Consider the following 130477-nt stretch of genomic DNA (forward strand, 5'->3'; position numbering starts at 1 on the left):
CTAAAGGTGCATGTGAATTCCATCAATACCATGTTCACTCTTCACCCCTTTATCTGCTTGTTCACATTCAACCATAGAACCAATCTTCTTTTTTGCTACATGACTCTTGCTTACTGAAAAACTAAAAGTAAATACCATTATATGAGTGAAATTATATTATGAGGTATAGGCAGTGACCTGCTCATGAAAGTTAATACTTGCCTTTTCAGTAGGGAAATAATACAGTTGATGGTTAATATGCTATGTTATAGAAGTATAAACTTGGAAACTTAAAAGCAAGTAGATATTTGTTAGAAGTATTTCCCGGATGTAACTCGGGAAGTATACAGCAGCACTAGATTAAAGCAGATGAGAGAATGAATAGACCGGGCAGGGAATAATCATTAGTTTTGGGAGTATTAACTAGACAAATTTTGCTGTCATTAACATCCATTAATTTAATAGTATTGGGGGTTTTTTAATTGTCTCTATAAAAAGATCAATCTCATGCTAGCCTCTCTTCAGAGGAGATAATAAAAATTAATCTATAACATAATATACAATATTCAAGGAAATGTAGTTTAGTATGAAAATGCCTCGAATATGACATTATTTACTCCTTCATAGTCCTTCTAAGAATAAGTTAAAAGCTTTTGTGCATACACTGTATGAAATTTAAAAAATATGAGTGTAAAAAAATCCCAAGAAAAAGAATACTGGACTCATTTCAATCACTGTAACTTCTTTTTTAAACTTTAAATACATACCTTTTCCCAGATTATTCATCCAAGGTAAGTATCAGTAGTGCAGAGAACTGTGATACAAGCAAACTTCTAAAAATTTAAAACACAAATTTAAACATGATAGGTATTGATCACCATTTCCCTCCCTGAAATCAGATCCTTGGATGTACATCTTACCTGAATTACTTTAGTGATGCTCCATGAAGACCATTTAACATGTGGTCAACTTTGTAGTACCTGCATCTCATTAATTGGGCTAATTGTAAGGACAGTAATAGGAACTTATCAGTGTTAAGGAACTTCTTATGCAGCACTCACAGCTTCTTGAAAAGTTGGGGTTTTTTTTAAAAGATTTTTTTTTTTATGAAGAGATAGTTGCTCACTTTCTACTTACAACAATTGTGATTTGCACTTATTCCAATTAACTGTCCATACCCTCATACAGAATATACTGTCTTTTTCACTGCAGTATTTATTAAATATCTACAAATATGACAAAGATTACCTCAGTAAGGGAAACCACCAAACATTTTCAAACAGCACGTACAATTGGTTAATCCTCTTTTAATACGTGTCTACTAATTTCAATATGCAGCAGTAAAAGAGTGACATTTCAAAAGCTGAAGATACCAGTCCACATCTCATTTGTTATAGAGCCATACAGGTTTGAGAAGTTCCTGCACCTCAATCCATTATCACCTACTCTGTTGATATGCCTACTGAAAACATGGCTTGTTTCAATGCAAAATAAAATAAGCAGGTAGAAGATATCAACAATAATCAGTCCTTTTTCACTTTACATTAAGAACATTCTCTACAACTCAACTGTGCTACTTTTTTAACATCTAAAATAATTTTTTTTATATTCTCATAAAACAGGTAGAATATAGCATGGTTGTTCTTGCAAATATGATTGAGGATGCTGAACGTTTTCCAGGGAATTTAGTGGTGCCTGAGTCTACTCAATTACTGAAGTGCCAGTCTTGTTTGAATTTCTATCTAAAGGCTTAGTCGTAGTATAGATGAGAAACCTATCCTTTTCATAACTTCATATAAAAAGATTGCAGGCAAGTGGCTTCAATCATATAGTCAATCCTTCCTTAAGGAAGGTCAAATGTCATCTGAGTAGGTCCAGCATATTTTACTTAAACTGTAGAGCTGTCATAAAGTCTGTAAACACCTACTCACACAAGTTGGACAAATGAAGACAACTTCATGAACTTTTCCACACTTTATTCATTTTCCTGTCAGGTAACTAAAGCTTTAGTTAAAAAAAAAAAAAAAAACAACAACAAAAACAAAACACAAATATCAGAGCCTAAGATATTCTACACAGATCAAACCCAACTTTAGTTAAATGAAAACCACTATAGATAGCCTATTGTTTTATCCTTCTACCCCATTTAATGGCCTTTCTATTTTAAGACACATATTTGCACTCCAGAGATTGTTAATTTAATACAGTGTTTGGTAATACTATAAAGATATCCAGTGATGTGTGAATACCAGTCTGACAAATGAATGGATCTCCAAATGTTATCACATTCGAATCTCTTAAATACCATCCCTTCTTACTTCTTTGTAGTCCGGCTTATCATTGATGGGGCAAGTGTAGTCCTCCACTTGATCTTCCAATACTTCTGAATAGCGCATTCTTCAGTTCCTGAATTCCAGCCACACTGCTTTTCTACCTATTGCTATATATAATATTGATATATATATATATGCAGTATAATTGCTATACTGCAATTAGTTCCACTTCTATTTAATATACTAAAATTGGGACATATATTTTTGCTACAGGTTATCCTGTCCCAAGACACTCCTTTACCCGTTTTTATATTCTACTTACTTGATTTTCTTCTTCCTCTCCATCTAGAGGGATTCACATGATGGCATTTCCCAAACTCCTGTTGTTATTACCTGGTTGAAAATGGTAATTAGTCATATCAGCCTGATCTCACAAGGCCACTATTTCAGCTGAGCAAACAGACCTGTTTGAAAAGATTCCCCTTTCAAGGAATGCAAACAGACCTGTTTGAACAGTTCCCTTTCAAGGGGAATGCTTCCTTCAAACATCTCAAAATCCTTGTAATAATATCTATCTTGAGAACCATGCATTCCTCATTATTTTCACAAAGATGAGAAAAACTCCTTAGAGTTTACCTCAGCCTCAGTTTATTTAAACATCTTTCCTACTTAGCTTGGTGTAGTCATCTGCAATCTGTTTCACCACAATTTTAAGTTATCACTTATCACTTATCCTGATGCAAAGAACAATCACTGGACTCCATGCCAATATCATCAGGATGTTTTTACCCCAAGTTTACATCCCAGATTCTGCCAAGCTACACATACTTATTTCAAGTTCTATTCTCATAAATGACGCCTCTCTTTTTATTAAGGGTTCACAATCTTGGAGGGTTTGGATATTTAACTGAATCGCTCATCTCTTTCATTCCTTCTTCAGTTTTAGATCACTAAGTCTTCTAATGCTTTTTCCAGTCCTCTGTATTTCATCTCCTTCCCTTCTGGATTTCATTTTCTGGTTATTTCCCTCATCTATTTCTCTTGTGCAGTTGGTTTCTTACACTCCTCCATATTTTCTTCCCATGTGTTTCACTTGCTCATTTTTCAAATATCTGTCGTGGTTTAGGCCTGGTTGGCAGCCAACCACAATGCAGCAGCTCTCTCTCCCTTCCCCTCCGGCAATGAGAAGGGACAGAGATCCAGGCTTGGGGTTCAAGACAGGACTGGGATGGGGAAAAATCCCCCTTTATGATCACAAGCAAAAGGCAGACTCGTTAGGGGAAGAAAAAAAAAACCGTACATTTATTACAGACACTAACAACACATAACAGAGTAGGACAGTGAGAAGCATTGCCACATCTTGAGAACACCTTCCCCCCACCCCTCCCTTCTTCCCGGGCTCAGCTCTGCTCCCAATATCTCTACCTCCTCCCCCAGTGGCGCAGGGGCAGGGAATGGGGGGTGCAGTCTGTGCTGCTGCTTCTTCCTTCATGTTCGGTGAGGGGAGTGTCCAAAACTTGTTCCCCCTGCTCCATCGTGGTCCCCCTCTCACAGGAGACAGTCCTCCACAAACTTTCTCCGACATGAATTCCTCCCACAGGCTGCAGCGTTCCCCACACTGCTCCGTCATGGGTCACTAACTTCCTCCGACTGGATTCCCCCCCACGGCTGCAGCCCTTCCTGAGCTGCTCCGGTGTGGGACTCCCCCGCATGCTGCAATCCTCCCAGTGCTGAATTACAGCAACGGGGCTGCTTTTTCCCATGAGACCCCGGCCTTCTTCAGGCACAGAACCTTGATCAGCTGAGCAGGAGCAACAGGCCACAAATCAATGTCTGCTCCACCGCAGATCTCCATGGGTGGCAGGGGGGGGCCGCCCTACCGTCTCACCACAGGATACAGGGGGGTCTCTGCTCTGGCACACCTCCCCCCTCCTTTCTTCCTCCGTTCCTCCACTGACCTTGGTGTTCACGCAGCTCCAGCAACTCCTCCTCACAAGTCCCCCTTCCCATCACCACGTCCCTTCTTAAATACGTTATCACAGAGGCGCAGCTGATTGGCTCAATTTCCCAAACAGAAGTGGAGCTGACGTGGAGCTGGGGGAGCTTCGAGAAGCTTCTCACAGGGGCCGCCCCGATAGCCCCCTCCCCTGCCACCAAAAAAACTCCACCACTCACTCAAACCAGGACAATATCATTGATTGGCTCTTCCATTGATAAGTCAATTCTGCAACCATAAAGACAGGAAGCAAACTGTTTCCCTGAATTACCTTGCACAAGCTGAGATTTTTCTCCTTGATTTTGTTTGGTACATGACTGCTTTTTCCCGTCTTCCATCACATCTGTAAACTCTCCCTACACTCTCCTTTAGAGGCACATTGCCCTTAAATTTGCTCTGTTATTTCTAATGAGTGATGGTGTATGTAGGAATGCTTTCCCCCATACTTCTTCCCACTTACTATAACACATATTCAATTTCTGTGCCATGCCTCAATGATATAATCACCTCAGTAACTACGGAAAACTTCCCTTCTTATTCCTACTATTCAGGAAATAAAACCAGTATTTCTGACCAACTTGTCCATTTCTTCCTCTTTGCTTGCTTTTGTGACTGGCTGCTTTTTTTGCTTTAACCCCCTCTCCCCGCCGCCCCACCCAAAAAAAACAAACCTGACAAAAACACCAAACAAAAACAAACAACAAACAAACAAAACCACAACTTTCTGCCTAGGTCATCTTTCTTCCCTCCCATAGAATCTGCTAAGTGTGCATCACTTGTGATCTATGTCAGTCAGCATTCCCCTCTGACCAAGTTGCATAACGTAGTATTATATTTTAAATTGTAATTCCTTTCCAGAAATTGATTCCTAAAGGCATGGATAATGTAAGTATTACAGTTAAGCCTAAGACACAATAGTCAAACAACCTACTATTGACTCTACTAATACTTACTTTTTAGAAAAACAATCAACTTTAAAAATTCTTACAGTGTTTTCCTCTTCTTAGAACAGACGTGGACTAGCAAACTGTCCTTTAGTTTGAGTGCACTGTTTGAACAGGGTAGGAAACAGATAAAAATATCGAAACACAGGATTGCTCTACTGAAAATTTTAATATGTCTACATACTTCTGTATATTTCAGGTTGATTTATGCAGAATGTCATCGGCTGGTTGTATTAAACTGTGCATAATACTGGCTTGTTGGAATATTTGAATATTCTTCTTCTTTAAGATAAATATTCCTAGCAATAAATAAAAAAATGCAGTTATTAAATGTTTTCTCATGGTAATAGAAGTAACCTCAGAAACCTAAAGAAGATCTAATGCATAAACACTCATAAATGCTCATAAAATTCTTAATTATTATAAATTGAATTTAATATAACTAGAACTAACTTTTTCTCCAAAATGTATGCCATGTCTCAATATAGCAAACTTTTTTTTTTCACCCTAAAATAACCTTCTAAATATGCCACAGTGAAAAACTAAATTAACACAATTACGAATTTTTGCTTTCAAAATAGGAAAGCATCAGGTACTGGAAATTCTTTTGCAAAATGTATGTATGCATGCATGATTAAAAAAAGAAGAAAAAAAGAAAAAAAAGAAGGCTGAAATAATAGAACACTATCACTTGGTTTGATTTTTTTCTTTCCTTCACATATTAACTTCCTCCTTTCCCATTAGAGCAGACACAAGACTTGTCAACCAAGACATGTCCAGTGGTTAGCTGAAGAATCATCATCTAGTTTTGTCATACATAATAGAAACACTCCATTTGTGCCACTAGCTTAACTCTGAACTATCAGAAACTGGTACTTCTTCTGATACCCATCCTTTTTTGTTTCAGAAAACTAAGTTAAATTGAACAAACATGTACTGTTTTATACCCAATATAATTTTCTGCATATTTAATTGTATTTATTCTCTATTTTTCTATCTATATAAATTATCTGTTGTCAGTGGAAGGCTTGTAAGAATTCCAGCTACTAATTCATACATGTAAGTCAGTAACCATCATAAGCTACTTTTTGAAGATTGTTTAAATAGTACTGAAAAACACACTTAAGCTCATTTGTCGATTTTTTTTTTAGAAGTATAAACTTGTAATGATTGGATTAAAGAAGTAACAAACAACACAAGTTTAAAAGCTCTTTGAAAGCCAAGCTATTGTGATAATGGTAAAGAGTTTTATTTGAAATGAAGAATATGCTTTTGGTACTTACTTTGATTTCTGCTCCCGAGATAGCTCGGCGTTTACATTATCTAAAGCTCGGCGGCGTTCCCGATTCTGTCGTTGCTGATGCCGCTCTAAAATCAACTGCGCTCTTGCAGCCTGTATACTTTGCCTGTCCCACTCAGCATCTCTTCGGTGTTCTTCCTCTTTTAGTCTCTACAGGAGTGAAAAAAATGCTCCAGTTTCTCTTTGTTCAGTGACAAAATAGCCTACATAAAGTCTGTTTGCTAAATTCATCCAAACAAACTTGCTTGCCTTTACTGAACACTAGGGGTAGCATTTGAAATAGGGAGAAAAAGTAAGCATTTCCAAACTAGGTAGGGGCCCATGCATCAGGCCGAAGTCAGATACTGCAGATGAGAAACCTACCCTTTTCCACGGAGCAAGACAGACTCCTACCCCTGCACAACGTAAGAAATTTAGGATTTGCTGCCTGGCAGAAGTAAGTTAATCAGTAGATTACTACTTCTCGCTGACATATTAGCTCTCTGAAAAGCCAGAACAGGAAGACAGATTTTTTTTTTTTTTTTTTTTTTTTTTTTTAAGTTCCCATTAGTAAGAATTGTAACTTCTTGAGGTCAGAAGTCAGTAGATAGGGCTATGGCTTATAATACAGCTAACTCAGTGGAATAACTGAGCCACCAATATCAGATGAGTAGACCCAAACTGTTTTCCCTCTGCCCCTGTTATGTTATGATTTCCTCACTTCTCATGTGGCATCACATTGAACTGGTTCAAGAAACCAGGCCTGCAAAAAACCCTCACTTTTCTGCTGGGCCTCATTTCTGCCAGCTTAACTGCTTGAATGGGTTCACTCTAGGGTCAAAGGAGAGCCAGGAAAAGGACAATTCTATCTTCAGCTTTAATAACAGCTGTAGATATGACAGTGTAGCATATGGTATATCAGGGATTAAAAAATAAAATTGAACAGCTATTCATTAGCTGTTATGAATCCAGCCTCTGCACTGAATGAGGTAAGTAGCTTCCTATTTCGCAATAGCTAGGCCTATACACTCCTCACTGCGTAGGAAGGGTAGATTTCTTCATTTTGACTGCCTGCTTCCATACCCCTTTAGAGCAGCAATTACTAGCAATATTTATGCTGTTGTAACTCTATCCCAGAGCATGGCTCAGTTTTGTGGGATGGTTGAAAGAAAATTCTGTTCCATTCATGAACTTTTAAGACTATGCAATATGCCTAAGCAGGATCACTGGACCTGTTCTATTTGTCTTGCTTTAAGCCCCTTGAGCATGAGAACCCGACTCCAGCCTGCCCTGCTCTCACCCTCAGCTCCTGGATCTTCTTCCCCTATGGAACAGCCCACTCCTGCTCATCACTTGCAGACAGCTTGTGCAGTCACAATCCCTAAACAGCACCATGAAGCCCAGGTCTTGGGCCGTGCAGGACCTTGCTCCTCAGCTGGGCCACCACGGACCATCCCCCAGGCCCCTTGGCCTTGTGCTCCACAGCAATCTTCCTCCCAGTCCCATTCCAGGGCTCCAGCCCACTCCTGCTGCTCCATGACATTTCCCAGCTGCTTCCACAACACTGTGTTTGGTTTGGTTTATTAAAGTTTGGGTAAAATTCAGATCAAGGGAAAACACAGTCCTACAGTGGGATGTGCAGGGCAAACAATAATATTTGCTTCTACAAACATTGTCTACAATATTATTAACAACCAGGGATAAAGAATATGCCCATAAGTTTAAATACCAGTTTCTCCAGAACTTGTTGCTGTTGAGAGTACCGGATTGCCATCAGCTGATCCTGATTCATTCCCTTCCATCGATCTGGGATCACACGATGTCTACCAAAGGAACTGACTGCTTGTTCAGGGTTTTCAGAAAGTAAGTCTCCTTGAAGGAGGCTGGAAATTTCATCCATGTCATCTTTCATCTTTTTACACTTTTCCAACTTCTTTCTCTCAGCTAGTTCAGCAGCCTAAATTCAGTGAAAGGAGAGAACTGATAGATTTTCCAAGAGAAAAATATTAACTAAGGGATGCAACCAAGTTAGCACATCATAACAGATTTCTTTCCAACTTGCATACAGTTGCCAACAGGATCACATACACATATTGTGATCATGGTCCTACTGGCTAAGATTGAAAATCTAATGGTATACATTCCCTTAATGTTGTCAGATCACATACAGCAAGTAATCTGGGGAAAAATAATTTTGTTTTATAAGGAAAGCCAGAATGAAATAAAAAATTTCACATTTATCCACAAGCAAACACCAGTTGATACCTGGAAGCCAGACACAACATGGAAGAAATTTGTGATAAAAAACTTACAATCTTTAATCACTAGTCTTGATATATATTACATATTCAATCTATGTGGAGAACATGATTAAGCACTCAAATAAGCAAACAGACGGGAGATGCCTGTTAAGTGTGCAGACGCAGCCTCGAATATGTTCCCTTTGCTGATGCAAAATACAAACTCTAATCATATTATGTGAATGTATCTGTAGTATTAGAAATCATAATATGCATTTCCTATGGAAATCATTGTTCCTAGTGTCCACTATAAGGTCAGTCTCCTTTTCAGAGGAAATCTTCCCCCTTACAAAACTCCAAAAATCTAGTATGATGATTTTACTTTAAATAATAACCTTCCAAATAAGAATTAGACTAAGTAAACTAATTCAAAGTAGAAAGATAATGCTATGCATCATCCATTTCTAGTCCTGTCTCATTCTTCTGTAATGTGTACACTAAGCCATCTGGAACAGTGCACAGCGCCGGCTTCCATCTGGACAGAGGACAGGTAGGTAATCTCCCTGCTAGAGCACAAAGAGCACAAGTTGCCAGACCCGTCTCTCACATATGTATCTTCATCTATATATTGACTGCAACAGACCAATGGATACCCATCTCTCCAGCTTGTCCAGGATTGTCTCATGCTCTGTTCAAAAATCACTGGCTTGAGAATATTCACTTTACAAGTTAAGTAGAGCAGCTCTGTACTTTTCTTGCCAATTAGAAGTTCACTGGTTGGCACACACATGTTTAGAAAGTGGATGAGGACAAATGAAAAATGAAAGGTTGTGCATGAAAAAATTCAGAGCAGGTAAAACAGTCTTCTGTGGCATATAAGATGAAGTTGAAATTAGCAGGCAGAGCAACTAGAAGATATAAACAACTGAGAATGACAGGATTATCTAGACACAAGTGTGGGAACCTGTCCCTTTGCAAATCTCATGGAGAAGAATACTAAGTCAGTAAGCACAGTGATCCATGGCACCAGAGAAGACTGATAACCTGGGTTTACCTCTACATTGATACTTGTTGACTTCAAGTTTGGATGACAGCAGTTCTCCCAGGCATCAAGCCTGGAGACTATATATATATAAAAAGAACAACTTCTATTTGCTCCAAGCAATAGAAGCAAATACAACCTGTCAGGGATCAGACAGAAGAAGAAATAACAAATAATACTATCCTAGATTGATATATTCCATGGCTGAAAGCAGCCTTGTGGTTTTCATTAAAATAACAAAATTATGTGATGTGCAAACAAACTACTAAAACACAAATTCATTTTTCTAGAATTACAAATTAGCTAAGCCACAATTCAACGTAGATGATGCAGAAAACCTCATGTTTAAAAATACTTACCAGCTATCTAATAGGAACATACACTGTACTCTAGAGCAAGAAAAAAAATGTCTACTTTTAGACAAATGGGAAAACTCAAGCAAATAAAATTTGAAGTGGCAAAACATCAATCTCCAATCTAGTAATTACTGGCTCTGCCATCATAACATGCAATAACATGTTGGAAACTAAAGGCCACTTTTTCATCTCACTTAAGTCAGTGACTACAAATTTTACCAGAAGTTTAAAGCAATTTTTTTAATCCAAAATGTGTTCCCTGAAGTTTTTTTTTCCTCCAGAAGAGTCAATAATAATTTGAGAGGAACTACGACGTTACAGTTTCCAAGGAAAAAGAAAACAAAAAACCCAAAGACTTTCAGTCATCTGATGTTTTTGGGACACTGAACAAGAATATCTGTGTATATACTTTTAGCTTATTAATACTGTGAAATGAGCAATTACTTTTTAGTTCTGAAAATGCTCAAGAGTAAATCTCATTTAACAAAAAGTAATTTTGGATGCACCTCACATAATTACTGGCCTGTAATGAAGAATCATTGAAGCTTAGAATGTGTAACTTTTATTTAGATCACTTTATTAATGTCATTCTACTGTGATCTAGCAACAGATCCAAAAAAAACACTTAGAACTTGTAACCGTAACCTTTTCAGTAAGAGGGAGAGCCTAAAATTTCTGAGCTGCCTGGGAATCTTACCGGAGGAAACTCCCAGCTCTGTGCATAGCCATGCATGTAGCACTACCATGCAATGATTAATGACATTGCAAATGAAGGATTTAAAACTCGGAAAATGTATCAGATTTCACCTATCAAGTCAAATCCCTAATAAAACATAATTCATTGATCTAGCATGGAAAAAAACAGGTGCACAAATACACTCTCCTTCATTTATTTTTATTTGTGATCCAATATTATCTATCTATCTTCCCTACTACTAAAAGCTTCCTTTTGCTGATGATTCAAGTCATAAAGCAAAAGAAGAAACACACATAGAAGCATTACGAGGCCAGGACTTCACAAGTTTAGAATAACACCAAGTTTTGAGTGTGTGAGGAACTAACTGCTGCCAATAGAGGACTACAGGAACGCGCAGCTTCTGAAGTTGTTATCACTAGGTCAGAAAGCCCACAGATGACCAGAGTGACCTATCCAGGGTCTTAGGAACTTGTGAAAGAAATATTATTGATCTGTATAGTAAATACAATTACTTTTACTGTGTTATACAGATACTTCTCTCATAGTAGACAACTGCACATCCAGCACATTAAAGCTAGGAACTTCTGCATTGTAAGGTCTGTTAGAAATCAGTATGTGCACTGTTTCCTCATGCCTGAAAATGTGGTTAAAATGTTGAAATATTGATGATTCTGAATATCAAGAATAGAATGTAGGTCATAAAAGATATTTGCACAGCACACTTCAAAGAACGATAAAAAGTTACCATTCTTCTACATTTAGGCACTCGAATATTTCATTTCAGGTGAAAAAAAAAGGCTCCACGGTTAATGCAAATACATAACTTACTCAAAGCCTGAAAAGCTGTTTCTCTGAAGCAGCTGCTGGCTCTGAATGTGTTAGTAACATCACAATGTTGAGTCAACAAGGAACTAGAATAATGCCATGAAATGTCCATTATAACAACATTATCAGGAAAGCTATCAAGCAGCTGTAGTATGCCCAGGAAAAAATTCCAACTACATAAGGTCTATAAGATTGTTAACAAATCTATAAATATAAGGTCACTAGAGACCCTCTGTAATCACATCCTCTCATTTTCTTAGCATTACCTACAAAGGGTCTTGGAAAGGATTCAAGTCCTGTGCTATATAAAACTAGAAGACTTTCTGTTTCAAGAAATGTATCTATCACTCTACTGCTAAACTGGGCATTCCCAAGTGTTACTATCCTTAGTAAGGAACCTCTTACTGCAACAGTAAGATTCTGCTATGGAATCACAATCACATTAAAAGAAGAGAAAAATATATATTTTATTCAGGACTCCAGGTAGCCTTCATCTCTGTAATCTGTCTTGACAAATTAAAATGATTACTACTTAAGCATGAATGAGTTCAGCAAGAATAACTGACATCTTAAGCTAGCAGAAGCTCTTATACCAAGGACAAAAGCAATATTGGTGTCCCTGGTTAACACATACTTAGGTAAAAGAAAATGTGAGAGGAAAGATAACATTAATTTCCTAGACACTATCTATACACACTTAAAATGTTTACAGTACGGGATCCTTCACCACTGGGAAATATGGTACCAAACATATAATCGATTCATTGCCCTGCTAATTAACTCCAGAACAACAAAAAGAACGATGAGCAATAAGCTTCTCAGCAATAAAGTTATTGGCAATGGTATTATGGAAAGTGTAGGAAGCTGAACCACTGTCACAGCAGGCAGCAACATCAAATCTTGTAATGAAGCAGGCTCTGAAGAACTGAGATACCCTACCTTCAGTCATCTGCTGGGATTCTTTACTAATTGACTAGAAGACTGGAATACATGATTTGCTGCTTTTATGTTGTTTTTTCATTTGGGTTTGGTTTAAAAAAAACAATTAAAAAATATATTCTTTACATCCCCTAAATATACTGGCAACCGTAAGGACTACAGATGATGGCCATGGAAATAGTGATTGATCCCAAGACAAATTCTAGGAAATTTATTCCTCTCTGAAGATGCATTCCCACATAATACTTTATCCAAATTACAATAGCTGAAGGTTGCCTTAGAAAGGGTGGGTTTACCTTCTCCCTTCCTTTGCTGCCACCTCCAACTGTGGATTTACCCCTCCCAGTCAGATCTAGCAGTTACTCATTCTAGACCAGAGTTTGGTTTTTTTGGATTTGAGAAATGATCTCACACATCCTGCATCTTCATGATCATTAGACTGACTTCAAGACACACGGCAGAAAAAAAAATGAAAGAAACCTGGGCAACAGGAAAAAGGATTTCCTCTTTTATCAGACACTGACAAGTAGAACAAGTGTGTGTAGAGCAAAATGCAGTGTGAGACTGCACTCTCAAGAGGCTTAGGTCCTCAAACCAGCTGCTCAGAATGCTGAAACTTCTGGAGACTCCTGCTCAATACATTTGAGGTCAGATACAGAGATTTCTTCTGTGAAGTTAATTCTCAGGCTGAATGCCTAGTTTTCTCTCTTGGGAAAAAGATGTATAGAAAATCCCCCTGTAACACAGTTTTCTCTTAAAGATAACATCACTGAAAGGCCTGGAAATCTGAAACCCCTGGCTTGCATGGTTAATAAAGAAAAGCAGCAATCATGGCAGGACATAATTTCAGGGAAAAAGAAGAGCTTTTCTCAACTATTCAGCAAAAAAAAAAAAAAAAAAGGAAAAGCTGAAAACAGTATTATGTTTAAAAAAAAAAAAAACAAAAAACAAAACAACTTTACCTACCTCAGGAAGAAAAAGAGTTGCAAGCTGTAACTCAATCTATACAACATAGCAAGGGACAGTAAGAACTAAGAACAGGCTGTTGCCCCAACCTCCATTATCATACTCTTGTGTTAGAAAAGATAAAGAGCAAGACTTTTTTAATATATTTAATATACACACCAGTTGAGTAGAATGTATATGCCCAAACATTAAAAACCACAGCACACACAAACCTCCCACTCCATTCCCAAATGCTGTCACAAATTTAGGAACTTTTACATGGAATCAATTGGTATGACAACAAGTATTTGGGATACTACTGCTACCCTAAGTGCACTAGCCACTTGGGGTACTTTTCCGGCTGTTCATACACTGTTCAGTAGCCATGCCTTCAAGCAGCAAAAGCTTTTGTAATTATCTTGGGCTATCAATAAACAAAATTATATGCCAAATGTGCCCTGAAAAGCTCAAGCAACACTTACACAAAGAGTACACAAAGTGCACACTTACACACTTAAACCAAAAGATACCATCCTTGGTGTAGGTAATTTTAATGGGGCTTATTTTGATATGACTAAATAAATTTAAAGCTAAGTCACACCAAATATAGTTTAACCAAACTATAGCCCTTTAAGCTGTACATAGAAGCTGAACAGGAATAAAGAATCTGTGCAGTAAAATAAAGAACTGGAGCATGACAAATAATGATACTAAGACAGACAGAGAAAGGTTTATGACATCTTTCCATAGGTTCCAAAATTTGCTTGGTAAACAACCTCAGTATATAAATGACAAGGAAGCAGCCAAAGTGCCAAAACCAGTGCTTGTGGGGAATTAACATAAGCTATAAAGACAAAAAGTTAGTAATATTTCCACACAACAAAAAGAAAACCAGGCAGACACAGCTAAGACTATCTGTCGACTGGTATAAAACCAGAAGGAAGCATGGGAGGCTCTGGATATACCCATCTACAAACTAAAAGTTTCTGAGAGATTGGTGGGTTTTGCTGCCCTCTGGTCAGCAAGCTGAGAACCAGGAGGGAAAATTTTGACAGAGGGTAACTAGATAGAGGATAGCTAGATCCTTGGAGAGGACAAAGTGAATAAATCCTATCTTTCAATTACTGAAACAACCTTGAAAGTTAGCTGCTAGGAAACCTCTGTGAAAACTTCATTACTCATCGTACTTTTGCACATCATCTTTGCCTTCTGTCTCTCCACTTTTTTTAAAAACCCACCAACTTAATACTAAATTTACCTGGGCTCTATTGAAGTCTTTAGTAGCTGCACAAACAGCACGCCTGTTTTCTTCTTCTTTTCGTTGTTGCTCCATAGTCTTTTGGTCAAGTTCAATCCTATTCTTGTCATGAAGATAATCTAAATTAGATTAAAATTAAATTTAGTCAATATTCATGATGTGCCATGAGTAAGCCACTAGAAGACAGAAAGACAGACAGGCAGACAGACAGAGGAGATACTGATACAGTAAGCTGAATTACTATTTCCAAATCCTACCACCGAAGCTTTCCATCTTGGAATTTCAGGTGACTCATGAAATCAGTTTATTATGTAATCCATCTTGTCTTAACAATTAGACAAATTTAAAATGAAAAAGTATGTTAAGTACTGAAGCAAAAATGTTTCATGACAAACTAGAAAAGAAAAACCAGTACTATTTTTTGTGCTCTAGAACAGTAAACATTGGACAATTGGGTCTGATGAAGTAAATATACCATCTAGCATGCAAAACACAGGTAGCTTTTCAGAATGGTTTGATACTTCATTGAATGCGAAAACCAGAAATTAAACATTGGTAATATCACAATCATTACATGGTGTTAAATATAGATTTCTTAAGTGAGATATTGAATACATTACAGCTTGTAACGTAAAAACTGCTGCAGTATTTCTAAGTGTTAAATACTGAATATACTACAATACTGCTATGTCAAACTGACATAATGGGCTATACCATACTTCTGTCAGATACCTCAGAATTTCAGAAAAAGCAGATTAAAACCTCATTATCTTCTTTTATTACCTGTAAATTTTTGATCAGCTAATGCATTCTTCCAGTCTCTCTGTTGCTGAAGGGACCACTCTCTTATCTGCTCCTTTTGAAATTTCATTCTCTGATCATAGTTCAAGTCTTCACCCATAAACTTCTGCAAGCCAGATACAGTACACTGAGGATCATTGTCTGAAACCCGAGCAGGTCTATCCTTCTTTAGAGCTTGTGGATCAGATAGGTCAAATTCACGTCTTGTTTCTGGCTTCTGAAAATTCTTCTGAAATTCAGTGATAGCCTTATTTATGTTTCTGATATAATTTTTCTGTTGTCGTTCTAACATACACATGATCTTGTCATTTCGCTTCATTTCATTAGCTAGAGAAAAATGAACACAATGAAAATACAACTCTCAGAAGTGCATGTGTCATGGAAGTGCACATATAAGATGGAAAATAATATTCTGAAGAGGAATAAATAGAAGCCTTCAAACTTTTATAACTTAGGAAAGAGAATTTGATCCATGAGTACCAGCCCAGCAAAAACTCTGATGTTAGTAGTATTTATCAGTTTTTCAGGTGTGAATTCTCTTATTATGTTGCAATGAAATATATGCATGTGAAACAAAGGCAATAATAAACACTTCTAGAACTATGAGGTTTCATTTGATTAAAACTTGCAGCAACATATAATATGTACTGTATCCTAATTCTTCCATTTACTATTAGTTTACAGTTACAACTGAAATACCTTAAGTTGCTTATTAAGAAACAAACAAAGACTGAGCTCCCAATTAAAGGAACATAGATAGTTGTTTCATAGTTCACAAGGTTTTTCTCACCATAGCACTAAAATAACTGCCTGGCATTAACAGTTTTTGAAGAGCTTAATCGCTCTTGCCTGTTTAACCAAAATGCTGTAGTTGATTTGAAGAAAACCAACCAAACAACAAAAAAACCCCACCAAAACTAGCCATTTAAATATCATTCACAAGAAGAAATAATTTCCTCTGTTTCCAGGCTACACATTGCTTCTGGCAGTTTACTAGGAGTCAGAGTCTGACAGGTATTCTGCCAGGAGAATCACAAGCAGCCGTAGCACAGCATGGAAGTTGGCAGCTCCATTCTAGCACTTCCCGAAACCCACAGATTGCTCAGTCTGTGGAACCTTTTCACAGGATGACACAAGAAAGCATTCCAAACACAGAGGGCCACAAAGGGTTTTGAGGTCAGGGGACACGGATGAAGTATTTGTGTAGCTACATGTTCTAATTCAGCAATGGCTCCAACTTACAGTCCTGTTGTACATGACTTGTGCTTCTAGCTATAGTAATCTATAGAGGATTCTATAGAATTTATACATTCTATTGAAGAATGGCCAGACAGAACATAGGCTTACTCTACAAAAAAGCAATCAAACAAATTTGCCACTACTGTTCTGGAAAGAACAGTATTAAGTAATTAAGATTTTTAAAATGCTCCTGTATTTTCAGGTCTCTAAACAATGTTATTTGTCAACATTTATTAAAAGAAAACACTGAAAATTCTGGCCTATTAAGAAATGTATACCAGTTTAATCATGGCAATATAAATCTTAAGATACTGAGGAAAACACATGCCATACCAACGCAAATGTATGAACATAAATAAGACTACGCATTACAGTATTCAGTTCGTATGTCTGAATTTAGAGAAAAGCCTGCAATTGTGCTTATATATATCTTGATTGCTACATAGAACTATAAGGCAAGATTCAAGGAGATAGGCTCCATTTGGTAATAAATATGGCGATTTGAAATACACAAAGGGAAAAAGCAAGCAGGAAGCAGATGGCAGATTACGTTTAACTCTTCACAGAAATATCATAGTATCTATGAATATACCAAGTTCTTCATTTCGTGCTTTTTCAGCTGCTTCTTGAATTTTTCTATCCTTGACCTGGGTGTCCAATGCATCTTTATCAACCTATTAAAATGAAATAAAAACAGCTCTTTAAGAGATACTATGTTTGAATGATTAAAACCAGGCATTGTCAAGCTACATTGATTCACAGTGGTACAAGATACATATAAAAACCACTACCAGCAGACTACATACACATCACTATTTAATGTAGATAACATAAAAAGAAAATCCAGAAACAGAAATTCTGTGTTTGCTTCGGTTTAGTAATGATAGGTATATTCTTGCACTGAATCAGAACAAAACACCACATTTACATGATATATGGAGCTATAAACATTTTAAGCTGCATTACACAGTATGTATTTTCCCCATTAAAGCTATCATTACTTTTTCTTGTTGTTCTGCTTTCATTTATAAATCAGGTAAGTATTTTGACAGTCAGGATGACAGGGAGTTGTAATAATTCAGATTTGGAAAAAAAAAAAAGGTTCACTAAAAGTGCACTGAAGAAACAATGAGGGTAAGAACGAAATTTTCCAGTCTTATCTGATAAGAGCGGCATTCGTGTAGCTGCCAAAATGCAATATTAGGTGCCACTTGAGACACATGTAGACATCTACAATGACGTAGATGAGCTGACAAATATGGTACAGTATATTGACATCCTTGGAGAGTGATACCTGAGCAAAGCATTATACCCTAAGGCACATCATCAAACGGTAGCAGCCACCTACATTTCAGGCAAAAGAATCAGGTCCTATATTTATCAACAGAAGGTAGGAAATTAATAAGTAGAAAACTGGATTTTTAATTTTTTTTAAATTTTTTTACTGATGAAGTCACTTAATGTCTTTAAAAGATTTGTCAAAAAACAATGACGGTCCTTCAAGAATCCAGCTAAACCTTTGCCTAAGACCTACTCAGATCAAGACAGTAAAACCTAAACAGACCATGGCTGAAAATACACATTGTTAATGCTGTAAAGGACTACTGACTATACCAATCAGGCAAAGAGGTAAATCTGTAAGCAAGGATGAAACCATAAGAATTCTACAGGGTATCATTGTCCAAACCCAATGGTGTCGTGGGCATTAAAAGTTAACTCATTCAAAGGTCCCATTTAGGAAATCAAGCTTTCGGTACAACTATAGGAAATACTGTTAAAAGAAATTCAATACAACTTCATTAGTAGTTTTTGGCAATAATACAGATTAATCAATGTATTGACTTGTGTGTGCAAATTCAGTTATGCTATCAGCTCTCTCCCATTTGAACAGCTTTCACTTGAGAAAAATACATCCCTAAAATGACCACTCCTAGTCATACAAAGCTACAGGTTTAACTTTCAAGTGTTAAAATAACAAATCCCTTACTACAAACAGTTTGAAGCAGCTAATTTCTAATCTAGTTGTATTTATGTATTTATGTTCATATATAAAAGGAAAGTAATTTTTCATTTGGACTACTCCTCTGATCTCTTTTAGGGAATGAGTGATTTACTGAGGATAAATTCTTAAATCTGTAAGTGAAGAGAGCGGTATCTTACTTTTCAATTACTCAGATGAGGGAACTGATGCAGAAGTCAAAGTAATAATAAAACTAGTGATAATCAAGAAAAAAAAAATCTGTTTCATTCTGCTTTCCAGTCAGTATATTACGTCCATGTCTTTAAACTACTCAATCTCTGCCTAAGGATTTGTGGTGTCTAAGTCAAATATCACCTTGATTTTAAAAATTTTGTCAGAGACAGCTGCCCAGCTAAACTGGTGTGGGTTTAGCTGCCCAGCTAAACCCACATCAGAAGCACTGATCTAGTATATCTCTATATAGATTTGTTGACTCTTCATGCTTTAGACTTGGCCTTGACTTCAAAGAACAAGGACAGCCCCTCCTGTCAGCAGTCATTGTTCAGCCAATCAATAAGGTACATTGAATGACATTAATCAAAATATCCATGAAAGTATTTGGGAAAGATGATCAGATGATGTATTTCAGCATTGCTCAATAAAGTACACCAAGATATGCTATTTCATTAGCTGAGAATTTATGGTTTACGTTTCATTTTTAAGTCTGTAGAAAAGCCATCTTACAGAGCAATTATGTGTTTTCTGATGAAGAAATTTGAATTATCATACTATATCCACCTTACATCTGTTAAAAATTATTAGCTCCTTCTACCTAAGTAGATTGTTGCCTACCATATGTGTCAGGATGATGTATCAGGTGGACAAGGTGTCCTGTTCATTAAGTGGGAACATAGTTGCTCTGCAACTATGAGGACTTTTGCATAAGAGTAACAAGAATGAATCCAAGGCACTATCAGAGGTAAGGTGAAGATATCCTTCCACTGGCTTGAGGCACGTTTCCATACCTGGGACAAGATGGATCAAAGTGACATCTGTTGCAATTCTACCAGTCCAATTAAGTCAACAGATTGGACTTATATTCACCAATTCTAAATTTGGTTCTATGCTTGTTAATGCTACAGCACTTACACGTGATATATGCATCAGCATAGAGCAATCAAAATAGTTTACAAGCAAAATTTTAACATACTTCACCTCACAGCACTCTTTCCTCCATACACACGCACAGAATCTTAACATGGACCTTTGGACACATTACAGTAAGATTAAATGAACTATTGCATCCAAACTGTAAATAGGTATTAAATACAGCATAATTTCCTGTCATTCAGGGTGCAAAATGCATAGATGACTAGGGAAAACCCATCAGAATGAGGTAATCATGCCCACAGATCTTCAAAGACTGAAGGGTGTTCACATCCTGACATCCACTCCAAGAAAAAATCAGGCACATCAATTAATTCCATATACAAAACATGGCCTGATGCAAAATAGGGACCAATTGCAAGATCCTTTTCAGCAATAAATCGCTCACAGCACTGATACTAGCTTCTAGTAAGAATCAAGCCGATGAGGGAAGTATCGGTAGCCCAGAGAGGTAGAAAACACTTATTTGTTTACGCCACATTGCATGAGATGACTTTGCAAGTTTCTGGCTTACCCCAAAGTGGGGTAAAGTGGAGGGAAAACTGACTATGAGCCAGCAATGTGCACTTGCAGCCCAGAAAACCAACCGTATCCTGGGCTTCATCCAGAGAAGTATGGTCAGCAGGTCAAGGGAGGACATTGTCCCCCTCTGTTCAGCTCTAGTAACACTCCACCTGGAGTGCTGTATGAAGCTCTGGGATCCTCAGTGCAGGAAAGACACGGACCTGCTCAAGCGGGTCCAGACAATGCCATGAAAGATGCTCAGGGGCCTGGAACACCTCCCCAGTGAGGACAGGCTGAGAGAGTTGGGGTTCAGCCTGGAGAAGGCTCCCGGGATACCTTATAGCAGCCTACCAGTGCTTGAAACAGGCCTACAGGAAAGGTGGTGGGGGATTCCTTAGCAGGGGGTGCAACAATAGGATGAGGAGTAATGGCTTTAAACTGCAAGAGGGAAGATTCAGATTAGCTATAAGGAAGAAATTCTTCCCTGTGTGGGGTGGTGAGACGCTGGCCCAGGGTGCCCAGAGCAGCTGTGGCTGCCCCCTCCCTGGAAGGGTTCAAGGCCAGGTTGGACGGGGCTGGGAGCACCCTGGGCTGGGGGGAAGGGGGCCCTGCCCAGGGCAGGGGGGTTGGAACGAAGATGATCTTTAAAGTCTCTTCCAACTCAAACCATGCTAGCATTCTATGATAGTAAAGCATATTACATTTTTAACTCCTACACAGATACTTAAACACAAGTCCTGATCTTTCAGTCCTGTTAAAGAAAAATGAAGTCTTGCTCTTGAACCCTATAGCAATGAGACACAAGTCTCTCCCTCAGACTCTCACACACACTCCCCCGCTCCCCCCCCCAGCAACAGCTGCCAAAAATAACTGTCGACGATGCCTAGCGAGTATCAACTTACGTTCACCAGCAACTTTTTAAAAGCGCCTCAGCCCTTTAAGAGACACAATGAGAAGTTTTCTTCCCGTTTCTCCCCTTCCCCGGAGTCACGGGTGCTCACAGACACCCCCGAGGCGCTGAGGGGGCCGCCTCCCGCCTCCCCCCCGCTCCCCAGCCTCTCCCGCCCAGGCCGGCAGAGCTGCCCCCTCCTCTGGCCAGCTCTAGGGCTCGCCCCGGCTCGAGACCGGTCTCCTCAGAACACGACGCCATCCCCCCCGCTCCACGGGTGGGTGGGTGGGTGGGGTGGGGGGCCTTGGCCCCCGATGACCATCCCTCACCCCGATGGTGCGGACTCGCGCGTTGAAGATGCGGCTCTGGCGCTGCCGCTCCCGCTGCCGCCGCCGCTCCAGGGCGGCAGCCTCCCGCAGCTCCCGCTGCAGCGCCGGCCCGCTCATGGCGCTGAAGAAGGGCGGCAGTCGCGCGCGGGCCACAACACGCGGGGTCGCGATGGGAACGGCAGCCCCGCCCCCGCCTCGTGGCTGAAGGCTCGAGGCTTGAGCGGCGGTTGAGGGGGCGCGGGCGGCAGCGGCTGCTGACGGGAGCGGTGGTTACACACGCGGAGGGGATTTTTCCCTCCCCCGGAAGACGAATTAGTAAAATAGGCTCGTGGGTTATTTTAGTTGGGAGGTTCACGGGCAAACGGCTCCGGTTTCTTCTCGCCTCCTGCAGGGATGGGTTACCTGAAGCTGCTGGTGATGAAGGATTTCAAGTCGTGGCGAGGGCAGCAGGTTATCGGCCCATTCATGAGGTTCAGCTGCATCATTGGGCCCAATGGATCAGGTAGCAGGCTGGGGGCGGGCAGCGGGTGGCCCCGCTTCTCCCGTGTAGGTGTCAGGATTGAGGTTTCAGTTCTGGGGTCTTTGGCAGGTGTTTTCTGCGAACGCCACAGGTGAGGAGGCGGGCGCAGTGCAGGCTCGGGAATAGGGCCGGCATAGCTGTGCTGAAGGGGTGGGGGTGCTTAGAGCTTCCCCCTTGAGGAGTAATGTTGAAGGGCTTGGTGGATGGAAAGTAGAGACTCCTGGGCCTGCTTAAAATCTCTTCTTGTGCACCTGAGGGGCTGGTAGCACAAACAAGGTTTTGGCGGCTCCTGATCTGCTGTTGTTTTTTTTTTTTTTTTTAACCGAAAGTATAGATTTTTTCAGCATGGAAGGACAGAGAGAGGGGTGGCTGAAGGATTTCCCATTTTCACTTGTCTTCTCTTTCCAGCCCGTGTAGAATGAGTGGTTCGCAAACTGTATACCTTGCCTTTGCCACTCCAGTTTATAGTTCAGCTTGCTAAAATCACATAAAGATGGATTTACTTTAATACTTGGCGCTGTAAACTGTAGCAGTGGAAAGCTGCTTCTTGACTTGAGTCTGTGGTTTTCGCCATACTAGTAAATGCCTCTGGGAAAGAGATAGTGGCTTTGCAGGATGGTAGCTGCTTTGTCGTTCAGGAGCCTTTATTTGTAGATGTGATTCCACGTTGTTATTCTGTGGGTGCTGGAACTTTTAAAAAATTGATTCATTTCTGCAAGTTCCATTCAACAAATAGGATTATATCTTCTATTTGCCTTAATACAATAGGAGATGAGGGCTCTCCTAAGAAAGCCACAACCACAGACTTAGCATTTGGTCTTTGTTTCCACGGTCTGTTAATGGTTGAGTTTATGATTTTGATTTTTAGATCCTGTTGTTTCTTCACTTACCTAATTGAAGTGAGATCTAAGAATATAAGTAACTATCACTTAACATTATTACCATATTCTTTATCATCTTATCCTCATTGTTCCATATTGAAAAGTCTCAAAATTATGGATCATTTTTCCAGGTACTCTTCCAGTTAAATCTGAATACACTCTACAGAGGAATCCAGGGAGAAAAATTGTGAATATTGTGTAATCTCTTGAGTTTTTTATTTATCTGGTTTCCCACTAGTATTCTTCCTTTTTTGGAGAATAAGTCAAAATACTGCCAAAGTATCAAGGTTGAAGGCAAAAAATAATTACAGAAATGCTCAAGACTAAAGGGAAAAGCAACAAGAGGGATCCAATTAAGTGAATTTTGTCCAAGGAATGTGATCAGAGAACTTTGTGGTGAATGGATCTGGGAAAGTACTGTTGTTCTTTGGGACGCTGAAGTTCTAGTGGAACAGTTCTAGTTAAGGTGATGCTGCTGCCTTGTGCAGCAGACCTCACAGTGTGCATTCTATAAGGGAAACTACCAAGTAAGGATTATGATGTTGCTTGCTCAGTTTAAGTAATTTCATCTAGAGATGCCTGTGTAAGAAGAAATTTGTTCAACAAGGCTGACCAAGTAACAAGTCATTTTTGTGATTTTTTTTTTTTGTTGTTGTTGTTGTTGCAGACAGGCTTATTATCTGCTGCCAGTGTTACATCTTTGAAATTTATTATATGCAGTGTATTTTCCTCAATGAAATATAGAATTAGAATGAATAAAGATTTTTACATTTACGTATATATTTTTAATGGTTAACGAAATGCCTCCTTTCTGCCATGTCAAAACATTTTTTTTTTAAATATTTTTTAAAAGGGAAATCTAACATAATGGATGCTGTTAGTTTTGTGATATGTGAAAAGACATCTAATTTACGAGTTAAAAGTGTTCGAGAACTTATTCATGGAGCACATGTTGGAAAACCAGTTTCTTCTACAGCCAGTGTGATGATAGTATATCGTGAAGAAGATGGAGAAGAAAAAACGTTTTCAAGAGTTATCCGGGGTAGGTAGTAGATTCTGTTGCATGTGCTTTCTGATGTATAAAAAATGGCACACCAAGAATATTCAACTTTAAATTTCAGTTTCATCATATTCTTTAGTATCTGGGCAGGTTAAACCCATCAATATTGCAATACTTCTTACAGTCTTTCAGTAGTATTTTGATAGCCAAGTGTTATAATCGAAAAACATACTGGGGCAAAGTTAGAAAGTTAAATAAGTGATTAATATATGTTCTTTGATCTGTAGATACTCACTTGGAATATGTATGTGGTGTAGACTCTAGAAAATGAGGTCTGACGCTTTGCTGCAGGCACGAGTGCCTAAACATCTGTTAATAGTTTTTGAAAGTATGCAGCTAGAATTTTCATGCAGAAAAATTAAATTATTGAAATGACCAAGGGAGTAATAGAAATCTGTTTTCTTCTTTGAAGAAGTTGCTTAGTTAAATTGTTCCACTAATTTAGTTCTTTTGCTATGGATTTTGTGTTGTTGACAATTTACAGTAATTTTTCTTTTTTCTTCTTTAGGTAGTTGTTCTGAATTTCTTTTCAATGATAATTCTGTCAGCCGATCTACTTACATATCTGAACTTGAAAAAGTAGGCATACTTGTCAAAGCTAGGAATTGTCTTATTTTTCAGGTGAGCATTGAAGGTACTTCATAAAGAAAATAAAAGCTTCTGAGATTATTTTATTAGGAGTACACAGTTATCTACTTGACAGAAAAGAGGGCACCCTTAGCTAATTTCAAGTCAGTACATTTTTTCCTGACCTCAACCAAGAATTACAAGACTGCAAAATGGAAATAATGGGGTCTGTGTGTGAGTGTGCTAATAAAGACGCTGATCTGGAAGAAGCCGAGTACTCGTGTCATTCAGAGCATATAAGAAAATGTGGGTATCTATAAATTTGTAGTGTATTAATGTCTAGGAGGGTTATAAATAGGAAAAGATAACTTAATCTTAAAACACTCCTATTAGACATGACACATGAAAATTTACAGAACTTTTTATTTAGATTGAGGGATTGAAAATCCTACTTGGTTATTATTTCACATGTATTTAATAATATAGATGAGAAATTCCATGTACTTAAGATGAATATATTTTACAGGATTGTCTTCCTTGCAGTTGCTGAAGAAAATTCCCAAGGAAGAACTGATTTTTTTTTTTTTCCCTTTTATAGAAGCCCTCTATATGGATTCTTTCTGTGATAATAGTTTCTATGATGAGGCATTTGCCCACTACATAGATAGAATAAAAATAACAAAACTTATTTCCTACGTTTGACTGAAAATAGTAACTGCTTCAGATTGGTGAAGACTTGAGCAGCAAATGTATGGACAAAAAACTGTGCACCCATTAACTCTGGGTTATATAATCTTCTAGTCCATTGATTTCAGCTGTTTCGCTTTTGAAATACTGGGGAGGGAGTTAATTTATTTTTACTGAAAAGGAGTTCTGTTCCTTTAGAGAGGCTAAGAAGATTTAAGTCGTTCTTATACTGCTCACTGATTTGTGCAGGTTGATTTAGTTGGAAGGTGTTTTTCATAAACCATATATGACATTCTATAACTTTCAGTGATGTCATTTAATTAGGTGAGGTGGCTAGGTGATACTCCTTTTGGTACTAAACCTTACCTTGCATTTGACTCTAGAAGTATTTCCATCCGTTTCTGTTAACCATAAATAAATACAGAGATAAATCTGTAGTATATGCTCTTAAAGAAATTAAAAAAAAATCCTTAGACAACATAATGATCTACAGTGCTGCACTTTTTTTTTTTTTTTTTTTGCAATTTTGTTTTAGGGAACAGTAGAATCAATTGCAGTGAAGAAGCCGAAGGAGAGAACTCAACTTTTTGAACAAATCAGTAATTCATGGGAATATGCTGAAGACTATGAACGGAAAAAGAAAAAAATGCAGCAAGCAGAAGAGGATGCACAGTTTAATTATAACAAGAAAAAAAGTGTTGCAGCAGAACGCAAACAAGCAAAGATAGAGAAAGAGGAGGTAGCTCAAAGATAATCCTTTTTTTCATGTTAAGATCTCAGATTTTACATCTATGAACCTAAATACAGGTTTTCTTAGAAGGTTGTGTGGCTTTTAATTATTTTTAATCTAGTATTTATTTCAGCATGGTATACTATATAATCATTTAGAATCATTTAAAAGGGTAGAGGAATATGTATAATAAAATTTAAAGAAATGAAAGTGTATGTTTGCCAGTATAATTAGTTTAAGTGTTGACTCATGTTTGAGTTTTGCAATTAGTGCACATTACTGGAGTTACAGCTACTGGTGCATCATCTAACGTCACTTTGGACTTGAAATTAGACTACTAATGGTCAGAAATGCTTTTTATAAACCATAAATAAAATTTTAATGTTGGTAGGCAGAGCATTACCAGATGCTTCTGAAAGAACTGGATGAAGAAAGAATACAGCTGCAGCTTTTCCAGCTTTATCACAATGAAAATAACATTGACTTTGTGAAAAGAGCTTTGGATGAAAAAAATATGGAGACTAGTATCAAGAAAGAATCTCTTTCTAAAGCTGAAGATGCATTTAGAACCAAGAAAAAAGTGCTTGGTGTACTAAACAGAGACCAACAGCTCATGGAAAGAGAAATGAAGTAGGTTCTCCAGTCAGATTCTCTGATAGTTGAGTTAAAGCATAGTCTGCACTGGGAATTTCTAGGCAGGCGTGCATTTCCTGTGATAGCCCAACGTGATGGAAGTCAGTTTGTAGTGGTTCACTAAAGTAATACCTAGACATTGATTTCATCTGTACCACCACGCCTGGGTTGTCAATAATTTCATTATATAAACACTTGTTTTCTAGTAATTTTTTAGAAGGTTATGCTTTACTTCTTAAATTTCTGTTTTCACTGGATATTAAAAAAAAAAAAAAATCACCTGTGGGTATATAACCTTGCAGTTGACAACTGATTACTTGTTTGCATGTGTGGTTGGGACAGGATTGTTCTTTTTGGCATGGTTTTGTTGTTTGGATGTGTTTTGTGGTTGTTGGTTGGGTTGGTGGGTTGTTTTTTGATTTCATTTTCTCGGTTTTTTTTTAAGAACTCTGGAAGCATCACTGATTCAGCAGAGACCTCTCTATATAAAAGCAAAGGAAAACACTTCCTACCAAATCAAGAAAGTAGAAATGTCTAAAAAATCTCTAAGGGACAAAGAGAACTCCTGTGATAAGGAAAAGCAGAACATAAAAGAACTAGAGATAGAATTGAATGATGTTGAGAAGGCGTGGAGAGCATTTGAGAAGAAAGCTGAAGAGGAGATATTGCTGAGAGCAGCAGATATTGAGCTGAGAGAAAGTCAGGTGAATTAATCGTCTTGCTGCTGAGGTCAAAAAAACCCCAAAATTATAACTTTTATTTAAACTGTTTCAACAGATGAAGAAAAATGATGATGCAGCCTATTGTGGGAGTGGGTGGTCTCTTTTCTGGGAGCGGGGAGGAAGGGAAAAAGTCAGATCTTGCAGAAGTTCCAGATGTGAAACACTTCTGGGAAGTAAATCCAAATTGCATAGAGGTTTAGAAATTCACCATTGTGAGATTGGAAATGGTAAGCATCTCTCCTAGGGTGTGAAGTACATCATCTAACCAATGTGAGACAATGCCTTTTTTAGAGGAAGCAGTGAATTTTCAGTTAAAAGGAAATTGGGAGGAGTTCACTGGAGACTTCAGAAGGGCTGTACACAGGGACTGTCGTCTGTGGATTAGGATTATACCTACATGTAATTATCCATGGTTAGGTTGTCCAATCTGGTTGGTTATTTTCCCCTTTTTCATGGAAAGTCCACATGGTACACTGAGTGAGTAGGATAGAAAACATCCAGTATGGTCCCAGGGTGAGAGGGTAATTGTTGAGAAGTGGTTTGTCAGCTGAGGTACACAAATATGTCTTCAATTAGGAAAAAAAAAAATAACAAAAATGGGAACAAGTCTTGGTAGCATACATACCATCTATTGTGGGTCAGAACTAACTGAGGTAGCTTGCCTGGGAGCCACTTCAAGTTATTTTAGAAGGAAAGGACTGCATCACTTTTACAGTAAAATCACATTTGAAGAAGCTATCTTTGCAAACATACAGCCAGATAATGCTTTTAAAAGTAAACGGTACCTTCTTTTCTTCACTGTCTCTTATTTAAAAGTTTCTAACAAATGAATAGAGAACCTGCAGGGTTGTTCTTTTAGTTTGTGAATCTTCTGTACTTTAGAGGCATTTGGTCAGTTAGTGATAACTTTGCAGGATTGTTTAAAATGTTTGTTTACCTTAAAAAAAAAAAAGAGAATGCTGTAATTACAAATATCAAAACTTGCACCAATTTTGGACTGTGCAAAGACTTAGTGTTAACTTCACAGTACTTCACAGTCAAGCTTTATAAACTTTCTTGAGAAATAAGAGTCATTAGAAGTCTAAAACAAGACTGTGGGCAAGAACTATTAAGTGTAAGGTGTGTGCTGAATCTCTAATAAAAAGTTTCTTACATGATTAGTAGCTAGAAGGGACTTCTGGAGAATTTGGTGGTTTTCATAATCTTAATTATGATAAAGCAGGCAATTACTAATTGAGGGTGTAGCAACATAAGTCTTCGCATTTTTGATGGAGTTAATTTTTTTTTATTATTATTTGTCCAGTTGGAGCGCTATAGAGAACTAAAAGAAGTAGCAAGAAAAAAAGTAGCTACACTAACCCAACAGCTAAAAAAACTTCGTTGGGAGGAAAAAGCAGATCAAGAAAGGCTAAAACTTAATCGGAGGAAGAAGAAAGAAGTTGAGGTATTTGTATCAAGTTAAAACTATGTTTTAAGGAGAAAAATGTTTCTCTACCCCTCCCTCTGATACAAGCATCTGTATAAATGTGTTAAATGCTTTGACGTAAGTAAATACTCAGCAGAGGAGATACATTGCAAATGTTTAGCAAAATTGCAACTGGTTTAGCAAAATGGTTTCTAAATTTGTTCAGAGAATGGATGCGTGGGCCCATGCTGAGGATTTGGCTTTGAGTACTTTGGGTTTAATATTTTACAGTTACTCAGAATGTATGCTTAATTGTAATCAGTTCCTGTTTTTGCAAGTGTAGTTTTCCTTTCTGATGTGTCCTACTTCTGTTGTATATCTGTATGATACTCAGTCTTTTGAGATTTATTTTGGTCACAGCTACCTTTTTGCGGAGGTGTTTCTAAGATCAGTTGTGTCTATGAGTTTGTTGTAGTTAGAAAAAAACTCCTTGGCATGCACTCTTCTGTTGCACTTCAGATGCAGGGTGTTTGGTGTAAATTTTGTTTCTGATTTATCATTGCAGATCCAAACATAACAATAAAATACCTACGTTTTTTATTGACTTGGTTACCATGCCTGATGTTCTCTTTTCAGAAAAATTATTTCCGAACGCATTGTTGAACTTCATATGATGCTTCTGATAGAAGTAGAAAGGACAGAAGCTCAGCTGACAATCTGTCTTTTGCTGGAAACCTTGCCCTATTAGGTGTTCTGGGTTTGTTTGTTTTTTTGTTTAATTTTGTTTTTAAACTATGCTAACCTTGCAGTTTTGTCACCTACTAAGAAGTTAGAGAGGCAACGTGTGTTTCTTCACCATTTAGTTACAGACTTAGGTTTGGAGGAGACTCCTTCTGTTCAGAAAACTTAAAAATCCATCAGATGAGGCATTACCAGTTCTAGAGTTCCTGTCAACTCATACATACAAACTTGCTTGTATGGAAAAGTCTATGTTTTACTGTATGTCTATGAGAATGTAAAGTCATCCTTGCCATGATATTTAAGTTAATACTTGTACATCTGTTTGCTCTTGATACAATACTACTTTTTCTTTCTGAATTACTGGTTAATAGGAAAACCTAGAAGTGCAGCAAATTCTATTGCTTGTTCTTCTAAAACTCTGCAAGTCCCACTGTACTGTTGAGAAAGAAATAAGGGATACTTGAGAGTTCATAAAATGCATGTCTGACCATTCAGAGTTGATGTTACTGACCTGGTGCTGCTGACATCCTGGCTGGCTGGGCTGGAGCACCTGGCCTATGAGGAAAGGCTGAGGGAGCTGGGGCTGCTCAGCCTGAACTGAAGAAGGGGAGGTGAAGGGGAAACCTTATTGCTGTCTGCAGTTACCTGGTAGGAGGGTATGAGTAAGAGTGCCATGCTCTTCCTAGAGGTGCACAGTGGTAGGATTGGAGATAACAGGCACAACTTGGAACGCAGGAAATTCTGAATAGGTATTGGGTAAACTATTTCATCTCAAGGATAGTCAAATGTTGAAGTGGGTGCGGAAAGAGCTTGTGGACTCTCCATCCCTAGGGTTATTCAAAAGGTCACAAGGATTTCAGAAGTTAAATTAAGGTGTAATAAAATGTGGGTAACATTTTTTTCTTTCATTTGCTTCAGTTAATGTATTTTTATTCAATTTGAGTTTTTTCCCTGTTGGTTTGTTTTTTAGTACAGTGCTTTTATGTCAGGTTGGAACCTCTGTGTCAACTTCTTCATGTGTCCTTAGGAAAAAGCTTCTATTAATCTCAGGCCAATAAAAACACCTTTTTTGTTTTAACACCTAGAATTTACTAACACAGTGTTTAAAGTTGTTTTGTTTGATGGTGTCATGATTCTTTGTGCTGAAGAGACTTTCTCTGAACTGTAGCCAAACATGAAAAATCTAGTAATGGCCTTGATAAAATTTCCCTTTATTCATGGTACAGTTTGGCATCTAGTATTGAAAAAGAGATGTTTTTACCTCATCACAAAATACCAGCAAGGAAGAAAAGATCTGTCTGAGTACTTGCTCTGAATTAAGAGATTTATATCTTGCTATAAAACTGTCAGTGTCCTCTGGTTTGTTTTTTAACACATTCTATTCGTGATTGCTTAGGAAAACATAAAACAGACTGTGGAACAGATAGAAGAGCATAAAAAACGAATAGAGAAGTTGGAAGAATATATCAAGATATGCACGTATGTTTAAAAATTTAGTTGGATTTCTTGTGTATTATATATTTTTCAAATTAACGAAGCAGGTTTCAAGTTCTTACTAATTCTTTTCTTTAAAATTTTAATAAGAACTAAAATTCTTTCTAATTAATATTTCTAATTAATGTTTGAGTTATTTTAGCTGCTAAAATAAAGTAGTAAGTATGATGACTCATCTGTATTTTGTTTGAAACCAGTTTTATAATTGCTTCTAATTTCTTGTGGGTATGCGAGTTATGTCACTACAGAAAGGGCATGGGGCTGTTGGTGTACAAATTCTGAGCAAGAGAACAGGGCAGTTCTGTAGTTGTGCTGCTCTAAAATGCATTAATACTTGTGTTGTATTAGCAGCACAGCTGCGTTCTTGCTTCCTGGGTCTTGTCTTCTACCTGATTTTTATTCTTTGAAATAAGGTATAAAGCCCTTCATTGAGCAGTCTGAACTAACTTTGGCATTAGACTGTGTTTTGCGCCAGAGCTCAGATAAGGTGATCTTAAGAGATTTTTTTTTTTTTTTTTTTTCCCCAACCTATCTTTTTGTATGCATTGGTCATGTGTGCTATGGCTTAATGCTGTCTGTGTACCAGACAAAGCTCTGCCATGGACCAGGAGCAGCAGAAGACCTGTTGTGACTGGTGTGATGCAAAATTATTTTAAGTAGTTGTAGCAGAGTGTGATAGAGCCTTAGTGATTTTGCTAAATGTGTAAAGTGAGTAGTAATTTTTCATGAGTGTTCTCAGTCCTTAGTTTTATAATATCAGACCTTTTATCAATGGAGGATAAAATATGGTTGTGTGTTACACAGGCAGAAGCTTGCACTTGTACTCCATTTTGAAACCTTAAAATTACCTTATACTATAGAATGCAACTTGCATAAGGAATAGCTTTTTATAGATACTTAAAATCTTTAAATATTTTCATAGTCTGTGACCACAGAATGACTTTTATTTTGTAAGTTAAAACCTTATATAGATGAAATAGTATATTGCTGACATTTTGCTTCCCTTCAAAGTGAAACGTTAGCAGAGAAAAAACAGCAAGAGGAAGTGCTAACTAAGGAAATTGAAAATGCAACAATACGAATAGCAGAAGTGAATGAAGAATTGAACAAAATAGTTGGTGAACTGCAGAATGCCAAAATTGATTACCATGAAGGAAGACGCCAGCAAATGAGAGCAGAGATCTTGGAAAGTCTCAAAAGACTGTATCCAGATTCTGTGGTAATTGAATGGTCTTATTTGAATGCCTTAGCTTAGAATTAATATTTAAGAGTTCTGCCTTAGACTGAGTAAGCAGCTAAATTGGACTGTCTTGAATATTGTTTTAAACTTCATGCTTGCTTGAGTATACTTGGTGAAATAGTATTACTGAGAGAATAGTATATAGTCATTATTTTTCAGTTTCCAGAAATAGATTACTGATTGCATGAAAGATAATTTTGATCTATTGTGTGATTTTGTGGTCTTTGACTTATTTTTTACTTCTGGTGATATTTTCTTCTGTCCTCAAACATACTTCCAACTTATTTTGAGCAAATGAACAGGAAGGTTATCTATGAGACCATTTGTTCCAGAAAGAATACTTGTTCCAAAGGACAAGTTTGATTAGGTGCATGAGATTTTTATGTTACCATATGATCTGTCTTTGCTTATCACTTACCATATTTTACTTAAATTACTCTTCAGTAATGCCATTATGTGTTTTGTGTATTGATTCTGAATTGGCAGAAGACCATTGATTGTTTCACAAGGCATATTTACACCTTTGCATTGCCACTTTAAAATATTTACTCCAGCATTGGAAGCCATTCTAAATAAGAACGTTATTAAAAAACGTAATCAATTGATTAGTTGGTGTCTGAGATTGGCTCAGTATAATCAATACTTTTAGATGCGCATCTCAACTGACTGTGTATAAGCTGAGAATATTTATTTTTTTTTTAGTGTTTAGAAGGTGACATATATTTCCTAGTGCTGCCATAAGAACATTAAAAAAATGTTTTCAACTGCTCTTTTGCAAAGCTTCCTCAGAATCTGGCAAGTGTCTGATCCTGTTGTTTTCTCGAGAGATTAAGAAATGTGCTTTTCGTCTGTTCTTCAGAATTTTTTCATCCGTGTTAACAAGATGTTCCAAAAAAAAAAATCAGAGGTGATTGCTATATATCTTTTTGTTCACTTTCTGCATTGTGTCTCTATTTGAAAAGAACCGGATCAGACTGGTGATACCTTGCTAGCTTAGGGGAGAGTTGGTGTTCAGGATGTTTAGTCATTTTCCTTCAGGAGCTGCAAATTTAAGAGTTCTTACAGATGTGATGGCTTCTAACAAATTAACCAATCTGACTTAAATAGTTTTTCATAAACTCTCCTATTACAGAAAGTCTTAACGGTATCTGTTTCAGTTACCCTTGTTCCTGCAGTAGTTTTCCCAACACCAGCATATGAAGCAGCAGAGTTGCTTCTGAGCAGTTCCTTAAAATCTGGGGTACTAACTCCAGATGACTGAACACAGTCTAAATTGAAATCTCAGGCTGGAAGGGTCATGACATATTTCATCTTCTGGTCCCCCAAGTACTTGGGCAGAACTGGAGGAAATGTTGGTGTCAGTCTTCTGTATTTCCTAGGCAAAAAATGTCATACTGCTTCTAAATGTTTACTTCTTGCATCCATTTTAAAGCATCTGTTCCTCTGTTAAAACATTCCTGTAACAGTTGGTGAACATTCCAGGTACTGACACAGCCATGCAGTAATGTTTTTCACTGTATGTGATGTGCCTTTTCATGGACTTGTCTGATCAGCGAAGTGAATTTTGCAGCTGATTACAATTTAATTTTTAAAATGGTATTCCTACATTGATAGTTTGAATTGGCAAGATTGCTGTTGTTACAGATTCAGTTGAGCTGTCATTATTTGGTTGTTCAGAAATCTGTCATTCCATCTGGACTTAAATACCTGTGTCTGAAAGCATATAGATCCTCTGTATAGTTTTGCATGTCTGAAGCATTATGTGTCTGAGCTGTAGATAAAAACATCCAGGTAGATGACACTGTGAGGAACTCAGGCAACTAAATGAAGACCTTTGTGGTATTGGGTGTTATCCTTGCTTCTCCTGTTTTTCAGAAAGGGAAAACATTTGTCAAGAGAAATGCAGGAAAGTAGATCATAGTAGGCCATGATTTGATCTACTGGATATTATCTCAATTATATAATTCATGAGATAGTACTGTGAATGACCTATCACATACAACTCTTATGAGTTGTCTTCTTGTTCTCATTTGTTTAAATTTGATAAGGATAAAACTGTAAGTATGCAAGAGGAGACCAGTAGCTGTATGTCAACAAGCAGAAAAACTCTTCTTGCGTGAATTCACAGGATATCATTTCCAGAATGTGCATTAGTAGCCTTAATTACAGAAATTATCTTCAGGGAACATGTACAGCAAATAACTAATTAGCTCTATAGATAGAGGTATTATTTCAATATATGACAAAACAGGCTTCATTATTTGGACTATGCAAGACAAAAAAAAAGCAGTTTTGGGGGGTTTTTTCATGCTACTAAAGTAAAGCAGATACTTTTTTCTGTGATGAAACTGGAATAGCACTTATTTTGCTACCATTTTCCAGTTAACAGTTCTATTTATCTAAGACCTTACAGTCTTTCTTTCCGTCTGTCCGTCCGTCTGTCCGTCCGTCTGTCCGTCCATCTGTCCGTCCGTCTTTCTGTCCAAAAAAGATGTTTAGTTAACTTTGCTATTGACAGTCTGTCATGCTTATAGACGTGTATATTGGAGATTGAGTAAAACATTGAGATATGTAACTGTAACTTCAGGGAAAAAAAGAAATCCTTTCAGATTTTGAAGGCATGCTTTGCAATTTGGATTGATGGCTACAATTCCTATTTTTTCTGAGGTACAGCCATTGTAAGAGAGTGCAGTTGGTAGATATGTAACACGTTTTCCTCTTACTACTTCAGTATTTTGTATGCATAAAAATTATATCTAAAGTAACATTAAGATTTCTCTCTATTTTTGTCTTCAGTTTGGAAGACTGCTTGACCTGTGTCATCCTATTCATAAAAAATACCAGCTTGCCGTTACCAAGGTGTTCAGCAAATACATGACTGCTATTGTTGTTGCTACTGAAAAAACAGCAAGAGATTGCATTCGGTTCCTAAAACAAGAGCGAGCTGAGCCTGAAACTTTTCTTGCTTTGGATTACCTTGATGTAAGTACATTTTTATCTTTTTTTTCTTTTTCCTGTCATCAGGAATTAATACACTTCTAAATCTTGATATTGGCTCATGTAAGTTTAACAAAAATAGGCTTAAACGTTAAGGCAAAACACTTTAGGAGAACTTCATAAGGTTCCTGTTGGCCCATTTCTCCAGCCTACTGGGAGTCCCTCTGGATGGCAGCATGACCATCTGGCATTCCAGCCATTCCTCCCAGTTTTGTGTCATCAGCAAACTTGCTAAGGGTACGTTCTCCCCCATCATCCAGATAATTAATGAAGATGTTAAACAGGATTGGTTCAAGTATTGACAAGTCTAGTTACCAGCCTCCAGCTGGATTTTGTGCCACCAGTCACTACCCTGTGCACCTGTCTGTTCAGACAGTTTTCAGTTCCCCTCGCTGTCTGTTCATCTAGCCCGTGTTTCAGCAGCTTCTCTATGAGGATCTTACAGGAGACAGTGTTGAAAGACTAACTGAAGTCTGCGTAGACAATATCCACTGCTCCCCCTTTGTCTACCAGGCCAGTCATTTAATTGTAGAAGGCTATCAGGTTGGTCAAGCATGACCAACTTGATGAATCCATGCTGAGTACTCCTCCAAGACTTTCTTGTCATTCATGTGCCTGGAAATTCTTTCTAGGATTAGTTGCCTTACCTTCTCAAAGATCAAGGTGAGGCTGACAGTCCTGTAGGTCCTTGGGTCCTCTTTCTTGCCCGTTTTCAAACACAGGAGTGACACTTCTCTTTGTCCAGTCCTTAGGTACCCCTTTCCATTGCCATGATCACTCAAAGGTTATTGAGAGTGGGCTTGCAATGACATCAGCTAGCATCTTCAGCACTGGTGGTTACGTCCTACCAGGGCCCACGCATTTATATGTGTCCAGTTTGCTCAAACATTCTCTGACCTGATCCGCTTGCATCAAGGGTATGTCTTCCTTGTTGATTTCCCCCCTGGTCTCTGGAACCCTGGATTCCTGGAAGCTAGTCTTGCTAGTAGAGACTGAGATGAAGAAATTCAGTACCTCAGTCTCTTCCATACCCTGTGTCACCAGGTCCCCTGCCTCAGTCAGCAGCAGGCTCATGTTTTCCTTAGTCTTCCTTTAGTCACCTGTGTACTTATAGAAGCCCTTTCTTTGACTTCCTTGTCAGATTCAGTTCTAGTTGGCTTTGGCTTACCTAACCCCATATCTGCATGCTTAAACAATGCCTCTCTATTCCTCCCAGGCTACGTGTCCCTGCCTCCACCTTCTGTATGCTTCCTTTTTTGTGTTTGAGTTTTGCCAGGACCTCATTGTTTATCCATGCAGGCCTCCTGGCATTTTTGCCTGACTCCTTGGTCATTAGGATGTTTGCTCTTAATTCAGGAGGACGTGATCCTTGAATATTAAGCATCATTCTTGGACCCCTCTTCACTCAGGGGCCTTATCTCATGAGACTCCACTGAGCAGATATTTGAAGAGGCCAAAGTCTGTTCTCCTGAAGCCCAGAGTTGTGAGCTTGTCTGTCACCCTACTCCTTCTTAGGATCCTGAACTCTCCTATCTCATGCTTACTGTAGCCAGGGCTGCCTTTGACTGTCCCTTCCCCAGAAAGGCTCTCCTTGTTGGTGAGTATGAGGTCAAGCAGAGCACCTCTCCTCATTGGCTTCTCTGTTACCAATGCTTTCCAGGAACTGCCTGGACTGCTGATGCCCTGCTGTGCTGTCCCTGTAGCAGGTATCAGTGTGGTTCATGTCCCCCATGAGCACCAGGGCCTGTGATTGTGATGCTGCTTTTAGCTGTCTGTAGGTAGCCTCATCCACTTGTTCTCCCTGGTCAGGTGGCCTGTAGCAAGCACCCACTTCAATGTTACCTTTACCAGTTCTCTCTTCAGTCCTTACCCATGAGCTCTCAGTTGTCTCATCATCCTTCCCCAGGCAGTGTTGTGCATTCCAGTTGTTCCTCACATGTAGGGCAGCTCTCCTTCCTTATCTTCCCAGTCTGTCCTTCCTAAAGAGCCTGCAACACTTCATTTGTGGGAGGCATCCCACTGTGTCTCCCTGATCCCAAGAAGCCCTGCAACTGTACACGGATCTTTAACGCACCTTGTTTATTCCCCATGCTACGTGCATTAGTGTACTTGCATTTCATGTACCGTGGAATAGGCTGTACAGATTTAAGGACCATAGTATACGCAGAATATGAAAACCAGATCTGTTTCTAGGCTTATAGCGACTGAGACCCCCGTTCTGTTGATCTGTATGTCCTGTCCTCAGACCACTCAGATTTGGACATGCTTTGCTATTACAGTATGGATTCTAAACACCGCTTATTTGCTTTACAGGTTAAACCAATCAATGAAAAGCTAAGAGAGATAAAAGGGGCTAAAATGATGGTGGATGTTGTACAGACTCCGTTTGCTCCCCTGAAAAAAGTGATTCAGTTCGTGAGTGGGAATGGCTTGGTCTGTGAAACAATCAAAGAAGCAAAGCATATAGCGTTTGATGGACCAGTGAGGTTGAAGGCAAGAAGCTGAACTTTGTTGCATGTTTTTCATTGCAGTAATGTATTTAATGTCATTTAAATAATTCTTCTATAGACATCTCACTAAGTATTGCAGAAAAATACAGAATGGTACTATGCTGTCTAGTCTCTTACCATATAAATAAGCGCCCAGGTGTTTCTCATGGTTATATTTTCCTCTATATGGTAGTGTTTTTAAACTATTTCCTGGGAAAAGGAGACAAATTAGAGGTTAGTTAGTATCCAAATATGTTTCTTGGTATGGTCCTTGTGATGAAGAGGAGGAGGAAGGAGGGATAATCCTGTTCTTAAAACTGCCTGATTTAAAAATACAAACTTCATCTTGCTAGCTTTTTTATGAAGAAATGCTTTAAAAATTTTTTACAGTAGCTGACAGTCTCAGTTGTAGATGTAGACTGTGGTAAAGATTGGAAGCTTCTCTGCCTCTTCCTGCAGTTCTTTCTTCTTATCTATCTCTCTGTTGCTGTAAACAGTTTGTAGAGAGGCCTTGTATGCACTTAATAAACCTTCTAAAATGTTGATTAAAGCAGCTTTAAGTTGAAGCTGAGTGTGAAATCATGTTTGCTTGGAATCATGTCACAAAACCGCCCATGTTCTTTATGAAAATTTATGCTTCCTGTTTACAAATGAGCTGTTTTCTTTCACCCCATTATCATATTGCTTGGTTTGCTCTACTGAGCCAGACATAACCTTCTCAGTTGCCAGTGTATACACCAGTCTCACACTAATTTCCTATATACAAGGAAATTCTACAATTTAACTTCCTTTTCTGATTGGTTGTAATAATACCAAGATACGACGAGTGCCAAGAAACAACAGACTTTTTTGTGACTTCATGTATCTCATGTTAACAGGTTTGGAAGAAGAAAAAAAATGGAGTCTAACTAAAATGTGGTTGTTGCTTGTTTAACTACCATAACTTAGTGCACTAGTTCATGGGATATTTGGCTGCTTTGTGTTCAGATTTATTTGGTTTTACTTTATTTTTTTTTTCTTCCAGACAGTGGCTCTTGATGGAACTTTATTTTTGAAATCGGGAGTGATTTCTGGAGGATCAAGTGATTTAAGATTTAAAGCTAGATGTTGGGATGATAAAGAAATGAATAAAATGAAAGAAAAAAGAGATAGCTTGATTAATGAGTTAAAGGTAGGTCTCTTAAAAAGCACTTAACTGCAGAGGTCATAAAGGAGTAAAAGTTGTGTCTAATTTAATTCAGCTATGGGAATATGATTTTCTAAAAAAGTGATTTTCAAAACTTCTAGAAGATAGGTTTTGGACATGATAGCTGCTTATCTTCTTCCAGTTAATAATAATCAGCTGTGGGTCTCTGTCCTTAGCTGGTAGGCTGGTTCACACATCACAGACGTGGAGAGTCAGCAGAACGCTGTTGATACAAGTTCCTCTACAGAAAAGAGGTTTTGTTCAAAGTACCTCAAGACTTTTAGTGAAAAAGATGATACATTCTTTCAACATTAAAATATTTGCATGGACCAAAACCTGTCAGTGTAAAACGATTTGTCACACCTCTAGTTATTTTGGAAGAGGGATAGTGTAGGAGTTTAGGAATTTGCAAGAATATGCTTGCTTTTGAGAAATAAATCTGTTACAAAATGACTATTGAATATGACCAATGCTATCAGCATTTACCCTGAATGGGGCTTATGTTAGCAAGACTAGTTTTATGTAGTGTGTAAATCTGAAAAATTAGTAATTTCCAAATAAGTCACCTTTTCTTTAAAATGCTTTTTTTTCCATTTTAATATTTTTCTAGGACTTAATGAAGATCAAGCGTAAGGAGACAGACTTGAAGCAGCTGTATGCTCAATGCCACGGAACTCAGACACGTCTTAAATATTCACAGAGTGAATTAGAGCTTATTAAAAAGAAACATCTCGCTAATCTTTACACGGTATTGTACTAAGCCTTTATAATTTTCATGTTTAATAATTGTATTTTTTACCTAAGCTGTAATTATTTGTGAAGTAAATACCACTTTCTTACACAGTTTTTAAAATTCTATTTAGGTTTTACATATGTCATCTATGACTGAGGAATTAATAAAATATAAAAAAGTTACAAAGTAATTTCCATGAGGCTTCTTCTATTTTACGTTTTAAACTTAAATTTCTGATAAGCTTGGTTTATCCTTCGGTAACCTTCAGAAGTCTAAGTCAAATTGCACTTTAAATGTTACTCGAGTAATTTGCTTTTCTGCTTGTTAAAACTGTAATCATTGTGTGCAAGTCGACAATAAATAGTGGGTAAGTGGCACGTGAGAAGAAAATATTGAGTGTTTTTAATCAGAAAAATACAGTTACTCTGGAACAAAACTGTCTCGATTTCTGGAAAGCTGACTATCCTGTTAAGAAAAATTAACATCGTTTTCCTTTCTGTTTAGGAAAAATCAAAACTGGAAAGTGAACTGGTAAATATTGAGTCTCAGCATGATATGATAAATGAAGGAGTCGCACAAAGAAAAGAAAAAATACAAGAATTTCAGGAAAAAATTAATGAGGTAATGCTTTCTGTCATGGTTGTAACAGCTTATGCTGTTATACAGAAACTTCTTTCTATTCCTGCTGACTTTGAGAACTTGGATGACTTAACTTTGTAAGCTGCTTTGTTGACAAGGTTTATAAGTTAGCCCAGCAATCTTCCCCCATTCTCTACCTTTCTTACCAAGAGAACTCTGAACAGAGGTGCATGTGGATTTTATTGTATATGTATCGTAGCTTTCCAAATTAGTTTCCTTAAAACGAAAATTCTGTGGTTTGTTTATTTTACGTGCTGAACACAAACCCAATCAAATCCATCTACTTCTTTAATATTAGATGAAGCTTTACTTCATATATATATATATTATATATTTATGTTATATATATAATATATATATATAATGGTGGTTTGGGTTTTTTTGTTTGGTTGGTTTTTTATTTATTTTTTAAATTTTTTTAAGACAGTTGTATGTCTGTGTTAATTTAGAGTCCAATTCATGGAAGGTGGAGCTAGCCTATGATATAACTGAGTTGTCTTTGCTCTCCCTCTCTTAAGGGGTAGCTGATGCAGAGCTTGGGGACCTTGTGCAATCCCCACCTGTTTATGGTACTAAAGAGCTTTTTGTCATTAGAACCTGCTCCTTTCTGCTTTTTACCAGGATCAGGAGAAGTTCTCTATGATACATGATCCAGCAGTCAGGTTTCCCAGCTGTTTTTTCTGTAGACTGTTCTGCCATCTCATACCTGTATCCATATCATTCTCTAATCTTCAGATGGTCCCCAGAACAGTTTGCCCAGACAGCTGACAGAATCAAGTGTGTGGTTGTTGTGAGGAGACGGAAGGCATTCAGTGAAGTGAATAGTAGTAAAGCCTAATCTGATGCCAATAGGGGTTTCATACTGTGTTCTACTAGAGTAGACAATAACACTGGCCTCTGAGAAATAAGAGGAGGCCAGACCTCATCTCTACTTCTCCCTGGAAGCTGCCTTTTTTCCTACTCTTGCCAAACTAAGAACTCTGGTATAGATTAGGGAAAAGTGGTGCTGCAGTTTTATCTTGAAAATTCACAGCCCTGCACCTAGATGCTTGTTTAAATGTTGATTCTTAGAGAGATTCCTCACCACTGTCTGCTGTTACTTGAGGTGTATAGTACACGTGTAACTTAGTTCCTGGCCTCTGACCCATTCTCATCAGTTGTTCTTGAATTAATCTGTGACTGGAATATTCCAGATCCAGGAACTTTTTCTTCTGCTTATTCTGAAAAAAAAAACAAAAAAAAACAAAAAACAAAAACAACCAACCAAAAAAAACCCAACAAAAACAAACAAACAGAAAGAAAGAAAGAAAAACAAAACAAAACAAAACCACAAATGGAGTCAGGTCTTCAGTTTCCAAAAAATAGTGTTACTTGAATAATGTAACTTGATCTGATGTAGTATTTGATACCTGGTTAAACAAGCCTGCATACCAAAACAATATAAACAATACTGGGGTTTGACCTGTAAAGTTCTCTTAATTTTGTTCAGTCCATTGGGTTTCCTTTTAAATGCTGTAGGATGTTGCTATTTCTTTGTTCAGTCCTGCCATATACACGATACCTAATACTTGTCTGCTTAAATTTTTCATTAAAATAGTAGTACTGGTTTTGGCTGAAGCTTTTGTTAGTATATACTGTATAATTAGGAAATAGGAGATTCTGCAGCAGGTTTTTTCCTGTGGCTTTGCTAGAAAAGGAACATGGTAATTAATATTTATGGATCACTTGAAAGGATTAAAATGAAGAACTGAACTACACCAAGACACCTGGTGTATCTGATTAGTGTCCTGTATACTGTTTGGCTTTTTCTTCTTCAGTTGACTGGGAACAACAGGCAAAACTAGGGAAGTTGGCTACCCTGTGATGACTTTGTCATTGCAATGACCAGGTGCTGTCAAGAAGAGCTTAGATCAGAGTTACCTTTTGCAGATCACATGCCTTGTATCTGGCATTTGTACTGGAAGTGTTATGTGAAAATTTCCAGTACAGATTATATCTCAGTAGTTCAGTTTGCTGTTTCTTAAAGTACCTTGAAAATCCAGCCTGTAACATGAAGTGATTGTCTAAATGTTTTACTTCTGTGAGTTGCAAAACAGCATAAACATTTTTTTCTCCATTTCTCTTTATTCGAAGGCTGAAGATGCTGTTTTCCAAGAATTCTGTGAAGAAATTGGTATAGAAAATATTCGTGTGTATGAACAAGAACATGTAAGACAACAAGAGGAGATTGATAAGAAAAGGTGGTATTTATAATTGAAATGTAAAAAAATGTGGTTTGTTTTAGGCTGGGCACGCTGGTAAATGAGTAACTCCATCATAGGAAATCCACAAAAACCTAGAAGACTGTAAAATGTTTTATTATCACTGCAAGGATTAGTTTGCAGTTGTACTGCTATGGTCTGGGTTTATTAGACAGTTCTAATCAGTGACATCTTGCAACAAACTTGAAAGGTAAAATTTACTATTTTTGATAGCACTGTTGTAGAAAAGTAAAATAAAGAATAGTTTTCTAAAATCCACATTGAAAAATGGCTCTGGCAAATTGAGGGTGGCACAAAGGCTCACTCACGTATCAAGACTCTTAAAGGAGATGTGGGTATAAGATGCAGTGATTTGGTATAGGAACATACTGTTAAGGAAAACAGGATCTTCATTTTCTCACAGGCAACCTCAACTGGGATTCCCCTCAAACAGGCACATGTCACAGGGCTACAAATTTAGTTCATTTTAACATGCTCATTCTTTAAGATATATCTCCTTGGACTACAGGCATTTGCAGCACCTTTTCTACATGACTAGTGTAACAGCTAGCACTGAACTCCACTGTCTTTCGAGTCATCTCTTCGGTTGTTAAAGAGACTCTTTGACTGGTTTTGAGAAACCAGTCCAAATGTGTGTTTCTGACTAGGGCTGCAGCAAGGTAGAAATGCAGTGCATTCAGTTGCAGGTAAAGCACCTGCTGGCTGAAGTGATTTGATCATTTATTGACATTTGTAAGAGCTGAAGTCTGGTGAAGTGTAAGAAGTTAGTAATAAAACCATGAAAAGTGGAGCTTTTTGCGTGGCCTTATGCTACACTGCACGTACAGGCTTGTGCCCTAACTTGCCTTCACTAGTCCTGTAAGCCTGTGCTATGGTGCCTTCTTGCCCAGGTCTAAAGAGCCTGGAGCTGGTGATGTGCCAACCCTTTTGCCTAAGCAACAGATGCAGCACTAGTGGTAAGTAAGTTAGGAAGCTCAGAGGCGGACAGTAACAGCTGAGAGGAGACCTTTCTGTAAACAGCTGCTTAGTTTTACTCAGTCCTTCCTCACAACAGCATGTAAAGAAGTTTCTGCCATTGAACCCCCATAAACAAATACAGGTCTCAATTGAGAGATGATAAGCAAGACTGAATATGAATTATAAAGCTTTAATCTCGTGCTTCCTAATTGCCATCTCCCAACTGAGAGTTCCTGCATCATTTACAGGTATATCATTCATACTGAGGTACTTGAAGTTTTAGTGTCACTTCTCATATTCACTGTGTCCATACTGTATCTTTACATTGTATTTTTTGAACTATTATCACTATATTTGTAACTTCCGGTATATCCACAGGATGTGGTGTAGTGGAATTGGTGATCCAAATGTATGCAAATTCTTGTGTTCATGTAGAAAATACAAAAATGCTATCCAAATAGTCAAAGAGAAAATGTATCTTAATAACTTAATCACAGTTACTGGCCTGCTTTGTAAGTTTTGTTGGTTTGAAATACTGTACTTTGACTAGACTGGAGTTTGAAAATCAGAAGACACGACTAAACATTCAGCTAGAATATAATCGTGATCATCTACAAAAATTAACAAACACAGTCAGCACGTTGAGGGAGACCATTCATAAAGATGAAGCTGAGATTATCGGGCTACAGAAGGTAACATACCTCTATCTGGGACTGAGAGGAAAGACTGCATTGAATTACAATTTTTAATAAATGTAGTTGATACTGTTGAGTAATTCTTTTAGAGTTTAATTCAGTGTTGACTTTGCATTTTTTTTTTAACATTTATAGTTGCATATTGTCAGTTTAACCTTGGAATAACCTGTCATAATAGGGTACTTATTAAAAATAAGCATACTAAAAATTAAATTTGGGATTACTGTATATACAGTGTTATATTGTCCTTAGTTTATATGAAAAGGCAGCATATCGCTACAGATAAAACTAGTATTGTGTGGCTGAGAGTCTTTAGAAGATTTCATGAGTAATAGTAAACATCCCTGGTGCTTTGCATCTTTAAGGTGCTTCACAGCCACTAATAGACTTAAAATAATTCTGTGAAAACTAATTTGGGTTTTTTGTTGAAGTAATACGTATGGATTCTTCCTTCATGGTGTTCTTTATTCATAAGTAATTTTTTGTTGTGTTCATGTTGTTTGGTTAAAAAAAAACTATGCTTGTGGTGCACCAGAAAGTGAAGGAGAAAAGGTGTGTAGTAGTACTTTGAACAAAAAAAAAATTAAATGTAAAACTACCCCAAAGGGAGCAAAAACTCCCACATGCATCATTTGAATGCTGTATTTTAACATTAGAAGACAGGTATTTCTGATACCGAGGAAAACCAATAGACCCTTACTCAGTCATGCACAAAAGCATGTCTGACTTCATGCCTGTGTGCATTAATTCTTCTGAAATAGGACTTTGAGCAAATTCAGATATTTGTGCCCGGGAGAAGGATTGTTTATTTTACGTTCCAAAGGTACTTTGGATACTACAACAGCAGTAAGTCTTGATTAGGTTGCCATAATACTAGTTTCTTAAAGACCATGTCTTCCTGCATGTAGTGTTATAGGTTTACTGTTCCAGCACCTAATTCCTAGCAATTTAGCAGTAGTATGGGTTCTATAGGGGAAGACTCTTCTAGAATACCTCCACAGGTTCTTTGTTCTCTGCGAATTACCTCAGGTTTTATCTTTAATGAACAATACTTTTTAAAGGATTTCAGGTTCCCTTAGGCATTCTTAAACACGTTGTAGAAATACAGCAGATGGGATCCTTCTTGCAGGGCTAAGGGACTAACTGAGAAGGGAGTAGCCTACAGATCTTAGGTGTCCTAGGATTCCTGCCGTGTTTGGCTTTATAGTTCAGTCTGGTAAAGTTGTGCCTATGTATTCAAAACACCTGGACCTTCCTCTGTGTAATACAGGCTGTTTTCCCATTGCCTTTCAGACTTTGTGCTGTAACATTTGAATGTATTGTAACAGGTTTAAACTTTAAGTCTTTCCTTCTGTATAATAAAGATTCCATATCAAGATTTTTGCCAAAAGGGTAAAAACGTAAATATTTCTATGCAGGATGAGGAAAAGCTTCTAAAAAAAGTGAACAAAATTGTGGAGGAACAGCAACATCTTAAGGATAGATTAAGAACTCATAAATCTGAGGTTATAAAAATCCAAAATGAAGTTGAAGAGTTCAGAAAGACGATGTTAACTCTTAATAGGTAATTACTAATTGTACTCCTGTGAAAATGATTAATGTGATAATATTTAGAAGAGGTTTAGTGATCAGATGTTTGAATTTCTCTTGTTCTGTTTTCTTGTGAAAGATTCATTAGGGACATAGTAACTTGAATTTACCTTATGCTGTAGTTAAAAAGTGTTTCTAATTCAGTGTGTGGTTCTCGGAAGTAATGTGAATGAGATTATTTCATGAGAGCCATCCCATAAACCATATAGAATAACATCTTATCTGCCTAGTGTTAGGTCGTGTGATTCCTGGTGAACATGTAGTGAGTTCTGATAAGTATGTATTAGCTTACAGCTTGATTGGAGGGGCATATTAAGTTCGCTAGTTTCATATTTTTGAATTCTACAGTTGGTTCAATTAATGAGATTATTTTTTCAATTTTTTTTTTTTTATTTCAGCATTCCCATTTTCTCCAGGCCTTTTAAGTGTTAGATACCTTAAACCAATATTAATTTTAGGTCACTATTTTGTCCTTACAAATCAACTGCTTTGAGGACAGTTTATACTTCAGTTTTCTTATGCTTGCTTATTATTGATGTGTTTAATGTCTCTTAATTGAGAGTCTTCTTTATGTTCAAAAAACCCCCACATGTTGGCACAGTATGGCTAGGTAATCTTGTGGAATTTTATATAAACTTAAAGTTTGTATGCCTAGAAGTTTATTTTATAGTGTGTAACTTTAACAATACAAGACTATTGTTTCTCTGTGTTATTTGGCAACTTGATGCTATCAAAGGGATTTGTTGCAAACAGTCAAGGAGTATTTCAAATGGAGTAATGCTAAAAGTTAACCAGATTTAAAATTTAAAAGTATCAAATCTCCATACCTGCTCAGTAGAGCTGAACAGAACAGTTTAGTTGTAGTTAGGAAAAGTGGGTATTTGAACATGCCATAGTGTGAACTTGGCAATATACAGAAACTGTGTCTGTGCTACAAGCATTTACGTTGCAATAGAGTTAAGAGTAAATGCAGAATAGCAGAGTGTTAACTTGCCTGCTAGAATACTGTGTGGTTCCCAGCTCCCTCTTGAGTAATTTGGGAGAACAAAGGGGATGGAAGTAGTGAAGTACCACTTTCCTTTATGTTTCATGGGGATTATAGGGGAAAAAGCCCTCCTTGTGCATGGTAACTCTATTTCATGCTGTTTGGCTGTGGGTGTTATTGGCAGCAATGCTTTTGCTCTTTTTCTGCCCTTTGTGTATGTAGGGAAACTACAAAATTACAAAAAGAAGCTACAGCTATAGAAACTCATCTGGAAGAGAAAAGATTAAAACGACACAATCTGCTTCTTGAATGCAAAGTTCAGGACTTGAAAATAAAGCTCCTGTCTGGATCACTGGATGACATCAGTGAAGTAGAGGTACTTAAAATATTTATAGAAGATAGATATCATAGAGGAGCAATTATTCAGTCTTGAATATAAAGATATTTATTTTTGCCTTACAAGACTGTCTTGTATAGTAATGTTAAAATAAATACACTGTTTTCATGTGACCAGGCCTCATCTGTTCAATAGAAGGATTTTGTTTATTCTTTGCAGTCAGAAATACTGATTGCAAGTATTTTTGCTTGTGCTTGAAGTGTATTCCTGTGAAGTATATCGCTGTGGTGCAAGAAAATTGGTATGAAGGTATATTCTAGATACACATCTGTAAGAGGACACACATGGGTTAATTCAGAAATGTAAATAAATGGCAAGTACATGGATTGAGGTAATACTTGGTTAATCTTGCATAATATAAATTCTGTTTAAAACCATCCTTTTCATCTTCAGTAGATGTAGATATTCACAGAAACCAGGGATAGGCTAAAATAGAAATACTCCTGCTGTCAGAGAGTTGACCTCGTTATTTTTCTCAGTCCCTCTTTTTCCAGCTTACCTTTTGTGAGGAGAAATTAGACTTTTTCCACCGTTAAAACAGAAAAGAGCTGTGGGTTTTGAAGGACTTGAAACAAGTCTCTGAATCTGGAAGAGTCTTGTTGAACCCATTCCTTAGGAAAGTACTTTTTCTGAAGAACAGATATGGATGGGTGGGACAGAAAACAAAATTAAGGCAGTGAGGTAGGCAGTCGGAAGGGAAAGGACATGAACTGCCAATCATCAGAGTGTGTAGGCAGCTCAGCTCTCACTGTTTATCAGTAAGGAATAGATGAAACCAAGGAGGTGGACAGTAGGAATAACAACTTACATACCTAATTAGTATCTCTGAGACCAGTAAGGTTTGGTTCTGGGAAAGGGACTGATAGTGACATGTAGCACATGCTTCATTCGAGAAAAAGTAGCTGTTTGAAATCAAGGCTTACAGCATCCAGAAGATGCTCTGCTTATGCCGGACAGAATTGAAGCTACTCATTTCTGCTGAGGCCAACTGAGTGGAAGAAATGCCTCGACTTGGACACTGCAGAGCATTTCCCTGATATGGGCTTGAATTATCATGGGGAATGTAAATCTTTCCAATCAGGAGATTAACACTGTGCACGTTGTTCTAAATAGATTACAAATAAATTGCTGCTGCTTTCATCTTAGTTTCAAACTGAAATTAGCTGAAGCTTTCATCTTCATTTAAAAGGTGTGTTTTTTTAATTAGACTCATAAGATCTTAACTATCCTAACTTCATTTTGGCTAGGGGAGGAGCTATGGAATTAGTACTTCATACCATGTTACTACCACTGTCTCCTCATTATATATCCTTTTAACTGTTTAAAAGTTAACTGTCATGTTTCTGAACAGCCATGTCCTTTGCATTTATAGCTAGGAACTGAAACAGAAGGCACTCAGACTACATCAAGTATCTATGAAAGGGAAGAGGCAGTTCAGATAGACTACAGCAGCCTAGCAGAAGACCTGAAGGTAATCTTTGTTTATTTGAAATTATTAGAGGTCGAGTTTTCTGTGTCTGTGTGTGTGGTGCTATGCATGATTGCAAAACCAACAATGTATGGGATTTCTGGATAAGTCAGTTTCCCATATAACTAAATTTAATTTAAAGCTTACCTAAACAATAGAATGGAGAAACAGTAAATACATCTCTTCTTTTTTTTTTTTTTTTTTCTGCCTTTTAAGTTCCAACACCATAGGTTATGACTCAAAACTCTAGAAACCAATGCTTGGCTGCTGGGGGGTTGTATGACCTTCTGTAGTATTTTCAGAGGCTGAGATTTACCATACTTCCTTCTGTAACAGTCCATTCAGTCATGTTTTTGCAGTGTTTTTGTAAATTTTTTTTTCCTTTTTAATCATTAAGTCATAAAATAACTAAATGTCAGAGGCTAGGTACAGAGCAAGGGATGAATCTGTTGTCACTAGAACTTGTCTTGAAGAGTTCATCAAGAACCTGTCTTCAGAGGTTTTCTTTACAAATCAAGTGATGAAGCCAGCTAATCTTCCTCCGGTGCTGTATTTTAATGCAGACTTCTAGGCTGAAGGGAATTTGTCTGTTTTTAAAGGTCTTGTGGAACAGTGCTTGGGACTTAGTAAATTTATTCTGAGAACACACTTAGTGGACTTTTGCATTTTGTTGTGTTTCTAGTTAAAACTGTTGGATGAGTTAGGTACTTCTTCCAGAAACTATGGGTGCTTGTCATAGATGTTGAAATGTCTTAGCCTAAAAGCAGATTTTATTGTTCTAGTTTTTATCATCTTTTCTTTAGGACCTAGAGTCTGATAAAGATATAGAGGATCATATGAACCAGATGCAGCAGGAAATAAAATCCAAAGAGAATACTTTAATGAAGACAGCTGCTCCAAACCTGAGAGCGGGAGAGAAATTACAGATAGCTCGAGACAAGTTCCAAGAATCAGTAGATGGTAACACAGAGTCTTCCATACTAATCTCTTTTGTGACTTGTGAGAGTTGTTACCCTAATAGAAATTATTCTTTCTGGGGTCAGTCCTGCTGGCTTTGTTTTTTTCAGATATTAAGGTGTATTTGTGCTCAAGTGTTTATCTTCAGTTGCCTTCTTAATTATATGTAAATAATTTATTAACATATGCTTTTACTCTTCAGCAGTTTATCGAAATACCGTTCGAATGGTTGGAAAGATACTTTGTTGGCCAAATGACATCATAAAGTATTTTTACTTACTTTGTAAAAATGACTGACTTTAATCATAAAATGCTTAAATTTTTCTTAAATAATTGAAGGAACATATATATGTTGCCCAGAACTCAGACATGAGCATTACCGCTAAATTATTGGTATCCTCAAAGAGCATTGTAGACATTAACAAACTAAGAAAACCAAGGATTTCTGAGGCTGTAACAGGTAAATGTTGGTGCTGCTTAAGGCTACCCATCTTACAGAAGGAATTAGGAGAATTTTATTCATTGCTCTAGACGAATATGGCATAGAGCAGATAGACTACATCTTGACTGTGCAGTATTTGGGGCCTCCATTTGAAATCTGGAAGGAAATTCGTGATACTGGTGTATTCCTTTTATGTGCATCAGAACCTTTTTCTGCAGTATTTTCCTTGGTGCTTGTTATGGTGCATAATAGATACTTGTTTTGTTTATTTGCTTAGAGGCTTATTACAGAGTAATTTCAGTAATTTTTTTTACAGCTTTTGAGACCAGCAGAAAGGAGGCCAGAATATGCAAGCAAGAATTTGAACAGGTGAAAAAAAGGAGATACGAGCTTTTTAATCGGTGCTTTGAGCATGCCTCCATAGCTATTGATCAGATCTACAAGAAACTTTGCAGAAACAGTAGTGCTCAGGTGTGTAATGTTCTTACGTTCTTGGCTTAAAAGGCCTGCTTGATGGTGTGTTATCTAGAATAAGAGAACTTACTAACCCTTTTGGTTTCCAAAGGAAGCTTCAGTCCCAAAGAAGAAAATTACAAAAGTAATCAAAGACTTTAGAATTCTAGGGCCAGAGGAGGAATAGGCAATGTGCCAAAACATGCTTGACATTAGACAGAGAAATGTGATCTAAAGTGTTAACAGAATTGGGAACTACTCAGTTTGGGTTAGTTTTTGTGTTTAGCAAACTTGTAAATTATCATGACAAAAAAGTGAAATATATTTGAGTACTTAGTTTAAAAATAACCTTGGTTTACAGATCTAGTGATAACAGTAAGTAACTAAACCCACTTAGTATAGGTAAAAATAAAAATCATAAATCATTATTTCAGTGCTGGTGTTTTGTGTGAGGTTTTGAAGCTCCTTATACCCCACTTAAGTCTATCTTCTTAAAATATTTATTTAATAAGTTCGCAACTTTAAAGAAACCTGTAGAAAAACGTGACACAAATTGTATTAATGTTTGCTAGTATTCCAGTACTAATGCTGAAAGTAAAGAGGAAACTTCCAAATGCTTGGTTATATCAAATTCTGCAGAAGGTTCAGTGTTTAGAGGGCTCGGGCTTGAACTCTTGTCTATCTTGAACTTCAGATTCTGTGTTTTCCCTCGGAGTCAGATATTCAGTGAACACCTTAAATATCTTTAAATATATATTTTCTGCTTCTAGGTTGGACAGGATAATAAAGCATTTCTTTCTTCATGATTATTGGGCATGTACTTTTTCCCCTAGATTAAACATCAGGCAGGTTTTGACTTTGCATTACTCTGAAACAACCAGTATTTTCCACCAGGACACAGATGCATTGCCCAAAACAATCAGTTGGGTGCTTTCTTTCTGAGGTCTGTGATGGTGTGCCTTGATTTGAGCCATAGTGGTGACCTGGTCAAGAGAGTATCCTGTGATGAGCTGAAAAGATAAAACTGCCTACTAGCTAGACAGGAGCTGAAGCAAGCTGGTCTAATTGCATTGTAAGAGAACTGATTGCTCTCCTTGGCTAAGGAGAGGATTAGCTCAGAGTTTTGCCATCAGAGGAGGTGGCCTAGGTTGCAGCTTGAAGCAACCTTAACAATTTTTAACATGACACTTTCTTATTATTAAAATTAACATTTCTTATTATTATAACATTTATTAATAACGCTTTGCTGTTGATTGAGCTAGCTTAACTCCAGAGATTCTGAACTCGGAACATTTGTGCACTAAATATATTGCTCAGTAAAACTTACTTCATCAGCACATGGTGTGTTAGAAGTACTTTAAATAACACTGCTGCCTAAGAAATTGTACATACATAGATTCACTGCTGGGTTCGCCACCAGTTCTCTTCCGTTCTTTTGAGGAGAGAGAAATGTTGTTCCTTTCGTATCTTGATGAGCAGGGCATGTATGTACCCTAGTAAGCCACATGGTGATTTTTGCTAACAGTGTCCCCACATCTGAAGACTTCTTCCTCTTGCACAGATCCACGCAACAGCATGGAACTGGGAGTTGCATTGCATGGTATTTGACATGCTTACAATCTGAAGAACGTTGTAGTAACAAAAACAGGCGTTCTCTCAACAGGGAAAAAGAGGAAGAAATGCATTCTTCCAACAAAACAGAGATCCTGCAAGCACTAGATCTTACTTCCAGGGCTATTTAATACAGAAATTACTGTAAATGAAAGTACATGCAGTGTTTTCTTTTGCTTTTCTTCCACTCTAGCTGTGATCTGAGAGGAGCCATTTGAAATGAGTGTCAACTATGGAAATTTTATCTGTATCCACTTCTGTAGAAGGGAAGAGACTGTTTTATTTTATTGTCTCTTCTATTTAATGGGAAGAATAAACCATGTAGCAATTAGTTTATCCATTGTAATTTGTAACAGTTTGGTAACATGGCCATTCCTTTAAAACAATCCTTTTAATTTTGGGACCTGGGAACCAGGACACAAAGTATAGTGGTAGCTTACCTATATTAAAATCTTTCTCCAGCTCAAAGTTAGATGTTGTGAAACTAACCTTTCAAAAAAAAGTGCAATTTTGGAAGGAGATGTATTTCCAAACAAAAAAAGAAAGCTGAAGTCTCAAATTTTAATAATAATACAAAGAAAAATGAATTACATAGAAGGTGATAAAATCGTTTGTTTAGTAGCTGAAATTTGGTAGATAACAAATATGTGGAGTCGTTTCCAAAATGGTTTTGTTAATTAGCCTCCTAGCTCATGGTTTGTTAACAAAGGCATCTTCTCTGGGAAACTTCATAGTGCTGCTCTTCAGTATAGATGAACAGGTGCTTCCTACAAATGAAGCCGACTTACCGATTTCAACACTAGCTCAGTCAGTGTTTAAACCTAAAACCCATCCGTCTTTAATTTTATAAATGTCACTATTAATAACAAAATGTATGTGTTTCCAGGCATTCCTTAGTCCTGAAAATCCTGAGGAGCCTTATCTGGAAGGTATTGGCTTTAACTGCGTGGCTCCAGGAAAGCGCTTTATGCCAATGGACAGTTTGTCAGGAGGTGAAAAATCGGTGGCAGCTCTGGCTCTTGTGTTTGCTATACACAGGTAAAAGAAATACTACGGAATTATCCAAGTGTGTGGCTGAGTAAGTGGCAGGAATGTAGACAGTGTTACAAATATGTTAAAAAAAATTTTTCTAATAGAATATTCAACATTACAAATGTCTTTATTCTACACGTTTATTGACATTTTTGCATCTAAATGCAAACTACTGTCTTGTCTTCTACAGTTTTCGGCCGGCACCTTTTTTTATTTTAGATGAGATAGATGCTGCCCTGGATAACACAAACATTGATAAAGTAAGTTGGTCCCTTTTAACTTATCCTCTTATTGACAATATAATGATACCTTTTGTAGAAGGAGGGCTACTTTTCATTACAGGTTGTTGGGTTAGAGAGATCGATTACACTGTCTGAACCGGTTTCAAAATATATTGTGTTTAGGACTGAAATAATAGTTGTATGAGATGATAGACTAGGACTAGGTTTAAATTCGTAAATCTAAGAGTGTTTTAATCAGTCCCCAAACTGTGAAGTTGAGAAAACTAGAGTGGACAAGTATGCTGCATGAGCACGTGTGGTACAATATGATGTAAAAGTCAGTTGTGAGTTGCTGGTTGGTTGGTTTGATTGGAATTTTTAAGGCCTTTGGGTTCCCTTACCTCTAAGAAGCAGAAAAGAGTATATCTGCATACTGAAATCAAGTCGTTCTATCACTGCAGTATTTATTTTATATAATTGGCCTACTAAATATTTTTACATTAACACTAATTAAGGGCTATTGCTCCCATTGTTTTAGTCACACAAATCCTTGCTTGATTAAAATAGCTTCCTGTCCTCTTGAATTTCTCTTTCCTTTTTTGCTAATAACTATGCACTGTAACTAAATTTAAGAGAGTATACAAACAATAAAGATTGCCAACTGTAGACATCAGCCTCTAGGAGGCAAAGACTCGGTACAAGGAGATTGTATGTAGGAGAAGAATCAAAAAGATCTCCACATGCCTGGATTTTCTTCTGTGGAAACTTACCTTTCCACATAAAGTGAGATCAGGCTGTATTTCTGCTCGCATTAATAGTGATGTCAGTCTAGGCAGAGCCTAACAAAGAAAAGCAGTTTTATAAACATCAAACTTCAGGTTTTTTTGCTTTCTTTTTTTTTTTTTTTTTTTTTTTTTTTTTCTTACTTTCCTAATGGGGTTAACTGTGATGTGCCAAGTACACCAGAGTTTGCTTGGAGGGGAACTCTACAGTAGACAGCTGGGGAGGCTCCACTACTTGTGCCTGCCAGATAGAATTCCTTCTCAGAGATAACTGATTCCATATAGCATTGCAAGGGATGGTTTTCTGACTCCGAGTTCCTTAAACATTCCTTGGGATGCAAGTCCACAAGGGCTACCTATCATCCACTACTTCAGAGCAGATGATATGCCCTGAGTTTGTTTTAACTCAGTCCAGTGTGTTTCAACAACACTAGTTTAGACGTAATGGGACTGTATTGAAAATAATTACGCCAGCTTTAGGATTTGGCTCTCAATGACATGACTAGAAACAAGATTACATATCAGACGATCACAAAACACCTCTGTGATCTAAACTTTAACAGGATACTTTTCTAGTAATTAATCTTTCACTCAGGACCACTATGAGTTGACATAACAGTTGAAGATCACGTATTCTGGTTAAATACCAGTGTTGTGTTTTCTGGATGTTATTCTTAATTCTGAAGTCAAATGTATCATGGCTGATGACTTGAGTTATGCAGGCTTCCTCCAAGCTTTCCTTCACTGTCTGTCTCGTCTGCTATTACACTGTTTAATGCTAAATTTCACATTTTTGCCTTTCATCAAAGCTGCAGTGTATTAGGTGATTAGTACTTCTAGTCTCTGCAGACTTCTGAGGTGGTCGTTTGGGTATGAATTCAAAATTCTCCATGGTTCTGTCTGGGGCTGAGCAGGGGTCCCAGATCAGGCCTAACAAAATCACAGGCCATAACTTGGATGACTTCAGGTTATCCACATAAGTTCCCGTTGCAGTTACAGGTGCACCAGTCATCAATTACATACATGTTCCACAAAGGTCATGATGTCTGGTACGTTCTGAGCTTTCCATAGAGACAACAGCTGGTGCGTTGATGCTGTAATGGGGCACTTTGCTGGAGTTTGCTTTTCTGAGTAGGCTCCTTCTGACATCCCTGGCAGAAGAGATGCCCGCTTCAGAGCTAAGAATGTGCTGTGCAGCATTCTTCCATTGAAAAGATTACTTCCCTATCATACAGATATTACTGTGCAAACAGAAGTCTAATTAAAAATGTACTGGTTGGCCTTTATTCAGCATTCAGTTTATATTGTGGGATACTGCCTTATTCAGTTACCAATTTATAACTTAATATTTGTACCTTTATTTTGCAGATAGAAAAAAAATGTCTGCAGTGAACTAATACGTATTTAAGATCTTAGCATACAGCCAGTAAACAACCTTTTCTCTTTTCACACTTTTTCCTTATTCAGGAGTTTTACCTTCCTTTGTAGTTGTATTAATTAAAATATTTTTCATTGACACTGGCCTTTCTCTATAACTTCATTCATTGGAGTGAATGAATATTTTCTTAGGTGCTTTCAAAAAGCAGCAAATCTGAGGGGCTGTCTTAAGAACATGCAAAGTATCTGTCTTAAGACAGTTTTATTTCTCACCCTATTTCATAACTGAATTCTGTAGTTAACGTGGTTCAGCTCTTTCCTCATCGTTCCCTAATTATAGCATCATTTAAGTCTGCCAGAACTAACTTACTGAAGTATTTGGTTTCTTCCCAAAGGTATCAAGTTTCATTAGGGAAAAGGCACATGAACAGTTTCAAATGATAGTTATTTCTCTAAAGGAAGAGTTTTATTCCAGAGCAGATGCATTGATTGGAGTGTGTCCAGAGGTAACAATTAATTATTACCAAATTTTGTTAAATAATACATGCTGGTTTTTGTTGAGTACTGATTTACACCTTCAGTGTTACTATGTAATTGTGTTGCTGGATTTAAACTACTTTGTATTCAAAAATAAGTGCAGGTATTGGCTTGATGAAAAAACAATTTTGGTAACTCAGGCTTGTTGTGTCTCAGTCATTTATGAAATGCTTACTTAACATACCAGGAATGTTTCCAATTGTATGATCCTCCTTCTTTTCAGCATGATGACTTTATGTTCAGTCGAGTACTGACTTTGGATCTCACCAAGTATCCAGACATCAGTGAACAAGAAACAACAGAGAAGCACGCAGAGAGTCCTGTTTCAGAATGAAGTGTGGATGATTTCGGGGCCAGGCGGCAACAGCAGGACCTGTGTTTACAGCTGGCTCTTACAGATCAGAGTTTGAATGTGGCTATTAGAGGTTGACAGAAAAAGTTACCCTTCAAATGAAGCCATTTTCAAAACTATTGAAGGAAGTAGCTGTTATTCATTGATAGAGTTTTGTTAACAAGGAAGAGAGACAGAGGTTGTTACTGAGATGTGTACATTCTGGTGTGCAAAGCTTTCTCTCTAAATGTTTCGGGGATGTTTTGCCTGAAGATGAAGGTTACAGGTTTACATAAGCACACCAGTACAAAGAACAAGCCTCTTGCTTTTCTTATAAAAATTAATGTGTTTACTGTATCTCCAGTACACTGTGAAGGTGCACGCTACCACTGGTCAGGACCTTTACAATCTCTCCCTTGTGTTCCAGCTGCATCCCTTTGCCTTCAGGTAAGATTGTTTCCTGGTTTTTAAAACAAGATAATTGCAATCTGCCTATTATTATATGTGGCTTGTGACACCCAGTAAGACTTCAGTCTTCCAGTGCAGCCTTGCAAAAATATTAGTTTCAGGCTGGTTAGGTTTGTTTTGATGGCCATGCTTCATCTGAGAAGCAAAGTTAATGAAGTTGGTTACAGAACCCTGTTTGAGACAGCTTGAATCACTTCATCTGGCTTAGGTTTCACCTCGGTGTATGCGGAGGAGCTTTATTTGGTTGATGGTTGTTCATAATTCTATCTTATGTTCATGTAGTAGCTTGCTTTTGTCCCCCATGCCGCTTAGACATGGCTACACGCGTGCCTTGTACGGCATTGCTCATACTGTGTGTGTTACACACAACTGTCTGGACACAGGGGGTTACTGCATAAGGAAGGAATGACATGTAAGCAGTAGGTAATGGGTCCCTGTGGGAACATTTTAACAACATAAATGTGTCCACTTACACTGCAGACAGATGTCTAGCCAATACTTCTGTTGCTGCCACACTTTAATAAATAAAGTTATTTACTCTCAGTGTAAATCGTGAATTGGCGTCAGACCCTTAATTCAGAATCCACTGGCAGGTGTGGAAATAATTCCATTAGTGTGAAGGATGAACAGAAGAGCAGCCTATAATGACTTTCAAAGATCTTTGACCCACATCCATCTGTGTATTGCAAAAACATAAGTTTTGTTTTGTTTGTGGTTTTTTTAGCCATTCGCTAGGAACAGTTGGTTGAAAGAAAAGAATACAGTAAAGAATTGGACCAGTCTGAAGAACGGTAAAAGCTATACATCTTAGCTATTATGCAAGAATAATCTACTACTAAAAATATTTTATTAGAAGAGTGTATGCCATCAGAGCTATCAACTTTGTTACACAGCGTGAGCAAAACAGGATCATAAATGATCAACAAATTTGTTTTCAGTAAATACCTTATTCCCCTTAAAAAAAATTCTGAATTATGTAGAAAAAGAACCATCTACTGTGGAATCAGCAACCATCCTTTAACATACCAATGTGTAGGGTTAGTCCTTTCTCAGTACTCGGGTAATAATTTGAACAAGGCCTTAAATAAGTTACTCTCACTTAACAGATAAATGGAACAGACAAGTTTCAGGTTCTGTCCCTTTTGGACTCTATTTTAAACCCTGAGGTAGCTGCAAGGCAATCCCACAACTAAAATATATTCTCAGGGGGGAAGAACCAAAACCAGGCATTTCTACCTTCTTACTGTGTATGCTAGTAATTAAAATAAACCCTTACTCATCTGCTTCTCAGGATACAAATAAATGGCACTTGAGTCAGGGGAGGCTGTTGTGCAAGTTGCAGTTCAGCAGCGTCTACAAAACAGAAGGATCACCCAACACTAGGCTAAGCTGATCCTTACCAGAGGGAAGGGATGTGAATTCCTAATGTGGGTCTGACTTCAGGCACAAGATAAGAAGTTGTATGACTTCTGGGTTGAGCTTGAGTAATTACAGTAATCAGGGACCTAAATTGCTTATCTGATTACTTTTGCTGCAGCTTGAAGCAACAGTAAGTGTTCTAAACTGATGCATCAGCTTCCAAATAAGCATGGCTGATCGCACTGAGTAGAGCCAATTCACACGGAGTAGAAAAGCAAATCCTGGGGGTTAGAGTCTTGCAGGTGATGCTATATGCAACTTTTCAGAAGTGATGTATGCACGACTACATTCTCTCGAGAGGATGAGTACAGTCTAGATGCAGGCTGGTTTTGCTCTTGATTTTTACCTTTCAAAAAACACAGTTTAAACTCTGATAGCTGATACTTGAGGTCCTTAGTCATTATAGCACATACTAACACCCAGTTGTGGTTTCTAGTCTGTCAGTCATGAAAAGACCGCTGGGTGTTTTCCTCTGGGCTAGAAGAGACAAGAGCCAGTGTGTGTGCATGGGTTACCATTACTTTTCTATGCAAAATGCCTTCAGCTCTTCACCTACTACAGAACAGCAACAAAGGCTTCTATACCCCACAACTTCTACCCATCTCGGTAGTTAGTCTAGAAAGAAGCATGCCCCTCTTTCTAAGCTTTTCATTGTGCACGCCCCCATACTAGAGAACAAGCTGAAATTGCTTTTGTGACAGGGTTAGTAAAGAGGTGACAGTACCCCAGTTCAGACAGAGGTCACCTGACAGAGCCATCACCTCCCTCCCTGTCAGCCCTCCTCACAGTTACCTCACAGGGGTAAGGGTGCAAATCCCCAGGGCACGGAAGCAGAGAAACTTGACGGGAGCAATCTTCCAGGACTGCCAGATACAAATGGGCTGCTACCAGAACAAAGAATGGTCCTGACCATGTTCTCCTGCAGACACGGAGGTGAGGCAGCTGACTAGAAAATGCCAGATCACCAGTGCTAGCAACTGGACCAGTAATTATGTCACTTCAGTGCTGAGACAATTCAGTGCTAGGTGAATTGACAGCATCTCAGAAAAACACCGTTAATGCTATACCTACCCTTAATCATTTGAGTAGTTCAACTGAAGTCAAATTTACACACTAGAAATTGTCTACAGATAAATTATTAGTTACTGACTGGTTTTAATTTGGCTGCAGTACGACAATCCCTTCCCTGCTTTCTGAGATAACTGGCAGCATACTCTGAATGAAACAGTATTTAAAATATTTTCAGAGAAATACACACCAAATAGGTACATATGGTATGTCCTTGTTGATACACTACCGTTACATCCTTTTCTCCCCACATCATCTTCATGCCTTAACAGACTGATACATGAAAACAAACCCTCGTGATTAGAAGTGTAAAACAGGCAGGTTGGTATGATGCAGGTTCTGTACGTGTGAAACAACAGTTCCTGCTCCTGACAGCTTAGGGATCCAAATCTGAAGCTTGCAAGCAGCTTTGTGCTGCCTAACTGCGGTTCAGCTGATGAGAAAAGAATAGAAAACCAGTTTAAAGGCAACTAACAGTCTCGGGTATGCCAAAAGGAATTTTTTACAGATTCAAACATCACCTTCTGTTGTAGCTTCACCCTGGTAAGAGCTTGGTCCGAGCGGCTTGAAGCACAGGCAGAGAAAAGTTGCACCTGCTTCTAAATGACCCCACAGATACAGCAGTAGTATGGAAGTGCCTGGAGAGTGACTAGTATGACTCTTGGGCTTTACGTATGTTACATAAATACAGCTCTAAAAAGAAAAGGTGAAGATGCACAATTTTTATTCCACTTAAAACCAGGGAAATAGTCTAAAACTTTCCACGCAGCAGATATAAAACACCTTCTGTTAAAAAGCTTCTGGGTTGTGTTTTGGTTGTTTTTTTCATTAAATAGTGGGTATACCATTATCTGACTGCTTGATTCTCTTAGGAGAGTCAGTGCCATGGTCTCCTAACTTCCTTTTAGCGCAGTCCAAACACGAAGTTCCTGTGGAGGGAGAGGGGGGCAAAAAATCAAATTTAATGTAGCTCCATGTGTGTGCTTTGTATACTTTTTACTGCAAGCACCAAATATTAAGATAAACACAGTAGTGGTTCACTGAGGTTCCTGCATCTGAACTGTAACACTAGCCCTGCTGCAGGTCTGCACCAGTTCAGTGATCATGAACTCTGGCGCTAAGGATCGAAACAGGAAGCAGCTAATGACACAGCAGCCCTTGAAGAAAGGAGTTCTTGATTTTGTGTGACAATACCTGTAGAGCTCAGAGGTGAGAAGCTTCTTTATAAAGTTTGGATCCTTTATTCAAAAGAAAAAAAGTCTTGGTGTGAGCTACTGTTGAAAGTATAAGCAGCACAGCTGGACAATAAAAATAAATGTAAGGGAAATCCTTTCAATATTAGGACATCCATCCCTTAAAACTCCTGACAGATTTTTTGCAGGATATTATGCAAATTTGTGTTGAGGAATAATTATCAATTTTACTTGCTATGTATTCCAAAATACGAGTAAAAGGGTGCTAAAATTACTTGTAAGGAGGGTGCTAAGAAATTAGTAAAAGAGCTTTATATTAAGTGATACCGGAATAAATTATACTCAAGTTTTTGGTTTCGCCACTGATGCCTAATTGTACTTTACTGAAAAAGGGATTTATGAACTCCTCTGAAAGACAGCTAAGCTTAAAACCTAGTCAGAATTACAAAAGAAACCTCTGACTTTACACCTGACAACAAGTATCACGGACCTTGCATACTTTCTGATTGTGGAAAAAAAAAGGGGGCGGGGGGGAGGCTGGGTAATCTGCAGTGCCAAAGACTCTTCTATGCAATAATGAAATTAAACTTTTGTACAATTTTAATACTATTTGCGGCAGCAGCAGAAATATCTTAGAAGCGTAATCTTTTTAAGTGTTATTTCAAAAGGAAGTTTTGCTATTTTATACCAGAAATTGGAATCTATTATTGCTCTGCTTGTTCACAGAAGTATCACAAAGATACCTGAACAACGCTTAGCCAAATATTCACCTTCAGTTCTACATGCTTAAGCTCGCGATTCACTGTCGTATACCTTCTTAAAGAAGGCATTCAAAATATCCAAATGTGTTTGAAAAGTTAAGTCAAGACCTCATGGATGTTAACATTACCTTAGAACACTCTGATCAGCATTAATAGTTTTTTATATACATTTTCTGGAGCTTTTCCATTCTGTCATTTTATTGACAGCTGAAAGCCAGCAGTTACCTGCTAATATGGACAAAGAAGAGAAGAGGGTAAAAAGAGAAATGCTAAGCAGGCTTCCGGAGTTAAGTTGGAGCACCACACAATAATACTTTAATTATTTAGTAAATAAGAGACTATTTTTATCTGATAGATTATGCAACTTTCTGTGAAAATAAGAACATTACTTACCCAACAGTGTTGTGCTGTCCACTCGATCAGCATCTAGAGAAGCGTAAGAGACAGCAACAGTTCAAGTTAGCATCCAGAAAGTTTTTGTACTCTTATGCAACATCCCAAAACGTCAAGGTTCTATTTATAATCCTAGCATGGTTTGGGTTGGAAGGGACCTTAAAGACCATCCAGTTCCACCCCCCCTGCCCTGGGCAGGGCCCCCTTCCCCCAGCCCAGGGGGCTCCCAGCCACGTCCAACCTGGCCTTGAACCCTTCCAGGGAGGGGGCAGCCACAGCTGCTCTGGGCACCCTCTGCCAGCGCCTCACCGCCCACACAGGGAAGAATTTCTTCCCTAGATCTATTCTGAATCTCCCCTCTTTCAGTTTAAAACCATTACCCCTTGTCTTATCCTGACATTCCCTGATCAAGAGTCCCTCCCCACCTTTCCTGTAGGCTGCCTTTAAGCACTGGAAAGCTGCTAGATTTCCCTGGAGCCTTCCCTTCTCCAGGCTGCACAACCTCAACTCTCTCAGCCTGGCCTCCCAGGGGAGCTGCTCCAGCCCCCTGAGCATCTTCGTGGCCTCCTCTGGACCCGCTTGAGCAGGTCCATGTCCTTCTTATACTGGGGACCCCAGAGCTGGACACAGTACTCCAGGTGGGGTCTCACGAGAGCAGAGGGGGAGAATCCCCTCCCTCGCCTGCCGGCCACACTTCTCTCGATGCAGCCCAGGACACAGTTGGCTTTCTGGGCTGGGAGCGCACATTGCTGGCTCACGGTCAGTTTTCCACCCACCGACACCCCCAGGTCCTTCTCCGCAGGGCTGCTCTCAATCCTCTCATGGCCCAGCCTGGATTTGTGCTGGGGATTGCCCCGACCCGTGGGCAGGACCTTGCACTTGGCCCTGTTGAACTTCGTGCAGTTCACACGGGCCCCCCTCTCCAGCCTGCCCAGGTCCCTCTGGATGCCATCCCTGCCCCCCAGCGTGTCGACCGCACCACACAGCTCCGTGTTGTCGGCAAACCTGGTGAGGGTGCTCTCAATCCCACTGTCCCTGTCACCAAAGATGTTAAATACTGGTCCCAGCACAGACCCTGGAGGGACACCGCTCATCACCGCTCTCCACGTGGACATTGAGCCATTAACCGCGACTCTTCTGAGTGCAGCCATTCACCCAACTCCTTACCCTCCAAGCGGTCCATCCATCAAACCCAAGTCTCTCCAATTTAGAGAGAAGTATGTTGTGCGGGTCAGTGTCAAGTGCTTTGCACAAGTCCAGGCAGATGACATCAGTCGCTTTTCCCTTACCCACCCATGCTGGAACCCTGTCACCAGCCATGACTTGTCAGGCATGATTTGCCCTTGATGAAGCCATGCTGGCTGTCACCAATCACCTGTCTTCCGTGTTCCTCAGCAGTGTCCAGGATTGATCTTGCTGTGCACAGACACATGACTGACTGGACTGTAGTTCCCCAAGTCTTCCTTTTTTCCCTTTTTAGAAGTGGGGGTTACGTTTCCCTTTTTCTAGTTACTGGGAGCTTCCCCAGTCTACCATGACTTTTCAAATAATATGGATAGTGGCTTAACCACTTCATCTGCTTCATCTGTAGACTGAGAATTCCACTAGGTCATGATTGCTGCAGCCCAGGCTACCTCCACCCTAGACCTCTGATAGTGAGCAGCAGGTCCAGCAGTGCCTCTCCTCTGGTCGGGTGCCTGTACTAAGAAGCTGTCCTCAACGCACTCCGCTACTTTCCTGGACTGCCTGCCTGTGCTGCTTTTCCAGCAGAGATCCAGGTGGCTGAAGTCCCCTACCAGGATCAGGGCCCGCATTTCTCATTTCTTTCAGATAACCCTTCTAACAAACTCCACCTGGTATTTTTTAAAAGGCAGTTCGTAAATAAGCCTGAAAAAAATGAAACCTGACAGTTTGGTAACATAAGGAGCAGTTACGAACGTTTGAAAGCAGTTTGTTTGACTTGTAAATGAGATCAACAAGATTCTGAAGTCAGAGTAAGGTCCCTCTTCTTGCAAGTATTATGCCAATCAGTAATTCCACTGAACGAAAAGGGGAGCATTATGGTCTGATTTTGCAGTCATTTAGAGCTTATGTAAATGTATCTTCCACTCTGTTTTGCTATCAATGGCTGCTTTGCAATAAATTGGATGCGCCAGACTCAACAGATTATGAAAAGTATGTCCATCACATCCATCAACAGCAGTACGTCAAGCACAAACTAGCAGGCTGAGGCTAGTTCAGTGTCTGAAATTGCACTCCAACTTACTTTTACGTGTCTCCACTGCAGACAAACTTCCTGAAACCTAGATGCTGTGCTGTGTATTTTTTCTAGCCTTCATGGAAAGAAAAATGTAATCCAGTCTAAATATAACATTCATCTATTTACAAAACCCATTACGTAATCTGGGCGTACACCTCCAATTTTCTTTTAGGGAGGGCAAGGGGAAGGTTCCTGCTATGCACCACTTGGGAATAATTTTAGACAAAACAGTTTCACTGGCATGATAAATAGAAGAACTGTGAAACAGTATTCTGGTCATTTACTCTAGTTATTTTCCTCAATTCTCTGGATAAGCCATAGCAGAACTATCCTTGTTTGGAAAACATTCAAGAAATCTCTTTCCTTCAACATATACTTGTTGGGTTTCCCTGGTTTTGTATTAAAAGCTCTCCATTCTTACATTTAAGGGATTTTATGAGTTGAGGGACAACAGGATGGAAGGGAGTAGCGGGGGGAAAAGTAGGTGAAGGGATGTCAGTAAAATTTAGCTCCCCATCCATGCAGGACTTTTACCTTCAGCAAAGGTATCAAGCTATTTCCCATTTTAGCATTAAGTGCCCTGTACAGAATTCCATTCACTGTCACAAATGGAGCATTATTCCACAGCCTCTTCCATTTTATTACCATAAAACATTATCCTCACACTCGGGTTTTCTCCCTATTTGCCCTAACTCTGTTAGGCCAAACACTATTGCGTGTACTGATTTAATTTCCCATTCTATGCTTCATTAAATACTGTGGCTCAACCAGCTCATCCCACCAGTTAATTCCTTCAATTCTTTTAGTCTCTTTTACTCACATGTCATATTTCATATAATGTAATAACATATTAAAGTAGTTCATGCCAAAAAAGTACACAAAACAAACATCTTAACCAAATGCTAACAAAAAGACAAATTCAGAATTAAACATGAAATTTGAAAGGGTGCCCAGACCTTACAGAAAGAAATCTGGTTACAACTTTGTCATGTGTTCCAACTCCTCATGCCATTCATAAGCAGTGATGCTGCCCAGGCCTACTGCTAGCTACGCACGGGGTCAAGACCTCAGAGCAGCAGCTGATTGTTCAGACATGGCATCCTGCTATGTGCTTACCCAAAATTTTCTTATTAAAGAAGATACATTACCTGGACTTCTCTGCTTGCAGATTTGAGCAGCCAGATCTTGTACGTACTCTGGGAATTGGTTAAAGCAGTCCCCATAGGACACTACTTTTATTCCGTGCAGCAGCATATCTGCCTGGAGTTTAAAAAAGTGGTCTTCATTTTCTTTAAGCACCAACATATAATGTTCTAAATCCACTTTATTCTTTACAGTATAAAGAAAAAGAGCTTGGAATATCTGATCACGCAGAGTCTCTCCACAGCCCAAAAACAAAAAAGACTTGGTTCGATACAAATTTTGAAGAACTCCCTGTTAAGAAATAAACACACAAGGACTATATATACTTCAGTAGTCAAAAGGCCACGGTAAGAACTTCTAAAATATGTCATACTTAAAAGGAGAAGCAGAACAATCACTATTGAACTGAATAAAACACACGTTTTAGGATCAGGTCAAGCTGACATTTCCTAAGTGCTGTTTCTATGAAAAAATTATATTCAAAATCAAAGTTATGACACAAAATTAAGTACACGCATAAATATTTCCAGTAAGGGATTTTAGATTGAAATAATGATGATGATTGACCTAATGGGTCGATCTGTAAATAAGGAAAATTAACATTCCTGACCAAATGTTTGACTTCTTAGGTATAAGATACCACATTAAGTCCAGGATCCAAAGCTGGCAACAGCTTAAGCCCCAAAAAAATTAACCCAAGCAACCAGATGGTGATGAATCCCTGTTGTGGTGTCTGGTATTTTGGGGCTAATGTTCTTTCATTAGATAAATAAAACGAACTCTAAAACTATGACATACAGCTGAGGGGTTTGGCTGTGATTTACAAAGAAGCAGCGTACAAGAACATGTATGTTGCCCTAGCAACACAGCTGGCTTCCTGAATAGTGTTTTTCTGGGCCCCAATTATTTAATCTATGTGATCTGACAAAACCCTAGCCTTAGGTAACAGGTACATAGTGATTACTATAAAATAGTTTGGCAAAATGTAGTAAAAATTTTGAAGATCACACAAACCATGACTTCAGGATCTTGAGTAACATCTTTATATCCCGAGGGATCTAGCACCATTCCACAGGGATCTGTATATAAGCCATGAATATGAAGAACTCCGTATTTTATATGACCTCTTGCCCACTGAAGAACCTAAAGCAAATCACGCATGTTACATTCTTTTGCTATAATATACTACAACAACTGAGATTCTGCAAAAATATATAGCTGTCCTAACTTATAAAACCACTTAAGCCAGAATTAACTTCTTTTGTGCTTTTCTGCAGCAAGAGATAATTTTAATTACTAATTACACAGCTTGCTTTAAATTATAATGAAGAGGTGATCACTGATACTGAAGGTACCTCTGGCTTTTTGGTCTAAACAAGTATTCAACTAGAGAGCAAGTTCCAGCAATGCTGACAGAAAAGATACGAACAGCAAATTAACTACCAGTTAGGTGAAATCATATTTGTAGCAACTACTACTTATAAATTAAGTAAATTTGTGGGTTTTTTCCAGGGATTAGGAGGGAATTGGTTAATAAATGTGTCCCTGAAATTCTCTTTGCTGTTACCAGATAACTCAGACTAAAAAGACATGGAAAATAAATGTCCATGCAACTGCTATTAGCTTATAGATATGCTTTACCAAGGAAGAAGTTTTAGCCTTGACACTCTTTAAACAGGAAAACATCTTTCAATGAAGCTTACAAGCTGCCTTCTCTTATAAGAAGTCTTAAACTTTTACTGCTCTCATCATACCTTATCCTTATCTTTCAAGTCTAAAGATTCCATAGGTTTACCCTGTTGCTGACCAAATATTTCAAGTAAATTATCATAGTTTGTAGTCAGAACCATCGTGCCTCTCTCCATGAGTCTCAGGATTGACTGCAAAACAACAGGATTCTGAATGTGTTGTTCTAAATTATCAAACACCTCCATTAAGCAATCCTGGAAGAAGTTGGGCTTTGTATCCCCAGTACGCTGAAGAAAAAAAAAAAAAGATGAACGCTTCATAAGGACCACGTGCCTCCAACAGAAAACCCATATCATTTGTCTACCTAATGCCAAAGCATTTATTTAAAAGAGGGCTTACACAATATACTAAGCATAAAAGTCTGAATGTACAAAACCTTCAAAAACAATCTCAAATTATTCAGGTGCTCTTGCCTCCACTTAATGTAGCTCAAAATAATAATCCGGTTTTCTCAAGGAAGCTTGTAATACAGGTGCAATAAAAGAAAACTGGTTTGCTACAGTTAAATCCCCACTTGTCATTTCTAAACAAACATGAAGGTAGGCTTTCCTAAAAGCACAGGCTGCCTCTGCCCAGAGTATTTGCTGAGACTGGCGGGAACATGTAACAATTCTGTAAAATATACAGGCTTCCTACTCAAGAAATTGTATTACACACAGAACAAACGTGCGTTTCTAAGGCCAACAGAGTTACTGGCCTAACCACCTGGAAACCTTACCTTTCTCGGTATGCTTTTACTGCTTGGAACATCAGTTAGTGTACTAAAATTATCATTCCCTGAATTCAGTCTGAGATGTAATATTAAAGGGGGATTTTTGGTTTGTGTTGGGTTTTTTCCTTCCTGGTTGAGAAAAATGTGTTACTCCTTAAATGTGCTGCAAAGCCTAACCACACGTGCAGGCTGCTACCAAAAGAGAGAGGCTATTACTACATTTTGCCTGTAGAGGAGTTCACCACGCATTGCAAAACGCTCAACACTTCCTACAGCTTAGCAGTATGTATGTCACCCTAATTATTTCAACTAGAAGACTTGGCAAGCCTATTAACACAATCTGAAAATCTCTGGAACCTAAGACAAACAGCCGAGAAACTGGGCATGTATGGGCTGTCCTCAGCAAAGTGTGAGCTGCAGTGGTGATTCAGTCTGTGTGAGCCAAGGCTGTCGGTAGGGTCAAGGACTCCCTGTATTTTCAGGGTATCTCTAGTTTTAGCCAGCAGAGCTATAAATTCCTCTTTTAGTTCCAAGAAACATTGTGGTGAATATTTAATAGTGAGGGCTCTTGCTTGTATTAGTTACGACAAAAGCTAACTTACATTAAAAAGAAAGTATTTTTCAGCCTCTCCAAAACATACAGTGTACTATATGATTACCATAGAAATTTAAATTTTTACCAGAAAAATTTCAAGTTTTATAAAACTGAAAAGAATTTTTGTTGATAACAAAATTATGTAATAATTTTAGAAATCAGCAGAAGTTATAAACATACTCACTGGTGACATTTTCCTGATGAGATCATGTGCAACCACAAGCAGGTCTCTATCTTTGATTACTTTTTTGCGAAATTCAGCAACATCTCCTGGATGCAGCACCTCCAGCTGTTCGGCTGCTTCAATTACAGCCTCAATGCAGCTTCGCCAGGAGCACAGCGCTGGGATTCCTGGTGCTACTGCAGCACTTACCCCAGTTCCAATCACAAGAAGAAGGTCCCGAGGCTGCTTTCTTATTAGACTTTTTAGGAATTTCCTTTAAAACAGAAAAAAAAACAACTTCATTTTTTTACGGCACATTTTCTAACTTGCCTGAAGATCTCATGACTGACCCAAGAAGTCCATATGAACTATTAACACCTGTACAAAATACTAACCAACCAAAAGGAACTGATTTCTCCACTTCTACACATAAGAATGGTACTGGCAGCAGTTCACAGCCTCCCTCAAACCAACAGTGTACTTTAAGTCTTTTTGTCATTTTAGACAAGTGTGCATAATTAATTTAAGCCATTGGTTGGCAACATCTTCCAATCACTAATGTCTTTGAGATACAAATTGACAGTTACCAATTTTCAGTCCACTAGGCTAGACAAACGCCATTCCAAATGAAATTTTGAAAAAAGTAGTCAAAGGACTATCCAATTATTTACTTAACCCATGTTTGATAGAAGGTAAGAAGAACTATTTCAAAGGGACAAGTCACAATATTTTAAAGAAACATAACTTTGCTTTTCTGGGAAAAAGCAGTATCTTTTATTCTCACTTTAGATACATTATCACACGAACACAGTTATGCTTGTTCAGATCAAGGGTTCATCTAGCCCACTATTCAGATGTTACTAACCACAGATTACTCTCAAAGGAGTATCTGGTTCTACCTCAGCATTCACTGTGCAAGCCAGCACAAGAAACCATCGAGAAAGTCTGGCTTTCAAGACTACTTTGCAAAGAATCTAAGATGCATTTAAACCATGCAGTGAAATCACCGCATACGAACAAGGATTTCAGTAATACAGAACCTTAAAACACCCCTGACTTTCAAAACTGCCTTTACAGATTTTAAAATTCTGTCAATCTAGTAATATGGATGTTTAACACCTCTTATTTCACAATCATCTGAAATTATCTAGCTAAAACTATAATATTTAACCTGAAACGGCCTCAGGTGAAGCAATTAATAAGCATGCAGAGAATGCTGCTAGCTAATGCCTACAAAGAGTATGTTGTTGATAATTCCTGTGCCTTCCTGCTACATTCAGCACAAACTGCTCCCCCTCAACAAGTATATTATTTGTTCCTCACAAACAGCTTCACTGAGTATGAAGCACTCGGGTCAGTGGAAAAACTAGTTTCTGGGATCATTTCAAGTTTAAGCATGATGTTGTTCCTGTATCCAATTTTCACAAATGTATTTCCACTGTGTTTTCAGGTTTTCATTAAGACGGTTTTGTATAACCTTTACAACACAAATTACCTGGATTTCTGCTCACTTCTAATTGTTGATCGTTCTGATGAATCCATCTCTGAGCCCTAAGTAAAACAAAAAGAATTAATGTTTCTGCCTTTAAAAAGGCCAAAATTAAAACCAGATGTATTGCTGTTAGCATTTTCTATTTATTTTTTATCAAGTATTTTAAAATCAAGACTCTGTATGTCACATCCCAGTTAAGCAACGCACTGATAGAAACAAAACTGACAAATTGTGAGTGTGTGAACTTACCACAGCTCCCTTTAAGCTCAGTTAATTGGCATTTTGAATTTAACAGAGATATGGCTATTCATGCAGCTGAAAAATAATTGTGCCTAAATTCAAGATAAAGTTTATCATGCCCACTAAAACATTAATTCATTTCAAGCAAATAAGTGCATTTCTTCAATTTCTTTTTTTTTTCATAATAATCAGTCGATTCAACCAAGTTGGTGGAAACCAGACTTCTGCAACAGATGATCTTGAGAGGCCCTCTGCCAGCTGCCTGGCTACTCTTATAGACCATATAACATGAAATATTTTTTTTCTCAGCAAGTATTTTAAATGAAAAAACTTATTTCTGCGTCATCTATATTGTCTCATGTCTAAAGTATAAGAAGGACTGCAACTTGGCAAGAGAATTTGGCTACAATATCATCACTTAGAAATCCTCAAATTTCATTACATTAATTTTTGGTTTTGTTTTTATAAGGATGTATTTTTTGTTTGGCTTTGAAATGCTTCTTAGTTTGTGGTTGTTAAGACTGCAGACCTCAGACCCTAATCCCTCAAATAAGCATTCTGCCAGACCCTATGGCTCATAAGGCTACTTGCCAGCTCTCAGGTTCACATGCTGGAAGCTAATTTGGAAGCAAGAGGCCTAAATTTAGAGATCACATGACCTAAAAAACCAAACCAAACCAACCAACCAACAATACCCACGACCAAAACACCCCACCCTATGATAGAAGGACATCAATACATCAGCATTTCAGAGGAAAACACGCAGATGTCTTCTGCAAATGCACCCAGGAAGTCTTTTCAAGTGGAAAAATCTTTTCATGTAATAGTTAGTTTTCTCCATGCTCCCTTCCTTCACTGTCAGTGCCCTGCAAAATGGTACACTGTCACTCGAAGAACATTTGCACATTCAAAACTCAGAACAATAATCTATCTATAGCAAAACTTCCCGAAATCTAGAGAACAAGATTCCTTTATATATGGAAAAGCTGAGTTCATATTGCAGAAACACCACATGAAGGAAGTGCAACTCATTTATTCTGAAAAAGACTGTATTATTTTATAACCCCATTCAGTGAAGTACTGGGAAAAGCATCTCACCACAGGATGCTGTCAGTACCAACAATTTAGACCTCATTGTTTCTTTTTATCCCTTAGAGTTGCCTCCTGGATGCAGGAGCTGTGCAAATAAGTTGCAGCAATTATCGTCAACCTGTAATGCAGCTAAATAATAAAATTTGTCCGTGCCATGGAGAACTGTGTAATTGTGACTAGTCTTGCATATTCTCTTACTAGATGTAATAAACACCTCTTCATTGAGCATACCCAGAAAAACAAGAGGACCTGGGCACCAGCATTCAAGGCTCGTTTACTTTTAAAAAGACACATTGGACTAACCAAAGGCGTGCACAGTCGCTTTTCAACAACCTCTCCTCATGGCAGGGACCCCAGTATAATCCAGCTATGCCTGCAAGCAGTGAATGGGAGCTGGGTCTTTACTCCAAACACACGGAAGGTTCATCAGAACAAATTCTAATTTCGTATTTTCTTCCTGTTCAATAAAGTATGTTTTACTTAAAGATCTATCCGTGAAACAGGAGCTCCATTCACTGACTGAAACTTCCAAGTCATCCCCCTGATTGAACCAAACGATTTTTCCAGACAGTTCAATCTACGAAAACAACTTTAAATATTTAACGCAAAGGAAGCACCGGGCAAAGCAAAACCTCCTTCCCCTCCCCAGCCGGCGCGCCCGCTGGAAAAAAAAAAACAAAAACAAAAAACAAAAACAAAAACAAAAACAAAAACAAAAAAAAAAAAAAAAAACAAACAAAAAACAAACAAAAAAAAAAAAACCAGGAGCATCATTTCTGCCGGGTTAAGGTCCCCGTCTCCCTCCGGTAACTGACCCGTCACTCGACACGGCACACGGCGGGCACGGCGAGAGCACAGCGGCCGCCGGCACCTCACCGGCGAGCCGAGGGCAGCCGCTCCCCCAGACACGCCCGCGCCCCACCGGCCACCTGCGGGACCCAAGGGAGATGAGGATGAGGATGATAATGAGATGATGATGATGATGATGATGATGATGGCGGCGGCACCAGCCCCCCGCCCGGGCTCCGGCGCCGTTACCTCATGGGCGCGGCCTCGCTCTGCCTCGCCCCGCCGGGGCGGGGCCAGCGGCACGAGGCTGCCCTCGCCGGCGGGGCCGTCCCCTCACCGGAGCTTTCCCCCGCCGGCTGGGAAACAGCCGCCCGGGCAGCTACGGTCCGCTTGAGAAGGGTTCCCGCCCGGGCGGGTCGGCTGAGGCAGCCCCAGCGGGGCGGCCTCTGCCCGCGTTAAAATCTGCTTGAAGAACGCGAACCGTTTCATTCGAAGCCGTGCCGGCGGCCGGGCGGCAGCGGGGGAGCTGCGGGTGTCCCGCCCCGGGCAAGCGAGGCGGTGCCGGGCCAGCCGGCTCGCGCGCGCCGGCGCCGGCGCCGCCCCTGGCTCACGAAATGGCGGCGGAGGGTGTCCCCGCAGCCCCGGGAGCGCTCGGAAGTCTTTGCAGGGAAAAAAAATACAAATCAGCAGCCTGCGAGTCCGTGTGAAATAAAAGAATCAATTCTCAGTTACAGGAGAAAGTAAACTTAGAAAGTAAAACTTAGTAAACTGGTAAACGTAAAAGATTAGCGGGGTTGGTGCTACAAAAACTTACAGACGGTAGAAGTCTTGAAGATGAAATATTACCGTGAGGAGAAAGCAAAGCAAAGCAAACCAGCAAAAAAGAGATGGGTGGAGCTACCTGCCCTGGCCCCACCGGAGCCGAGGCTCCCCGCGGCCACGGCCCAGCTGCAGTCAGTGGCCAAAGCTCTCCTCTTCTGCAAATTCCCCCTTTTTTACTTTTTTTTTCTTTTTTTTTTTAATCTCTTAAAGCCAAAGCCTAAATACACAAAGGTCCTTCGCCATGGTTTATTAAGGCGTGTGATTAAGAATACTTAGATCAGTTCCGCCATATCCTCTAACAGCGGTGCCCAGCTTTCTCCGCAGCGCTGTGGGCTTCGTGAGACGACTGCGGGAAGGAGTCGTCTGAGCGTGGAAACCAGGCAGGCAGATGTGTAAAGGCTGCTAGTTGTGCCTGAGGGTACTGGTGCAGAACCGTACCCCCAAACTCCAGTTGTAAAACTGTGTTGAAAATGCAACATTCTCCAATTTTAATTTCTTAACTGGAGTTTTCAAAACTACTCATGGCACCATTTTATGGATTTATGATGGCTTGAAGTACTGGTTGGCATAAGTTCCCCAAATATAGGTCTTAGAAGATTTTGTTTCTCTAGTCAGTCACTTCTGTTGTTTTGGGGTACACCAAATCAGGATTCACAGGTTTTACATGCCTATATGATAGATTTGACTGTTTTCTTTTGTTCATGAACTGTCAGTGTTGTATTGATATTTTGGGATAGTTTTAGGAAGAATGTTGGCAAGGATGGCCAGTTTGCAGCTGAAACATAAACCCACTGTTTTTACTCCATATCTGCTGTTACTTTTGGCAAGAATACTTGTGTTGAATGCTCTGACTTCACTAACCTTCAATTTTCATAGGAACAGTGTCCTTGTGAACTGTCCATGTAATATTCCCTAGACATCACTTCTCACTTTGTCATTTTTTTATATTACTATATTGCAGTGTCCCTAGAAAGGCTTAACAAACATTTGGAGAATCATGCTCATAGCAATAAGGAAGATGATGGATAGGATCAGAGAGAACAGGAAGGGAGAAGAAAGAATGTAATTACAGTCTCACCTGAAAACTGAAGTTTGCCTGAATTAGAGCAGCTCTGCAATGCTTCTAGTTCTTTGCCTTTCACCCGTTGCTACTGCCAGTGAGTCAGCAAGGTATTTTAACGTGGTGATATTCAGTAAACCTGAAGGTTAAAGATCTTGTGTTTTAAAAGAACCAGGTGATATTCTTCTCCCTAAACCCCAGTGACTATGAGTGAAATCCAGCTTGGAATACCATTTGACACTGCATTGTAACAACAATGGAATGTATTACTAAATAATTTGCTGAATCTGAGAATATTTTGTCAGCTGTAGATAGGAGTCACAAAGACTTGCTAAATATTTTCATGAGCTTGAGACTCAATGTCAGACCCATTTTAGAGATTTACAATACCTAATATTCTTCTTTGGTTTACATTGATTTAAAAAGTAATAATGAGAGGAAATATTTGTGAAGAAAGGCCCTTGAAAGCTTCTCCATTTTTCAGTCTGAATCAATCTGATAAATGTTATTACTTTCTCCTGTAAGTCTTGCTCCTTTTATATCCTTAGACTACAATATCATAAGCTCTGTTTTCCCTTGCAAGGGGGTAGGAAACTCACTAAAGACAAAGAATATCAATACTTTCCAATCAGATACGGTACAAAAGTAACCATTTAAATACAATCATAAGGAGGTTTAGTATACTTTTCCAGATGTACAACAAGAGGTAACAGTGTATTATTTTCTATTATATTTCCTTGTTATTTGAAATGTATATGGCAGAGAGAAGCAAACGCTGTGACAAGAAAATTTGCATAAATTTCAATAGAAAAAGTCACAGTGAGAAGATGCTGACGTGTGTTGAAACCTGTCTGCAAGCTTTGAAATAGGAGTTTCTCTCAAGAAGCAACAAAGAAAGGAAAGTACTGTTGCTACAATTGAGAAAATCTGAGAGGTGAAACACATACTTCAAATAAAATAACTACAGAAGCTTACCACTTGCTTCCACCCAAGATTTATCTCTCATAGCAAATTCATATGTGTGTCCAAGCGTACCAAACAACATGTTAATTCAGTTTCTTATTTGGGGCTTTTTTACCAACTTTGGAAATGTTACTGAAAGTGATGTAATCAGGATAAGAAATGCAGATGGTTGGTTTTGGCTGGAAGAGGCAATGCATCTGATTATTCAGCTGTGTTTTTATGCACCAAGATGCAGTGTTGATTTACTTTTGACATCTTCCTGTTTAATAAGTTATGATAAAGTAAATCCGAGCTTACGTTATGCCAGAACCTGATGGTTTGAAAGAAAACAGGTGAAACTCATAATGAAAGTTTACTGAGCTTGCTGAAAAACATCTTTAAGACACTAACTCATGTCTTAATTCTTTTCATAGCAGGAAGCCAATTTGCCCCTGTTGATTGAGATAAAATTCCTTCTACATGCACAATGGAACTGCTAGTTACTCCTTGATAGGTGATTACTTTTTTTCTACCACAGAGCTGACTGGATCTTACTAGTTCGTCATCTTTGTAAGCAGAATAGTTTATAAAATGCGTTGAAGAAGAAAGATACTATCAGAAGTTCAAAGTATGTTTTCAAAAGCCAGTGTCAGTTCACTTAGAGTTTACCTATGATTGAATACAGAGATTAACGTTCAAAGAAAACCTTTTAATTTTTACTTCCATCACTGTATGCGTATAAGCCCCACAGAGTGACATGTTCTGTAGAATAATTCTGTATGTAACCAGGTGTACACTAGAGCTTATTTTGAAAGCTGCCAAGTGACAAGCACTTCTTCAGTGACAGATACCAACAAGGTCTCCCTACAGTCAGCTTTCATTTAACAGAGCACAACTACATGCAAGTTCTGCATTACCTTGAACCTCCCTCTCTCACACTGGTGGAATTGCAGTCCGTATTCTTCAATGTGTACAATTTGCTGCTGCTGTCCTATGCTTTCAGAGAGTCAGGGAAGAGATAATAAGCTACAGCTTCTTGGGAAATTTTTTTGAGGTCTCTCTTGAATAGGAGTATAAGCTTTAATAGTAAAAAGGCTTTAACAGATTTGACTCTACACTGAATATATGACAAAATGCCAGAATATAATCTTATAGTATGCTCCCTTTTAAGATTAAACACAACCTTTTCAATCCATTTACCATGGCTTTTTTTCCTCCCAGTAATAAATTAATCTATTAACAACTATTTAAATAATTATTACCTTAATAATAAATTAATTTCTATAATTAAAATCCATTTTCTAGGGTCCAATAACATTAGCAGCAGTGAGAGTGTAATCATTTCAGTATAGTCATATTAAAAAAATACATATTAAAAAAGGGAAATGATGGGGGAAAATGAGCTCTGTTAGCTGTAGTCTTTCTGACCTTGAATTTAGTTGAACTGTTCATAACAAAGTCTGAATATATGAGTTTGCTTTGAAAAACTAAGGAGTGTAACTGGCTGGGATGTCCTTTGATTAAATAGGTTGTCTTTTGCACCTTTCTGACAAAAAAAAAAAAACAAAAAAAAACAAAAAAAACCTAAAACAAAGCAGCTCTGTCACAAAGTCCTTATCTGTTCTGAACAGCAACAATGTGTGAAGCAGTGTGGAAGGGAGAAAAGCCATTTCTAAGGAGAAGCAGAACTGTAATGGGGAAAAGGAGCAAAAACAAAACCAAAGAGAAGACAGTACAACAAAAAAAAAAAAAAAAAAAAAAAAGGAGAGGGAAGATAGAAGGAAATAAAACATTATAGAGACTGGAAGGAATGGATTTAAATCAAGCAGATTACCATAAAGAATGGGCAGAAAGCCAGACAGGAACTTTGAAATACTCAAATTTTTCTTGAATAAGTTGCTGCTGATAAAAAAAACATGACTAGGGCAGAGAAATTAACCTTGGGAATATTATTTTAAGCACTTGTCAGTGTACTGGCATAAAGGTCTTTCCTGGTTGTCAAGTATCAGATGTTGAAAATGTTTGCCAAAATATTTGCAGAGTAAAATATATATAAAATAGGGACAAAAGTAGAGGTGTTACTCAGCTCTGTTAGAACACATCAGATGCGGTACTAAGTAATAAGGGGCGGGGTCTGTGTGGTGTGTGTGTGTGTTTCTGCTTGGCTGGGCTTTTGTGGTCTAAAGGCTACTTCTTCTACATCAGAATATATTTAACAAGCTTAAAACCACAATCAACAGATCAGCAAGCAGAGAGCCATAAAGGTGACCAGCACATGGGTCCAGTACGCAGTGCGGAGGAGAAGCACAGGTTGGGGTCTCGGACTTGTCTTGAACTGCAGCAAAAAGGAGCCCTGAGGACAGGAACCCCGTGGCCCTGCGCAGTGGTGGCCAGTCAGACTGTCTGTCTGATCCAGTGTCCTGATGATCACTGAAGAATTGTTTGCACAATAATGCTATTGACTGCCCAGATCTCATGGATTTTCTAGTAAGAACACTTGCTTTGAGGTGGTTAGTAACATGATCTCTCCTGTATCTCATATAATTGTGCCTAACTCCTAATTTGGGGTATAGCTGAGGTTATCTGTATTTGTAATTCCTGTGAAGTCAGGATCAAGCCTGCAAGGGAAGCTGCAAATCTAGCACTGAAGTCCAGGGATGTAACCCAAATTAAATCTTACTTAAGAAGCAAAGTTCTTTGTATCCAGCAGCTGCCATGCCTTAAACCCAGTAGTATACCTGAAGAGAAATGAAGCATTATACCACGTTTACATTACACTTGCTTGGATTAACATCACCAACAGATGAGAATTGTATTACATATCGTATTGATTTTTGGTGTGAGATCTCAGTTACAAATCTCATTTAATGCAGGTTGTAACAAAGTGTTTTGCTATAATGTATGCTATCATTCCAATAAAGATTACAGATCTCAGTCCAGGAATATTTGGACACTTACCTTCTATTTTTGAATTTGAGAATCTGGGCTTTCATGCAGAAACTCAGAGATACTGTGTCACAGAAAGAAGACATTCAAGGCAGGATTCGCATAGCAATGTCTGCAGGCTTCTGCTTTAACTACTTGAATACTATGTAACCCATAAACATTAAAAAGTTATAATATGAAGGTCCTGCATGCTACAGAAGAAAAACAGCTATAAGGTTACTTTTAATATTTTACTAGAATAAACAATAAGAAATTTCTGTAACAAATTTTTGGTCTGTTGTTTTGTTAACTGGCTCCAAGTCTCTTTAACTAGATGAGGCATAAAAGGCTCCATAATCTCCAGTTTTACTGGATTTGTTGTGCAAGTTATCAACTCCAATACTGACTCATAGTGCAATATGGCTCTCCAGAGTTCCTCATTCTTAATAAGAAACAATAAAAGTAGAATTAGGTTTGTTCTCCTAATGCAATCTTGATTATAGCAAATGCTAGTTAGTTTGTGGGTAACTTTAAAAAAGTCAGCTTTCTAATAAATGACTGTCTTCTCCTGCTACATGCCTTACAGTGACTTAGCAGTAGAGATGGAAAAAAAAAAAAATCAAAACCAATTTACCTATGGAATGTGTTTCATGTTGAAAAGTTTCCTGGAAAAAAAAAAAAAAAGATTCCAGAAATCTCCAGGTAGTTTCACCTAGGTGTTAGTCCTGTTTTTTCTAGAAAGATAAGATAGTTAAAAGGCTTGGGTAACAGGAATTTCCCAAGATTTCAATCTCATTCAGTCTCATCGTTCATTTTCACTTGCCATCTCCTCACCTGCTGGCTAGAGCAAATATTGCACTGCACACCAGGAAATGCCAGAGCCAGAAGAAATCCTGTGCAAGACAGTACCATAACACCTATAAGTAAGATGCTAAATTAATATTGCAGTAATATCCATAATACAGATTTCCACTCTTAACTAACTTGACTTTGCAGCCGTAGCATTCTTTTAACACTGTTACGAGCTCAAGGTTAGTGAAAGACAAACAGACAAAATTCCATTATACATATTTTTAGGACTGGAGACTTTAGAAGCAATTCAAGGACCTTTGTCACCTCAGTGAAGAAAGGAACTGATAACAGTGGAAAAGTTAACATGCTCTAAATACAGAGATACTTGTGATGGGTGGAGCTCTTTCCCCACGGGTTTCACCAATACCAGGAAAAGCAGAGGAATGGTGAGATTCAGGAACCCTGGGCTCCTGTTCAGGTTTTGCAGAGAAGCATTTTATATTTTGCATTTCTGATTTTATGCATGCAGCACCACCTCCATTCTGTTCCTGACAGTCTGCTAGAGAGTTCTGCCACTATCCCAAGTTGATCCTTTGTCCCTAGTTCCTTCTGTGGTTTTCATTCTTCCTGTTCCAATCTTGATTTCTTTACCGGGCCAGGCATACTCTCATTTTGAGAAAATCATTGATTCTCAGTATAGTTTCTTTGCCAAGTCACATTTAGTTTCCTCTTTCTTCCCCTCAGCACTTACCGTACTCCTGTCTTCCCTTTCCACAATGAGGTGCAGTCCTACTTTGTCCTTTTCTGGCTCTTTGTGCCAAACAACCCCCTTTTCCTTGAGCATCTTGGCTCCCTGTCAGACTTGTCGTTTCTTCCCCAGGCTCATTGCCCATCAAGGTCATCTGCTTCCCTCACATCACAGAGTCCCTCCTTCTGCTTTACATACAGACAACTAGATCTGGCTACCCCCTCTTCTTCTTTTCCTCTGCTGTTACTGCAGTTCATGGTTTCTTCCCATTTTAGTTACCCTGCACAACACAATTCAGCCTCCCTTTCTTTCCATTGTCTAATTCTAGTCTGTTTGCTCCATAAATCCCATTCACAATCACTCTCCATCTTTCCCTTCAGCACAGTTTTACCAATCAATCCCAGTTTTAGCAGGCTGTATTGCCCTTACCTCTTCCTTCCTTTCCCATTACACACGTTTCCCCTTGAGACATTTAAACCAAATGGTTTCCTCCCTCCTCTGCAGTCACGTAGCTACTGAGACAAGATCACCCCTAGGAAATCTTGCAAGTGTAACCTCAGCCCTTGCGCAACCATTGCAGGGAAGGGCAACCTCCCAGCTGTACTGAGGTGAGGCACCCTCAGTGGCTCACTCACAGCCCACCCAGGGTGAGGAACAGGACAAGACCCACAGACACCTGCTGCAGGCAGGAACGGGGCTTTCACAGTCCTAAACTATCTCCCAGTCTAAAAGGGCAGCGTGCACTGCACCTGGGCCACCAAGGCCACCACCCCCCCGGCATGGCCTCAGCCAGGGGATCAGGCAGGCTCTGTGGGAAACGTCTCGTGACCCGTCCAAACCCTCACAAAATCACCTACCATCAAACCCCGGTCTGTAGCATGAGGAGCAGCAGCAAACACACACAGGTACCACTGCACCTCACAGGGCAATGAAACAACAGGAAAAGCCTTTTCAATTCACAAAAGGAAAATAAATTGCAAAAAAATTACTTCTTAATCAGCAGAACTGACAAACTTGCTCTCCTATAGATTAGCGTCTTTCTAATGGCTAGTTATACCAGTGCAGATGCTGGTTTAAAGCCAGATCTGTGCTGCTTCTGCTGCCAAGAGAGCTGCAGCAATTTCTGCTTGTCTTCTCTGTAGCAGGGCACTTACCTCTGCCCAGCTGCTGCCATGCCTGCTAATTAAATGGAACTGTAATTACCTTTGAGGTCACCACACTTCATTCAAATTTGCTTGGAGGTGCCCAGCAGGTTCAAGAGCTGTGGGAGGAGTTGGCCTGTTTCCTCAGGTGGTCGAGCTGAAAAATAAAGGTGCAGTTAATGCTCCTGGCCCAGATTTTGGCAGAAGCCATTTTTCCCAGCAGGGCTCAGCTGTTTTATGGTGTGTTTTTAGCCACGGTGGCCACGGGCTCCTAGCTGGAGGCCGTAGGCAGGCGTGGGGGGGCATGGCAGCCCTGAGCTGCCCTTGGGGGCACTGCTGGGGGCTTGGTGGCTGAGCTGGGTCCCCGAGCTGGGTCCCCAGAGACTTTAAGGTCTGGAGCTTGCCTGCCACAGCTGGTAGCTGCCTCTTGGGCCGGGTCAGCCCGGGCGGCTCTCCTGCCTGCACTCAGGAAAGCTCAACCCTTCTCCTGCCAGGATGGGCTCAACTGCCTCCGCAAGCTAGGGAGCGGTAAGTAGCTGGGAGTGGTTTTTCCTTAATGGAGAAAACTGCATTTTATGAGATTAGTCTCCTTGCTGTTTCTGTACCACTCTGCCTGAGAACCAGCACCTCACCCCAGCCTGCTGCCAGGGCAGTGGCAGTCCCAAGGAGCCATTTTCCCCCACGCAGCTGCAGCAGCACCATCTTGCCTCAGCCATCCCCTCCTGCCCAGGAACCAGAGATCCTGCCAGCCTGCCCTGTGGCTCCCGAGCTCTATTTCACCCCCAGTTCTCCAAGAGATATCTGTATATTCAGCCCCATTTTATCCCCCACACCAGAAAAAGAGCCACCCCCACACACACTGTCCAGTGGAAGCTGTTTACGCAGCAGCTGGGCACAGGGCCCATAGAGGAGGGCAGCGCCGAGGCCACCTCACCTTTGGCTCCAGAGCTATAGGTGACAGCCATACTGCCCCTGCCACCGGCAGCTATTGCTGCCCCTTTGGTGTCTTCAGCTGGCCCTTTTTTCCCTGTTTTGGAGAGGGGATGCTTGAAAAGTGAGAGCAGAGTCAGATGACGAGACGAGAGATTGCTGGGTCTTACTGGGGGCTTGCTTAGCCTTCTAAATGTAGAAATTTATTTGACTATGTTTTAGCTTGTTACAGTTTACTTTTATGAGAAGGTGGTGAAGCAATTTCTACTCTGCACACACATATGGTATACCTTTTCCCCTCCCTTTCTCTCTCACGTGAACTTCCAAGCTCCTGGCAGAAAACACTGGAGTGCTACAGGCACTCAAGGGAAAGAACAGGGACAAACCAAATTATTTTCCTTAGACTTGCTCTTAGAAAGTGCTGAATTGTTTAAGTTTCTTTTCTGGAGTATTTTTTAGCCTATTGCAAAATGTCGGCCAGAATGGTTGGATGTTGAGAAGATCATAAAGTAGCTAAAGACTGGGTCCTTTAATGGAAAGTGGTGGGAAAACTTAAACATATATGTTATTATTGGTGCTATTATAAAAAAGATAGCTTACAGAGTAGAGACATGGTAAAAATTCCAGATTACTTGTGAAGAAATTTTTGGCAGAAAGAATGAGTGAGATATTTTACCTGACACCTGTTTTCAGATAACCAGTAATAATACACAGTATGTACTGAAAATACATGTGCTTTTGTTGTACGTGAGCAAGCTTGGTATAGGTAATGCATGAAGCTAATGCAGGATGAAACTTACCAAATTGAACTAGAACACTACCAGTAAAAAAAATGTAAACATCTTCTGGAGTTTTATCTTGTTAACTAAATGCATTTTAAAATTTTACTTGGTTGTCTGTTGTCCAACAACTCAAAAGTGCTTTTAAAATTCTCCCAGAACCCACTGCTTCTCTAGGCACAAATCCAGGACTTGTGGGATGAGTGCCCAGCGGGCATTGTAACTACAACAATATATGCTGGTTCAGCTACAGATGATTAAATTCTGAGTACAGATAAGTCTTTGGAAATAATGATGTAAATATTCCATTTCTTAGAAAATGGTGCGTAACATTGGGAACATGCCAAACATATGCAGTACCCCAGGTTTCAAACACAATGGAGGAATAAAAAAAGGAATATATGGACTTGAAGTAATAAAATGTATTATATAAATGTTTACCTTCAAGTAAATATTACTTTCATCCTGGAGTGAAGTATCTTGAATAATATAAGGGGAATCCTGTGTTCCATTTATGTTATTTAATTCCATACTAATAACCTGGTGTATGAAAGTACCGCAGTTTGCAAAAATCAGTCTTTTTCAGGTGTGGGATCTGGCACTTTTTATCTGTCGTGTGAAACAGATTCTATGGTACCAAACAAAGCAGCACTGGGCCATCCTACAGTCTGAGCCAGGTTTGCTCTCTGCGGAACAGATGGCACAATGAGCTCTTGTTTTTACATCTCTTAAATGTTACACAATGCAAATAAAGGCAACAGTCATTCAACTAAGATACACAAGTTGTTCAACTCTTGATGCCTTGTGTATCTTAATAGTTCCTATAAACCATAAATGTGTATTCAAGCAAAAATAATTCCCTTTAGAGATGAACTCTGTGCAAAGTGCTTTATGACTTCTAGGACATTTTAAGAATCACTTGGCATAATGCCTTGAAAATGAGGCATCTGTCAGTTGGTCTTCAGAGAAAAGTAAAACCTATCATGCATTGTGATAATTGTTTGGAGGATGCACTTTGTATTATAGTTTATATGTGTGGCACCTCTACTGTATAGCTTATGTACTTTGTTCATACTGTATTTAACTATATAATTGTGCATTTGTGGGTAGTTTATTTCTGCATTACAAAACCAATACACATTTTGTTACTGTTGTATATATATGAGCATGTAAACAGTGTAATATAAAATTTCAGTTGAAAGGGACCTCTGGAGATCATCTAGACTGGGCTGTTGCATGGGCTTATTCCATCTCAGTTACAAGACCTGGCATTTCCCTCTCCTGAACTTTGTGAGGTTCCTGTCAGCCACTGTTTCCAGCCTGTCGAGGTCCCTTGGAATAGTAGCCCTGCCCCTCAGTATTCTGATTGCTCACTCTAATTTGATGTTGTCCATAAACTTGCTGAGAGCATACTTCATCCTGTCATCCAAGTTAATAATAAATATTTAGATTTTGATGCTCTCATGTAATTTATTGGCAGCTTACTCTGCTAAAGCTATTGAAATATGCCCTGTATTGAGATTCTCAGTGGTAAGAAGGGCAAGTGCTCTTCTCTCACCTTGTATAGTAGGCAAACCTTCCAATCATCAACAAAGATAGAAATCACCATGAATTTCCTCAAACTGAAGAGAAAATCTGGAGGTAAAAAGAGTGAAATCTTAAATTCATGGAAGTTAATGGACATTTTGCCACTAATTATAGACATAATATATTATACCTTTAAAAATCCCAGCTAGCTTTTATTAAAAACACCTATATGAAATTCAGGTAAATAACTGTCTTCTAGTTTGCCTTTTTTATGCACTGCACAGATTCTTCTACACAGTTTAGTTCTGCTTAACCTTGAGTAGATAGATATCTGCAGATTTCCTTATTAAGAACATTTTAGGCTTCTCAGGAGAAATTTTTACTATCCACGATCAGGTACTAACTAGTGATGTAGAAGCAGACTTTGTGTATGATTTATTTCAAAATAGTAGTTAGCACTTAAAAGTGCTAGAGAAACAAGCTAACAAGACCACATATATAAACTTCCAAGACATTTCTTAGGCTTCAAGAAACTTTGATAGTTTCAGGAAATGCTACTGTGCCTTCTTTCACTTGTCTTTCCTGGATCTAAAACCAGTTCCTCTGCTTGAAATAAAATATATTGGCCTCTGTTATTCTGTAGGTAATATAGAAACTTATCCTAGCATGGTATTAGGGTATACCTACAAAATCAAGAGTAGTCAAGATTTTTGCTTGCAAACGTACTCTGAGCTGGCAAGTCACCAGCAATATCTGGTTCTGGGGCTGTGAATTAGCCGGGAAATGGAACATACCATTGCAGGTTCAGAGCTGTGCTAGCATGGCTCCCTGTCTTCCAAAGGACCGAGTTCCTGTGCCACACAAGTGTACCGAAGCAAAGGTCTGTACACGTGTGTGTGGAGGTATTTTCCGCACACCACGGTAAGGGAATAATTTGTGTTCACTTTGAATACGTGTGGACTCTCAGACGAGGGGGAAGTAACATAGAATAAAGCCTCAACTGGAACAGAAAGTTAGATTGCTTTGATCTTCCCATATAGTCGAGTACAACTTAGATAGTTTTATTCCTTCTAGAAAGTTACGGAATACAACTTGCCTCACATGAGGCCTTAAAAGACTTTTAAAGGTGCTTGTAGTTAATGATGTGCAAGGGAAAATTCATGCTGTATCAATGTTATATATTCTTTCCTTCAGGTGATTATGCTTTTCAGAGTCACGCTTTAGGTCTCTTTACTGTTCAAAAGTGTCTGTTCTTGGGAACTGCAGTGGGATCTTAGTACTGAAAGAAGGGGTTTGAGCACCCCTCTTTCCCCTCCACATCAAACACACTTTCACCAGCTCAGTCCCTCTTATCCATTGGCTTGATAAGAGTTTAATTCTAGGTATCCATAATATTATTGCACATACATTCCTTATCTATAATAATCTTGTCTGTCATGGTTTAAACCCAGCTGGCAGCCAAACACCATGCAGCAGTGCTCACCCTCCCTCACCCCCCAGGGAATGGGGGTGAGAGTTGGAGAGGTAAGGGTAAGGAGACTCGTAGGTTGAGATAAAAACAATTTAATAATTGAAATAAAAGAAAATTAAAATAATGATAGTAATAGTAATAATAGAAAATACAAACAAGTAATGCACAATGTGATTGCTCACCACCCACTGACTGACGTCCAGCCCGTTCCCGGCTAGTGATCCCAGAGAAGAGAGAAATTCTGAAACCACCATCCTGGAAGCCAGAATGAGCTTTCTGATCAGCACTCATCTATATACTGAACATAATGTTTGATGATATGGAATATTCCATTGGCCAATTTGGGTCCGCTGTTTTGGCTGTGTTCCCCTCCAGCTTCTTGTGTACCTGCACACAGGCAGGACGTGAGAAGTTGAAAAGTCCTTGATTTCTTAGCAACAGCTGAAAACATTAGCACATTATCAACATTCTTCTCATATCAAATCCCATATTGAATTGAAAACACAGCGCTATTCTAGCTACTAAGAAGTAAGGAAAAAAAAATTTTAAATCAGCTCTATCACAGCCAATACCAGGACTTGTCTTACCTTACATTATTTTTATTTTGCTGTCTCCTGTTTCTGTTTGCCTTCTGTGGGAGAAAACCTTCTCTTTTCATCAGCTTTGCAGTTTTCTCAGCTCAGTCACATATTCTAACTGTGATAGTTTTTAGGTGACTAAGAGCCAGCTCTGCCTTTGCCATCAGGCAGCAGAGCTCTAGGCCTAGGCTTTGAGCAGAGTGAGAACCAGGGAGATGCTCCTGCCCTGCTGCGTTCAGCACCAGCACTGCAAAACTCAACACCGCGCCGGGGAGGAGCCTGGGCCCCAGCCCACAACACGCCGGCTCCGTCTGTTGGTGCTGACACCACAGTCCTACGTGAGTCTGACTTGTCCAAATCACTGCTGGGATCTCCCACACCTGAACGCTGGGTGAGTCTTAGGAATAGAGAATGCACCTTCCTCCCTGCAGACTCTAAAATGCATATTCATTCACCTGAGTGGACCATATTTTTCATAAGATGTGTGAGTAAATCGTTGCCATCCATAGGTACTACCACTCCTCTGCTTCCAGAGCAGTGCTATGAGAGTCAGTTGTACCTTTGGCTTTGGATGGACCTCCCTGCCCTCACCGGGAAATAAATTATCTGGATATTCCAGGGCTAATCTTCAGGTTTTCTTTATCACACAGAAGGCAGTATCAAGACTTGTCATAGATGGCTAAAACTGACCCATCACCTCTGGTTCAACTGCACTGTAGGAGAGTTCAGGTGATCTCTATATTATGTTTTAAAAATGTATCTATACCTAAGAGTTGTAGTAACAGCCAACTTCAGCTTCACCCATGCTTTTGGCAAGCTTTATGCTATGGCAGTTGCTACTAGCCAGGATACAGTGCTTGTCAAAGCTGCTTTTCAGTCACTGTTTTCCTAAATACTCCCAGACTTCTCTCACATGTACCAAGTATCCTTCCTAGGGTACTGACTAGGGTCACCCACAGTGCGAATGTGCAGTTACATCCACACAAGGGCTTTTGCTTATAAATACAGTTTCACAGGATTTAAAAAAAAAAAAAAAAATCATAGCCCACTTTAATGTAGGTATAACTCTCAAATATGGAGCAGGTCTAGTTGAATTTGGAAAGCATATGAGAAGTACTAAAAATTTCTTAATAAATGTTTTATGATGTGGCTTTGGCTTCTTCAATAATTCACCTTTACAAGCAAATCATTTGAACCTCTTTTTTTTAAATTAAAGAATAGCCTTCCTTTCAACCAAGATTCAGTGTTATTGCAATTTGAATTAGGATGTATTTGTGTTTAGCTTATGAACATCACTCATTTTTATTTCACACTCAAAGTAATGGCCAGAGCAGAGGGGAAAAAAAGGAAAACTGGAGTGAGAGAGGTGGGAAAAAAATTCATATTTGTTGAAAGCCCAAATATAATAATTTATCAAGACCATAAAAAGTAGATTATTATGTATTTTTCAGCTAAAAATATGAATGCCTAGTGAGAATCTGAGTAGTGAAATAGTAAATTGTAAATAATGGTATCAGTAGGTACAAGACAACTTTACTAATAGATCATTGTTAATATTTTTCAGGTGTATATCTTGCAGGTTGTTGGTTTTTTGTTTTGTGGGTTGTATTTTTTTTTTTAATTCAGCAAAAGTATAAGCAAAATTTGCATTGTATTTATTGCTTTTTAAATCAGTCAGCACATTCCATGGAGTGATACAGAGCTCTTTTTTCTGATACAGGCTGGAAAAGCACCCTTTCCCTTGGTATGGGTTATCCAAGAACTACATCTGTATTTCTATTATCATAATTCTTTTTTATTTCTCATTGTGGGTTGTCATGCAATTTGATATACCACTGTCATTTTATGAAAATAATCACCAATCACTGTCTTTAGCTAATTCCTAGGTATTGGAAAAGGCCATATCCTGTAAGATAAAAATCAGAAAGAGATTAATTTTAAGTCCACTGCATGTATACAGAATGTTTTCTGTATGAATTCAATAGGCTTTGGATTGACTCCAAAGTAACAGTCTGTTTGTGCTTAAACATGTGAGGTCCCACTGAATTAAATGGGCTTTTCATGGGTTGGATTGAGAATAGAATTCAACTGAGAATAGTCAATTGAAGTTGGGGGCAATTTCTACGATTTCTACTTAAGTATAGACAATACATTTTATGAAAGTTATTATACAATTTTGAAGAGGCTTGCTATATTGCTATTTTATTCATTCAGGCACCACCATAATAATTTTCAACGTTGCTTTCTTTTGCAAAATTTAGTATCTTTTCTCCCTGAGATCACTGCAGAAGCTTTTTAGATGCAACTGCAACTGTTATCAAAATAAATTCTAATCAGTGAGATCAGATCTACAACCAGTAAAAACTATTCCAAGTAAAAACTAATCAGTTATGTGGGAAATCTAGGTAGCCTCAGGTGAAATATTTTAAGTGATAAGGGACACAGAATGTTTAGGAGATTAAATGATACTGTAATTTGGCACAAGAAGCAACTCCTCAGGTCATCTCCAGCATAACTGTAAGTCCTGATTTGAATATGGGCTGAGGTCTGCAGTTCTCAAATATTAGTAAGGAGCCTGCAGAACTGAGTCATCAGAATAACCAATGTTCAGCTACTCTGAGGATCGGACAGTACTATAGTGTATTGTAAATTGTCCTACTGATCTGAAATATTAGACTTGAATCTCTGAGGCAGATGACCTCTGACTCAAGGCTATAAATTGAATGTCAAGGGATACATACCCAGGATCACATGCTCATAGTTGGCTCTTACACATCATATGTGTATATGTTGAGATGCAAAGTCCAGTCTGTCTCTGTCAGAAATACTACTTCTCAAAAAGTTGTTGTGCCTTTTCCCATATTAATATCTCAATTAACAGTGAGTGTTCTGTTATGCTCCCGAGGACATTAATTAAAGGGTCAAAGTAATCATCACTGTTCATCTTGGGCCTAGAGATTTGATTTGGTTCATGTCCTCCATGGGTAATTGAGGTAAACACTGTCACTGCACACACTTCATAAATTGCACATCTTCACTACCCCATTTTGATTGTTTCTAATTCTTTAATGCTACTTGCATGGTTTACTACTCTTCACATAATATTTTTTTCAAGATCAGTTATTTTATATTTGCAGTTCCTACTATCTGGAAATAAATAATGATTTGGCCGTTTTATGCTATTTTTTTTTTTAACTTTCATGAGATGTTGCTACAGATGAGTCAAACAACAGGGGAAGGATCTAACAACAAAAAAGCAGGACAGCACTCATTGATGTTCTTACCACTTGCCCTTCAAATGACCCATCCTATGTGAAACTTACCACTAAAAAACAAAAAAAAAACCCCAAGCCCTAAATTTACAAGACATTAAAGAAGGTATGGCAGATTTTCAAAACTGCCTTTTTTGGTTTTATATCTCAGTGTATGAATATAACCAGTATTCTAAAATCTAAATATAAGATTTTATATGCATATAAATACTCATGCATTCAGACTGATTACAGCTTAGCTGAAGGTATGTCTTTAAATGAACTACATCAGCTACAGAAATTAAATTCAGTAAGATTGGACTCAGTGCAACAGGGACTCGGGGTTATTTCAGTAAAATTAGATGTAAATTGATCTAAGGCTACTTTAATTAAGATATTGCAGTGGATTGACTAAGTCAGTTTTAAAGTCTGTATAATTAAGCCAATGTAATATATCGCCTGCGGGTAAGCTTTTAGATGTCTGGGGAAAAATGTTAGACCAGTAAAGTATTGAACAGAAACAGATTTTTATTATCTCTAGAACAATTACAGTACAGACTTCTAAGGGAAGTCTACTGTGATAGAAATGTTTGCCACATGTATACATACATATATGTGCATACATGTGTTTTGTGTGTGTCTTGCAAGTTCAGTCTCTTGCCCAGGTGCCTTTCAGAACTTCTGTGTATTTTTGTCAGTGCTCACTGTCCTGTCCTGCTCTTCACTGTCTCAGGTCTACAGCTTCCCTGGGCATGGGACACATCTTGAGCCTGTGAAGTCCTTCAGCTCTTGCCTTCCTTCTACCTTGTTCCACAGATCTCTCTCTGGTTACACTTAGACCACGAGGCATGTGTTTTCCAGGACGCACTTATGTTCTCCAGTCTGTGGGATGAGGAAACTGGCAAGGCACATTGCAGCCCTCTGGTAATAAGAGCTTTTTCCTGTAGAAATGAAAGATGGGAATCGTGGATGGGTATTGGTCTCACCTCAACATAGAGCAGGATGTAGCTAGGCCTTACAATTTAGGCAGAGGCTATTGCCTATGAACAAGGAAGACCAGAAAAGAGAAGGCTGGCACCTATAAGGCCTCTGCATTAGATCTAAGCTGTAGTAGGAGCTGTAAAATGTCGATTTAGCTCATACTGGCTTGGGTGGGCAGGAATCAATGCTGGATATCACTGCAGCTTTAACCACCAGCTACGAACTTACTATTAAGCAGGATCAGTCCTGAACCTCAGCTCTGCCCTGTGGTTGTCCAGACTCTTCTACTGCTGGGCTAGTTCCCAGCAGAGTTTTGGCTTATGATAACTAGCACTCTTAAAATCAATGTCAAGACATAATGGGGGACAGTGCTAGACAGGTGTCATTCCCACCAACAGTATGGACAAGGCCCCTCTGTTTCAAAAGGAAAGTGTTTAACCACATGGAAGTGAGCAGTGCTGTGTCAGTTGTCCTCAAAACCAAAGAAGGGGCTGTGATCTGTTTTATTTACTAGTGTGGATGTAGCCAGGGATCTGACTCCATTTGGAAAAGAAATGTTGCCATTTGGATGGAGTACACATGTAAACAGTTATACAAAGTGAACTGTAATAGAGCAGTGGAAATTCTGTAAGATTAATGTTTAGAGAAAAGTTTCAGTACTGGGTGTGTCTAGTGCAAGGTAAGAGCAAATAAAGAGAATTGATGAGCACAGCTGAACAACTACATTATCATCTTAAAGACTGGCCAATCTGTGTGATCACTCAGTATAGCTCCTTCATCCAAAATAAAGAACTTAACCCTGGGAAAGACCGAAAAGAGTACAAATACTCACTTTAGTAGAGTCTTATGAAATTAGCACACTGTATTATTTTTATTCATTAGCCCTGCATTACGTTTTTTCTATATATTACATCACTCCAGTCCAAACAGTAATGAATATTGTTTTAATAGAAGAAGACTGAAAAGGGCAGGAACATGTGATATAAGTAATTTTAAAAATCTAGATGAAATCCCTCCACAGGATTCAATTTATGTTTGTTCAGAGGAAGGAGTTTTGGAAACATAATTTGGGTTAGATTTGTCACTATTTCTTATCCTGCTAGAAAATGTTTGTTTTACTTTCAAACTTACCCTAAATCTGTACCTGTGCTTTGGAGTTTGTCCTAAATATATTCACTCAATCCATTTTTAGATTATCCATTTAAATGGAGCCCCTTTCACCACTCTACCAGCAAGACACTTTAAGAGTCTGGTATAAAGCCATCCATCATAAGAAAGACTCCTACAGACTTTAGTGTGTTTGCAATTAGGCTGTAAATCTCACACCCATAAAATTGGAAACTGTTATTTGTAATGTTTGGCAAAAGGGGGAGCTTTGTGAAGCTAATGCATTACATTCAGGGTAGAATTTAGACTTACTTGAGATGGTGCAACATAAAAAACAATGTATAACCTAGTCCCATAGTAATACATGAGCACTGAGTGTTCAGATATCAGTTTGTGACTGTAGAACAAGAAAACATTTCTCTGATTTTAAGAATGAACTGGCTCTGTTACTATCTGTTCTGCTGTATTTTTTTTTAAGTTATTACCTGTGGACTAGTTGTTCCTATAATTCTCTAGTACATCTCCTAGTTCTACATAAGGATTGAATGCAATCAGGAAAATATGTTTTAGTTTTAGGCAAATAGGTAACCCCCATCCACCACAAAACCTTGTATGTTCCTATCATCAGTACTATTGTAAGAGTAATTATTTTAAGAGGTAAAAGCTTCAAAACAAGTTAAATGAAACAACAATACTATTATTTCTCTTGGCTGATGCAATATGTTTTAAATTATGATGACTTAAGGACGTGATTGTGGAAAAGCCCTACCTAACAGCTTATAACTTGATAGTTCTCATCAATGTCCATGTAAAGAAAAAAAGTTCCCTAGCTGATATAACACAAGACACTGTGATTCTTCCTAGAAATATATTTATATAGTAGAAAATTCTGTACAAGGTGATCTGATTCATGTCCATCTCAGCTTGCAAAGAACAGCAGGAAACAAAAGTGTTAACTGTGCAATTGGAGGAGTACAACAAAATATACTATACTATGAAAGTGTTAGTTCGGGATGTAACACAAATTGTAGTCAGGTGCATCAGGAAGAGGTGGTTGTACTAAGGTGTCAGGTGTTATGTCCCTCCCAGCGTAGGGAAAAGCATAATCTGACCGGTGACTCTGTCAGGATGGTGCTGTCAGGTCTGGAAGGGGCTCCTGCACAGTGATAACTTAGTGTAATTGTGCATTTTAATGATAAAAATAAAGAACAGACATGTATAGACAGATCTATTCTGATTTCAGGATGCAGGGGTGGGGGGGTGACTGGTGACCAATACCCCAGAAAGGACTGGCTTAAACACGAGGACAAGTGGTGTTGCACCAGTAAATGATTAACATTGCCTTTGGCATGATCCCAGAGTCTTCCTACACAGTGATGATTTCAGCAGTAGGTACCTCGGTGTAGTACACTGAAGGTGACTGTAGACTGTTGTGGCTGTGTTCTTAGTTAAAGTGTGCCTGGGAATCCTACTGGGAAACAAGCAGAAGACATTGATGTCTGAAATGATCTGAGTGGTTTTCATTCAGTTTGTGGTAGACGGCAAGCTGTGTGCAAGAAAGCTGTCAAACTATAACAAGCTCTTAAATCCTTTGAAGCACCAAGGTGTGATGGACACAGACATTGAACTAACCTTTTCTATATAAAGGCAATCTGCTATAAATCGTGTATGAGGAAGACACTTTGATTGCCTTGACTTTCAACTTAAACAAGGTGTTTTGATGTTCATTGACACCTTTCAAGTTCTTTTCTTTTCCCCTTGTGAAAACAGATTTCTGATTAAAATAATATCTTTTACTAGAATTCTGTGTGTTGAAAAGTCTTTTTCCAGTACTTGGCTGCTTAAAACTAGGTTCAGGCTCAAACTCTTAATTATACCGGAGTTTACAAGTGATACAAGAACATGTAGAATTCACACCATCATATTCTCTTGTAATTGCCTCATGTGCTATCACTAATGCATGAATCTTTACTGACATTTTAGCTGAGAAACCCTCTCCCTCAGCCAAATTTTGAGATAAACCCTAGGGTTCTCCTGCAGCTGCCAAGAGTAGATCCGCCATTTCATCGAGACTGCAGTGATGTTCTTCTCTGGGACTAGTCCTTGTGCGCTTTAGCTGGGTTCTAGCCAACGTTGTGTTGATGCCAGGGGGTGGGAGGAATTGTATATTGATAAACTGATTCCAATTGTGCATAATCCTTCAAACCTTAGGCAAATCTCAGTGGGGATGTTTCCTGAGAAAGGATACAGTCCTGAATACATTCTGCTGCTAAGATATGCTTGTGCAAATGCAGAGAAAACAGACAGGCTTCAATGGATTTGGCTTGGATTATGCTGCTGAGCGTGGAACAGAATCTATCCCAAAGTTACTCATGCCATTAAGGAAATAACAATCCATTGTATTTAAATAACTCCTTTCACCCAGAAAGAATTTACCATGTTTTGAAGAAAATATATATCATTCTCCAAAGTCATGATACAAGATCTATTAAAAAAAAAATAATCAGTGACTAACTGAATTCAGCTGTTGCTTCATTTTAGCCATAAAGCACCACATGACTAAGTGCAATAATTAAATTACATGGATCTTGTTTACGAATACTAGCCTGTGGATAGATGAGGAAACAAAGCATTACACTCAGAAATACCAGACTCCTAGAATATAATACCATCTCTGTCTCTCATTAAAATCACAAACAAAACTATTCAGGTGAATTAATTCAGGTGAGTAGAAATGCCAAACCTACATGCCACAGCCATATACCTCTGTATCCACTTTTAGTCTTGAATCTGTTGACACAGAACTGGAGTGGTAAACAACTTTACTTTTTGCCTTCTTTCATCATGAGAAAGCTAATCCTAGTGCTTTTAAACCTCCAGATCTCTACTGCTGAATTCTGCTTGGACTGGGGAAAATGGTTATATGGCAGCACATTCTTTTCCCAAGCTTACTCTTGCAAGCTACCTAGAAGAAAGAAGTTCCTGTATTCAGGCCAAATTAACTTTGTTATTAGGAAAGTACAAGGGGTTTTTTTATGATTTCTTTTTTGTCACATATGATGTCATCTCAGTCCTTTTGTGTTCTTCAGTGCATTTGCTGCTATTATGCATTTTGAAAGATCAATATGCCTCATAGCTGGATGTATCCAGCATAAGTCAATTGAATAGTATTAATGTTTTAATACTGTCGGAAGCAACCATGAAAATGATTGTACGAGTTCTTTTAAATATATGCTAGAATTTCTTCATCTTGCTAGTTAATTTGACATCGGTAGAAATACTTCAGATCTACTTTCTTAGAATTTGGTTGTATGTGAAATCTATAATGCACACAAATGTCTCTTACAAATAATTATTTTCAATGGAAATAAATGATAGCTTCTAATACAGCTGTCTATACAGCTATAGACAGACAGAGAACTAGGTATGTAAGGACTGCTACAGAATATAACACTAAGTATTGTTGTTTCCTGGTCCACTAGATTTCAATTACTCAGTTACAACATATTCTTTAACAACCCCCCAAATAGTTTTTTGGTGTATATTATGGTATAAAACCCAAATGTTATCTGTTACTGCTGAGATGACAAAAGGGCACCTACAGACATTGTGTAAACTGAACAGCCCTTCCTACTGCAAGGCGCAGTGGTGGAAGTAGCCCAGCTTGTCAATCAATCGAGAGGCGGTTCTGGGGCTGTTGAGTTGACATCACAGGAGAGTGGGAGAGGTTTGTATTCAATAAATAGAAGCAAAGAAGGAAGATACAAAAAAAGGAAAAGAGAAGATGCTGATGCACGTACTCTTTAAGACAATACTTTTTATCATGTGTAGATCTTCAATGAAAAACTTAGATTTGATATTAAATGCTGAAGATGGTTGACTTATTCAGAAATTAACAAATTTTTGTTCAATAATTCACAGTAAATGATACTCAGACAACAGATCAATGTCATAGCAGAAACCAGAATCCCATTTGGTTTTAAAATGAAACAAATTCAGTGTGAGCGAAAGCATTTGCTTTCAAGATGCCACAGTCTCATGAATAAGATGATCCAAAATTCTCAAGTCAAAAATCTGACCAGGAAATGCATTCATGGAAAATAAAAGACAAGACAAATATGGGTAAAAGATCCTGCAGTTCCCCGGTCACTACTTCATGACTGGAGGAAACTTGAGCTGTTTGTGCAGTTTGTAGGGAAGAACTATAATATTCTGCTAGAAGTGTAACATCCATTTTCTTTTTCCAAATATTGTGCACTGTTTATAGAAAGAAGGGATTAGGAATCTTGTCCTGGAAGGAACCAGGTCTGTTGCAAGAAGACTGATAGAATGAGGTCCTTATCAAATATGAGAAAACAACACATTACCTCCCTGATCAGAAGTGTATTCTGTCAGTTTTCTTTATCACACTTGGAAGATAGTTATCAATCAGCCAAGACGTGGCAAATCCAGCTGGTATTCAGGAAGTTTTTTCTAAACATGATACATTCAAGTGTCTAGGGAGGCTTTCTACATTATCCTTTACATCCAGCTTTGAGTTAGAGTGGTAATGCAGATAATATAGTAAACTTTGTTAGAGAAAATAAGTCATGTTTTCTGGCATCTCTGAGTGGTTTTTTAATGTTAGAAGGCTTGAGGAAGAAGTGATAGCAAATAACTTCAGCCTTCAAATACTGACTGGGGCATGGGAAGCAATAGTATAGATTTATATAATAGAGCTATATAGAAAGAAAACCGAAAATAAAAATCAGACATTTTAGACTTACTTATCAATGTTACTAGATCTTGGCTAGGTCTAGAGCTGTGCAGAAAAAGCATTAGTTGAAAATGTTGGTGCTGGAGGATGAGGAAATTAATAATGGTAAATGATGTGCTATTGTTTGCAGTCAAATAGAACATAATGTCACAGGATGGGAGCATAAAACTAGTGCCCTCACCAGATAACTCCTAAATACTTATGTTCTGCTAAGGCAAATTCATCTGGGACTGTTAACACTTGTTGGCAGCATTAACAACATTGTAGTTATGCATCACAGTATGCCCAATTGCAAAACAGCAGTATATGATGCTAATATGTTACCAAAAGAAAGTCGTGAGGAATTTGCAACCTGATACAAGATGAGACAACAAACCCACAGAGGAAGGGAATGCTTGGATAATTTTGATACTTTATTAACAACACACCAGCAAATTTAAGCTTGATGATCTTTCATTGCAAAGTGTTTTGTAGTTTTACTCTATAAATCTTTCATGCCTGGGAAGCTGCTGTCCAATGCATTCTAATGGTGCCAACAAGGAATACCTACCACATTGCACCCCAATCTACAATACTCTTTGAAGGGCCTCTGTAAGAAAAGTTGTTTTGTGCAGGTTTTTTGGTACTGTTTTCTAATGCAAAGCCTTCCACTCAGTGTCACTGAGCAGATAAATACATTGAGCCAGCAACTGGTCTGATTGGCAGATCCGGATGGCCATGGTTTATTCTGATTGTTCTACTTTTCCAGGTCGACTCTCATCCTCCCAGATTCAGAGCAACTTTTAATTGTGTGGTTCAATGTCATATCTCTCAGGAAAGCAAAAAAGTTTGTGTAGATATAACATCTGGAATACCCATGGCATTGGCAAAGTTTGTTCATGCATTTTAACTTCAAGACATAAGACCATGGCTTAAAATCACCCGTATGATGTCAGACCAAAGGACACTCACAGTAATTGCGAACTCAGTGTGTCGATACTGCCATCCTTTTTCTGTCAATAAATCCTAATGGTCTTAGTATAGAGGTTCTTGCTGTAAACCTCCCTCTAGAACAAGGAACCAGAACAAGTTCAGTTTAACCATTCAGAAGCCTATCCATGGATTTATATAAATATGAAGGGGGAGAAACTTTACCTAGCATTCAGCATACACCAAACTAATTTTTAATCCAAACAATTTCAAAATTTATTTATGCATTGACTCACCTACCATGAAAGCTGAATCACTCTGTTAGAGATAGCTGTATGCATGAGACATGATCACTCTTCAGTTCAGTTATTTTGCTTAGATAGGCACATAGCCCCTGCAGGCAAATATTGAAGAGGTCAGAGCATTTCTTCAAGGAGCACTGGCAATACTAGGATTGAAAGTTATCATACTTGACTTTGTCAGGGTCAGAACTGGCAATAAATCATATATGGAGGCAAGTGCATTTTACCAAGCATAGCCAAAGAAGGCTTGAATGCCATTTAAAAACCATTTGAAAGTTGGTCATTCTGCTGAGACTTTTGCCAGTGAAAGTAAAAGATGGTGTTAATTACAGGAGAGGATGTGTAATATATGTGCCATATATTACATAATATTGCTCAAATGAGAATGGCTTGCAACTCAAACTTGTCTCCCAAACAAAGCAGCCAGCTGATTATAATAATTGTTGGTTACAGTTTCAGCTATACATGAAAGAATTGCCAGCCTGTTACTATTTTTCAGTCAGATAATATCCTGCATACTTTTCTCTTCAGTACAGATAAACATTAAGCTTACCCAGGCAGATATTGTAAGAAAGGCCAAGGTGCAGGAAGAGAAGGGAGTGAGAAGACAGCTGCTTACTTAAGGCCAAGACCTCATTTCGATGGTTGATTAGGATTTAGATTTGGGGGGATGTTGGTGCCATACTGTTACACTTTCTCTGTAGTTGCTAAATTACTTGATTTCTCATCGGTCTGTGACCTCGCAAAGACAGAACTAAACTGTAACCGAAGAACTAGTGCCAAGAGTTCAGTAGCACGCTGTTATAGTTCATATTGCAATAGCACTTGGACTTTTTCCCAGAAGTAGACCCACGTGTCTAAATAGAAGAAAAATACACCAGGGTGTCTCTGAAACAACAGCCTATATATGCAGTTACAGCCAGAATTCCCAAATAATTTCCAAACTTTGAAAAAGAATAGAAACATTTTAAATAAATTTAAAGAACAGAAATCTAGTAATAAGGCTGTATATATTGCCGCGACCAATGTCTTCCATCTTAGTCCTGTTTCCAAACATTAGATGGTAGTTCAAGTCAAAGTGGGAATTCACCAGTGAGTGATAGACCTTAACATTCTGCATGCATTACTATATTGGCTGGAGTGACACAGGCACAGACTAAGCAGTAGTAGCAGGAAAATATACGCAAAGAGCAGTTGTAGCCATGAAGATGGCTCAGTGCAGTTACAAGAGTGGCAGAGCTACACTTGGAAGTCGATACTTTTCTAAGAAAGTAGCGTACAAGAAAAACAAAAAAAAATACAAACAAACAAATACTCAGTGGGATTTTCACATTTCACTTTTAAAACCATAAGGAAATAAGAGCTCCAGAGTGCTCAGACTGCTTCAAAAATCATGCTAGAGATTTTTGAATACTTAATTTCTAGAGCAAGTTTTCCTCTCACAGGCAAACTTGTACTCTGTTGTCTGATTGTTTTTCTTTCCTGAGCAAGCCTGTAAATTTTTATAGTAGCAAATGTCAGGTTTCTTGCTCCTTAGCAAAAGCATCCAGTACTATATCAATGCTCAGTACCATTAGGCATCGATAAATGCCTTTGGTCCTTATCTGGAGGTAGGTTTCCTGATCACAGCTAACCAGATCTATCACAAATATCAATAAAAAGTACTGTGACTGCTTTACAGTATGGCTCTCACTAGCACCCTTTTCCTCAGATTCATTCTCTGGTTCCAAATATATCCAGCAAGTGATCTGCATTTATGCCCAAGCTAAACAAAAGCAAAGCTAATTTGGGAAACTGGCCATGGTTCTTTCAGCATCTAAACAACTTAATGCTATAGGCCCAACTTAACTGAAAAAGAGTATTAGTCATGCATTTGTCAGGTTCCCAGCCCAGTTCTTATACTACTGAGTATAATACAAAGTTTCTTACCAAGAGCTTCTGAGAATGCTAATTTTCTGTAGTCTGCCCCGAAGCATTACCTATTACAATCAAATGAGCTGCTTCCTCCTTTATTTAAGAAGGTATTTCTTTTAAAGTCTCTAATGATACTAATGACTAGTCAAATAATCTGCAGAATCACTTGTTGAATAAAAGACAGGTAGTTCTGAAGGAAATTACAGAATAGTTTGAGTTGGAAGGAACCTTAAAGATCATCCAATTCCACCCCCCCTGCCCCGGGCAGGGCCCCCTTCCCCCAGCCCACGGTGCTCCAAGCCCCGTCCAACCTGGCCTTGAACCCTTCCAGGGAGGGGGCACCCACAGCTGCTCTGGGCAACCTCTGCCAGTATCTCACCACCCTCACAGTAAATGATTTCTTCCTTATATCTAATCTAAATCTACCTCTAAATGACCTCTTCCCTCACCCTGCCCCTGTATTAATTTTGATTAATTATGCATTTTTCCTGGTGAAAGTAGAGCAGAAAAGACTTATTGGAAGATGCAGAGGGTATTATCTTCATTAACACTCCATGTTCAAGAAATACAACATAACATCTCTCCCTATTCACATCTTTCCATTTTTGTGCTCATTTATCCTCCATTAAAAAGCTATTTTTATTTGGTATGCTACAGTTTAACAATATGCTTATAAAAGCCTCACAAAAGTTATTACAGATGGCACAGAAAATCTTTTAGTCAACTCAAGACTCACATAGCCATGTTTTAGCAGCGGACAGCCCCAAGACCAAACCAACCACACAAATCTTGTCTAGCTCTCACTCTTTTTCCCACTTTTCTTCCACATCCAAGCTCAGGCAGCTCTGCAGACAAGTTGGGTCACATGGACAACCTCAGCTTTCAACTGTTCTAAATCTTAGTGCAGTCAGTCCATCTGCTAAACAAGACTAAAACAGCATTTCTGCCAGGGCCTCAGCTAACAGTGTACTGGAATGAGTGATGCAGAGAGAATTAAATGCAGTTTGCTTTTCAGTCCTGGAATCCAGGCATTTGAAGCTTAACGAAGAATACAGGTGAAAATATGTACAACTTCATCCCAGCACTAGTTTTTCCACAGCACAGTCTGCATTATTTATTATTTTCTGCCCAGAGAAATACCAGAACCCAAGTAAAAAATATCAGAAATGGAGTATACAACTATATTCTTGGCAACTTAATGCTACTATGGTTACATTCATCTCAGTGCAGACCAGCAGGCATAGGTCAAAGTCTTCTTAGAGCTTGTCTTGAAAAGATATCTCAAGTTCAACTTGCTCACAGCCATCACACATAACATGGATAAAACCTAAGCACAACCTTGAAGCACTTGCAATCAGCATTTTTCAATATATTTTTCAGGGCCATTGAAGGAATGACAAGTATGATTCAGTGCCCAAAGCAACAGCTAAGAATATATGAGCAATACCTAGAAAACACCTAGCAAAATTCACTTTTTGGTTTTGTCTCATTTCTGTTGATACTTTTAACGTAAATACATGTGTCATGGTTTAAACCCAGCTGGCAGCTAAACACACAGCTGCTCACTCACCCTCCCCCACCCAGGGGGGTGTGGGAGAGAATTGAAGGAGAAAAGGGAGACTCATAGGTTGAGATAAAACCATTTTAATGATAAAAATAAAACAAAACAATAATAAGAGAAAATACAAATGAGTAATGCCCCCCCCCCTTTCTGTTTCTTAAGTCTAACTAATAAAGAAATGCTGTTAATCATTGATACCTTACATTTCTTCTCTGTGACCAGGATAAGAATCAAGACATACCTCTGATACAGTCCAAACAGGAATTTCCATACCCTTTCTTCAGTGAGAACTCAAAAGCAGAGCAGAAAGAATTCAGTACTTAGATCAATGGAAATACCATATGCAGAAGCAAAAGTAGTTGTGACCCCGTTCTGATATTTATCACAACTGTCGTTTTGAGTGGGCACGGTCCTGAAATACAGCTCACAGCATAACGAATGGGTACTGACATCCAGGATCTTGTGAAAAGCTAAAGCTGCTTGATGCATAGTTCCCCCTATCTAAAAGCAGGGTTGCATAGAAAAAGTAGTTTGAGCTGTCATTTGCAACAAAATATTTCAACAGCAAATTTTGATAAAAATCATAATATGTTAGAGTTTCTCTTCCTTCTCATGTTCTTTGAGAAAGACTTGTCCCAAGATCTGAAGCTGCTGAAAGGCAGAATTCTTTTTCACATAAACTTTATGAACACCAGGGAAATTCTGAAAAGCTAAAGTGAAAAAACCCAAAGCCTGTATGCATGGAAATATAGGATCAACTGAGACAGTCAGTTCTTCTGGAGGAGAAAAAACCCAACCATCCAAACAAACAAAAGCCACCCTAAAAATAATGCATTCTGGATAATCCCATAAAGAAATATAGTGAAGATATTTTAAATTAAAGACTTAAGAGAAGCATAAGAAAAAAATACACAATATTCAGCTAGGCCCATTAGCAGGATGAAACAGACTAAAATCAGTTATCTGTTGAGTGAGAGACCAACTGCTTGATGTGAATGTCTTAATAGATACTGGCAGAAAACAGATTGGATTATTCTAGTGTTGTATTTTAAGTGACAGCTGTGTATGCTGACATACAGTCTCAAGCAACTCCTTTAAACAAAATGAAGGAGAACTTATTCCAGTCATAGAATTAACTGATGTCATCCAATATAATGCACTGACTGTCTACAGTTGAAAGGATACTTATTTGGCTTTAGTAATTTTACTGATCCTACTGTTAGATAGCTTGTTTTGCCGCTGGGTCCAGAGCAAGGAATTAGAGCCTTCTGTAGCAACTACTTTGGCTTTATACAGGAGGCAAAAACTCTAGGGATCTCTCACATGCTCTTGTGTTCAGCATTGCACACCGACAATCCATACTCCCTTTTTCTTCAAATATCCATTACTTCCAAGTTAGTACACAATACATGAATGAGAAAGCACCTCAGAATGCTGTTTGTATATTAGAAAATTACAGGGAAGGCACCAATGACCAAAAAACAGAAAAGTACCATTCTGGGTACTTCAGCACCCATTTCTAGTCAGAAGGTGCAGCACCCATCTCTCCCTTAGAATGCTTTTTCCCTTCTCCCTGCTAGCCCTTGTGTAGCTGAAACCGAGACAGTGAGCAGGCAAGGTCTAACATGCTGTCATTAGAATACCCAAACACTGGGAGCTCATGTACAAATCTTAGGCCTCAGTCCTGAAGTTTAAAATGCAAAATTTTGCAATCACCAAGCTACAGTTTCAACACTCCATCCAGCCAGTGTTTGACTTGACACAAAACTTTTTAATTTTCATAACTGGAAGGGAATGAGTCCCACTCACTAAAATAAGGATCAGTGCAAGATCATCCAGTCATGACAGTGACAGCAAACTACCTATGTCAAAACAGAATCCTTATTTATTTATAATGTGAGACAGTTTAACAAATTTACTGATAAACTAGGAGGACTTCAATGATAAGTGGCAGCTCTGTACTTATCATAAGTATGTGCTTGCTACCATATGACAGTTGCTTATACATACTCAAGAGGTATAAGGTAGGGCTTTGAAGGTGGATCTTCAAGTATTTTGTAGAGACAAAACTGTGTTTGGAAGTTGGCATCAACGGAAAAAAGCACTACATTAATCAGACCTGGTGCAGAGACTTATTTCTAGTCACTGTGAAACAAAGGAAGAAAATTAGCTCAAGAAAACCCACCGGTCCAGATACTAAGATGTGAAGCATGCAGGCTTGCAATTGCCTAAGGTAAAGGTGAGGAATGAGGCTAAGCCTGACAACACTGTCCCACTAAAGCAATCTCTCCCCTTCACTAGCCCACCAGCAAATTATATGGAGCTCTGAAAGAACACACCTCCTTTGAAGCCATTTTGTTAGCTTTTATCCCTGCAAAGCGGTTTGAGGGTAGAACTGAGATCAGAATTACTCTGCTACATACAGGCCAACTGGCATTCGCTTTCTCTTGGGGAAGGACAGGAAAAAAGGGAAGCCTTATGACACAAATAGTCACTAAAATCCTGAGAAAGCAGCAGCAGCTCCCTGTTATCTACATTTTAATCCCTAGTTTTCTCTAAGAGCATATTTTTCTCAAGCAGCTCATTTTTCATTATTCCTTGTCTGTTACTATAGAGAAAGGCCAAGATACAAATGGCTACATCATGCTCATCTGATTGTAGGAAGCAGATCAGAGGTCTGCAATAATGCTTACTCCAGATGATATATAAGTACTAGACAACCTCTGATCATACCACTGAAGTTTAAGGATCTTCTGAAGATTCTTTCTTCCGTCCACGCGTTGGATAGGTGCTATAAAAGGCAATTAACTAAATCAAATCTCATTTGGGCAAGACAAGATATCATGTATTGCAAATCTTCAAAAAAGTTGTCTTTATTTCATCTATGCTGCTTTTCTTCAGTTGCCTGGCTGTGTTCTATAGCATGTTTTGGACTAGTGTTGAGTAGAAGAAACAGTCCTGTAGCTCTAACACACGTAGCAATTCATTTGCATTTCCACCCTTGACTTTGAATCAGGTTGTTCACTCAGAGCTCAACTGTGGTCTCTGTTCACTTTGTTGAATGGTCTGAGACATGCCTCTTGTCTCTGCAGAAGACTTTTCTGATCCCCTGGTGGGCAAGTGAAAGGCTTTATTAAGTTCCAGTAGAGACTGAGTGGAACTTACTGTCACAACATTTTGGAAAGGCAAATTGATACTTAAATCATTTAGCAATAGGGAAGCCCGTAGATTTTTTTTTTCAAATAATCATTTGCAATGCAGCTTTTGCTTTCCACATCTTTACTCCAGGAGAGCCTGCCAGACCTGACTGAACAAAGAGCACTTGCATCATTTTCGAATGAATGGGTGTTAGCAGCTCTGATACCCATTTCTAAAATTTAGTTTATTCCCTCCAAAAGTTCAATTTAGAAATCAGTCAGGCCTCATTGATTTCCCAGGGCATAGGGCATAGAAGACTAGGGAACATGCATAGACTAGTTGAGTTATACAGCTTCAGTAAAGCCTCACTTATTAACTGAAAGGGGTAACTTATTCCTCCTGGGGAGGAGGCAAGTAAATTAAAATCAAGTTATTGATTAAGACATTTATGTAATCTTTACAAACGCCTGCAGTTGTTGGAAACGCCAGTTTCCAAACTCCTGAATAGATGGAAAGCTGCAATATGTAAGAAAGACTATACAGGCTTTAAATATGTGCAACACCTTTTTTTTTTTTTTTTTCCCCTCCAGTACTCCTTATTAAAGTCTGGCAGCTAGTAAGCTTAAGGCCGTGTAATAATTACAAGACATGCTGGATCTTAGGGAAGATTATGATCTTTTCCCATTATCAACTTCAAAATTTGGAGGACATCATCTGGTCTGTCATCTCAAACAAGACCAGCAACAGCGGCTTGGAGCCACAGGGAAGAAGGCCGATGACTGAGGGCTTAGGTACTCTTACTGGAAGCTGAAGGTGTAGCAATACTTACATGACAGCAGCAGACACAGAAGCAAGAAAGCCAGCAAGCAGAAGAAACACGAGAACACTTAGGATCGATGAAATGACAATCATGTCTCCACTCCTTCGACCAGGCCAGGTGTCAATTTTCAAGGGAAGTTTAACTAGAAAAGCATGAAAAAAATGTTCCTATGATCTATGTTTGACCATGAACACCCTCACCAAATAGGAGAAATCTGGTGATTTAGGAGAAACAAACTGATTATGTCTATTCCTAAAACCCTAAGACTCAGTGTCAACGTTTAGAGTTTATAAGCTTTCCTCAGCAGGTTGGCCAGTATGACAAATATGTGTATTACTGAGAAATGTCAACAGCACCACATACCACGACATGCATCAAATCTGAAACCACACATACAAACTTTACGGACAGAATCGTTTTGAAGTACACAAAAGAAGTAGAGACTTATTCCGTATTTAAGTCTGCTACTCCAGTATTAAAAGGTTGATGATAAAAATTTAGGAAAGGACTAGGTGTTGCTCACAGAGCAATAGTGTCCTATTTTAATAATGCGCTTGCAAGCACAGCTACTCAGAAGACCTGAGCAGAGCCACAGACTTACCTCTTCTGGTTTTGATTGGATCAGACCAGAGAGTTTGGTCTTTCATGATACCTTCAGTGCTATCTAGCAACACATATTTAAACCTGTGGGGAAAAAGTGTTAAGCTAAGTATTTTAAATTTGAGCATCCTTACAAGCATTTTTAAGATACTGGATTAGCTGGTCAGACTGCAGGTTTTGTCAAAGCATTAGATGGAGACAGTGAAAGGTAACTGACTATTTCCAGAGACCTCATAAAGAATGAATAGAATTAATCACAGAAAAGCATTCTGTGCTATGTCACGCATAGTTTGCACTTTGTTCTTGTGAGCCTTGGCAGATGATAGCTTTCCAACAACAGTTTTTCCCAACTTGCTATTCCCTGTTGTGAAGAGCCTCATTATTTAGGACAGCAAGTGGTTTTGATTTCCATATGGAAGTAGAAGATTTTGTCCAACAGTAGAGATCTTTGGCACTTCTCCTGCTAGAGGAGAGTATTTAAAAGACAGGCCAGCATTAGATTTGGCAAAGATTTTAAGTTTCCATCCTACAATAATCTGAGTTTTCAGAAATGTCCTGAAGAGACAAGACAGTTTTTGCAAAACTAAGAGCCCACATTATTTTGTTTCAGAAGCACATTAGGTCTCCACAGCAGATATGGCTCCATGTGACTGCCATTTGTACTATGGCTTTTAAATAGCTGGCAACAGAAAAACAAGTGTTTCGGGTAACGGCTGTCAGGGTGCCTGAATTCCCCAGAAGGCCAGCGTCTCCAGACAGGAGGGGTCAGGCAAGTCTGCAAGCCACCTGGCCCTCACTGTGAAGTCTCCAATAACATTAGGGGCTGCCTGGAGCTGGAGACCAAGGAGAATTTTGGCTCCCCAAAATCCTATCAAAACAAAACAAGCAGAGCCAGCTCCGTGACTGCAGTTTGGCAGAATCATCTAACACAAAATACATGGTGAATAACCTCAGCATAATTTTCCAGTCAAAATCCCTTTTTGCCAGTATTTTCTAATCGGATGCGGTCACTGGACAACCTACTCCAACATAGGTATCGATCCAGCAGTTCACACATGAATTTTCCTACTGGTCCCTGAATTTAACATGATAGAGCTCACTACTGCTAGGGCACTATATAGCACCATCTTCAGGGTGCTAGACCCAAGGCAAGCCATCTTTATAACTACCCTTGCAATGGAGCATTTCCTTTAGGGACTGGTAATTTACATCATACCATAACAGAGGAACATTACAGACCCAATGTAACTTCCTGTTGTGTTTTAAGAGCAGCAATCACCTTGTAAGAAATAAGAATTATACCTGTATGTTGTGTCTGGTGCAAGAGGTGGGTTACAGACAGCTAGGAAGTTTGGGTCATACAAACAAGTCACATCATCCCCAACTCTGAAGAGGTATTGTTTCAGGACATCAGAAACTTTGTTGACATCTCCTACATCAGCAAGTTTGGGAGGCGATGCACAATTGGGTACATTGAACAAGGCAGCTCTGTAAGGTCCAAGCTGCCCCCCACTTGTTTGTTGGAAGGTGCTGTTGAGTGGTTTGCTGCTGTTGTTGGTCACCAGGGAGCTTATTGCACTTGCTGCAGGAGAAATATTTTTTAACAAAGCTGTCAGAACTCTTTCAACTCTTTCCATGCACCCAATATTTACTTGGCAACTTGTTCTTCTACCCCAACACACTCAAAAGGGAAACTAAAAATCTGCTACTGGTCTGGCTGTGTAGTGATCCTACCCCTTCCTCCTTATTTGTTGATGAAGCTCTTTACTCTTGTCCCTCAGAAACTTTGAAGGATCCACAGTGTATCTCAGATCAATACTTTTTAGTAGCCATCCTTGGAAAATTCATCTTTTCCAAGGAGTATCTGATGGAGTAGGGAGGAGCGTGCCAAAGGCTGCTCTTCCCCCATGCCACACATGGCTCCGATGAACATGCAGTAAAGCCTGCCATTTCAGATTTCATACTATAGCCAAGACAGAATTCCTATAGTCACAACACTCCCATCTCCTGGAGCAGAAACCCTTAGACCTCACACAGCAACTGGACCTCCTAGAACCACACAGTATGCAGACCAATGTGTAGGGGCTGCATGAACAGATGCAGTATCTACATTTGTGGCCAGCCAGGCATACCTCTGCTTCTAGACAGCATGCCTCAGGAAATCTGAAAGTCCTCACAGCTTCAAGCAAAGCGTGAATCTGTGCCCAGCCCTACAGCATAGCTTGGAAACTCAGTTGCAGCTCTCAGCCCTTTCCTGCTGCAAAGTCAAGGCCCAAGTCCCAAAAGATGCTCCCAAGTTCTGCAACTTTGGGTTAAATATTTTTGGGGGGGGAGCCCCCTCCAGCTTCAACAACAAAGGAAGGCCAGTTTTTCAAAGCTGCAGTACACTGGAAACTACTTCAGTTTAAAAGTGTTCTGCTGTGCTCCTGGAGCAGAGCTCTTGCAACTGCTTGGTCATGAGAAGTTTTTAGCTGTAATCCAATACAAAATTAAACCTAGTTTAGAAGGGAGAAGTTTCTAGAACAGGTTAGAAATACAAGTTAAGGGTCAGTACTCAAGTTAGTTGAGCTCTGACACCCCTCTCTTCAATGGGAGCCAATAACATGAAAGCAAATACTAGCCAAGACCTGCTCTACTCTTAGGCTTACCTTCCCAGATTATAATACTTCTCACCGCTAGGTCTTCCTACTCTCCCAGTCTCCACTTCAATAACTCTTAGCCTGGCTCTGGTGAGCAAGTAAGAGCTGACACCTAAGCAAGTTCATTTTGTGGAGGGTTTTTTTGTTGGATTTTGTTTGGCTTTTTAAAACTTTACTAGGTAGATCAAGTTTGATAGCAACATTAACAAGAATACAGCTAGAAGTTACATTACTTCAGAAATTTGTTAGACCTTCAGATTTGTAGTATGCTGAACATAAGTTGTTAAGAATAAGTTTGCCTAAATTTTCCTTCTCCCTGCTCCAGGAGGCATCCAAGGGTGAGCCAATGCGCTTCTCTGCAGACCAGAGACAAATCCAAACAAAATTCCTCCCAGTCTGCCAAGTAACAAGTTTGCATCTGCTTGTCTTAAAAGCAGAAGAGAGGTCTCCATATATCTCTGTAGAGATTCACCCATCTGTGTAGGAAGATTTTGCCACAGAATCTGCAGAATATGGGGTGGTTGATGTAATTTCAAACATAAAACATCATATTTCCAGGTATAACTAAGTATCAGTAGCCTTTTATGTAATTATAATGCACTTATAGTCTTAGACATATAAAGATGTGCACTGCTGTCACGGATGTATCTCAGAAGGTTGTGCATTTACAATTGTCTGTGTTAGTTGTATGGGATGGTATCCCCAGTTATGGCTTCTGACCATCCAAGGCCTCCTCCTTCCACCTTGTCCAAAGTGGCAACAATCAGCAGTGGAAGTTTTAAGACTGTTTTGTCTGTTGGCCAGTTTCACCACTGCCCCCCTCAAATCTCTTCTTTGGGCCTCTCAGAAAAGAAGGCTGCATACAGCCTTCAGGAGAGAAAGCATGCTATAAGGAAGTAATTTATTTCTGTCAGCTTATGGAGTAGCTCTAGCTGGCATTTAAAACAGTCTGCAAGAACAGCAGGGAACAGAGAACGCAGCTCTTGGTCACTGCCAGCAGTGTTTTATTGCCAAGCAGTTATGAAATTAATTTTATGAATGAATCTGTGGGCCAGGCAGCTTTGACCACAAGTCTAGCATTACTTACCTTTGTCTACAAAAAAAAAAAAATTAGTCCTTGCAAGGGCTGGCTACCCTATGAAGCAAACGGCATCAGTTACCCAGTTTTTCTCAGCAGGCTTATACTTAGGGGAATTCAGATTTTTATACAAAATATTTGTGTTTAGACCAAGATAAGGTATCGGACTGTGGACTGCTTGGTTTCGTTAGCAAGATTCAGGCAAAGGTTTATAGATAATAGTGCTGCTCCACATCTACTGTAAGTCAGCTAACACAGTACTAACGCTTGCTTTCATTAATCAGCCCCATTGAGATGCTATGGTTATTTATATTATATTTTATAATAGTACCCTAGAGAAAACTGAGACCAGAGGCTCAGCTTGCACGTAACTTACAACCACACATTTTTCTCTTTTCCCCCATTCAGATCCACTCCCATCAAATTGTGAAGAATTGCATGCAATGGCACATCACATAGTTATCTTCCCCTAGAGGGGCAGAAAGCTGGATACTCACCCAATTCCTTCATTGCATACAAGTAGATGACATAAGATTTATTTGGACGCAGTGAACTGTCAAAGATACAGAAAGGTTTTTCTAGAGCAACTGTAGTAAGAGTGGGATTGTTTGTAGCAAACTGAGGGGCTGCAATCCGAGGCTTCAGGCTTTGATCTAGAAGAGAAAGTTGCCAAAAAAGCATATGAAGAATCTTTCTCCTCTCCTCTCCAGATGCAAGCTCTGACTCAAAGGGGAGGATCTGACAGTAACAGCAAACAACATTAAAGCATAGAAGGGAGATGTGAACTGCAGCTGAAGAGGAAATGGCCTACCTGTCCTGTGAAATTTTGAGATTTAGGGGTTTTGTTTTAATACAAAATGGGGAACCAAAGAATTTAGGGAGGGAAGTAAGAGATGTAGCTCTTCAAACATATGGGTCACATCACCTGAGAAGGACAAAGGCAAAACCTTGTTATAGGGGAGACTTGAACCTCTGTCTTTAGGGTCTCATGTACAGCCTGCCCCCTCCAGTGGCAGCGCCAGAAGCAGTACAGTCAGTTCTTGGATCCTTTAGCAGTAAGGAGCCTTAATAAGGTTTGTAAGACTGGACTTGTTAACATACAGAGTGAGAGATTTAGCAAAGCCTTACAGAAAGGAAAACTGTCTGGGGAAGGCACTGGAAAGAGCAAGTGTTATTAGAATGAAGTTTATGTAAGACAGTTCCCCCCTCCCCACACAAGCTCAACCCATCTCCAGTCTCCTGAAAAAAATTAACTAAAAATTAAAAGAGAGATTGAGCAGCTCTTCTTCCTTTCCACTGTCCCAGCTACAGTAGGGACACTTTAACAATCTCCCAGAAAAACATGTTTGAAGCACTAAACTCCCCTCCTGACGTAGGTCCTAGAGCAGAGAATTGACATCTAAGACAAAACAAAAAAACATAAGAGAAAGAGAAGAGATACATAAAGGAGCAACAAAAAAGGAGAAGAGCCTGCAGATAGATGCCCCTTACCTGCACACAACTGTCCCAAGCAGCAGAAGGCTAACACAACCCAACAGCTGCCCATGCTTGAACCCTCCAGAAACCTGCCACGAAATGAAAAGCAATGCTGGGAGGCAGCCCCCACAGACGAACTCCCACATCCACTTTCTTCCTAAAGTCAACCACACCTGCTCCTTTCCACAAGGTCCTTGTGGTTAGAAGCCACCCCTCCCCAGCACCTCCCTATATGCTTATTGCCCCTCCTGCTCAGGTGCGCCAATCCCCCAGCTACTATCTGCTCCCAGGTGAGGAAGGGTGTTGCAGCTTTGATTTCTGTCTGATACTGGGCACCAGTGTAGTTTTTAGCAGTCCTGTGGGGGTTGAGAATTTTTTCCTCATCTGTGTCTTTGATAGGTGGCTTTGTTCTTTACCTTCTTCTGTCTAAAATCTTTTGAAATCTCTCATGTAGGGAAAATTTGGAACCGCGTATCCAAACCCTACACCACAGATGGTTCTGATTCACAGCTCTAAATTTGGACAGCTTTAACAGAGGTTACAATTGCCTTCTGAATTGTGTTTCCTGGGTTACATTCTGTAAAACACAAGCCTTCTGCTTTTGGTTAACCCTAATGTGATTCAGAGCAACTACATGAAGAACAAACCAATGGGAAATCTGAATCTGACCTGTTGTACCGAATTGTTCAGCTGAGAATATTCTTGATGAGTAATTGCTATTATGAATGGTCTATTACGTAAGAGCTCAGATTACAAAATTATTAATCATCCACTTAAAATAGGGTGAGGGGAAAAAATAAATATCAGCAAAATTTTACTTAATTAATGGTGCTAATATGATGTCATTGCAGCAACTGCAGATTTACACTAATATCACTACACTTGCTTTACCAAATCCATCTCCTTTATGGATATGCCATGGGCCCCAGAAATCTGTTTGAAATATGTAATCAAATGATTGTAATGCAATTTCCTCCCCATATGTGTTTCATTTTGTTTCAAATTCTGGACATCATTTTCAGTGTGTTTCGTTTGACTTTTCTCACACTACTTTTGAGGGAAAATATTGAGTACAGGAGTTATTTTAAATTTTCACAGCTATAGAATAAGAATGAGTTGTATTACTCCTTATCTACAACGCACTCTAAGCCTGTGTTGGCATAAATACTTAGGTAAATCAGATTAAGCCAGAAAAGATCTTGCCCTTCTGTATTTATTCCTAGGAATCTGATTTTTAACATTTACACTAGGGGGTTTAGTAGTTCAAACTTGGTACTGATCTGCTCAACAGTGTTTTTATCCCTTAAGCCAATATAATAATGCATAAAAACTGTGAGGTTTCTGACTCCACGGTAAAAGCAGAACTTAAAGACAACAAGATCTCTTTCTCCATCATAAAATCAATACTTTCTGCAAACAGTGACCCCTGTAAAATAGGATCCTGAATTCTTTGGACAATCTTTCAGAACAATCAGCAGTGGCTTTTTTTTTTTTTTTTTTCCTTAAAACAGAAAATAGACACATTATTTGCCTAATTAAAAAAAAAAAAAAAGACACCTGGACATACTGGATGGCAGAGAAATAGAGAAAAAGAAATATTCTACTTCATGTCATGCAAGCCACTTGAATGTGCTACAAAATATTCTTCCAAGTTTTATCAGAAAGCATTGCTCTCTCATTCACTTTCTAAAGCATCAGAACAGACAATGGATAAAAGTATCAGTTTTAAAAATCAACAGATTAAGGCCCAGAATCATAAAACATTTTTTATTTAAGGGTAGCATTTTTTTTTTTTTTTAGATTCACAGCCATCAAACAATAAATTTAGCACTCATTACTCAGGCAAAACTCTGCATGAACTTCTTGTAGCCTTGCCTGGGTGAAGAGTGTGGCAAACTGCTCCTTGGGCTACTCATGAAAACTGTTACTCAGGCAATTAATTTTACAACAGCCAGGAGCACATCAATAGAGCTGCTCATCATAGAAAGTTAATAACCTTTCAAAGTGATTACAGGATGACAATTTTAGCCATTATTTTTCATGAGGCTATTTTTTTAAGCCATCATGATTTACTTGAGTACAAGGCCATCTTGTGCTCTGGTGGAATTCACCAGCCACAATAAGGAGGGATAGCATTGCCTATGTTGCAAGTTTTTAAAGTTGTTGGGTTTGTTCCATGCTCAGAAGAATCTCAAACAAACGTAGAAAATTAACATGACAATAAACTCTCTCAGCTCCATCTGTGCTGGCAGATGTGTCCTAAATTAGGACCAGATCTCACCCTTGCTTACACTTGTGTAAATCCATATTAACTCCGCTGAAGTCAGGGGGGCTGGTCTGGGTTTAAAGGATGTTACAGTGAACAAAATTGACCTCAGTGTAATTACAGTGTTCCCCGAAGGAAGCACAAGAGAAGAAATCAATGTAAATTCCTATGTCTTAATTTAAGCAACAATGCCAATTTTCTTGCTCTATGTTGCCTTGTAGGAAATTCTGGAGTAATTCATAGAAGCCTCCAGAGTCCATTTGGATTGATGGCTCCATGAGAACAAAACTTGCCTGTAGCCTTGGCTTTCCAGGGCTGTGTGAAGCCCCTCAGGTTTTGAGGAGGATGAAGCCTGAAGTCCCAAAAAGCTGTGAAATGTATGGAACCCTCCAGTATCTTAAATCCAAGCCTTCTTTACATTCTCATCTGTGGGTGTAGTGGAGATAACCCTCCATACCCTGCTGTGCTCTGTCTCCCTGGTCCACTGCATGAAGTAAAATTGATGGGTGACTTGCAAGCCAAGCTCCATGTAGAGACATTAAAGAGATTTAAAAACATGGTGGTAGCATCTACCAGTCAAGAGATAATCTAATCCTAAGGGTGAGAAAGACGAATAAAACATAGAATCCATTTTAAAGTAATTTGAAGATCCTCACTAGTTTTCTGCATTGATAGTATTAGCTTATAATTTCCTGCAGATATCCTGGTGGGTGTAGACCTTGAGGAATGAACTGAAAGAGAGGAGTAATGCCTTTGTGAATTAATTTTTAAAAAACATTCCATGAATATGGGAGATCTGGAAGAGAATGCAGGGATGGTTAAAAAAAAGTTGATAGAAGAGGTGATCAAGGCTTGGGAGAGTGGTGGAGAGCTGACACAATTAACAAATGGGAAGCACAGAAATGTAACATTATAAAATATTGTGAAAGTGAGGACAGGTTGGAATGAGGAACAATGGAAAAGTTTTTCTATCTGTCCAGTCACTGTTCTTCAGACATGATCTGTCAGGAACTATAACCACCTCTACTGCTCAGTCTTATGCATCATCTGGACTGCAGAGGTTAACAGCAAGGGAAGCAGATGTTATACTGCTGTTATGATAAGAACATCTGTCAGTTTGAGAGTGGCAGTAAAAAACAAAAGAAAAAAATCTATTCAAATAAGTTATTGGTCAGCTAAAACAGGCTTCAGAAGAGGTTGTTTTGGGGGCTGGTATTAGTAACAGATCATCATGGGCAGTATCTGGAAATCCAAGCTATCCTGGCAATCGAAACTTCCATCTAATGGTAAATAACTGTCAGTCACTACTGCACTGTATTTGTATCGTAAGGCTGCAGATAAAAGGGAGACATTTCCTATTTATCCAGGGAAAAAACTCACTGAAGCAGGAGGTAAAATACCTCTTGTGACATTTCTCTCTCTCAAAGTTTTCCCAGGAAACTTTGAGGCAGTAGAAGATTCACATCTCAGAAGATCTGCTGCACAAAAGCCACACAGATGCCTGGCACTGTTGTATAGTTCTGAAATCTCTTTGATATGTCTTTGGCTTCCCAGAGAAGTATTTCTGACCTTTGTTGCTACCACAAGGGGCATTCACTTCTAATTGTAAAATCTACACATCTATTAACATGGCATCAGGATTTACTTTCAGGGTCTCTCTTCATCCTTTCCTAATAAAGTCCCTTTGCATGTACAGATTATGAATCTCCAGAAGACTTCTGCAAACCGCTTTGTTAAAAGGGGACCAGTGTGATGGAGATAAGCCCCATCCTACATTCACTCTGCACAGGAACAGACTTATGTGCTGAGTGAGGGTCCCATCTGTGCATGAATCAGAGCAGCATGACTCTGAGCCATTGATCTCCTTAAATTGAAATCTTTCATGTGTCCACAAGGAAATAGGAAGGCTCAGTTAGAAAGATGAGAACTTGGAACTTATTTTATCATCTGGTGACAATTAATTTTGTGCAAACCTGACAGGTCAAGCAGTGGAAACATCAGGAAGGGAAAAATAACTTTGTAGTTAAGAAATCAGGGCCACGTCACTGTCAAATATAAATTTGCATGGCTCCATTGAGGTAAATTTCTTATGAACAGAAGAACCGGTCCTTCTTGCATTTGCCTCAGAAATCACATATAAGATCTTATCACCGCAGTAAACCCCAAACAATCACAGAACACTGAAAAATCTCCAGCTTGGAGGAGCCAGGAGTTAAAATGAAAGACCTCTTTGTTACACAGAAGTTACTGTTTTCTTTGCCAAGGAAATGTTTTACTATCTACAGTTATCTTCTTGAACTTTCATCTCATACTGTTAAGAAATGCTAAGAAGTACCTCTTTTTATGAAAGTCCTGGGCTTATGTGATCATGTAAATGTCCCAAATAAAAGCAAGTACCATTAGCTGCAGCCTTCACAGAATGGCCCCTTGTGACATATCGTTTGTCTGGCAGGTTAATGTAGGTTGGTCCCACATTTCTTTGGTTACAAAATTATTATATTTTTCTATTTCAGTGAATCCATTATTGGTTGAGGGGCTTGTTCTAAACATCAGTTATAATGAGGAGTCACACTGCTGTAGAAGAGAAAGAAGAGAAAGTATCTTTTGTAATTCAGAGTGGTTGGGTAATTGTGTGTTATATCTATGACCAGAGTAGCATGCTTTTTGATGAAGAACAAAACAAAGATGAGAGGGGATGGAGTTAATCTTCCTGGCCTGTGAACTGGCTACATTCCCTAGGGTGCAGTTCCTGTTAAATGGCTTTGTGCAAAAGTAAGTTGACTGTTGTCATGATATGGGTCAATGAAATGGCCCTTTTCCTGGCTGATGTGAGGAAGCAGGCCTCCCTAAGCAGTGGGTGTAATCCCTCACCTTTGTCCTCAGGTTACTCTTGACTATTCATAGAATGGATCCCTTTTAATTTAATTTTACCAGGTAAATAAAATTTAGCTTTCCAGGTTTGCAAGAGTGAATTTTAATTACATGAAACAATTAATATATGAGTTTGAGAAGAATCTCTCTGTAATGGCTGAAGAGTAGTCTCTTTCCTCACAAAGATTTTGTTAGGGCTTGGAATACCTTACCACATCCAAAGTCATGGAATATCACTTCATCAAGCCAGTTTAATACCCTTGAGACTCAGCTGAACTTTGGTGCAATAGCTGTGGTTTTATATGAATGTGAAGTACAACACAACGAGGCTCCTGTACTGATCAGTGTGCCAAATTCCACTGCAGTCAGACCAGGGTAAAAGTTTTCTAACAAAATGATGAATTATGTCCATAATGTTGTAATTAAAAATGGAAAAAGCTTTCTGTTAGTACTTCATTTAGTCACTGAATTGTAACCCACTAGCTAATACATGGTTCCCAGAAGGACAAAAAGTATATGGTGGTTTTGACTACAGTCTTTATGTTGTAGCTGAAATGTTTTATGGTAAACTCTGATAGGTGCTGTTTGAAGTTAACCAGATAAAAAAACCCTAAACCAGAACTACCCTCTAAAAAGAGGTACATGAATTAGATTTTTCTTAGTCTGGATCTTCATTCTTCAGATAACATCACAGAAATGCCCCATTCATTTGCCTTCCAATAGATGTAAGAGCGTCGTGAAACAATTCTGATACACAGGTTTGTGGTATTCATATCCATGGTTCCAGTGCAGACTATGCAGGAGATGGAGTAACCTGTAAGTGGAGGTACTGAATGCCCAGCTGCTGCTAGTCAAAGGTTGTGTTCTAAACAACATCCATATTTCTGGTTAGTTACACTCATTTTGTTTGTTGTTTGACAATGTAGTCCTCTATAGAATTTGCATATATGTTCCTACCAATAAAGTTTAAACGGCTCAGTTTCATATCTGTTCCTCTTCAGTATTCGAAGGGCTACAATATGCTTCTGAGAAGTGACTTCTTGTTCAACTCTTCATTGAACGGAAGCTGTGAGAACATGTCAAGCAGGAATGCTGCCAGTCCTGTATTGAGTTATCTCTGTAAGCCAATGATCAGCATCAAAAGATTGCTTTTTTAAGGAGTTCATTCTCATGGTTTGGTAACATGATATACAGCAACTTCACATGCACAAATACAGCTGGCATATGACTAGAACAAGAGATTTGCGGGAAAAAAAAAAAAAGATCCTGATGTAATAAACAACTGTGATTCACAATTGCCCTAGGAAAGGGGGAGAAATGCCTGACCCAACTGTGTTTGTATGGTTTGTAGTTTAACATGACTTTTATAGAGTTTCAGTTTAGAATAAATTGAGATGCTTCAGTTTTTTCCTACAGCTTCTTTGAGATCATGTGTGTACTGGTTTGGGCTGGAATAGAGTTAATGTTCCTTTTTGGTAACTAGACTAGTGGTGTGTTTTAGATTCAGCATTGGGTTTGGTATGGGAAGAATGCTGATAGCACACTGATGTTTTCAGCTGCTACCGAGACTTCAAGGACTCTCCAACTCCCCATGTCCTGCCCGTGCGCAAGGGCACAGGGAGCAGGGAGGGAGCACGGACAGAGCACCTGACCCAAACTGGTCAATGAAATATTCCATACCATGGAACGTCATGCTCACTATATAGAGGAGGGGTGGTTGGGAAGGGGCGCTCTCTCTCTCTCTCTCTCTCTCTCTCTCTCTCTCTCTCTCTCTCACTTCTGGGATTGCGACTGGGGGATCTTGGTATTTCGGGATCGCTGGCCGGGAACGGGCTGGGTATGGGTCAGCAGGCGGTGAGCAATTGCATTGTGCATTGCCTGTTTATATTTTCTATTACTGTCATAGTTTTTGTTTTATCACCATTATTAAACAGTTTCTATCTCAACCTGCGAGTCTCCCTTTACCCCTCCAATTCCCTCCCCCATTCCCAGGTGGGGGGGAGGGTGGGTGAACGACTGCGGGGTGGTTGGCAGCCGACCAGGCTCAAACCACAACAATGTGTGTGGTGGATATGCTTGGCAGTAAATAGCTTTGGTCAGTGATTGCAGGCAGAAGAAAAGTCAATCTGATGGTATGGAAGATATTTGCAAAAATACATCCCAGAGTAATTTTTTTTACATTGAAAAATGAAACAACCACTCAAGAAACAATATAAGAAAAGGAAGACAATGTTTCTCCCAATTCATATGCTTCTGATGTTCTAAGCTTTCGCCTGATATTAGTGGCAAATAAAAGTTAATAATAATTAATAATAATAATAATAAACAGGCAAGATTCAGTGTAAATAGCTGCTGGGAGAGGGATGTGATAGACAAAACAACATTGGAATTTCAGCTATGCTGGTATAAGTTTCTTTTCAGTCAACAGGTTTAAACTTAGAGCCCTGTAAAGGGAGATAAAACTGAATGAGTAAATCCAATTATATTTATAATAAAAATATTATATGAAAAAAGTAAGAATTCCTGTCACGAATGTCTCAGGGGGAAAACTGATGCATGGTAAAGTGCAATGACTTGACTGGATCCCATGTCTCAACTCTCATGGCTCCTAGTCCAGCATCTAGTGGACTGAGCCGAGTCCATTGCAGGCTTATTTCAGGGGATTTTATCATTAGATATTTTTACTTAACCTGGTAGGCAGAAGCTTGTTTTTTTCTTATATAAAGCTATTTAAACCTTTCCTTTCTCTTCTCAAGGCACTTGTACTGGGGCTCAGTGAGAGACATTTTGTTGAATTCTATTTTCTAAGCAGTTTCAGTTCCAATCTTATCCTTGTCTCCAGCCTGCCTACCACTGCAGTGCAATTGTCTCACCTCTCAGTTGTTAATTACTCCCTTAAGGAAGAGTTGTTTTGTGATTAGGACCTTGGATGAGGATCCAAAAGATTATGCACAGTCAGTGGATCCCTCTGAAACCACCATATTTAATCTCTGTTTTTCAGCTGCCCATTTTCAAAATAGGAATAAAAATTATTCCACTCTCAGTTTTTGATGTTGTCTATTCAGACTGTATGTGTTTGGGGAAAGATTATTCTTCATTAACTATGGCCATGTATTGGTTATTTTAGCCTTTAAAAGAAGACTTGTGTGATACAATTCACTGCTCAGTTTTGGACAGATATAGAATAACAACCCTCAAACTCACTTCCAGTTTCCAAGCACTGCTACACAGAACCTCTGGAAAGAAAGTCCTTACTATACAGCTTGCCATATGTACAAGTGAATTTCATATGAACACAGTCTAAACAATTATTCCTGCTCAGGAGATGAGACCCAGCTGGTTTTGTGCATACACACAGCATTTTGTTGCACTACAGGGCTGGATTCTTGAGCCATTTGGTTTCAGTGTCGCCACATAACAAGAGCTCAAACTCTGAAACTCAAGGTTTAAGCTATGTGTATATGGATATGTACATCCTCATAGACAAGCCAGTGAAGAGCAGATCAGATAAGTGAACAGCAAGCTGAACTGAATGGCTGGGCTTGGAGAGTTGTGATCAGCAGTATGAAGTCCAGCTGGAGGCCAGTCACTAACAGTGTACCCCAGGAGTCAATACTAGGATCAGTGATGTCTAACATCTTCATTAATGACCTGGGTGATGGACCAGAGCACACCCCCAGCAAGTTTTCAGATGATAAAAAACGGAGAAGTGGCTGATACACCAGAGGGTACATCCAGAGGCACATGGACATGGTGGAGAATGGACCAACAGGAATCTCATGACATTGAACAAAGGAAAGTGCAAAGTCTTGCTCTTGGGAAATAATAACCTTATACACCAGTACAGAATGGGTCCAGGTGGCTAGAAAGCAGCTTTGCAGAAGTTACAAAAAGTTAACCACAAGCCAGCAATGTGCCCTTGCAGCAAAGGCAGCCAACAGTACACGAAGCTGCATGAAGGTGATTGCCAGCAGGTCGAGGGAGGTGATCCTTCCCTTCTGCTTAGACCTGATGAGACCACATCTGGAGTGCTGTGTTCAGTTCTGGGCTCCCCAGTACGAGAGAGATGGAGCTACTGACATGAGTTCAGGGAAGGGCAAATAAGATGAGTAAAGGATCGGAGCGTCTGACATAAGAGAAGAGGCTGAGTGCTGCAGTTTTTTAGCCATGAAAAGGGAAAATTCAAGGGGGACCTGACCAATGCATATAAATACCTAATGGGAAGGAGCCTATAACAAGAAGGTAGCCAAAGGAAGAAGTACATGGAAAGACAGGAACAAATGGAGTTACTGGACTGTGTACAAAAGGGGTGCCCATCAGCAGTATAAACAATCAACTAACTAAGAAGAAAAGGCTTTCTCTAAAACTCATTCAAATGGCTTAGAAATGCTTTGTCAGGAAGGCTACAATGCAGCATGGTGTGAACTTATTTTTAAGTATACTGCAGTCAGGATAATCAAACAAGTAAGATTAGAAAACACCCATGTGAAGCTACATAAACCAAAACTGCTGCAATCTAGAACAGAGACTAAACAGACTGTTTGATTGACAAAACCAGAAATAGAGCATGTACAATTTTATTTGAGAACACATATTTGCTCATTCTTGTCCCTCATGCGAAGAAAATAATGAAGTCAAATCCTTTGTGCTGCTTTTGCTGACAAAACAAAAGCAGACGACTTCGCCACCTCACTCTCTATGCTGGTTTGGGGATTAATAGCAAACATTCATACACAGTGCCTGCTAAAGCATATCCCTAGTACAAAAGTCCTGCAAATGAGAATGAAAATGTAATGAACAGACTCTGTCAAATGCGTAAGAGCTTTTCACCCTCTTTCAGTCTGGATGTAATTCTTGTTCTACCGGACAGGCCAGAACAGTTCATTGCTATCTTCTGCATTTTACACTTTAAAGATATTTCCCCCTATCTTTATTATTAAACATTCAAGAGAAAAGCATAGCTCCAAGATGCCATATCTGTGTGGTACAATTATTAGATTTCAGCAGAGGTAATTCTAGAGATCCAGCATCCCAGGTTATTATAAATATTAAGGAACTATGCACTATTCCAACCTTAAATTCTTTTAAAAGTGGGAATGAAATAGACCCAATTTCTTCTTTCACAGCAACTGGTACAACAACTCTGTTACCTGGTGACTGTGTAGAGGTAATCACGGGTAACCACTAAATTGCTGTGATTTACCAGCTTCCAGCTTGGCAGCTGAGCCACGTGAGCTGGATGGATGCAATCTCCCAGGCCTTTGCAGCTGTGGAGTAAAATGAGTTAACTTCAACCACTTAACCTGTCATGTTTCATTACGTATCTGCAGCAGTGTAAGAGCACATTACACTGCCAATTATTGTGTATTATTTGCTGAATAGTAGAACATTAAAATGGGGAAATTTGATCCTTTGTAGCTATCTATACATTTGGATCACACATCAATCCCACTGGTAGCCTGAAGTGAAAAGTGTAAGCAAGCTTAATTAATTTCCTAATTCTTCTAGCTAAAAAAAGAGCCTAGCACTCATCCAACCTGACAACTTCCTATTAATAGTTCTGCTATTTCAGTGCCCTGTCTAGTAGTGGCAAGACTTAGGTATCTACAAAAAACCCAAAGAAAGGCTCCAAACTTGTACTCAGATCTTGACCAGGCAAAGATCAATTTATGCCCTGATGCTTATTTTACATGGCAGTGCTTTTATTTGATCACCTACTAGAAGTCTGCATTTCGGCTCCTGTTATTTACACATTTTTTGCTCTACTTCCCATTAACTTCAATTCTTCTATTAACAAAGAATTGCACATCCCAAGGAAGATTGCTTATTATAGACCTTTATTCATCAAGCTTTCTATATGTGCATTAATAGCTCACATAGGCCAAAAGTCTCTTCTATAGGGTCAGTTCTCCTAAATGCAATGGATGTATGGGACACAAAATAGATATTTAAGAGAACCATCCAGCATCTCAGCTGTATTACACAGCTTGGTCAAAGCAATTTTTCTACTAAAAGATGACTAGTGATACTGACATGCCAGAATTTAGAGAACATTTGTAACACAGGCCTAATGTTATCATGCATGGCTTTCTACATTAAATACTAAAGTACCTCACTAATCAGGGCAGCAAAAATACATTTTGAAGTATATAATCCATCTAGTTTTATAACAAGTCATTACCATCATCCCAGCTGTATTACCACATAGCAATACACATCTATCATCCAGGAGGACAGCATCATAAATCTGACACCATAAACGTGAATACCACTTACAAAGCCAAAATGAGCTCAAACCAATGGAGCTACATAGATTTATACCAAGTGCTATATCTTTAGTCTCCTCCAAACAGTAATCCCTCTTAATTGACCATAGTCTCTCTTAAGTGTTTGCAAACAATAAGAGGGAAAGACACAGGGAAGGGGAAGGCAGAGCTGTATTTCCTCTAAAAAGAAAGGTTTGATGAAAGACATGATACAGCACATATGTGAGGGAGACAGATTTCTCGGCCTGCATGACAGACTTCCATGCAAACTAATGACTGTCAGAAAATCAACCTCCTTCTATCCAAGAACACAGCACATATAGCACTATATATATAAGAAATGCAAGCAAAGCCTTCCTGAAATAAAGCATTACTCTGCATGCACAAACCTTTCCTTGGGGAAGGGGTGAAAAAGTAAATGAACCACCCATGCCAGATATTCCTTGTGTTCCCTGATGCTGCCAGTAATTCTTGAAAAATGACTGTTGAATAGGAGAGGAGAGAACAGAGCAGAACTTGCTGAAGGGAACTGGGGGAGAGGAGGTGGTGGAATGGAGATTTTTAAAACACAAAGATGAGAACTAAAGCAAAAAGCTCCATGACATCAGGAGAAAAAAAAAAAAAAAAAAAAAAGAGACAAAGCTCTCCATGACCAATGTGAAAAGAAAGCCACCAAATACCAAGTCAAACAGCTTTTCTCTACCTATTTGTCAACAAATTACCTTACATATCCCAAACACAGGGACTTGCTCCTGAAGCAACAAGTAGAAAGCAGAGGAGCAATAAAGCAGCATGCCTGTGGCTGGCACTGCGGTTCCCCCGTGTCCCTTTCCACTGCCAGGGAGCAGAGAGTGGGTAACACTAAAGCAGTTTCTGAGCCTTCAGCCTGGCTGTAGGAATGTGACACATCTCAGGCAGTGTGGAATCAAAACAGTGTTGATGGAGGAAGCATTTCAAACTTACAAGCTGGTAAGATGGTAAAAGAGAAAGGGCTTTTTTGAAACAAAAAAGGAGAAAGTAGGAACGGTAATCCACACAGAAGTAGTGAGTTGTAGAAAATATTCCAGGTCACAGCAAAGCAAGTTGCAAATGCATTCATAGCCAAGGACAAGAGTTTGGAATTACATAAGGTTTCAGATTGAAACCACAACTAGTAATAGAGTAGAACCAAAAATGTTAAAAATTATTGGAAATGTTATTCTCTGTGCGGCGTTCCCAAATGTTGTACATCATCCAGAGACATTGCCTGCCCCTTCCATCTGCCACATAGTTCAGAGACGACTTCTAGGTGCCTCATGGCCATCTTCTCTGCTGTCTGCCTGTACTTGCACTGTGTCTCTCAGCTTTTACCCACCAGCTGGCTCTGCAAGGCTGAGGCTCAGGTGTGTCCAAAGGGTTGTGGCAGGACTCTCCTGGAGGTAGGCAAGGACAATGCCAATTCTTCTTTCCAAGTCCTCAGCTTTGGGATCGGCTTTAGTTCATTTTAAATAGAGTAATTTGTGAAACAGGTAATTAAATAAAGGTTTCCAGAGAAAAATCTGGGATTAAAATGGGTTAAAAGAGCACTGATCTCAGCCTTAAGTACAAATTGTGGCAGTATCTTGTGATGGTGACAGGAGGGAATGTTTTACAAAGTATAGCACTGGTAAGCAGGGTCTTTTCTGTTGGCTGCAAATGATGTTCCAGTTAATTTGTAACAATAGGGAGTTCAAACTGTGTTGCTAATGGTTGAGAAATTATACCACACAATTTTTAATAGAATAATTTACTAATGCTAAGTTCTTTACGAGAGGTATTTAGCATTATTATTATAGATCCAGACCTTTCCCCACACACACACTTAATCTTACCAGTACAGTCGATTTCAGGCAGACATTTGTTTGAGCAAAAGGTAAGGAAGAATGGAGGGCTCCATTTTGCTGTCCATCCTTTAAGCAAAGCCTCCTTTATTCCATAGAATATGCATAGAGTCCTTAAGATGTGCTAATAAAACATATTCAAAGTAATATTAAATCCTAAGGCAGTGTGCAATAACTTAAATTGTTATTCCAACATCTAAATAATTTCAAGGGATAATGAGTGCTATACTAATTATTTAATTACATTAGAGATTTTACTATTAAATGTTGGGACAAAGTGTCTATCAATATTACTCTAATGAGTTGCACTACATTATCTGTTAAAAGAAATTAACTTGTTTTGAGTCTCTTTATAAAATTATTTCCTCTCCAGCCACACCTCCCCTCTCCACTCTCCCCCTTCCTTTTATAACTGTTTGGGAACGCTGGCTTAGGTGCGTGTGTTTAAGAAGAAATATGAGTTCTCTAAAATAGGGTATTGGCTTGTAGCCATTAGAGCCGTTGCCTTTTGAAATGAACCTGCAGAGATCCACAGGTCATCAGAATCTCTTCTGAAGTCTAGTTTTTATGTATAGCTTAGTTTTCTCAATTTCCCTTAACAGTTCCCCAAAGAGTCTTGCATTGTATGTGTCTGGGACTTTGTACAGCTGCTGTTCACCGACATTCATACATGAATGTACCATGCTCTGGGCCAGTGACCTGAGCAGCAAAGTCGGGATTTTGGGAGAATCTCTTTGACATTGGTTAGCTGATAACCAAAGAATATAATTTCAAGGCAGTTTGTTCTTACAGTTTCATCAGTGTAAGGGTGAATTCAACATTGTCAGGAACGTAAACATATATTTTGCAAAGCTATATATCAAAATTTGACCTTTTCCTTCCGCATCTCAGTCTGCTGAGAAATGGCCCTTGTTCGATACTCTTCTGTCTTATAGGCATCCAGGGATATAAAACTAATGAAGCATTTCATGTTGGAATTTACTCTACGCTGTAACTGCAGAATAGGCTAGTATCTCCCAGGAGAAATCATATATTTTATTCCAAAAATCTTTTATTTGATTAAAGTAGTGACATCTGATCCGAAGCCTGCTAAAATTAAGAGAATCCTGCATCTTTAAATAGATTAGTCTATAACAAATTGAAAGAAATGTACTATAAAAGGTGAAATGTAATTCATCTCACCAGCATTATGAAAAGCCTTATCTAAAGAAAAAAGTCTGAGGGAGCACAGATTTTTGTTTTTATAGAGCATATTAGCCACACTGACCCTATTTTAAAGCATTTTTTCATCCACTGAAATATTTATGAGCAAAGTTAACATCTCCATTAACATTTAATATTCTTTTTCCCCCCTTGCACCAAAATACTAGATGATGGATGAAGTGATAGCTTGAGGGCTGAAGACACAGGGCCTAGTGATTGCAATCTTTCACCTTTTTATAGCACTTTCTCATCCAGATGAAACTGGGCACTAAAGCCAGCTCGCTTTACCAGTTAGTTCAGAGCTCTTGAAAGTGGTCAAGGTTACAGTGACTTAAAGAGAATGGTCTCTGTCAGTCCTAATTTAAGAGCATATTTGTGTGTGATCAGGTGTATACACACTTATTTGCCTGTACTTCATCCTGACCTGCAAGAATAGAGTTCTACTGACTGGCTGTATAGCACCTTTCAATATTTCAGGTCTTTGACTGAGATCTAAAGTCATTGAAACCTGGGCTTCTAAATCTATATTTACACTATTTCAGTGAAATACAATCATTATATTTGTATCATGAGTTAAATGAGTAAAAAGATCCACTTCACATACAAGGCTTAGTTATCTAAGCCAGAGAATTTTTAATCTGTCTTTACTAAAATTATATTTTGGACACTGAATGAGAGTCAGATGAGCCTTGAATTGTAGTATGAAAGTCTTCCTGGAATGAGATAGTGTTTATGATGTAGACATATGGCACAGAATACAAATACCCTCCAAGTAACATGGAGGAAAAAAAATCCACATTGAATAAAATAAACCTGCATGCTCTTCTCTATTATGTATATCTTAAGTTGCTGCAATTAATATTTATCTTTCTAATATATTTCAGCTGGATGTAGGAATTCCATGAGAGATGCTGTCTTCACTGTGTAAGTCTCTATACAAACACAGAATAGCCTCCACCTTGAGAAGCTTGCAGTATAAATAGGTGAGGAAGGAGAGACATGCACAGAGTGTAGTTGCTACCAAAAAGAATATCATTCTTTGAAATACTGCTGTCCCATTAGTGACATTACCAGAAAAACCCTGGATGTCACAGTGACATTTGTGTTCCAAATTACTCCTTAGATTTATAGTTTGCTTTATATACTGATTTCTGAACAGTTTGACCCGTGATCAACCTTCCCCATGGTAGTATGGTCTGGGTCTGTGGGGGAACTGTGCAGCCAGCGTGTTTCTCCTTTCATGCAATCCAACTCCATTATGCCCCACAGGAAGACAAGGTATTTTATCCTTTTCCCCAGAAATGCCTTTACTCCAGCTCAATCTTGAGAATTACTCAGATTAGCACAGAATTGCTTTATATCATGCATGGATAGAAACACTCAGGGTTCATAGTCTCCTTTTTGTGCACAGGAGAGCTCTTTTATTGATCTAACTCCTGATTTCAGGCCTGACCTTATTAATCTTGCCTGTCCCTCTGAAGAAACCCTGCAGATGGCAGTGATCTAGCTTAGAAGGCATTACTTGCAATTGCAGTTATTGCCAAGATAAAAAACAAACAACAGAGGAGATTAATTGTGGTTCTGGGGTTCTGAAAACAGGTGTTTCTAAATTGCCATTTTTCCATCAGCAGTGTCCTTTCAGTCCGCAGGTGCATACATAAAGCCATACACAGTCACTATGTGGCCACAGCTAATGAACAGTCTGCTTGTTAAAGTTGCACTCGTGGAAACAAAACACTTCAAGTTTTTTAATGCTCCTTATAGAGTTTCAGACATAAGATTAAGAGACATGGAACAAAAACTTGGAAGGGGAATTGCCTTCAGATAATGAATATCCAGTTAAGAACTAGGAAGTGAAGCACTAAAAAAACATAAATCAGAAAATCCTAACAACCAGGGCTGTTTCAACATTGCCTGATAGCTGTGCTTAAGTGTCTTATAGTTCTGTCTCTAATTAAGTGTAAACCCTGATATAATACTATATTATTAATTGGTATTCTGCTGTAACTACTATTGTATTTGTGCAACATTTTATATGATATGATTTAGGCCCACTAAAGCCAATGGGTAGCCTTCCCATGGTTGATTGATTTGGCCTATGTGAATAATCTGCAAGGTACCCTACAGGAAAAAATAAGTCATTGTGCTTACTCATGATTGAAGGGAAGTGAGAAATGCAGCACACATTCGCTCACCAGGTCAGAGAGGTGGGAATGAAACCAATAAAATGTTTACTGACATTATAAGCACTTTTTAAGTAGGATGTCCATGACATTAATAGCACTAGCAATTCCAGAAAGGGAGGGCTAAAAATTTATCTAGTGAAGTTAAAGAAGAAATATAGATAAAGAGCACTGTTACTACCCAAGAATGAACCAATCTTTCTCTGGCTTAGATTTAGTCTAGCATGAGATGCCTACCTGTACTGTATCTACACTTCTAAATTGCAATGCCATTGCTGAGTCCATGATAAAGCAAGCTGACATTTTACAGTGGGGTTGGTGCTAAGTAAACATTGCATATAGATCTACATCTGATAAAGACATTTTGGTACACAGTTTCCAGTATCACTCACCATAGGAACCCAACTGCTGATGTACTCAGCTACACAATCCACACACAGTATTGCCTGGAAGTCCCAGAGCCAGGTGTGGGTTTGTATCCCAGCTGTCTGAGCCTGAGAAGTGCTGTTCCCATTTTACAGCTGTAGAGATGGAGCAGAGTGAGCTGACAGGTGTAGGAGAGGACTAAACAGGAAGGATGGGAATGGCACAGGTACTTAACATGTCTCTCTTCCATCCTTCATCAGTTGTGCATTAAGTAGGCTGACATCTCAGTGAGGGTGACATGCCAGAGTATATCTTTCTGCCTCAGATGAGTGGCTGGCATGCTGCTGGAAGGCCAGAGGGTCTCCGAGATGCTCCCAAGCTGTTCAGATGAGAGGTGACAGTTTACCTCTGTAGGAGGCAGCAACATCAGCAGAGTTGGAAACTCAAGGGGAAACAAGAGCTCACAGCCACTCACTTGCTCTGGTACCTCTTTCGAGATGCTGCAGGCACCAGGGATTAGGCCTGCAGTGGCCACCTTGTGACATCCAAAAGTCAGCCATGTGCCAAGTTTGACATTCAATCCAGAGGATCCCAAGCCCTTCACTGAAAAGGTGGCACCCTTTCCTGGTTTGAACCTGCATAACTGGGACAGTTGGAGAAGGCTGCAAGGTCCATGAGAGACCTGATGTCTGGAATAGACTGCCATCAGCAGCAGATTTTAAAGGGACTTCTGGCCCTCACCTCTGCCTGTTCATTAGGGGCAGGAGGAGTTGCAGCATGCCTAGAGACTGTGAGTACTCCCACACCTCACTGCTTTTTCGAGGCTCTCCTGCTTTCACAGCAGCAGACTTTGCACTGTCACTAACTCCAGACTTCACACCAGGGCACAGCACAGGCCAGCTGCTCCCCTGGGCCAGGAGGAGGGGTGCCACGGCCAGCAAGGCAGGGTCCTCCCAGGGCAGGGGCCACCCCATGGCCCCAGGCAAGCAGGGCAGGCCTGCGAACGCAGGGGAAGCACAGAGCCCAGGCCGCTGGGCAAGGTCATGGTGATGAAAGAAGTCCAGCCCCAAGATAGGAAATCAATCCACGAGTCAGGATCAGCCCCGGTGATGGTAACCAGGGTGAGACAGATCACAGTGACCACCAGGCAGGTCCACAGTGACACAGCAGACATGAGGTCAAACCAGAAAGTCAGCCCAAAGGTCCGGATAAACAAAGCCCATGGTTGGGCAAGGGCATAGATAGCATGAAAATCAGCACTTCTACCACAGAGCTCAGACAGGGACCTTAGCACAAGGCTGGGCTTAAATAGACCCCTGGGCTCATGGGCAGGGTGGAGGCCCCAGGTGGGGCTGGTCAGGGACATTAAGGCCTGTTTGTGCCCTCAGGGCTTTGACACTTTCACAGAGCTGCCTCTGTTTACAAGGAGTTAAAGAGCGTTAAGTTTGAATCATGTCATGCTGTTATTATTTCTAAGTGACTCAGTTTACACAGCAGAAGAAAAAACCTATATATTTTAACTGAAAGGAAAATATAAATTTTAATTGTGTGTCACTTTGTTTACTGACTTAAAGCTGCCATTACTCTAGGAGAACAAGAGAAGAGAAAGCCCATGTCTCCCTTGGAAACCCGTATTCAGTAAAGTGGGAACATTTCAACACATGTAATTGATTTATACTTCAAGAAAATGAATTATTTCTTTCCTCCGCACTCCTAAGCTTCTTGATTGGAAAGTAATTGCTCTGCTTTTAGGAGGCAAAGAGAGTCACAGATCCAAGGCTTACGTCAAAGCTGGTAGCCTCAATGCCACATCAAAGTCACATAAAGGTGGCTGTGAGTGGAACCAGATAAGTGCGGTGATAGTCAGTCAGCATGAGCACTGGCCAACTGAGACAATATTTATACATCTGCAGGGAGTGTATTTTATTTAGTGTTTAGAAGGTGGTCATTTGATCAACCAGAACCTGAGTTTGTTTGGTGGAGATGAAGGGGCAGGGGGGCTGTGAAGGTCCAACCAGATGTTCTGGTTGAAGATTAGTGCTGATTTCTTACTCCGTGTTGCCACCTAGTGAATTTAATGGTGATTTCGTGCCTGCTCTTCATCTGGGGCCTTGGGGGGTTTGGGACCTTTTTTTGTTTTCCCCGTTTGAGATTTTTGCTTTTTTTTTTTTTTTTTTTTTTCTGAGGCAAAACAAAAGGGAAGCCCAGAAAATGTAACCATTACAGGGAAGGAGTGGAGAGCCTTTTCTGACATATTTTCAGGTCTGATATTCTGCTATACGGCCAAACACAGGCAAACTCTGGAAAGCTCTCATAAACTTCCAGGCTCATAAATTTTTACTCATGTTCCTCCAAGTGCACACTGGTTGCCTGGTACTTGACCACTGCAGTAGGGTATGTTGTTGCTTCTTATTCTCCCACTGCAGCAGCAAGCTTCATCCTCATTAGCCCCTGCCCCTTATTAATTTTGGCTTCTTTCTTCCTCTCTGCTTCTATTCCCCCTGCCCTTGCAAATCTTTGTCTTCATACTTCCTGCCTCCCACTCCCCTTACTGTAAGCAGGATACCTTCTCCATGTTGTTTTCAGGAAGTATCTCCTTCAGTCTCTGTCCTATGTTTTGACGGAAGTAATGAAACTCCCTTCTGATCAGTCCTAATTCTGCCCCCCCGTCATGGCCCCTGGAACATCAGGAAAGAGGTGTGATACAAGGAGAACTTCTGGCTAAGATGCTGAATTGATCCTTGGGAACTCCAGTTTCTGAATCTCTTCTAGCTTTCTGTGTGACTTTTGCAAGTCGCTTAGTTGTCATGTGCCTCAACACCCCTATCCTGAGAATGCCCCTGGTCTTTATGCTTTGCATTGTGAGTTTGCTTTTACTATTAAAAAAATGTGGCAACCTGAAAGAGATGTCACAGAACTTGTCAACAGAGAGTATCATACTATCTGATACATAACATTCACCCCTCTGCACTAAAACAAAGCTTGGTTGATTTCTCTGTGCCTTTGTTGACATCTGGCTTGCTTTCCCTCATTTGTTCCACTGTTTTCCTTATGCTTTGAAGTTCTCAAGGGCAGTATGGAGTACAGGACAGGTAAATAACACCTGCATTTTGGCTTCTTAGGAACATAAGAGTCAATAGACTTGTGGTAGTTTGACAACATTTCTACTGAAAATAGAAATCTTATTAATTTCCAT

General features: G+C 39.1%; 4 protein-coding genes across 16 annotated transcripts; 1 reads left to right on the forward strand and 3 right to left on the reverse strand.

Moving 5' to 3' along the window:
* Positions 1-5342: 5342 nt before the first annotated feature.
* Positions 5343-21783, reverse strand: RIBC2 (RIB43A domain with coiled-coils 2). Its single transcript, XM_042795413.1, has 7 exons — positions 21663-21783; positions 17406-17487; positions 15557-15901; positions 14774-14892; positions 8201-8428; positions 6476-6642; positions 5343-5491 (listed from the first exon to the last, which is right to left on the reverse strand). The coding sequence occupies exons 1-7, from the start codon at positions 21777-21779 to the stop codon at positions 5410-5412; spliced, it is 1140 nt and encodes a 379-aa protein (XP_042651347.1). The 5' UTR covers positions 21780-21783; the 3' UTR covers positions 5343-5409.
* A 245-nt stretch (positions 21784-22028) lies between these two features.
* Positions 22029-57507, forward strand: SMC1B (structural maintenance of chromosomes 1B). Its single transcript, XM_032986198.2, has 25 exons — positions 22029-22164; positions 23917-24105; positions 24632-24744; positions 25913-26116; positions 26499-26737; positions 27186-27444; positions 28766-28906; positions 31005-31087; positions 32114-32321; positions 35139-35324; positions 37653-37832; positions 38853-38999; positions 39625-39762; positions 40252-40368; positions 42520-42626; positions 44155-44296; positions 45718-45863; positions 47097-47250; positions 48644-48742; positions 49543-49699; positions 50455-50609; positions 53089-53240; positions 53425-53494; positions 56010-56120; positions 56375-57507. Exons 1-25 carry the CDS (start codon positions 22056-22058, stop codon positions 56483-56485), a joined length of 3717 nt encoding a protein of 1238 aa, XP_032842089.2. The 5' UTR covers positions 22029-22055; the 3' UTR covers positions 56486-57507.
* Positions 57508-60144: 2637 nt separating this feature from the next.
* Positions 60145-85966, reverse strand: FAM118A (family with sequence similarity 118 member A). 13 transcript variants are annotated; one of them, XM_032986191.2, is made up of 11 exons: positions 85745-85966; positions 83718-83794; positions 80512-80607; positions 73920-74040; positions 69902-69957; positions 68428-68680; positions 66942-67163; positions 66202-66330; positions 65193-65478; positions 61785-61817; positions 60145-60366 (listed from the first exon to the last, which is right to left on the reverse strand). In XM_032986191.2, exons 5-11 carry the CDS (start codon positions 69946-69948, stop codon positions 60266-60268), a joined length of 1071 nt encoding a protein of 356 aa, XP_032842082.1. In that variant the 5' UTR covers positions 69949-69957; positions 73920-74040; positions 80512-80607; positions 83718-83794; positions 85745-85966; the 3' UTR covers positions 60145-60265. The 13 variants fall into 13 exon arrangements, with proteins under 13 accessions (XP_032842082.1, XP_032842081.1, XP_042651300.1 ...); XM_032986190.2 differs by lacking the exon at positions 73920-74040; XM_042795366.1 differs by lacking the exons at positions 73920-74040; positions 80512-80607; positions 83718-83794; positions 85745-85966 and adding exons at positions 70854-71004; positions 72046-72159; positions 72269-72593.
* Positions 85967-103537: 17571 nt separating this feature from the next.
* On the reverse strand, positions 103538-110351 carry UPK3A (uroplakin 3A). The gene is made up of 6 exons (XM_032986455.2): positions 110283-110351; positions 109289-109444; positions 106377-106656; positions 105076-105158; positions 104484-104616; positions 103538-103625 (listed from the first exon to the last, which is right to left on the reverse strand). Exons 1-6 carry the CDS (start codon positions 110335-110337, stop codon positions 103538-103540), a joined length of 795 nt encoding a protein of 264 aa, XP_032842346.2. The 5' UTR covers positions 110338-110351.
* Positions 110352-130477: the final 20126 nt, after the last annotated feature.

This window comes from Tyto alba, unplaced genomic scaffold, assembly GCF_018691265.1.
Source record: "Tyto alba isolate M040663 unplaced genomic scaffold, T.alba_DEE_v4.0 Super-Scaffold_21, whole genome shotgun sequence".
In the NCBI taxonomy this organism is placed as follows: Eukaryota; Metazoa; Chordata; class Aves; order Strigiformes; family Tytonidae; genus Tyto; species Tyto alba.

Bases quoted from the DNA above. Each gene is read 5' to 3' on its own strand.
- RIBC2 (XM_042795413.1), bottom strand. From the start codon at position 21,779: ATGAGCGGGCCGGCGCTGCAGCGGGAGCTGCGGGAGGCTGCCGCCCTG. The intron at 15,902-17,405 runs GTATATTCATAG...ATTTTTCTCTAG, and splicing joins AGCACGAAATGAAGAACTTG to CTAATGAAATGAAGCGAAAT. The intron at 14,893-15,556 runs GTAATAAAAGAA...AATCTAATTTAG, and splicing joins AGCTGATCAAAAATTTACAG to ATTATCTTCATGACAAGAAT.
- SMC1B (XM_032986198.2), top strand. From the start codon at position 22,056: ATGGGTTACCTGAAGCTGCTGGTGATGAAGGATTTCAAGTCGTGGCGA. The intron at 28,907-31,004 runs GTATTTGTATCA...GTGATTGCTTAG, and splicing joins GGAAGAAGAAAGAAGTTGAG to GAAAACATAAAACAGACTGT. The intron at 50,610-53,088 runs GTGTGTAATGTT...ATGTGTTTCCAG, and splicing joins GCAGAAACAGTAGTGCTCAG to GCATTCCTTAGTCCTGAAAA.
- FAM118A (XM_032986197.2), bottom strand. From the start codon at position 79,404: ATGCTCAAGGAAAAGGGGGTTGTTTGGCACAAAGAGCCAGAAAAGGAC. The intron at 69,958-79,311 runs GTAAGTGCTGAG...TGTTTTACTTAG, and splicing joins AAAGGGAAGACAGGAGTACG to GGCTCAGAGATGGATTCATC. The intron at 66,331-66,941 runs GTATGATGAGAG...GATTTGCTTTAG, and splicing joins ACTTGAAAGATAAGGATAAG to GTTCTTCAGTGGGCAAGAGG.
- UPK3A (XM_032986455.2), bottom strand. From the start codon at position 110,337: ATGGGCAGCTGTTGGGTTGTGTTAGCCTTCTGCTGCTTGGGACAGTTG. The intron at 105,159-106,376 runs GTATAATTCTTA...TTTTCCCCACAG, and splicing joins GCACCAGACACAACATACAG to GTTTAAATATGTGTTGCTAG. The intron at 103,626-104,483 runs GTAAGTATTGCT...CTTGCCCACCAG, and splicing joins TCTGTGTCTGCTGCTGTCAT to GGGATCAGAAAAGTCTTCTG.